Source organism: Nuphar pumila, chromosome 3 (genome assembly GCF_984573655.1).
Source record: "Nuphar pumila chromosome 3, dmNupPumi1.hap1.1, whole genome shotgun sequence".
NCBI classification, from domain to species: domain Eukaryota; kingdom Viridiplantae; phylum Streptophyta; class Magnoliopsida; order Nymphaeales; family Nymphaeaceae; genus Nuphar; species Nuphar pumila.
This window is the reverse complement of record NC_143251.1, coordinates 90,522,803-90,666,981: the sequence shown is the minus strand read 5'-3', so window position 1 is coordinate 90,666,981 and position 144,179 is coordinate 90,522,803. Positions and strand designations below refer to the sequence as shown.

The 144,179-nt window shown below is 37.8% G+C and overlaps 3 protein-coding genes across 4 annotated transcripts; 2 read left to right on the top strand and 1 right to left on the bottom strand.

Annotated features, from left to right (window-relative positions):
- The first annotated feature begins 39,600 nt into the window (after nucleotides 1-39,600).
- Nucleotides 39,601-104,875, top strand: LOC149843124 (gamma-secretase subunit APH1-like). 2 transcript variants are annotated; one of them, XM_090001711.1, is made up of 6 exons: nucleotides 39,601-39,731; nucleotides 77,803-77,955; nucleotides 78,286-78,371; nucleotides 79,403-79,528; nucleotides 95,896-96,023; nucleotides 104,745-104,875. In XM_090001711.1, exons 1-6 carry the CDS (start codon nucleotides 39,619-39,621, stop codon nucleotides 104,751-104,753), a joined length of 615 nt encoding a protein of 204 aa, XP_089857837.1. In that variant the 5' UTR covers nucleotides 39,601-39,618; the 3' UTR covers nucleotides 104,754-104,875. The 2 variants fall into 2 exon arrangements, with proteins under 2 accessions (XP_089857837.1, XP_089857836.1); XM_090001710.1 differs by lacking the exon at nucleotides 104,745-104,875 and adding an exon at nucleotides 96,691-97,040.
- Nucleotides 104,876-111,454: 6,579 nt separating this feature from the next.
- Nucleotides 111,455-139,797, bottom strand: LOC149843122 (uncharacterized). Its single transcript, XM_090001709.1, has 7 exons — nucleotides 139,313-139,797; nucleotides 114,878-114,940; nucleotides 114,637-114,703; nucleotides 114,119-114,219; nucleotides 113,558-113,602; nucleotides 112,339-112,812; nucleotides 111,455-111,879 (listed from the first exon to the last, which is right to left on the bottom strand). Exons 1-7 carry the CDS (start codon nucleotides 139,445-139,447, stop codon nucleotides 111,709-111,711), a joined length of 1,056 nt encoding a protein of 351 aa, XP_089857835.1. The 5' UTR covers nucleotides 139,448-139,797; the 3' UTR covers nucleotides 111,455-111,708.
- Nucleotides 132,977-136,145, top strand: LOC149843123 (uncharacterized). Its single transcript, XM_090001708.1, has 4 exons — nucleotides 132,977-134,888; nucleotides 135,000-135,378; nucleotides 135,481-135,806; nucleotides 135,883-136,145. The coding sequence occupies exons 1-4, from the start codon at nucleotides 133,124-133,126 to the stop codon at nucleotides 135,993-135,995; spliced, it is 2,583 nt and encodes an 860-aa protein (XP_089857834.1). The 5' UTR covers nucleotides 132,977-133,123; the 3' UTR covers nucleotides 135,996-136,145.
- Nucleotides 139,798-144,179: the final 4,382 nt, after the last annotated feature.

The following is a 144,179-nucleotide window of genomic DNA, read 5'->3' as shown; positions in this document are numbered from 1 at the left end:
CTTTCGGATCGAAAATCGGATCTCCCATGAGGGATATCTCGATTTTACAAGTCGGCAAATGATTTTCAAAACGTATCCCGGGTAACAAAACCCGACTTGCCATTTTGAATGTTTACCGCAGTAAACAAATTCAAATGGCTCCGAATTTTTGGCAAAATTTTAGGGACACCTAAGGGCGCATTCCGTGATTTTTTTGGGATTTTTAATAAAAACAAATGCATGAAATGACGTGTGGACTGACTGACAAAAACAGAGACTTACTGAAAATAAGCAGAATTAAAATAAAGGCTAAATTAATCCTAATTAATTCATGAAATATGCTAAATGAATGAAATAAAATGCAAATTAAACCTAGCTAACTATATGAATGTTAAAAATCATCAAGGAAGCATAACAAAACATTTTTATATATGTCGTTTTATGAGAATAGCTCAATCCATCCCTCGGATGAGCTCTTTCTTCAAACGACTCCCGATTCGGATTATAGAATCACATCAAGGGGAAAAGAAGTGCACCTTGCTTCGTTACGCAGCGTAGGAGCTCTTGAAAGGGGCAGCTATCATGAGCTTCCTTCGTCCTTCGCTCCGAGCTTCGGATGGTCCACCAAAATCGAGCTCTGTTGGAATTGGATTGGCCACGGCACGAACTTTACTCCACCTTCTTCAATGCGCCAAAGGGGGCACGATTTCCAAGGTTCAAAATCAGATGTTAGGAAGGCTAGGTCAGATTTTCCAAGTTCACAAGAGCTAAAAAAATGATCTGCTTAGGCTGGGCGTGAACCCTTGTTTTTATAACTTTTCTGAAAAATTTTAAAATTCAAACAGGCTGGATCTGAGCCCTCCATGTGGCGCCATCTCAGGGGGTGTCATCTGAGGGGTTTGAAATTCGAATTTGTCTTTTGCAGGGAACCCTCAGGTGGCGCCACCTCAAAAGGTGTTTTGATTTTGAGAAAAATAAAAAAAAATGGAAATTTTGTGGGTGAGACACCTCAGCAGGGGCAATTTGGAATTTTTCAAAAGTTTGCTTGATTCTCTCTGCAGGGAACTCCCAGAAGGCGCCACCTCAGAGGGTGCTCTCTTGGAGTTTGAATTTCAAATTCACTTTTTGTAGGGAGTCCTCAGGTGGCGCCACCTCATGGTGGGCTACCTTTATTAAAAATAAAATAAAAAAATAAAATGGAGCCAAGTGGAGTCCTGGAATGGCGCCACCTCAAAAGGTGTTTGACACATGTCAGGAGGACAGAGCAGCGGGCTCAGAAGGCGCCACCTCAGAGGAATTTGAATTTTGCTTTTTTTGGTGAAAGGAGATCTGGACATGTGGCAGTCCAGGATGGTTCCAAGTGTCAGCCTGCTGGAATGGTTCTTCAGATGGCGCCACCTCAGAGGAGAATTCGAATTTCAAATGGAGGTTGGCCCTGGAGGAATGGAGGATGGACATGTGGCGCCACCTCAGGGTGGCTCCTACAACGCCATGTGGCAAGAGGGAGGAAAAAGAGGGCAGTGACATGTGTCTCCTACTTTTCTAAAAAAAGTAGGGAGAGGACATGTGTCCTCTACTTTTTCTGAAGGAGTGAGAAGGAGACATGTGTCACCTTCTTTTTCTGAAAGAAGCAGAAGATGACACGTGGCAGAGGGATGAGAAGGAGGGAAGGGACATGTGGCGCTCTTATAGGCCATCTGGGAAATCAGAGCTCCGGATTTTCGCCACCTAGTGCCTTGTTTGAATTTTAAATGGTTTGCTTTTTCTGAAGAAGGCCAGGAGTGACATGTGTCTCCTACTTTTCTGAAAGAGGTAGGGAGAAGACATGTGTCCTCTACTTTTTCTGAAAGAAGCAGAGAATGACACGTGGCAGAGGGGAGAGAAGGTGGGCCAAGCCATGTGGCGCCATCTCAGACAAGATGAAAAAGGTAGAAGTTCAGGATTTTCGCCACCTATGAGGAGTTTTGAACTTTTGAATTCTAGTTTTTCTGAAGAAAGCAGGAAATGACACATGGCACTTGCTTTTTTTGAGGAAATGAGAGCTTGCCATGTGTCCTCTGCAGGAGACACTCCAGATAGCGCCACCTCAGAGGAGACAAGCCTACCTTTTTTGTAGGAATTTAGGAGTGACACATGTCTCCTACTTTTTTGAGAAAAGTAGGGAGAGACATGTGTCAGGCTACTTTTCTAGAAGGAGGGAGAGGTTGACACGTGTCCTCTGCAGGAGACACACTTCAAGTGGCGCCACCTCAGAGGAGACAAGCTCCACTTTTTCTAGACAGGACAACCTATGACACTTGGCATCTCTTGGTAGTCTTGGAATGACACATGGCGCAGGATGGATAGGGTGACACATGACAGATAAAATGGGATGACATGTGGCGGCTTCTTAAGGTAGCCCCGCACTGACACTTGGCATGGAAATGGGAGGAGAGAGAAAGGACAAGTGGCACCAATCCAGTGGACAAGGCTCCTATATTTTTGGGTTTTTTCAAAATTCAAATTTTCAAAAGAAAAGCTTGTGTGACACCACCTTAGTGTGGGTCCCACATTGCTTCTTTATTGAAATAAGGATAAAACCACAACTTCTTTTTGGAATTTTCATAAAATCTGGAATAATTGGTAAAATAAAAAAAAATTTGGAAAGAGTTGGCCCTTGTGGGGCGATTTTGTAAAAATGAGATATTTGAAATTGTTGACAAAATGGCAAAATCTGAGATGAATTGGCTGAAATCCATATTGAAAACTATCCAGATTGTTTTCCTGAGGAAATATTTTGAAATTCAGAGTCCTGGGGGTAAAATGGGAAAATTGATGATTTTAAAGACCCAGGGTTTTGAAATCAATTTTGAAAAGAGTTGAAATTCTAATCTGGATTGAAGATTTTGAAATCGAGAGTTCTGGACCTCGAAATGACATGCTGTGCAGTGCAGTGATTTGAAATGCTCATGCAATGATATGCAATGTCATGTCTTATGAAATGCAATCTTGAATCAAGACTTGGAGATGTCTGTCTCCTGTCAGGAATAAAATCTTGAACATCTGAGTTAAAATTAGAGAAATTTTGAGAGTTGCAGATGAAATTTGGACTTTTGCAAGGTCCAGCTCAAAAAATGACCATTTTGCCCTCCGGCGATTTCATAGGTTGAATGATGATGTTTGGTGGAGATGTAGGGGAGGTGAGTGAAAATTTGGGGTGTTTACAGGGACCCACAGAAATATTTCTCAGAAAAACATTCTAGAATATTCTAGAATGTTACAACATCTTTCAACACCTTCTATGGAAGAAATTTCTGAAAAAGCCAAGGGTAAAAAGGAGATTTTGAAACTTGGGGCCCAAGTTTTAGAATCTATAAATAGAGGAGCCTCCCTCTCTCTAAAAATCGCCAACTCCTCTCTCTCTCCTCCTTTTCCCAAACCTCTCCCACCTAGCCCAGTAGGTCTGAGCCTGCTTGATCTGGTCTTAGCCTGCCTGACCTGGTCCTAACCCACCTGACCTAGGTATGAATCTACCTGACCTAGTTTAAATCCAATTGACTTGACTTTAACCATGTTAGGTTTGAAGTCAAAGTCCAAGTCCTTTTTCATCTGAAGTTCAGATTTGATTCTTTTTTAAGTCGAACCTCTCGGAGGACGGATCGAAGCGTTTGAAGCAACCGGAGTCGTTTCTAACTCAAGTTGAAGTAAGTTCGCTTCATTAATCCATCTCTCTCAAGTATTTGATTGTTTGTATATAGCATATACTTTCTGAAGAAGTATCTTGCTTTAGTTCTTGATTGAGCCCCTTTTGGACACTTCGGTGTTCACCTGCTCGCCTCGTAACTATCATCGGATATATATGTTCAAATACGCAGTATATGCGTTTTTAAAAATGGTATCTCACCTTAGTTCTTGGTTGATCCCTTCAGAACACTTCGGTGTTCACCCGCTCACCTCGTAACTATCGTTGGATGCGAATCTAGGTGTATATCTGTTGATTCTGCCGATGCGTCTTATATCGCATAGGCTATGTAATTTACCCTTGTCGTCGCGTCGTATGATGCCAAGGCTCATGCTTTCTTCAATTTTCGATTATGCATTTACTTATGTCGTCGTGTTAAAAGACACCAAGGCTCCTGCTTTCTGCAAATATATATATGTAGAATATTTCGTTCGGTTAAACACCTCGAACAATAGTATATGCATTTTTTTACGCTGCCGCTGTATAAAGCACAGGCTTCTACTTATACTACATATATGGCACATAAAATGAGCGTTCAAATGGAGATCAACTCCAAATCGCCAATGTGATTCCCTTATCGCTCCTCGTTCAAGATTCTGTTTGACAAATAAAGCCCATATTGGAAAGGCTTCGCTTTTTGGCAAAATGCTTTTTACGTAAAGACTAAGTCAATTACGTATGGCCTGGCTATGGCCCAGGGTTCCTGCAACCTTGATGGATGCAAGGTACGCACAACGGTGCGCATCCATTTCCTGAGTTAAGCGTAGAGATTTCCCGCCAAAGAGGGGAGATGCAACTGAAATGGATAAAAGAAATGCACGCTTTCTCTATTAAAGAGAGGAAGTGTTGCTGAAATTTCTGAAGAAGCTAAGAATAGCTCAGAAAGAACGTAGCAGGATACTCTGTCATGCAGAAGAGTGCTACCCCGTTCATGGAATGCCTTATACAACGTAGAAGGGTTCGTCGCACCGCTACCGATAGAGCAGGGGAGGTGCTGACGAAATGGTTGGTAGAAGAGCTGCCAGAACCAGTTGAATGGCATAATGATGTCTGTTGATGGAACGATGCAAGAACGGATCGTATCATTGTGCCTGCGAGGGTACCTTGCTCATAAGGGCCGCTGAGCCGGAGTAGAGGTTGCGCCTTGACTAGGTTTGGACTCGTTACATAAAAATACGCTGAGTAGTCGATCTATTTAGATCGAGTCATATGCATGCTCATTGAGAATGGTTACGCAACCAGACTCGTAAGGGCCGAAGAGCTAGAGTGTTTTGTTTCCACCCAAAAGAGGTGTGATGCTCGTGGTGGTCGTAGTGCCAAGAGCGGTGTTCTGTATGCATATGAATAAGACTTAAGGTTGCACATACCCCGCGGTTGAAAATCGTGTTAGGGGTACCCCCTCAGTTGATGACTGGGTTGGGGCGGACTGAATGGGGTCGGGTACATACTCTCGTAGTGCTAAGGCACGGGCTGCCTAAATGGCATGCAAATATCTGTCCAAGTAATTATAAGACTGGCAGACCCCTTCAGGAATTATGCTCACTGTGGAATGACAGTGATGGTACAGCCTTGAGTGACACGTATTTTACTTTGGACCTGATAGAGTCCATGATGGCCTCAGTCACTCATGGGTTTTGGGGTCGTGGTTATCCTTAATATCTAAGGATTGAACCAACTACTGCAAGTAGAGGATGCATCCGAATATGGGCCTAGTAGGGTTCTCCCAGTTGAAACACACTGCCCTACTATGGATAGGGTCAACAGGCCTCTGGGGTATCTAAAATACATGGAATAATCAACCCCCAGAACGTCGAGTTGATGCCCGAACAATTACTTCGCCTGCGTACCAAGGGTGGAAGAGGTTAAATATCGAAACAATGCATTAGCTTAGGTTGAGCGATGCTTGAATATATGAGTGGATGGGCGTTGTTGAGTCAATACTGCATAACCTTTGTGAAGGTGTCATGATCGGTATACGACTGGGCAAAGACACATGTTGTATCTGCACGACTAAGAGAAGCTCGAGGAGTTGTCCTTAGATGCGTGGGATACGGATGTGCCAAGTATGAAGACTTGAGCTAGACATCCCTTTGAGACCCGAAAGAGGTCAAGGCTAAGTCGTGGAGACTTGAACATATGTTCAACTCATAGCCCTGAGGAGGCTCTTGCGATATATGCTAAGTCTTGAAGGCTTAAGCGTCGTTATTACGAACTGCAACCCTGAGTGGTCAATGCATTGCTTGAGTTGATCGGACGTATGATTGCTTGCTTACCAGACCATCAGTGGTTTTGACCCCATTTAATGGGGATTTCAGGTGTTGGACCTGCGTGGCGATATGCGGAACAAGACGACATCGAGTTCCAGGGTTTCTCTAGATAGAGTTGTACTGCTTCCTTTTATTGAACCTATACTGTTTTTTCAAGCAGTAGTATTGTAATAAACATGTGGTTTTCGATAAAATGGAACACTTTGGTGGTCAATGAGTTGCTTGACCACATACCTGCAACGTGCTTAGAGTTTTTCTAAAACCGACGACTCATAATCGTCTGATTCCGCTGCTAAAATCTTTTCTAAGTTCCGCTGCAAAGAAAAAAAAAGAAATTCATGAAAATTTTAACTTAGCATTGTTTTGAAAATCTGGGGCGTTACAAAGAGAGAAAAGAAAGAAGAAATTTGCTGGGAAGGAGAGTGTGATTGTTGCTACAGGGCATAGGTATATAAGATTTGACAAAGAAAATATTTGAGTTAATGATCTTAGAAAGAAATTCTAGCAATATACAGGTCATGTATATATATATATATGTACTCTGCTTTGATAAAAAAAAACCAAATGTATCACCATACTACTGCAAAATCCCATCCTTGACCATTTATTCTCAACTTTTATTTTCAACCTACCAACTTTGGTGATCTGCCAAGAACCGCATCCCTTTTTGGAAGGAAAGCAAAAGCAACAAACCATCAAAGCAAGAAGAAAAGAAAAAAAAAAAGAGAAGAAGAAGAAAAAAGAAAAAAGAAAAATAAATAAATAAAACAGAGTGAAACCAATCATGAAGAACTCCTCAGCACCCACTTTACAGATTGGATCAAAGCACTTGGGTGATAGAGAGAGTGATAGGGTGCAAATGGTGTTAATGATGGAATGTATTGCCAGATGAATTTGAGCAAACAGTGAGATGCATGATATGTAAGGGAAAAGAAAAAGTTACTGATAGAATATGCAGGTATATATATATATATATATATATATATATATATATATATATATATATATATATATATATATATATATATATATATATAAAATGGAACAGTGATGTGAAATGTTGTATGAGCATAGTGATTAACGTGTGTGGGTGATGGGTGTAGATGTTATGAAGTGCAGCAAGTGTGTGTGAAAGGTTTACAGAGAAAGTGCACAGGTGATGGGATGTAGATGGCATGCCTAAACTAACCTTGAAATACAGGTAGACGAAATAAACTAATATGATACAATGTACATACAAATAACAGTAAGTGCCAATAAACCAGGTGTGGGATGAGAATGGTATATATGATCAGCAGGATCAAGCTGGTTTTGCGTTGCTCCTGAAGCTCTGAAAATGACTAGAGGCCTTCTTTTTGCTGAAAATAAATGCAATTTAACTACGTCTGATGACGCATGTGCTTAATTCTTTCCAACAGGTACAGATGGAGTATTCTAAAATAAAATATCTCCTAAAGCAAGGATAGATCCATCTATCGCAGCCCAACAAAGAGAGCATATCACTTTCCCCTCTTGATCCTTGATTCTTTTCAACAGTTACAGACTGAGTGTGGTTGTTTGCTGATAAAGAATGTATATGGGAAGAATATGTTGACAAGTGATGTGTAGGAGAGGATGTAGCAAATGGAAGATGAAGCAAAGGAAAAAAAATTGAATGTAGGAGTAAAGTGCAAAACAGAAGATCATGCTCGTCAAACTAGATTACAGGAAATGCTAACATATAACAGGAAATCACAGGAATAAATATAATAAGTGGGGGGTTTGTGGAAAGTGGGGAAATGAGGACCACTTGATGATTTAGAGTTCTATCAGAATTTGTTTAGCAATTCAAATTTTTAACATCTCTAGTGGAAAGGCATTCAGAGGCATGTACGACAACAACAAGCTTGTCTTTATAGCCAGAAGTAGTTATCACTGATCCATCAACACAGAGCACATATTTCTTCAACGATTTGGCCCACATTGACTCTTTTGGCATACTTCTCGGGTGAATGATATTCCATCTGGAGCGTGCCTTTGCCATTGTACATGCTCACAAACGACTTTCTTACCTGAATAGGCAGCATGCAGCAACACACCATTACATCTGGGCAGACTTGAGTAATAATATGATGATTCTATCATTTCCTCTCCCAGATGGGCATTCATGTCAATGGTCCATTAGCAAATTTGATGTTTTATCAAGTCTGCCATGATATACCTATACAAAAAAAAAATTATCGTTCTTGCATCACTTTGCTATGCCATATACCTCCTTCTTCAACTGGTGGTCTCTCTTTCAATGGAGATATAGAGCATATGATGTTTGAAGAAAATGTAGATAGGTTGACGACATGCAACAAAATATGACAGACATCGATGTAAATGCATACAGAGGTACATCCTCGCCATTACCAAACGAGGCTAGAGGATCAGAATCAAAACACCATATTATTGAAAGGGGGGTACCAAATAATGCATATTAGATAGAAGAGAAAATCACAACGCCAAAGACATATATAACAGAAAATAGACAACGATATGAAATGGAATTGATGCATCAAAACAAAGAACAGACCATGTGACACATTGTAGAGATTAGGGGGTATACACAGTAATACAAATAAGCAAAAAACATGTTAATAGATGAACGAGTGAACTAATTAATATACTAAAATGCATGATGCAGGATGTCATATGACGGATCTAATCACGAAATACCATGGGAAGCAACAAATAAAACTAGAGATGCAGATCGAGGAATGTCAAGGTATGAAATCAGGTATTACAAGACAATAAAAAAAAATCGAGCATAACAGATAATCGTAGCCACAAAGGAAAAAAAAAAGAATCGAAAAACATATCAGTCGATTATCAAAAATGGGTCTAGAAACCCGATACCAACTAGAAAATGATAAGAGAAGTCAAAAATAACACCAGCTACAGATTGCCATGGCACACAAGCTTGAAATTATGACGATGTTGCTAATGATGGATGTATCAACTTGGTTTGAACATAAACCAGAAAGACTCAAATACAGCAGAAAGGGAGAAGATGTTGGAGTAACAACTTCGTTGATGTTGCAGCGTGCAGGTTGGTGATGCCATAGGCAGACCAACGCCACCATATATGCGTTAATGGGGGGAAAGCGGAAAATCCAAAGCAAAAATAAAAAAAAAGTAGAAGGGAGAGGGATTCTTACCTGGTTTCTTCGAGGATTTCGGATGATTGAAGTCAATGGAACTGATTGAACTCATGTAGCTCTGCAGATGTTCGGATTACTTTGTGTTGCAGGGGTAGTCGATCGGCTTCCTTCAGTAGATGGAGAGGAGGGCCGGTGAGGCGCGGTCTGCTATAGGGATCTCTTCAGAACCAAAATGAAGAAGAATGCAATGCTGAGATGAAAAACCGATCTTCCACCACTTCCCCTGTGTGCCCCTTTTAAAGAAGAAGAAGCATCCATAAGGGGCTTTCATTGCAGATGAATGGAAGAGAATGGGGCAGGGTAGTTGGCGATCGACGGTTTGGAGAGATGGAAGATGATCGGAAGGATGAGGGTTTGGGCCATTGATCGAAGGGTGGAGGAGGGTCTGGAAGTGGAGGCTTCCAGAGGGAGAGCGGGAACGAGAGAGAGAGAGGGAGAGCCTCTGTCCTGGCCATCCGATCTCTCCAGACGGGTTTTCAAAGAGAAACCCTAAAAAAAATTTTGCAACGGGGTCCTTCTGATGTTTTGCAATTTCAAATCGGGACCCCCTTTTTTTCTAAAAAAAAGAAAAGGGTTTTCACATAAACCTGATTTTTCAAAACGACGCTTTAGAAGACCATTTTTTTGTATTTTCTTCAAAAGGTGATTTCCTTGACGTTTTCTACATTTTTATATTTTTGACATAGAAACTTTAAAACTAGAAAAAAATAAATGATTTAAAACTATTTTTTTTTTAATTTTTGAGAAATATTTTCAAAAGAAGGGTTTTCTCAGAATTCAGGTTTGATTTTTGAAATTTTCTTCAGAAAAATGGGTTTAAATCCAGACTTTGGGAAAATATTTGCATTTTTTAACCTGGAACTGAGAAATACAGATCATCAAATTCAAATGGACACTTGATCGACTGTCTGAGCCTTTCGAAAATTCTTTTTGGTATTTCTGCGAATTTAATTTTGAAAATTAGATAACGAGGCCCAGTTTTGGAATTCTGATATTGGATTCGGACCCGAAATCGAGTCAGATATGGAAAGTTGATTTAATTCTAGTAAATTTAAGAAATAAACTGGAATTTTGAGCGAGAATGACTCTATTTACTCAGAAAATGGGGCCAGGGTCAAAAAGGGAAATATTTACAATATTTTGAAAAAAAAAATGGGGTGTTCACAGGCGCCAACTGTGTGGTCCCCACATCAGGGTTTTGAAAAAGTAGAAATAAAGATTGAAAAGAGTTTTAAAACAGAGTTGATCACCAGATGAGAATCAGAGGTTTTAAAATAGAGTCCTGAGCGAACTGAAACTCTAGACCAGAGTCCTAAACCAACTGAAACTCTAAAATTTAGATTTTTGAAAGCCAAATAAAGAAGTTTTTGAAGAATTTTCTCAAAACTAGTGAAAATAAGTCGGAAAAAACAGTCAGAGTTAGAGTCCTAACTCAACCGAAACTCTGAAATAGAGTCCATAATCAACTGGGACTCTGCAAAATGGACTTATTTTTGAAAAACAAGTGAAGAGAATGAAAATGGAGGTAGAAACAGAAATCAAAATGGAGTCCTAACCGGATTAGGACTCTGAGACAGAGTCCTTATCAAACTGAAACTCTAGATTTTTGGCAATTTTGAAAGATAAATAAAGGAATTTTTAAAAAGGTTTCCTCAGAATTTGATAAAATGAGCTTAAAAACGAAGTTAGGGTCAGGGTCCTAGTTCAACTGAAACTCTTTAAATAGAGTCTTAAGTTGACTAAAACTCTACAAAATTAGATTTTTTTTTAAAAACAGGCGAAAAGGTTTTAAAAACAAGTAAAAATGGGAGTTAAAACAAAAGTCAGAACAGAATCTTGATCCGATCAAGACTCTGAGACAAAGTCCTAATTCGACTGAAACTCTTAAATCTTTTATTTTTCTGAAAATAGACAAGAAAATTTTTTAGAATTTTTTATAAAAATAGGTGAAAACAAGGTGAAAACTAAAATCAGAATCAGAGTCCTCATCTAACTGAGACTCTGGATTAGAGTCTTAATTCGACTAAAACTCTCAGAATTTTGAACAAACAAGGAGGTTTTAGAAGCCTTTTCGTAAAAACAGAGGAAAACTGAAATCAGAATTAGAGTCCTGATCCAACTGGGATTCTGGGACAGAGTTCTAATTCGACTAAAACTCTTAAAATTTAGGGTTTTCTAGAAAACAAATGAGAGGGTTTTAGAAAACAGGTGAAAATAAAATAAAAATTGAAATCAGAATTAGAGTTCTGATCCGACTAGGACTCTGGAGAAGAGTCCTAATTTGACTAGAACTCTAAGAATTTTTGTTTTTTTGAAAGTCAGATAAGAAGGTTTTTTAAAACAAATAAAAAACAAGAGTAAAGGATAAAATCGAGATAGAGTCTTAATCCGACTGAAACTCTGAGGTAGAGTCCTAGTCCAACTGAAACTCTAAAATTTTGGCCAAAATGAAAGATTTTCAAAGTTTTTTCTCGATAAGAGATAAAAATAGAAGTAAAAAGTAGAGTCCTGATCCGACTGAAATTCTGAAAAAGAGTCCTAATCCGATTGAGACTCTGAGATTTTGGCCAAAATGACAGAAGTGGACAAGGGATATGACTACAACTAGTTTAAAATCAAAATGGAGTTTTGAAAAGGTTTAAAAAGATGAAAAGACAGAGTCCTGATCTAACTAGGACTCTGAAATTTTGAGAAATTTGATAAATGAAGGAATCTAGAAGTGACAACACCTAGCTGGATCTCATCTGAGGATCAAAATCAATTAAAAAATGATTTTAAAATAAGTCCAGATTGTTTTCCTAAAGAAAATAAGATCCTGGGGGTTAACAAATGGAAAATATCGATTTAAAACCCATGTTTGTGAAATCGATCTTGAAAAGAAGGTTTTAAAACTCGAATCTGGATTGGAAATTTTGGTAAATTAGAGTGTTGGATCTAAAAAATGACATGCAATGCCATATAATGCAATGAAATGCCATAAAATGATGAGAAATGATAAAAAATAATGAGAAACGACATGCGATGATATGCAAAATGCAAACCCTGAATGAGGGATTTGAAGTCCTGGACCCCTAGGAGAGACAAAGAATTAAGAATTCTCATCTGAAGGCAAAACTTGATGATTGAAATTGAGCCAAAAAGGAGATTGAATCTTGATTGCAAGATGAAATATTGGAATTTATTGTAAAATTTGGGCTATGAACATCCCTGACTCATATATCGACCAGTTGGTTCCCTGAAGGCTATGGAGAGTGGGTCCCAGTGATGAGAGGTAGGTGTTTGTGAATGAGAGTAAAAATTTGGGGTGTTTACAGTAGGTGGGGTTGTTTTTTTAAATATGATCAACATGCAAGAAAATAGAAAGCTCTAATGACCTAAAGAAGTAGAGTTTTGAAAATTATGAGAAGCAAACATTATTTTCAATCAGTTCCTATATTGAGGAGGATTGTATTTGACCTAAGTCTATGTGAACATGAATAATGCATCTTCAATCGGTCCTACCAAACCATGCCTAAGTCTACATGCAATACATGTCAGCTGGGTTTGATTCTAGGCCCCTAAGTTCACATGGAATAAAGTTGACATTGTAGAACACGATTTTGACAAGTTGAACAGAGCAAAGCACTAGATTGATCAGGCGAAGACAGGTCCCATCACGGTTGCCAAACCTGTTATCATTATAAAATTTTACTTTTGCAAGTCAAACTGACCTTTGAACAAGATTTTGAAAATAACTCACCTTCATTTTAAAATGTAGGATAATTCTGAAGAATGGGACTCATCGGTCGGTACAAGGTTCAACCGTTCCTGGCGCCATAACCAGTGGTAATTGAACCAAGGATCAATCGTGTGCGTTGCTTTACTCAACTATCTAAATCGTAAATGCATAAAGAATCAGGTATGTGCTATGACTTAGAAAAAAATGCAAATTGAAAACATGAGGTATGCTTCAAATATTGAAAAATACTTGAAAAAACGAACACTTTGAAAATCGTGAACCATATCTGGGAAGTATTTTGAAGAAAATCGATTTCTGAAAAAATCTTGATGTTTTGAGAAAATCGATTTCTGAAGAAAACTTGGGTAATTTTTTAGAAAATTGATTTTTCTGAAGTGGATTTGTGAAATAACTCAACAGAGATGGGTGTGTGGCCCTATGAAATCCTTTTTATGATGCAATCTAACCTAGATGGTGCATGAATGCAATTTGACAAAATATTTTCTAAAGAATTTTGATAAAAAACATTTGAGAAAGGATTTTTTGCGCCTTATAGAATTTGGATGAAATAAACTCAGCATATATTCCTGACTATGGCCACGAATATGCATTGAATATACCTCATTTAATTCTAAAAGGGAGAAATACTTAGAAAAGTTTTAAAAATATGCAATGATTTCTAAAAATGCCTAAGAGTGTAGGCCATTTATGGCTTAAAAGAAGATAAATCTGGATATTGTTCGTATTCTGACTATGACCATAAATATGAACTCAATCGAGTTTATTAACTCCTTAGAAGCAGGTGCACATGACATTCGTGTAGCCCATGGTGAATTTGAATATGCATAAATCATCATCCATCACACATTGATATCATATTATTAAAAATAAACTATATGCAATGCAACCCTATTCTAAACAGGAAATTAAATTCTTATTCCAATTTTTTTTATAATTTATATCAATAATAAATTGAAATAAAGAAAAGAAAAATAAAGAAAATACAGTCTTGAGTATCCCTGCAAAATTAGAAAACTTGTTAGTGGATAAATGTCAGCTTTTCAGGATTTATCCAACAATATCTAAAATTGAGGGATTTATCTGGATATAAGCCTTTTTCCATGTTTCTCTGAAATAAACAAAATAAAAAATGATGTAGAATTGAAGAAATAATAAAAATAAACAACTTTGAAATTTAAAATTTTGAGAAAAATAGCCAAAATACCCTTGGAAATCGACCTTTATTGCAAAATAGGGTTAAAATTAAGGTTTTCTCAGAAAATATTTTGGTAAAAAGTTTAATTCGGGGATCAAACGAATTCAAAACAATGCAAAATCGGGTGGAGGGCACCCTAATATGATTATAAACATGATCAAACCCTGAAAATATAAATTTGTTTATAAAAAAATCAAAATATTGAAAGAAAATTATTTTTTGCTCGTGTTTTAGTTAAATCAGGACTCGGGTATCCTGCTTTCATGATTTAACCAAATAATGCATAAAATGAATTCTAAAATCTGTAAAAATCAACATGGATACTTCTAATAACCATAAAATTAAAATGACATGAAAAAATATATATTTGGCATTATTTTGACTTGAAAATTGAATAAAAACACAAAAATATACGATTTTGCCCATGGGCATGTACCTATCATAGTGTTAGACCTGAATCAGGTATCAAACAGTAATGAAAAACTGTAAAATTTCACTAGACATCTGAATAAAAATAATCCCTTTTACAAATCAGAAAAATCATCTCTAGTTAGGGAGATATCATTCCGGCAATATATGCTTGATTTCGGTGAACACATAACGGTTCTAGAAAAGGCAGTTCTGATTTCGGCTCAAATAAAAATAGCAATAAGAGTTTAAAAATTATCAAAATCATACTAATAAAACTATACATGATTTTGAATCAGTGGCATCTTACGGATCAAAAAAACGATCTTCAGTTAGGAAGATACGATCCACGTAAGTTGATCCAGGGCTTAAACCATACATAACGATCTCTAATAAATAGATTCTAATTTCTAATAAATTAAAAATAGCATAAGACCATGAAAAAATCTAAAAATTTCACATAATATACTAGACATCCTGACAAACATATTGCTTTTTTACAGATTGTCGATCGGATCTCCGATGAGGGAGATATTGCCTCAACAAACCGTACCTGATTCTATATAACGTTTTCACGGTACACGAACCAGATTTCGGTTTTTAATTTTTTTAGCAGAACTACAAAACTCAAAATAATCTATTTTTTATTGAAGGTCACTGACACACGCATGATTCAACCTTAAAAAAATTAGATTTTATTGACTGAAAAATGCACATGAAATAACATTTTTCCCGTGTGGCCAAAATCAAGGTATGTGCTTTACCGATAAAATGCATGAAATACCCTAATTTAGGCATGAAAAATCATAAAAAATATATAAATAATATAACGAATCATGCTTTGATGCTTGAACAAATAAGATAAACATTAACATGATAAAATAAATAAAAATTATTCAAGGAAACACGGTTAGAATTTGATTTATCTATTAAAAGAGGGATTCAATCCATTGAACGGTCGAATCTCGATCTTTTGTGAGCATTTAATGCAATAAGTGCATTATCAACAATTTCAATGGATCAAAAACATGTAAATAAGCATGGATGATCTGTAGATTGCTTTCTTGAATCATTTTCATGGTTGCTTGAGCAAAAAAAATGAAAAGAGCACATACATATTGGCGGTTATGGTGAAAACACAAAAAAAAAGGTAAAAGGAGAAGGGGAAGGACTCACCTTGGGGCTGCAACAATAGAGGAATGAGGAGCTTGAGGGAGAGGCTGCTGGAGGAGAGAGAGGGAGCAAGAAAAGGACAGAGATTCAATGAGGAGGTCAACCCCCTATGCCCCTTTTTATAGGCATTTATTAGGGTAGAGTTTTGAGAGTTTTGTTTTCTCAAAACTCTTCCTAATTAACTTAATTAAGGGGGACAAGTTTTTCTTGTAGATTTCTATCCTAATCCAACACTAATTAGCTAATTGAGTCCTAGTTAGACCTAAGAACATCCTCAAATGTGGTGCCACCTATGGGGCCCATATTTGGTTTTTAAAACTTTTAATTAAAAGTTAAAAATAAAGTTTTAAAAATACTAAGATAAAGGTAGAGTTCTAACCCTAGATGGACTCTAACTAACTAACCCTAATGGACTCCTAATTAACTTAAAACAATCTCAAATATGGTGTCACATACTGTGGCCCACATTTGCTTTTTTTTAAATTCTAATTACAATATTTAAAAACAATGTTTTTAAATACCAAAACAAAGGTTGAGTTTTAAAATCACCCTTAACTTTTTCAAACTTCTAATTTGACTAAAACACTAACTAAAACACTTTCAAATGTGATGCCACCTAGTGTGGGCCCCATTTGATTTTTCAGAAAATGATTTTAGAAACTTAAAAATAACGGTTTTCAAAAGAAGTTAAAAATAAAAGATGATTTTGAAAATGAAGGTTTCAAATCAACCAGAGTTCTGAATGAGTTGAAATTCTTCCAGATGTGGCGCCAACTATGTGGGCCCCACCTTAGGGTTTTAAAAAAGTTAAAATAGGGACTAAAAAGGGTTTTAAAATGAAGTAAAAATCACCAGATAAAAATCAAAAGTTTTAAAAACAGAGTCCTAAACTAATTGGAATTCTAGACTAGGGTCCTAAACCAACTGAAACTCCTAACTAGAGTCCTAAAATTTTGAAACTCTTAAATTTTGATTTTTGAAAGACAAACGAAGAGGTTTTTGAAAGATCTGTTTCAGAGATTAGTAAAAATAAACAAAAAGATAAAATCAGGGTTACGGTCCTAATCAACTGTGACTCTAAAATAGAGTCCCAAAATTTTGAAACTTTGAGAATTGGATCTGTTTTCGAAAGACAAGTAAGATAAGAGTAAAAAGATAAAATCAGAGTAAAGTTTTGGACCGACTGAAACTCTGGGCCAGAGTCCTAAAATTTTGAAACTCTATAATAAAGTCCTGAAATTTTGAAATTTGATTTTTTAAAGAATAAATGAAGTTTTTTGAAAGACTTTCTCAAAAATGAAGTTAGGGTTAGAGTCCTAATTCAACTGAAACTCTGGAACAGAGTCCGACTGAAACTCTAAGATTTTGGCCAAAATGAAAGAAATGGGCAAGGGGTAAGGCTACCTCTTATTTAAAACCAAAATGATATTTTGAAAAAGGTTTAAAAAGTAAAAAGACAGAGTCCTAAATCAACTAAAACTCTGAAATAACTAAAATTTGAGAAATAAAAAAATGATTCAGAAGCGACACCACCTAGATGGGTCTCCTCTGAGAATTGAAATCAATTAAAATTTGATTTTAAAACGAATCTAGATCGCTTTCTAAGGAAATTGTTTTGAAATAAAAGAATATAAGATCCTGGGAGTTGATAAATGGCAAATGTCGATTTAAAACCTAGGTTTTTGAAATTGATTTTGAAATCAAGGTTTTAAAATCAAATCTGAATTTGAGATTTTGAAAAACAAGAGTGCTGGATCTCTAGAATGATATGCAATGTCATGAAATACAATAAAATGACATGAAATGATATGAGATGACATGAAATGGCATGCAAAATGCAGACTCGGGATGAGGGATTTGAAGTCTGGGGCCCCTGAGAGAAACAAAGAATTTGAATATTTCTGTTCAAAGATGAAGATTGATAACTGAAATTAAGCCAAAATAGAGAGTAAATCTTGATTGTTGGATGAAATATTTGAATTTGAGGCAAAATTCGGGCTCTGAATAGCCCTAACTCAGATGTCGACCAACTGGTTTCCTAAAGGATTTAGAGAGCGGGTCCTAGTGGTAAGAGGAAAGGATTTATGAGCGAAGGTAGAAAATTTAGGGTCATACATGTCATTGTACACGGTAATCGTTATAAATAATAATCGTTGCACACTCTCTATCACAGTAATCGCTATCACAGTAATCACTATATATAATCATACCTATAATATTAAATTGTTCACAGTAATCGCTATACATAGTAATCGCTATACATAATAATACATATCACAGTAAATCGTTCATAGTAATTGATATCACAGTAATCGTTATACATAGTAATCGCTATCACATTAATCGTTATACATAGTAATCACTATCGCAGTAATCGCTATATATAATAATACCTATCATAGTAAATCATGACAGACAAGATCGATTTACGTACCTTGGTCACACTTTTATCCCCTCCCTCCATCCATTGCCTTTCTTCTTCCTTCCTTCACTCATTCGCCTCCCTCCTCAGTTTTTCAATTTCTTTCTTTTTCATTTTCTTCTCTTCCTCCTGCTTTTTTCTTTTCCTTTCCTTCTCTTTCTCCTTCTGCTTCTTCATTTCTCTTTCCTTATCTTTCTCGTCATTATCGTCTTCGTCCTCCTTCTCCTTCCTTTGCCTTTCCTTCTCTTCCTTGTCCTCCTTCTCCTTCTTTTGCCTTTCATTCTCTTTCTCGTCCTCCTTCTCCTTTCTTTGTTTTTTCTTCTCTTCATCGTCCTCCTTCTTCTTCCTTTGTTTTTCCTTCTCTTCCTCATCCTGATGCTTCTTCCTTTGCCTTTTCTTCTCTTTCTCCTTCTTCTTCAATTGCCTTTCCTTCTCTTTTTTCTCCTCTTTATTCTTTTTTACCTTTTCTTCTCCTCCTTCTCCTTCTTCATTTGCCTTTTCTTTCTTTGCTTTTCATTCTCCTCCTCCTTCTTCCTTTGCCTTTTCCTTTTCTCTGCCTTCTTCCTTTGTCATTGGCTTTTCCTCTCCTCCTCCTCCTCCTTCTTCATTTGCCTTTTTTTTCTTTGCTTTTCATTCTTCTCCTCCTTTTTTCTTTGCTTTTTCTTCTCTTCAACATCCTTCTTCTTCATCTTTAGTTCTTCCTCATGCTTCCTTTGCTCTTCAGCCTCAATATTTGATGGATAATGCTCCTCATTATACAATTCCAATGTTGTGTCTGTCTTTATCATTCTCAATCTTCATTATGTTTTGGTACCTTTCATAATGCTCGTATAAATGGGACTGGTGAATAATTTCTCTAATAGTCATCCCATCAAACAACGAGAGATTTCTTGTCTGCTGAGCTTTAGACATTGCTAACCTGCACAACACATAAATTTAATTGTATCATTATATGTTACAACCGCCTCCTTAAGTATATAATAATACAAATTATCTCATTCGTTAAACAATCACCAACATTACAAATCATTGCAATATTTGGCTTCATAAGTAAACATTGTTGTAAGATTTAGCAAACTTAAGTACAAATCGAGGTAACTTCATAAATACACATCGCTACTGCTTTAAATATATAAATCGTTGTTGCTTCAAACTTACAAATCGTTGTAGAAATCACAACCTTCATAAGTACATATCGTTGTAACGTTTGGGCTTTATACGTAAACATTATTGTACGATTTATCAAACTTAAGTACAAATCATGGTAATTTCATTAAATCGTTATTGTTTCAAACATATAAATCGTTATTGCATCGAACATACAAATCGTTATTACATTAAATATATAAATCATTGTTGCATTTCAACATACAAATCATTGTAAAAATTTAGCTTTCGTAAGTACATATCGTTGGAATGTTTGGCCTTCATAAAAATAAATCATGCTAACTATTTTTCGAAGCCCAGAAGGTGGATAGGTACAAATCGATTTGTTTTAGTATGAAAATAGGTGTTATTTAACATGAATAGTACAACCAGTTATAAGATTTAGCATTCAAATTTATAAATTGATTTGTTTGCATAACGAAACCTTACACAAAATTCACCGAAATGATACGAGTTTTGGTAATTCGACAGTGGAGAAGAAACACTCAAAAGGTAGATGCAACTGATGGTGACAACGATGTCGCCACTGCGTAGACGACGGCAAAGGATGCTCTGACGGCAACAGACAATGACAAAGAGTGCTCTGACGGCAGCAGACGATGACAAAGGTTGCTCCAGTAGGAGCAGACGATGGCAAAGGGTGCTCCGACGGTAGCAGACGATGGCAAAAGGTGCTTCGGTGGCAGCAGACGATGGTATAGGGTGCATCGTCAAAGGGAGCTTTTGTTATAGCAGATGGTGCAAACAGAACGTTTGGACTTTGAAGAGTTAACATCATCCTCGACTTTCTTGATAGAGGACATTTTTGTTCTTTTCTCGAACCGTCATTTCTCTTTTTTGGATGAAGGACATTTTTGTCCTTTTCTTGGACCGACGTTTCATGGCGAGAATGGAGGGAAAGGGTACTTAAGTCTTTGCAACTGCATCGGACTTCAATGCTAAGTGATGCACAAGCCCCACATGCTTATATATGTGGCAAACAGTGCATCTTTGGGGGGGGGGGGGGGGCATATAACCTGCTTCGCTGAACCACCCATGTTCTGCAAAGAAGCCCCCATTATCGGGGGTGGTCCAGGCTGACGTGCTCCTCACCACATCAGGTTGACCCCACAACCACGATGAACTGGATGACCCTTCTTATGCAGAGAATGTAGGATCCCCTCTTGCTTCTTCAATGCCAAATCAGCTTTTGCCCTGCATCTCGTAGGGTTTTTGCTTCTCTACTAGGGAGTCTGTTGAGAAAGAAAATGCTCCATCAGACGGTGATGGTGGTTCATCGAAGATGGTGATGGTGGATGCTGGCCGATACCGCCGGAGGTACAAGGCTGAGGCATTTGACCCCTCAAGAATGATGATTCACAAGGCCGGTTTGCATGGTAGGTCAGTCAGGTCCGAACGTCTGCAGCGACGACGAACCTCAACCCAGGCTCGACCTCCTGACTCATCAGAACACCCAGAGGGTAGTCCCAACAGATATGGATCCGAACTAGATTCTTCGTCTATAAATTTTTAATCACGTAATCTTGCTTTCTCTAATTAACAGGTAGGGGTTTGCCCAACCCCAGCCTTCTACGTCGAAAAAAGGAAAGGATTCTACAAGACATCTCATCATGGACTCTTTTCTTTTGTTATCAGCATAAGATCCTTCACGTAAGGTGGACTCTTTCTCCTTTCCAATAGTGACAGAACCTTCTGGATAACGTGAGTTGGATCAGAATCTTTTTTCGTTCTTGACATCTTCACAGGGTTGAACTCTAACAATTTTAACTAGTTTTGACAAAATCTGAAGTCCTTTGACTTTGGATCCATAATCCAATTCTTCTCAATTAAGTGTAGATTTCAATGGAATGTTTCACCAAGATGGGGCCATGTGTTGGCATGACTTTGACATGAGATCTGAATTTCCATGTTTATAGACAGCAAATGGCAACTGACAGCAATGCCTCACATAGGTAACTGAAAATAACAGTTAACCATCATGTGATTGCAAGAGAAGTTCTAAAAACTTGTGAAGTATGACAACCAACACTAATGAATGGATCCAATGATGTGTGATAGATAGTACAACATCAACATAGGAATCTAGCATGGATCCATCAAATTTAATGCCATCCATTTTTAATCAGTAATCAATAACTTTTGATACTATTGAAGTTCCTGCTATACAACATCAACCAGACAATCTGAAGCATCATGTAGAGAAAGCACACATCCATTCATAATAGCAAGCCTGATAACTCAGGAAGCGAGCCTCTTGCCAATCTAGTCCCACTAACCATTATCCATGGATTGCCAACCATTAAATTTGAAACTTTCCAAAACTGTCATGAAGTATGCATAGGAGTGGCCCACAAAGTTTCGGAGGCCCAACCAATCTGACCAGCCATTGAAAGCCCGACACTAGTCATAATTTTTTAATGTTTTTTACAATAACAAGGGCCCAACTTGGCCCAGGACCCGAGTCTGACCCAATAAGATATCGGGTCGGGCTCGGTCTGACTTTTGTCGGGTAGGGTCTTGAAATTGGGGCCCGAGCTCGACCCGAATCAGGCACCCAAAAGCTCGCAGGTTACCCAACTTGGTGTCCACCCTAAGTACACATGTGCATGCGATTAGCAACATATGAAGAGTCAAACCTTAGGAGGAAGATAGCCTTTTTCCAATGGCAATCGTTTGATCTCATTGAATCCACTTGCTCTAAAATATAATAGAGATTGCTTGATATGTTGGTTGCTCTGGCACAATTTTAAACTCTGCTGAAGGTTCAAAACCATAGCAAAGATCAAGATGCATACTGAGTTCAATGAATATTAAAGAGTCGTTTTTTCCCTTGTACAAGCCTTTAAAGTATCTCCGAGGGCTCTCATTTTCAGGATTAGCTTTGATGGCTTTAACTGCATATCTTTCTTCACTCACTCATTGCTTGCAAACCACCCAGTAATGGAGAGCTTGTAATGACAAACTATCTCTGTAGCATGAAGTCATGTTGTTACACTGAGAACATTATGGTCAGCATGCAGTTAGAAAGCATGGAGCCCAAATCTAGTGAAAACAGTCAAGATCAGGCATACATTGGCTACCTATAAGCTAACACAAGAATGGGAAAAATAAACTTAACCATCAAACATAAACGGAGAGGGTTCTATTATCTGAGTCAAGAGTTGGGCCATTGTGTCTGAGTGCAACAACCATTGACTAACATGTAATATTGGGTGTGAACAATGGTGGAATTGTGGGGATTCAATTCCCAACGGTGAGACTGACATGAGGCACATTACATTGATCGCTTTCTTTAAGGTAGTTTCCATCCCCCATAATGATGCAAGGAGTTCAGATGCCTACCTTAGGGATAAGAGTCAGTCACCATCGTTGCATTTCTATTCAACTTGCACAACCTTTCAAAACTTAAATGAGTACGCCAAGTAAGTGCTTAATGAGCCTTAAATTTGACAAAAAATTAGGATGCAAAAACACTATCTGGCTACTACCGATAAGAGACAATGTTCTCAACAACCCAATCCAAAAAGCATAATTGAAAAATGTTAAGAAATAAAAGAGTTAGAGAGAACAAAAAAGTGAGGGAATTCTAGTGTTTTGTCTATTCTATTGTCTATTAATAGACAAGCATGGGTAGAAATGTCAAAAAGTGTCTCATATGAGACATACCTTTGCATTTTATGAATGGGTATTGACACTCATGTCAAAGTCCATAGTCATAAGACTTGGACAACTATGACCCTTAATGATCATATTCTTCAAATGGACAAAATACAAGAGATTTTTCAATTATTCTTTAAAAATTACATATAACCTCAAATCAACATTAAAAAAAATAACTCGTAAACAATTTTATAAATTATTTTGAAACTAAATTTTACAACTTTTCCTATAGTTTCAATATAATTGAAATATGAAATTCAAAGCTCATCAAGAAATAATATGCATAATTGAAGATGCCTTGTGGAGTTTGAACCTTCATTTAGTGTAAATACATCAAAGTTCATCAATAAACTAGAGTGAAATTAGATCTTAAACTCAGAACCTTTAATTGATGAACTAAATATATCACATACATACTATTTTAAATGCTCATGTAGGCATTTGTTAAACTCAGCATATTACGACCTTGTGTTTATCCCCATGTAGTAGATGGTCTAGGAATTGCCTAAGTCTCCAAGGAAACAGCCCTACTACCATATCCGTGTAGGTAAGTGCATCAAAGGAACCTTGTAACTAAAGTTCTTCAACCTTATAGACCTATAAACTTATTAAGAGATTAAATCTCATTCTGCTAATCGTTACAATTACAAGTAACACTTACTTCCACATATGTGACTAGGAATTTACAATAATTTTCTAAGAAATTCTCTTTAATTTTCTTATATTAAGTGCTATTATTTTTCAGTCACCCAATAACTTGTTTGTTATTTTGAACGTAGGATTTGAGATCTCCAAAAACTCTAGATAGGATTTTCATATAATTTACGACATTATAAGCTTTAGCCCTATCCCTCTAGAAGTTTGATATATTATATTTCTTGTAAGGCCTTTTGTAGATATTCACTCAAGTGAATTTTATAATCTAGTATTGCATTTAGATATTTAAGAATTCCAGATATTGCATTTCAATACACATTTCTTAGATTATCAGTAAATCTACATAACTTACACACAATATATGTAGCACCTACAAATTTTGTTTATTTTAACTTTTAAATTTGAGCAAAATTTAAGTTAAATTCAGGCAAAATTCAAGAGTTTAAGTTGAATTATGACTCTAGCTAGGTCTGTTATGAGCCATAAATCTAGTAGAAGATCAGATTTGGTGATTTCAGTTATGAGTTGGTTCAAAAAAATATAATTTTTAAAATTGACCAGCCTCCATTTTTGGTTTTACAACTTTGATCATATCTAGAATTTGATTTTTCAAAATTGATCGGGCTATCTTTTGGACTCAACCCAGGTTCTTTATAAGACCCAGAGGGTCACACCCAGCCCAATGGAGTGTCATGTGTCAACGTGGTGGCCCATAGGGGTTTAAAAGGTGGCCAAGGGTTTTTAAGGATCTGAGATGGGTCATATTCAGATCCAAACCTTAGTATTTGGATCCAATTCAAATTTGGATTAAATATAGATTTTAACCTTAAATTTAGGTAGTAGATTTAACTAATGATATTTGGATCAAACCAAATTAGGTTGGATATAATTAGGGATGTATTGGGTTGGATATAACTCAGGATATTTGGATCTAATCTGATTCGATTGGACGTATAAGGTGAGACACTCCAAACAATATCATTATTGTTTTGACAAAAAAATTGTCTAATCAGTGGCTCACCTATTAAATCAGAGTCAACCTTAGCGTGCCTCATTTTAAAAGCATCAAAATTGACTATCTACACACCCAAATTGGTGTTGATTTGAGCATTTTATCATCGATCGAAGTTCATGCCTAATTGTATGTCAAAAATCAATATTTTTTTGGTATCAACTAAATTTTCTTGTCGATCCATGTGTATAATAAAATCTAAGACCACCATGACAATTTATGTCTTAAGGGCAATAAAATCAACTATTTAAACATAGAATTCTGATGAGTCTTTGAGTATTTAGGTCTCTTGGAAGGTTACCATGTCACTGGAGCTCAAGCCAGGATAAGAAGTCCCTACCTTTCTTTTCTAGCTTAATTAATTTCAAAATCTAATGAGGTAGAATGCATCATTTATTTTTTTATTTTATTAATAAAAGATATTAATAGATATTAACCTCTTATATTAGAAATGAGACTCTTGCTTAAGCCCATCTATAAATAAAGGTCCTTATGAGGAGGATTAACCAGGTTAGTTCTCTCTCCCTCTCCCTCTCCCTCTCCCTATTGAAGTGCATATCTTTCTTATTCTTTCTCACATCTTCTTCTTCCTCCTAACCTTTGAGGTGATCCAGACCTATAACCACCTTGGAGAAGACCAAAATCAATTCAGAAGGAGGTACATGTGGTAGAAAAAGTGATGATTTTGTTGGCGAAAAAGCATTTTTGGTATGAAATTTCTACTTACATGGTATTCAATTTCTGGATGCATTAGCATATCCTCTTTTTTTATCCAGAGCTTGGATCTACATGTGATCTATGCCTAAAACGTTTATGGCTATTGAATATACATGAAAAAGATTTTTGAAAAACACAAAATGGTGTTTTGGTGAATCAGTTTTGAGAAAAACATTTTTAAAGAGAACTAGTTTCAAAATGATAAAATCGATTTTTGTATAATGGTTTTTTTGTTTGATTTAGATTGTTATGAGTATGTTAATGGATTATATCATGTTAGAAAACATAATATTGATGTTATGATGTCTACAATAATATGGAATATCATGATTTAGTTTATTTATTATGTGATTGATGCTAAATATGAGTTAAAAATTAGATTCGTATTGGTTTATGTTTTACTATTGAGATTTATGAATTTTAATGGTGGGTCAGCATGAAAAAGGGCTAAATATTACTATGTATTTATTGTATTCATATTAACATCATCTATGGCAGTGAATCATGTTTCAATGCTATGATTAGCCTATGATTTATACTTTCATCAAGAGTTATGATAACCCTGGACTGTTGTTTTTGCTTGTGACCCAACCAATTTTCAAAATAATTTTGTTTCTTATAGAATACTGATCAAAAAAAATAAAAATAAAAATATCATGATGTTCTACACATCTGGGGTTTCATTCTAGTATATTATTTTGTTTGATTTGGATCTATTTTGAGGGAGAAATGTCTGTTGTAATATAACACAATTTTCTGGCTCTAGTTATAGGACTGTTTTGACCAGTTATTTTGAAAGTCCTGAAAACTTAATCAAAATAGATTAAATAAAATCATAAAAAATATGTGAATCTAAGAAAATCCCCAAGTCATGATTTTTTTTGCAGATTGGAGAAACTGGTCTATCATTTTTTCAGAATAGTATGCAATTACAAAATTTTTATACTTTGTGTATAACTGATTTTTAAAATCTGTTTCTTGGGTTATTTTTTCAATATATTAAGGCATACTAAAAAAAAGATGAAGGTCGAATATCTTTTCTATGATTTCTGGTTGATTTTACAAAAATAGGCAAACATAGGACCGAATTTATCTCACTTGTTTATTTATATGCGTAAGACTTTTTCAGTTGACAATTCATGTTAAGCAATACATGAAGCATAAATCTTGATGTTTGATGCAGGTAAACTGATTATACAGTAAGCCTAATGAGGCATGAATTTGCCAATATCTGAATGTACTTGTGTCACGTGTAATTGGATAAAAATTTGCAATTGATATACCTGTGATTGAATGTATGCACGAATTAATACATGATATGCTTGTATGATAGCACGGTCTGAAAATGCATAAGTGCATACATAAAGTGATTTGTGAATACTTGACATGTTGAATTGTGCATGCATAAATATGAATGATTAGTCTACCTTGATTGTGTAAATGCATAGCGATTGCATTTCTTATAAAATTTTATGATAGAGACTAATCAAAAGCATGCATAGAGTATCATGAATATTGTTGCATATGAACCCAAAATGTAGTTGCATGTTTGCATGGACACGTTTGACAAGAGAATTAATTAAGAAGTCAAAGTGAAATTAATTCTCTTGTAGCTTATTGAGAGAGTAAGCATGGTACTTAGTGGCTCTGTGGAGACATTGTTTAGCATGAAATGTTGCTTTAACACTCTATACATAGAGTCGACGACTGGGAGAACTACCATGACTTGCCTATGGTGTGGTAGGTAAGACTCATAAAGAAAAACTGACATATCAAGTTGCAGGACGTTGGAAACTCTCTCTAAAATTATATTTTTTTCTTCAAAGATAGTCATAGTTGGGGCGTCATGCAGGTTAATAAGATACAATTACTTGAGTATATAAACCTAGGTCGTACCCCCAGACTAGGAGAGTCTGTGTTGTACCCAAAGACATGTAATATTAGCAAGTGAAACAAGAATATGAATTGCATGTAGATAGAATATTGCATGCATCATATAAGCAAGAAAATGATAATTAAAGGTAAGAACTTACTCATGCATGAAGGACTCACATCATTAAAATTGTAAGTTCATGCATATTGTATATGTTCATGCATTTCTGTAAATATTTATGCATGCACATAATTTGTTGCATTATTACAAATCTTAGCATGAATGAATGTACACTAAGCTGACTTGCTATTTTGTTATTCAACATGATTTCATGTTTATTGCCTGCTAAGATATGTGTTGTATGATTAATGTGTGAGGTTGTGTTTGAATGTATTATGATATTATGCATTTATTGCAAGTATGTTATTTTCTACCAGACTTTCGCAAGTCTAACCTATTTTATGAGGTTTCAGGTAAATTATGACGTGCAACTATGGAGCAGACACAGAGTGCTTGGGTGACATCGAGAGTCGGTCTTTTCTTTTCTCAGAAATAGTTTTGAAAAAGTAATTATTGTTATTAAAATACTCTGATATGTATTTTAAAATTATTGGGACTGAATTAAATCATAATGTTATTCATATTTTAATTCAGTTATAATGATTGATTGTATTGTAACCTACCTAAAATGTTTAACCCAAAGAAAAAGGTCGTTTCTGTTGTTTTAAAAAGAAAAAAAAATCTCTCAAATTTTATGGTTGAAATTTTGGGGTGTTACAATATATATAGTGTCAATTCTAGTATAATTCATAAATTACATTAACTTACCAATAATGCTAGTATATTCCAATTGATAAACACATCTACCTTTATTAGGCTCTAGTTTGATACGATCTGAATTCTGAAAGACCCTACTAGAGATCCATTGCTCCAATCAATGAAAGTGGATCCGAGTATGAAAGAACTTGGCCCATATCTATTGGCCCAAATAGATCTAAGTATGACATTACCAAGGAAATTAGATGGATCCAACTAATTCTACATATCTGAATCTTAAAGACCTTGTTATGAAGGAACCAAATCCAAGTTCAGTTGTCCAAGCACTTGATAAGGATCCAGTTGTGGGACCCTTTATCAGGATACCACATCATCTTTGGCACCAAGTTGGACTAGTGGGACCCGCTCTAAGGCCGCCACCTCGTTGCATCATTGAAAGAATAAATCTAGACTCAAATCCATTGATGTAGACCAATCCTAACCTTGATTCAATAGGGCAGGCAAATTTGAATACGGACCTGGATCCACCCCATAGATTGGCTGGCCCTTGTGAGCACACCTTGGGAGGTTGATCTGCTCTATTCAAGATACATGGATGGACATGAAAGCTCCTTGGGTTAATCCAAGAGGTGTTACAAAATTTTGGATTAAGTCAAGGTTTACTTAAAACATTTGAGGTGTTATATAAATTCTAGTTTAGGTTTATTTATTTTTAGTTTAATGTCTTGTAAAGGGTGAAGGTTGTTAATACCTTCCCATTGGCCTATATATAGACTCAACTTATTGTAATGAAAGAAGATATGAAAATGAAATTGAAGTTGAAGCTCTCTAAAAAATGCCTCTCTCTCTAAGGGACGTCTCTCTTTCTCTCACATATTCCATGAACTGTAGGCCTTCCTCATTGGCCTCTAGGCCCTCTCTCTTCTCTCACTATAGAACCAGACCTTCCTTAGGTCATGGTACTCAAAGGACTAGACTACAACCTAGTCCAAGCTCCAACCTGTGGGTGAAATCAAGTATTAAGTGGCTAAGCCCTATCAAGCTCAACCAGGTGAACCCGATGTGCTGCAGACCTCCAACTCATGCCCAAGCCTTGTTCTGACCCATACTTAGTCAAGTAAGTCAGCCTAATACCCCCTTATAAGCCTAGACCTCCCCTTGACCTCTTCCTAGATCTTGAACCTAGATGCTTGTTGTAAACTACAAAATTTGACCTGACTTCTCTTAGTCATATCTCTCCAACCCTACCTGATCTAAGTCTGAGATTTTAATCATAGGTGATCCCATGTGTCTTCAAATTACCAGTAAAAAATCAATATTTTATCGCAACCCAGTAGAGAGATCTTATTTTTCTATTGTACCCTATCAGACCCACAACATAATCCAGACCTAGTTTGAACCTAGTTCCCTGCAACCCCATCTTGAGCTAATAAAATTCGAATCTAGTATATTTTTTGGCCATGATATTTTAATAGGACCTACTTCCACATGTCAACCTCTCCCTAAATTTGCAGAATTTTATCTGCTGTAATTTGGTCGTACTGATTTTTTTCTAAAACCTATCAGAACTAATACAAAATCTAACTCTGTTTCTAACCAAGCCAACCTACCTAAACCTAGGATTGAACCCAAACCTACCCAATGGACACAAGAATGTAACAAATTGATATCAGAGTGAATGATCTTGGTTTCTTTATTTTTTTCTAAAATGAATTTTGCATCCATCAAATCTGCCAAGAACCGGAGCAATGCCAATCTTGTTCAAGCGAGAAAATGAATGACCAAAGTCGTGGCTACCCCCAACCAATGTTGGACTTGCTGCAGAAAATCTAGGAGGAGGTTCGGGCCACAAAACAACAACTATGATCTAAACTCATAGGTAGAGAAGTTCTTAATAAAATATGGTTCACGATCTTTGAACCAAATTCACCTCAAAATAAGAATGAAAAGAAGAAGTGGACATGGTTTTTTTTCCTATAAAAATGTTCCTTAATAGAGGCAGATGTGTGGGCTGACCTTTTTTAATAACAGATTCTTTTATAATTTACAATATCACCCTCAACATTAATCTCTAATGTATTACAAATAAAGGGGCAAAAAAGTAACACAGAAAGTTTATAACATAAAGGTCTCTCTATGATCTTAATGACGTGAAATAAATCTAGACTCTTTAACCAGATCCAGATCTGACGTGAAATGGATTTGGATCTTTAGGTTCACGTCTCAATAGCCTCCCTCAAGTCGTGCATGGTATTCACCATGGACAACTTGTTCTTCAATAACCAAAATCTCTAAACTGTCAGACCCTTTATAAAAATATCTATAATCCATAATCTGATATTCTATAAAACCTATAATTGTTTGATATTTTATGAGAAATTATGGTGAATTTAAAGCTGAAAGATTATTTGAAATTAAGATGAAAATTAAATTATAATTCAAGCATTAATCAGGATTCAAAATAAATTTCAAGTTGAGAATTTATTCTGAATTGAGGTTTTGCTTTTAATCAGATTTAACCTAGATTTAAGCTAAACTTAAAACGGAATTTAATTTGAGTTTTAATAATTGTTAGAGATCGAATTAAGTGTGCATTTTAATTTGAAGTCTTATTGAATTTCTATTTCAATTTCTGAAGTTTTATCAATTTTGATTTCAATTTGGGAATTTGCATTCAGATCAGATTTAATAAATATGTCTCGAATATTACAATTAGATTTGAGTTTAATTCGAATCTAAATTAAGACTTAATTGAATGTTAATTTGAGTTGTAATATACAATAATTTAAATTTTTGTTAAAATTGAATTTGGAACTTTCGATTGAATCTAAAAATAATACTTGTAAAATTTTCAGTGTATTTTTAAGAAATAAAATAATAATAATGATAAATTTTAGGAGAAAGAAGTGTAAAAATGTAAATTAGCCTAAAATGAATTATAAGAAACATCCCATGAAAAATTAAATTTGATTCAAGTTTATTTAAGTGAAATTTGCATTTAGAATCAAATTTTGAAAAATAGAATTTAATAAAATCACTGGTAAATTTTATCGAAATAAAGTCGAATAGGATTTCAGACGAATCTAAGCTAAATTGATATATGTATGTAATGTGAATTCAATAAATTTGAATTTAGTTTCATGAGTTTGAAATCTAATTTACAAAAAAATAAAATAAAACACTCAAATTGACACTGGGTTTTGTTGACCTTGGTAGACATCACTTTCGAAGTTCATTTCTAAGGAAACAACATTTCTAGAAAAAATAGATTAAACAGTCTAGATAAATTGATAATGAAAATATGAACTAAGTGTTATACTATATGTTATGTGGAAGTTAGAAAAAATGTTCTAAGTGTAAGAAACACCCCTACACGTCCAAGGGTCTCATCGATCCTATTGAATCTCATTTCTTCAAAAATTATTTCTGAAGAATATGAATTAACCTTAGAAAGAATATACGAAATAAATAATTTAAATACATAAAAATTCAAATTTTAATAAATGAATTTCATTTACATTTAAGCCTAATTCAAATTTCATTTAGAGTCATTTCATTAATTCCATATTTTGATTAAATTTGATATTAAGGTGAATTAATTTAGAATTTATTTAATGGAATAAAATTTGTAAATAAATTAAATTTTATAAACTTGTAGGAGTACATAGGTGGGCCATCCCATCCTATGTGGCACTCAATTTTACTTTTAAAAAAATATAAAATAAAAATCAGACTTTAAAAACCAAGTTTTATTGAAACTTACTAAAAAACTAAAACATGAAAATAAGTCAAGAGTTTTCTTTTCTCACAATTAGAGGCCTCCCAATAGGGGACGTCCATTTCAAATTGGAGATGGCTGAACCAAAAAGAAGATATTAGAAACATGATGGAAAAAATAAAGAAAGAAATCCCTACCCTAAGCTAGCTAAAATCAAATACAAAGAAAGAAAAAGAAATACAAAAACAAGAGAAAGGAAACAAGAAAAAAAATAGGGAATAGAAGAATGAAAACCAACTCATGATTTAGATCAAGGGCTGGGTTTTATTCCAACCCTTGACCTTAACCCTAATGCTATAAAGCCATGGAGGGGCTCACTCCCCCCCCCCTATTTGCCTCTTTTGGTTTTAGCCTCTCTTTTCCCCCTTCTCTCTCCCTTATTCCCTTCTCCTCTCTCTCCCTTTTCTACGAAAATCCTTGGTGAATCCTCCCTTGACTCACCAAGGAGTACTTCTACGTATGTGTGAGGAGCGAAAGGAGGTTGTTGGGTGGTCGTTGCACGCGTTGGATGGCTAGTTTGTGATAGAAATCTGATTTCGCGCGCGTATGAACTAATTTTGCCAAAAAGGTAGGGAGTTATATGCTTTACACGTAGATTGAAATTTGTAGGAACGAGTTCCTCCAGATTTTTGTATGGACAGACCCTAAACTATGCCTCCCACACGTGGGTTTGGCTTAGGGTTGTTGAAATATGAAATAGAAAGGGGTTTTCGAAAGAAAACTCCTCTAAAAATTAATTTTTCTCAAAATCAGGTATGAGGACTTTAATTGAATTTTTTATAAAAAGAATAAAAATAAAGTTATGATAAAAAGTCATATTGGATTTAAAGATAAGGGGTTGATTTTGATTTTTCCTAGAAGAAATCGATTCCACCCCAAAGTTAGCCAAATTTTGAATTAAAAATAAAAAGAAAGGATATAGGCATGCTCTAAGTTTTGTCAGAAATAGAATTCATAAAGTTTGTAAAAAACATGTACTACTTAGTTATTTTTCTGCAAATTCTGGTTAGAAATAGTAGACCATGTTCATATGAATGTACTATAAAAATTAAAATATTTTTTGCATTTTTTGTCATAGAAAATTATGTGTTTTATGTTATTAGTTTTCTTAGAAAAAATCTAGTAATTTTAGCAAAAACCATGATATATCTAATTGTTTTCATGCAATATTTAATTAGAGATTGTAGTGTATGTGCATGTGAATACTCTAGAATCATAGCATGATTTTATAATTTTATTTCATAGAATAATTATGTGTTTTACGTGCTTAATTATAAAATTTATCAAATATATTTCTAAGGAAATAGGCTTCGGGGAGATAGGTCTATTTTTTGGCCTAACAACTGCGAAAACATGACTTGTCCATGGTGGAGTAGTTTGAATTAATGTTGATGTTATTTTTATGAATGTTTGAGATGTATTAGTGTGAAAAAAAATTCAGAAGTATGAATTTGAGTGGCCTATTTTGACCCACCTGAATGCATATTTCTCGGAATCACGTATTTATGGCCTAACACCTGACCGGTAAATCACTCGTATCTCTCCCATCTAGAAGACTTTTTATGAGCAGTTTGTTGAGTTGGAAAGTTAACAAAATTTCACAACTACTATGCAATTTTGAGCTCTATTTATGGATTGAGTATTGTTCTGTGACAGTCGAAACAGAAAAGTGTAGGTCTACACTAAAATATTCGTAACTCTCTCACACATATGAACTTTTATGAACGATTTGCCGCATCGAAAAGCTAACGAAATTTTCTATAAACTATAAAAAAATCAACTATAATGATCAATTGATTTTTTTTTGTAGCTTCTGTAACAGTCAGATAGAGTTGGGTTTTTGCAAGTTTGAAATCGGTTTAAGAACCCACCCCCAAATTCTTGCATAAATTACGTGTTGATATGCATGCTTTTACGAATGGATGTCAGCCTGTATATGCACTGTCAAAAGTTAATTTTCTGTAGGGAATTATATGCTCATACTTGGGGCATGAAATGAATGCTACGTGAATGAATGTGCTCACATATATGGCTTTTCGCTACTTAAGGGACCAAGGTGTATGTATTGTGAATTAATAGCATTTATGAATGGACTGTTTATGTTGCATTCTCCCTTATGTGATTGCCATGATGATCATGTTGATAATGATGATGATGTGAATGTAATGGATGCATGCAATAATTAAGAATTCTATCATTTTGTTTATACATATGCGTATATGATTGACAAGAATAAAGCATGGGCATGAATTCGAATGTAATATTTTAAATATGCATCCATTGGCCCTGCAGTGGCCGAATCCCTTTGTATGGATTCATATACAATGTTGCATGTAAATGACTTAATTTAAGAAGTAAAACATATAATACTAAATCAAGAGCTTGCAAAGAGAGGGCAAGCAGTACTTATAGTTTTATGGGAATAAGTTTTGAGCACAGAAGGTTGCTCCTCTCCAATTACGAAGATAGGAGAAACCCACTGCAATAGACTACAGCGTAAAGAAAAGAAACTCATGAGTGAAAGTCTGATGCATCGAGATCGTAGTGTTGGGAGCTTCACTCTCTCTTGTCGTCCCTCACTCGGTACTGGAGAAAGGTGTCTGGCCAAGCCAAAGTCACAAATGTTTGAAATTACTGCATGTGCCATGGCCCTAATCCTAATATAAGCCTGCGTTCGTACCTACAGAGCTAAGAAGTGAAACCTAAATGAATGTGCATTAGATAGACATGACATGCATCATCTAAGAAAGAAAAGTTAATTAAAGATAAGAATTGACTCATGCATATGATTGACTTCTGCAATAGTAAGTGCATGCATTTTTAACTATTTATGCCTTTTTAATTATGTTCATACAATTTTAATTATTTATGTTCATACAATTTTAATTATTTATGCTTGAATGAATGATATATTAAGATTAGTTTCACAAATATATGCTTGTATGAAATATTAGAAATGCATGCTTAAATTCGTTGTATTTACTTTTGTTAAGTGCATGAAAGTTTGAAGTAATTCCTGCTTATTCTAATTTACATGTTTTTTACTGTTCTTCCTACTGAGACAAGTTTTGTCTGACCCTATGAATTTTAATGTTTTCAGGAAATGAATGAGCACATATGCGATGGCGGGAGGTTGCGATGGGGATCGAGTCATGCCTTTCCTAATCTTCAAACATTTTAGATTGAGAGCAATTTTAGTTAATCAAAGGCTCTGATAATTTAATTTAATTTGTTAAATAGACATTTATATTTAATTTGGATATGTATGAACTTTTATTTAATTTTTAAATGTTCAACATCTAAATTTAAGTGTGTGTATGGTTTGAATGTAAACGAGAATGTAATGTGCCGAGTTTTTGTTTCATTTAATTTTTTCGTTGTAATTTTATAAAAGAATTCAAAAGTATTTAAAAAAATATCACGATTTTTGGGGTTTAAAAATTTGGGGCATTACATCTTCAGTTCCAATGAACTTAGTCTCCAACTCCTTTTCTTTAATCTTTTGTCTAATAAAATGCTGATCAATCTCATTATGTTGGTTGTGCTATGTTGGAAACCTGATCCATGTCAACTATGAAGTGACAACAACTATAGCTCTGTAATCAACTTCTGTGCTTGAACTGACAATTGCTCTTTCTTTTCGACTACTATATGATATCACATTGCTGCCAATAAACACACAATAACTATATGTGAATCTTTTTTCATTTGGATCTCCAACCTAATCGCAAATGCTAATAATGACAACATATTTTATCCTTGGAACCTTCTTTTATACACCAAGCCATCTCCTATTGTAACTTTGAAATGCCTTAATATGCATTTGATGTAAAAGTTATACATAATCATTTTACAAGAAAACAAATATTAAATTTTATCAAAACAATTATTAAATAAATTCTTTTGAACAATTTTAATTTTATCTTTTATAAATAAATAAAGTACCTAAATAATAAGAAAAATAATAATAGCTAAAAATAATTGTATTACAAAAATTATGAAATAAAACAAAGAAGAAAAAACTATTTATTTTGAATTGAAAATGTGCATAATAAGTAAGAAGAAATAACTTGTCATACTTTTGTATTATATACTGATTACATAGAAAAATATATAAAAAATTTACTAAAAAAATTAGATTTGTCATGGTCATCCTCATAATTCTTATTAAATATAAAATGATGATTTTGTTTACTATTATGATATAATTCAGTTTTTAATTCTAGCCCCAAGGGGGGTTGGCCCAGTGGGGTGGGACCTTGGCCACTAGATGGGTGGTCAAGGGTCCATTCCCATAAAAAAAGCCCCAAGCAGGGTTGGCGTAGTGGGGTGGGGCCTTGGCTGCTAGACGGGCAGTCAAGGTTCGATTCTCATGGGCGTCTCCCCTCTACGCAAGCCAATGCATAACATAGGCCCCAAGGGCAAGGGTCTTAACCTCAATGTTTTACGCTGCCAAAACAACTACCGTAGGTAAGGTAGGCTGAGCTAGAGCGACCAGGTCTTCGTGCTGGGTGTGGTTTCTTTGGGATATAAATAAAAAATATATATAATATATAAATATATATTATTATTAAATATAATAAAACTGTATTAAAAATTATTAAACAATCTTTTCTTTCAACTTTATCTATTATTCAATTAATTTACTAGTATTATAAATACATTTTTTAATAACATTTATTTTTAATCAAACATGATAAGATTTATAATGAAAAGATGATATCATATCAAAATTTATTATAATTATTAGCATGCCATTTTTACATTTTAATAAAGATATCATATGGTACTACTAAGTTTTTGTGTCCTAGATTTTAATTGTTAAGAGAAATGACTTAATAAAAAATAAAAATGATTTTTGACATTATTTTTGTTATGCATAAGTAATTGTTTGATGCATTTTTTTTAAATGCCACATATAGACTTTTAAAATGTTAAATTTTTTATCATCAATAGATAAATAATTATAGCTTAAGCACTATTAAAAATATTATATTTAATGTTTTTAACAAATTTGAATATATAAATGTGTTTATCACAACTCTTTGTTTTTATATTAAATTTATTTTAAAATATTTGACACTTTTATCATTAATTGTTGAATAGTTGTATTTCAATGATTTTGGAATCAATAGTTTCTTTGGTTAGAAAGGAAATACTTAGGTTTCTTCATGACTTCCATGGCATGACAAATGATCATGGTTGTCGCAGAAACTTTGAGTTTCTTGTGCCCAACCCTAGTGACTAACTTTACCTAAACAAATCAAATAAACAAATAAATTAGAAGGAGAAGCAAGTACCATCTCTAGATGGATTTGCTCCTGGTGTTTGTGCACGTCTCTTTCAATGGTCAAATTCATCTGGTAGTTTCTTAAGGAGCCGAACCATATAAAACCTAAACTTAGAACCCTTTAACCCTGCCTTATTCAAATATACCTAGCGCCAGTAAAAGATATTTGACAAAATTGAAAGATCACTGGCGCAGTACTGTGCCATTATTAACTGTTTGCTGGCACAAATTTACGCCAGCAAAAATTGATTTTTCCTGGCGGCATAAAATTGCTGAGATGGACTTACTCTTGCCCCTGCCCCGCACCACCCTGTCCTCAATCTTGGTTAAGAAAATTACTATTACATATTATATATTCTTAACCTTAACCTAAAACCCTTTCTTGAATCTCTCCTCTCTTCTTCCTCTAACGAGCCACACGAGATACCATTTTCCTTCTTTCCTTCCTCTAATGGCAGAAGGCATCAGCGGCGGAAGAATCGAAGAAATGGGACCCGTCTTGCCCTGTTTGGACCCGAGATGAAGAACATGAAATGGGGAATGAACCAAGGATGGAGGTAAAAATCAAAACCCGTGTGGGGATGCAGGAGAGATGAAGGGCAAAATTTTGAGACGAGGCAGGAGTGGAGACCTTGTCCCCCACCCCAGTCCACCGCCATCCCTAGTCTAAATGTGTGAATTTAGAGCTATACAGGAGGTATCTTCTGATGATTGACTGAAATTCTAGTGTCGTTCTATAATTGGATGCTTCAAGTAAAGTATTTCTGAAAATGATTTAAGAGTTTTGAGGTTATTGAAGGTGTTTTTGCATGATCTAATGGTTTTAGAAGTTTATTAAGATAATATTCTCCTTTCAAAATTTCAAATAAGATAAGGTCAGATTATATCAATGACAACCTAAGATGTTGTTGATGACAAGCTAGAGCACTTCGGAGAAGTAAGCTAGTCAAAAGATACCTGATGACAAGTTGTTGACACAAAAGGGCCGGCGAAAACTTGGATTGTTGCTGCGGTGACTTATGTTAGCAACCTGAATTGGATTATTTTGACAAGAAATTTTTTATCATAGTATGAAGTTGAAATCATTTTTTCTTGCACCAAAGAGCCACTTTAAGTTTAATTTTCCTTTCAGTTGCAAGTCATGAAACCATCGTTTTGAGGGGGTCCAAAATGCTTCAAAAGTAAGATTTACCTTATTTTGGACTTGAAGCACCATGTTTTGGAGAAAATCCAAATATCTAATTTGAAAACTCTTCTATAACAAAATTGGGGGTGTCTACATGGTGTCATCCAAAGATTTGCCTTAGGTTTTTTTTGCAGAAAAGAAATTTAAAAATGCTGAAAGTCGATATCATTTAAATGCCACATCCTCGGAGTTGAAACTAAATCCTAGTAGTTAAATGGTGGTGGACGTGGGTTGAATGGCATAGTTGGGTAGGTTGCACTATCATAGTTGAGGGGTTTCCGGTTTCAATCCTACGAGGGACTATCCGCTAGTTTGCCATAAAAAAATTCAAAAGATAAAAAAACACAAACTTTTAAGTGGATAATAAAATACAAATCTAAGTTTTTAATATTAAGTTGCTATTGAATGTGTGAAATAATTTCTAAACTTGATGTATTTTTTATTATCACCAAAACTTTAGGTGTCTTTGATTTTTTTTTTTGAAATAAAAGTTACTGTTTTGAGGGTAAATTAGCTAGTCAGATGTACTCCAGTTGGATCTAGGCATTACCAAGTCCAACCTAATCAGTTGACTTAACCAGGTTCGGATTCAAATTTGGAGTTGGATATACGAAATCCAGATCCAACTAGCTTAAAACCCGATATCTACACTTAATCAGGTTCGGGTTTTAATCGGATTCGGGTTTGAGTTTGAATGCAAAACACAATACCAAACCTGAATCTGATTATTAATTGGATCTGAATTTGGCTACTGGGATTTTAATCAGACTAATCGGATTTGGATTTGGGACAGATGTCTGACCCATTGATATCCCTAAACACAATAGGCAAGGGCCCAACTTGTCTTACTAACAACATGGCCCAACCATTATTAGGTCCGGTCGTGTTTGGGTCTTATCAGGTTCAGGTCAGATTGGGCATATTGAACCTCAGCCAAAGCCGGGTCGATTCTCATTCCAAAATTTTCTCACACAAACCCAAGCCCAGTCCGTTTTATTGTTGGGGACTGGTCAGGTAGAAGCATTATCAGGCACTTGATCCAATCTTCAGTTAAAAACCCATTGAAGAATGCTGGGGTCAAGAGATTTTGGCGATATATTGGAAATCTTACACCAAATAATATATATTTTTTATCAAATATTAATGCAACATGTATTTTTTGTAAGTTTTAAAATTTTTATATACGTCGAGCTTTTTTCCAGGTTATTTTAAAAACAAATATTTTAATTTATCGTGATATTTCTTTGAGATTTTAGAAAGAGCGAGGTTTGTTACATCGTCTGCTCTCTAATACATTATTTAATTTTTCTCCGGATGAAAAAATAATAACGTTAAGACGGATCTTAACGTTATCATTTCTACGTTATATTTTGCTGGAGTTCTGCCTCTGAGAGCGAGAGAGAGAGAGAGAGATGACGGTCGCAGCGGGAGTTGGGTACGCGTTGATCGCTTTGGGACCATCCCTCTCCCTCTTCATCAGTGTCATTTCTTCCAAACCCTTGCTAGTTCTCACCGTTCTCTCGAGGTAAACGCTTCATTGTCTCTCTCTCTCTCTCATTCTTCTATCTGACGAATTACACTGAAAATATCAAATTTATATATTTTGTGAAATATGGTATTCTGTGCCAAGAGTAAATATTTGTGGAAATAAGAAGAAATTCAACGGCATTGGAATTTTTTTGGGTTTATTCTCTTTCAAAATGTTGGGATCGTTTCCATCAAACCCAAACGCCTTCGAATTCGATGTGGGCATTCTGAAATTTTTGATACTGGTGAGAATTTTAGAAGTTATGTTATCTAAACCAAGAGAAAAGTGAGGATTTGATCGATTTTCTTTCGAGATGCAGAATCATTAATTTAAGGTTGTGACACAATTTAATTTGGTTATGAATATTCTGAAATTGATGGATTGGGGTTGTTTGAGCAATTGGGTAGCTGTTTGTTGGGTTCGAGGCAATGGGGCATCTTTGTCAAAGAAGAGGTTGAACAAGGCAAGGTGTCTAGTCAAGAAAGTCGACCAGCTCAGAGTCTTAATCCTAACCTGGGTAGGACTTCCAAGGAAGGAGAGTTTGCTCAAGTTGGAACGTGCCTAAGAGATTGAGTCCTAATATTGCTAATTTTCCTAAAGTGGCTGGCCTTTATTATGCTAACTAGAGAGATGACTCTTCCTCTCCAAGTTATGTACATTCATAACATTATAAATATTATCTCTCTCTCTGAAGAACGTTGAGAGAGATTTCCCGTCGACATAGATCCTAACGGACCGAACCAGGTAACTCGTGTGTGCCGTGTGCTTTGCTTCCGTGGTTTGCCTACTAGATTCTACCGTGATACCTTCACATGGTATCAGAGCCAACATCATCACCATCCTTCGTGCTATAGGTTTTCTGGTTTCGGTCTCCCATAGCATCCAATGAAGACAAGAACGGATCCTCTGAGATAAGTGCTCTTTCTAAGTCTCTCCTTGCAGCTTTGCCAGCTCCAAACAACTTCCAATATTTCCTTGGAACTAAATTAACTGCTGAGAACTATGCTTTGTGGGCCTCTCAATTGAGATCCTTGTTAATTTCATATGATTTAGATGGTTACATAGATGGCTCTAAGACAAGACCGAATGAGGTGATAGAGAAAGATGGAAAAACGGTTCCCAATCCTGATTATATCATGTGGAGAAGGCATGATCAACTTCTTCTAAGTTGGATCATCTCCTCATTATCCAAATCTATCCACACATAGGTCGTTGGTGCTGAGACTTCTTATGAAGTATGGAAAACTCTCAAAGACTCTATGTGTTGAGTAATGAGGGTAACAAAAATTCGTGCGGAAGCAATATAGGATTTAACAAAGGTACAATCAAATCACAACACAAGGGTTTATGTGGTTCGGTCTAGAGTTACCCGTCGAGGAAGCGGGAGCGGGAAGCAAGGCACTTTCAAAAATTTAGGAAGCGGGGAAGCGTGGGACCACTTAGAAGAAAATTCCGAACCGTCTCGAAAGCGACCTAGGAAGCGAACCGGAAGCGGCTTAGGAAGCGAACCGGAAGCGAGCAGGAAGCGAAAAAATGGAAAAATGGGCAAGCATGGGAGAAGCGTACTTTCCCATAAATGGGAAGCGCGTTTCCCATAAAAGGGAAACACGCTTCCAATAAAAGGAGGATGCTTTCCCTCACGCTTCGGAAGCACGACGTTTCACGTTTCCGAAGCGCGCTTCTCTTTTTACCTAGGCGCTTTCGGTAACTCTGGTTCGGTCAACACGACCTACATCCACGGGGCACGAAGAGAATAATCCACTATAATAAGAGTAGAGAGTATAACATCCAATAGCTTGCTCAAAGCTAAAGAGAATAACAACAAATGAATCACAGGAAGAGAGTGATACAAAATTACCTCTCGGGTGCACAACCCGAGTCAAAACCCACACCACAACCAACACCTCTCTCTGAGGATCAATGCGTGGTGACGAACCTTCTTTCTTGCTCTTCTTCTCTTCACTCTCTCTCTCTTATGTCTTCTCTCTCTGCATGTTGCACACAGCCACTCTGCTCACAACACTCCGCTCTTCTCCTACCAGCACATAGTCTTTGCACCCCTATTTATAGATGGCATAGAGTCTTCTAGACTCATTCCAGAAACCGAAGGGGTTTTGACCCTTCAACTTCCTGCATTAATGAAAACTGGGTGGCTATTCCACTTCCCCATATCATTAATGGAGAGATAGGGCTAGCCCTTCAATTTCTCTTGCATTAATGGGAAGTAGTGGGTGGCTATTCCACTTCCCCACACCATTAATGAGGGATAGGGCTGGACCCAACAATCTCCCCCTCTAGCTCAAGGGGATAATCCAATTCAACTAATCAACTGGCTATGTCACAGGGATTCGGCTAGCAGGGTGCCACACCCGCGTCGACGCGACTCGACGCGGGTGCGGGTGCGGCACCGGGTGCGGTCAACCCGATCCTGAGTGCGTTGACCGCACCCAGGATCATTTAGGTCCATTTTATTTTTTGGATTTTTTTTAAAAAAAAATATGCTGACAGCTGCAGCAACTGGTGTCAGCTGCAGTAGCTGCTGTCAGCAGCTGTTCTGTCAGCAGCTGACAGCTGTGAAATTTGAAAAAACTCGCCGACCCCCTTTATATATATATATATATATATATATATATATATATATATATATATATATATATATATATATATATATATATATATATTTTATATTTTTGCCCCTGCCGCACCCCCGCACTCGGGTTTTTTGGAAGTGCCGAATCCCCGCACCCACACCCGCGCCCGCACCGGCACCCGCACCCGCACCCATGTGACGTAGTCAACTGGAGTCCATGTCGACCAGCTGCCGACATGTATTTTGTTTCTCTATCTATAAGACCTTTGTCAGTATATCTGTACCATTATCATTTGTGGAGATCTTTGCAAGATGAAGTAAATTTTTCTCAAACACATCTCAAATCCAATGATACCTGATATCTATATGCTTTGACTTTGAGTGAAAACTTGGATTCTTGGCGAGATGAATGACATTCTGACTGTCGCAGTACACCAAGTACTTGTCTTGCTCTAAACCCAATTCCTTCAAGAATCTTTTCATCCATAACATCTCTTGGCAAGCTTCTGTAAGAGCAATATACTCTGCCTCAGTAGTAGACAAAGCGATACACCTTTGCAATTTTGACTGCCATGATACAGCTCTCCCTGCAAAAGTGAGTATAAAACCTGATGTGGACTTCCTTATATCAATATCTCCAGCCATATTTGCATCTGTATAACCTGTCAAGACAGGTGGTCCACCCCCAAAGCTTAAACAAACTTTGAAGCTCGCTCTGAGATATCTAAAGATCCACTTTACTGCTGCCCAATGCTCTTTTCCTGGATTTGCAAGAAATCTGCTAGCAACACCTACTACATATGCGATGTCTTGTTTCATACGTACCATTGCGTACATCAAGCTCTGCTGAAGCATAAGGAACTTTCTTCATTTTCTCATTCTTCTCGTCACTTGATGGACTCTGCTCTGAGTTCAGCTTAAAGTGACCTGCAAAAGGAGAACCAACTGGCTTTGCATTGTTCATACTGAATCTGTCCAACACCTTCTCAATGTACTTCTCCTGTGATAACCATATCTTCTTGGTTTTTCTATCACGAGAGATCTGAATACCCAATATTTCCTTTGCTGGCCCCATATCCTTCATTGCAAAGGTCTTACTCAGTTCCTTCTTGAGCCTATCAATTATAGACATATCTTTTCTAAGGATAAGCATATCATCAACATATAACAAAATTCTCACCGAACCATTTTATGTAGACACAATGATCTGAAGCCAATCTATTATATTTATTTTCAGCCATAAATGAATCAAATTTTTTGTACCACTGTCTTGGAGCTTGCTTCAGCCCATACAAGCTCTTTTTCAACCTGTAGACAAGATTTTCTTTACCTTTGACTTTGAAGCTTTCTGGTTGCTGCATGTATATCTCCTCCGCCAAATCACCATGGAGGAAGGCAGTCTTCACATCTAGCTGCTCAATCTACAAGTCCAGGCTAGCAGCAATACCTAGAGCAACATGAATAGAAGACATTTTAACAACATGAGAGAAAATCTCTTTAAAGTCAATACCTTGTTTTTGACCAAAGCCTTTCACAACTAATCTGGCTTTGTACTTTGGTTGAGAACTTTGTTCTTGAGTCTTCAACCTGAAAACCCACTTGTTCTTCAAAGCCTTTTTGCCTTCTGGTAGTTCCACCAAGTCATAAGTGGTTCTTCTGCAATGCATTCATCTCATCATGCATAACTATTAGCCACTGCTCTTTCTGCTTACACTCTTGTGCTTCTTGGTAACTCTCTGGTTCACCTGTACCAGTAAGCATCACATACTCGTGTGGAGAATATCTTCTGGAAGGTTGTGACTCTTTAGAAGATCTTCTCAACTGGGGTTCTGGAGGAGGTTGTTCTCCAACTTCTTCCTGCTCAACATGGCCTGCAGGTAAATCAACGTCAGCCTCTGCATCATCTTCCTGCACTGCTCTTCCTTCAACTTGTGCCACTGGAGGAGTAACTAGATCCAAGTGGATAGATCCACCTGCAGAAGTCTGAATTGGCACCTCTTTATTGATATCTTCAAGTGTCTGGTTTTTAAAGAATACCACGTTTTTGGATCTGAATACCTTCTGCTTCTCTAGATCTCATAGCCTGTAGCCGAATTCAACATCACCATATCCCAGAAAAATACATTGCCTCGTCTTATCATCAAGCTTGGACCTGTCCTCCTTGGGGATATGTGCAAATGCTCTAAATCCAAATACCCTCAGGTGCTTGTAGGACACATCCTTTCCTGACCATACCCTATTTGTAACATTATTTGCTAAGGCATAAGCAGGAGACAAGTTGATCACATCAACTGTCGTCCTTAAAGCCTCGTCCATAATTTATTTGGTAGCTTGGACTGCGCAAGCATACACCTGATTCTTTCTGCAATTGTATGGGTCATCCTTTCTGCAACTGCATTGTGTTGAGGGGTACCTGAAACTGTCAACTCATGGCGAATTTCATGAATTTTACAATATTCATGGAATGGACCTGTGTACTCGCCACCATTATCTGACCTGATGCATTTCAGTTGTTTTCCTGTTTCTCTCTCAACCATAGCATGAAATTGCTTGAATATATCAAGAACCTGTTCTTTGTTTTTTTAGAGGATATGCCTAAACTTTCCTGGAAAGTCATCTATAAAAATAACAAAATAAAGTGCACCACTTAAAGTTTACACATCAGTAAAACCATTAACAATTTTTGTTCTCAGAGGACCACAAACATCAATATAAACTCGCTCCAAAATGTGAGATTTTTTATGAAAGGCATTTCTAACAAAAGATACTCTATGTTGCTTACCAACTAAGCAATAAACACACGGGTTTAGATGTGTACCTTTTAACTCTGGAAGTTGCTCCTCTTTAGCAAGAATCTGCAAGCCCTTCTCACTCATGTGGCCTAATCGACTGTGCCACAAATCAATAGAAGAGTCCTCAACTGTATTCAACCGTCCCTTGTATACCTTGCCTTGCATCTTATAAAGAGTACAACACCTCTTTTCTCTGGCCTAAACCAATGACCCGCTGCTGAGTTTCTACTGTCCTTTACTGAAAACACTGCTTCTGCTCTCTTCATTAAACTTTCCTACTGAAAGCAAATTCAACCTTAAGTCTGGAACATGTCTGACATCCTTGAGCACCAACATGTACCCAAGACTGGTCTGGAGATGAATATCTCTAATCCCTACAATTTATGATGTTCCTGTGTTTTCCATTCGGACAACACCAAAATTACTGGTTCTGTATATACTGAAATACTCTCTGCATGGTGTGGCATGGTACGAGGCTCTTGTGTCTATTACCCAATCTGTATCTTGGCACACACAAATACATGGATCATTAGTAGTAGACAAAATCACAAGCTCACCTTCTATTGTGGTTGCGGTATCTTCTTTGGTTTTTGATGATTCTGTCTCTTTCCCTTTTTTCTGATTTTTCTTTGGCTCTTTGCACTGATTCTGGAAGTGTCATTTCTTTTCACAATTGTAGCAAGTGATGTCCTTCCTTGACCTGAACTTGCTCCTATATCTGTGGTCATTTTTCCTGTCTTTTGACCGACCCCTACCTTTGGATGAACTCACCATCAATCCTTCACTAGACCTTATTTGGTGATGGTTTTCTCCTAATTTCATTTGAAATGAGCGTACCTGTGACCTCTTCCATATCTAATGTTTATTTTTCATAAATTATGGTTGTCACAAGATGCTCATAAGACGGGGACAATGAGGTTAGTAACAACAAAGCTTTATCCTCATCTTTTGTAACGCCCCAAAATTTCAAACTTGCGAACCTTTCAGAAAACAGGCGAGAGACTAGGAAAAATCTATTTCCTTCAGAGTTTGTTTATGAAATCAGTAGAAGACTATTCTTTTGTTAATACACAAGGCAAGCTGACAACTTTGGGCACGTTAGCTAAAAGAACCAAAACTCACAAATTCGGATACCCCAAGAAAAATCCGTTACAAACCCAAAACGTCCAAGACGCGAGCTAAGAGCAGAAGGAAGAAGTCTTGAAGCCATCTTGCGATCGCGCCATCGACCGTAGTGTACTTAATCATCACCTGTACCCATAAAATATGTTAGTTTTGCGAAAAACTAGTAGGTGCATAAGAGAGACTACAGGAAACTGAATTAAGTACATTTAATTCAGCAGGTTATGCAGTTAAAAGCAAATATGCAACACAAACAGGTAAGTAGAGTAAGCGAGTAAGCAGTGCAAACGGGTAAGTAAAGCAAGCGCGTAAGTAGTGAAAACGGGTAAGTAGAGCAAGCGAGTAAGCAAGCAATGCAAATGATAAAGCGTAGCAACACGATTCATTTGATCGTAAGCTATGAACTACCACACAACAAGCTTGTTCTCGTTCCTAGAACAAGGTTTCTGCATCTAATCATTATCAAGTCATCGTTTGTCGCCCTCACTACTTCTAACAAACGCTTGTCCTAAACCACCTTAAACTATTCTCATCTCTCGAGGCCTTACGCGGCCAACTGTCATCGGTTATGACTCACTAAGGCGTCATACTTTCGCAGAAAAGCCCACCCTTCCGTAGAAGGTCCAAAATACGATCACTATCTAAAATCTCTAGCGATCTGATTCTCACATCTGAGTCCTACATGTAATCATGCTAAAACAGAAAGCCAAACTATAGATTTATAATTGGCTATCTTAAACAATCTCAGAAGATCATCAGAGCTCACCATAACTTTTTATAGTAAGCAAAAACACAAGATCCACGTCGGATCGCTCGGTCCGGGAGATATACGACCTGACAGGGAATTACCGCCCTAGAGGGTATACCTGGTCTTGGACCATACACTTCCTCATAGGAGTTCACCGTCTTTGCGGCTACCCGTTCGTGGACAGTGTACATCCTCACAGAGATTCTACCGCTCTAGCCGAATTACTCGATCTGGGAAATGTACAACCTCACAAGGAATTACCGCTCTAGATGGTATACCTGGTATTGGACCATACACTTCCTCACAGGAGTTCACCGTCTTTGCGGCTACCCGTTCGTGGACAGTGTACATCCTCATAAGGAATCTACCACTCTAGTCGGTTACCTGGTCTTGATCATACACGCCCTCGCAGATAATCCTTTGGAGATCAGGTCCTCAACACATACCATATTCAGTGATACATGCATCTATACAATCGACTGCTCCGAACAATTGAGTGTTGCTGGGGTCAGTAGCCACAATATGGGCACAAGCACGTATATCAACAATATGCATCGTATCACTTCACATAGTAAAACACAATACGCGAGAACATGCAAATATGGCAATCCAGTTGATTCTATAGGCGAAGAGTAACTAACTCTATTCGACAGCCAAATAAAACAACTGAATAAGACAAGCACTCATAACAATGCTCGTCATATATACAATCACCATCAAATGGCTCAGTCCATCTGCAAGTAATTAAATTAATCGTAAGGCATAAACCATTGCATCACAAGCCATTCATAAGCAATCATACGACAACCGTTATATCACAATATGTAAGCAGCTTGTAAGACAAGTGGCCATATCAATCCTAGTTGCCACTAGTTCGTAGATTACGAGTTGTATGCAATCACATTAATCATAAGAGATACAAGCCAACAAGTGTTACGTTACAACAAGCACCAAGTAGTTCGACCAAGGGGTAAAGCAAGTCACATGCTAATATGTAGCAACTGGCATAATGTTATTATTATAAGCACTTAACTAGTATGAGGAGCTAGTTATTACTCAGCAAAGAACTGCATAAGCAGTTTAACTAAATAGAATAACGCCTTGACATGCGTGTATAGCTCAACGAGTAGCATACTGAACTATCGAGCAAGCGAGCAATCAACCAGTGTGAACAGACTTTATGTTTCGATATTACTGGCCTGCGGGTACACGCATGCAAAACGTAGAAACAACTGAGACTAGTTCGGGCGTCTGTTATTCTATGTATTTTCAATAACCCGAATAGCTAGTTGAGTCCGCTCCAAAAGGGACGGCTTTAGCCGGAAGATGATTCCTCAGAGGCTGATAAGCAGTGCCACGGATGCATCCAACTTCTGCAGAAGTGTTGAGTTAACTATTGTAGCCCCTTTCCCCTTAACTCCAATGACTGGGGAGGCCGGATCATTGTCCGTGGGGTGGTTGTTAGCAACCTGTCCATTGGAGTTTTGTACCGCTCTGTCCTCTCCCTTGACAGAACAACCAAAAGTGAATGGGTGCGTTAGGAGTTGCTTAACTAACGACCCATCCTATGCTGTGCTCTTTAAACCACTCGAGCATCTTGCCTGTGAAGGCGAATGTGAGGCCATTTATGTGATTACAGCATTGTGCATTTAGCACTGTTCGAGGTCGCACGACCGTCTCATCCGATCATCGCAGTACTAGACGTGTCGTGCACGACTACAAGTACTCTAGGATGAAGGGGGTATAGCTCCTCAATAGAAGCCTCAAAAGGAGTGTTTCACAAAGATGTAATGTTTATCAACTATACTTTGATATTCTTTATCTTTTGAAACAACAGTACCTTGTACCAATATTATGCATGCGATTTTCTAGAATCTCATCCGCCATCGGGGTATCTACATGCCTCACATGACTCGATACCGGCCTCGATAGACGGGATACAGGTTTCTCAACAGAACCCCTGCTAAGTAGTTCGCTCGAACCTCAGCTCGTCTGCAGGATTGCATACTCGAAGAGTCAGGATCCTTGCAAGGTATCCCTCTCCTTAGACGAGGATGTATCGCTCGCTTCCGACTGAACTCTTGTCGCAAGCGAGAAAGTGGTAGATGTCTCTTGCATCCTCCACGAGGATGCCTCAAACGCGTATGCAATGAGCGAAAACCTGAGCGTCATCTGCAATAACAAGTCAGTAACAACACATATGTAAAAGCAAGAGCCTGGGCGCAAAGCACGACGACAAAGTAAAGACTGTAAGCAGGAGTGCAACGTAGAACCTTTGCGGGAAGCGCGACGGCAAAGTAAAGGACTGTAAGCAGGAGTGCAACATAAAACCTTTGCGCGATGCGCGACAACAAAGTAAAGGTTGTAAGCAAGAGTGTAACGCAAAACCTTTGCGCGATGCACGACGACAAAGTAAATGACTGTAAGCAGGAGTGCAACGCAAAACCTTTACGCGACGACAAAGTAAAGGCTGTAAGCAGGAGTGCAACGCAGAACCTTTGCGCGATGCGCGACAGCAAAGTAAAGGACTGTAAGCAGGAGTGCAACACAAAACCTTTGCGCGATGCGCGACGACAAAGTAAAGGACAAGGATCGCGGAACCGCGTCCTTGAGTTAAATGCGTACTCGTATAAATATATATTTCTATATATATATATATATATATATATATATTTATTTAATGGTCCCTTTTTAGTTAATTGAACTTAATTCAATTGTCCAAGTCTTCCCTGCAATCTTCCCCAACCTTTGGGAGTTGCGGTCCTCGTATGCCAGCGGCGTAGGTAAGCACGAGCTCAAGCCACGAAGGGCGAGCAAGATCCATCGTTCAACCAGTGATGCTAAAAAGGTTAACATGCCAAAATACAAATGAGAAGTGGGTCCGGTAAGACCTGCAGCAGTACCAGACCCCGATACGAGGGTAGGCAGGGAGCTCAACTCCCTGCAGGAAGCAAAAGAGCAACAGAGGCCGCAAGGCTTCCCGCAGGTTGCAGTGCCAGAGGCAGGGGCCTCAGCCCTTGTAATAACCAGAAAAAAAATTTAATCATCCCGGACCCGGGTCGGATCCAGATTTGACTCAGATCTGAGCCCCGTAAGAGGACGGCTATCGGTAGGCCGTAAGGGCCTATCGAGAGGCGCCCACTCCCTCTTTTTTTTCTGCTTATAAATGAAGCAGGCGGGAGGGGGGGGGGGGGGGGGGAGCATCAAATGCTTTCCCCTCCCCGTCGCCTCTCCTCTCCCCGACGCCCCTTTCCCCCCTCTCGGCTCCCCCGTTTTCCCTCTTCCTTTGTCTCCCCCTCCTTCTCGTCGTCGCTGCCACCCGCCGTCGCCGACACCCGCTACCCACCTCTGTCCCGCATCGTCTGCCTCCGCCGGCGACCTCCAGGTGAGTCCCCCTCTCCCTCGTCTTCCTGTTTCCCGCATGAGAGGGGGGGGAGCGAACCCCTCCGCCTGCGGCCTCGGTAGGAGGGGGTGGTGGCTTCCGGCAGGGGGGGATTCGCACCCCCCCCCTACCTTGCGATTTCCGACAGGGGGCGAGCCCCCTGTCTTTTGGTGTCTTTCGGCAGGGGGTTTCGCCCCCTGCCTTGAGATTTCCGGCAGGGGGCGAGCCCCCTCTGCCTTGTGCTTTCCGGCAGGGGGCGAGCCCCCTGCCTTGTGGTTTTTGGCAGGGGTTTCCCCCCCCCCCTGCCTTGTGCTTTCCGGCAGGGGGGCGAGCTTCCCTGCCTTGTGTTTTTGGCAGGGGGTTTCGCCCCCCCTGCTTTGTGCTTTCCGGCAGGGGGCGAGCCCCCTGCCTTGTGTTTTCCGGCAGGGGGCAAGCCCCCTGCCCTCTTGTGTTTTCCGGCAAGGGGCGAGCCCCCTACCTTCTTGGGTTTTCTGGCAGGGTTTTTTACCCCCTGCCTTGTGTCTTCTGGCAGGGGTTTTTACCCCCTGCCTTATGTTTTCAGGCAGGGGGCGAGCCCCTGCCTATGTGTTGCGGCAGGGGGTTTCGCCCCCCTGCCTTGCGTTTTCTGGCAAGGGGGCGAGGCCCCTGCTTTATTGTGCTCCTCGGTAGGGGGCTTTGCCCCCCTGCCTTGTGCTTTCCAGCAGGGGGCGAAGCTCCCCCTGCTCTCCTTTTTGCTTCCCGCCAGGAGGGGGTTCTGCCCCCTGCCCTATTTCCTTTTGAGGTGGTTTTGCCAGGGAGCCTCTACTCCCTCCCCTGCCTTGTTGCCTCTGTCCTTCTTGTGCAGGGAGTTGAGCTCCCTGCCTCCCCTAGTTTTTGGGGTCCGGTACCACTGCAGGTCTTACCGGACCCGTTCCTCGCAGTATTATGGCATATTGACCCTTTTGACTTTGCAGGTTGCACCACGGAGCCTTCTTGTGATACGCGGCTCGAGACAGTGATCACTTACGCTCGCAAGCGTATAGACCCTCACACCCCTTCTAGGTAGGGGTTTGCGTAAAAAGGAATAGGAACAATGAACTGCTAAAAACAAAAGACTTAACCAATAAATTAAAACATTTACATATAGTATATATGTACGTCCTTTCCTGCATTTTACTTTTCCTGCACTTTACTTATCGTTGCCGTCGCGCTATATGTGCCAAGGCTTTCCTTTTTGTGTACCTTTCTTTATTGTCTTTTACTTCCAGGACGCGGTTTCGCGATCCTGGTCTCTGTTGATTTCATTTGTTGTTGCTTCTGCTATTTCATACATACATATGTCACTCTTCTTTTTATTGTCGTAGTCTCAACCCTGCCGTGGATTTGTAGGGTTCAACAACAGAGCTTAGCCTTGCGTAAGAGCGCAAGTATCAACGTTCGAACAGTGCAGTGAGTTACGAAATGAGATACTGGTTTTCTTAACTCGAGACAAGATCCTCGTTGCACGAAGGGCTGTTGTTTCTTGAGTTTGGGCAAACGTTTGGTTTTTGGGTACTATTGCAACACTAATATAGTTGGCACGATGCAATGAGTACTACGAGTCAGATTAGGTCTCGATCATGCAATGATACTGATTTATAATACACCAAAAAGGTCTCAGGGGCCTTCACAGGCAAGATGCTCGTTTGGGTCTAATGGACCCGGGCATGAAGAATGAGGCGGCGGTTAAGAAACCCCCCTCGCGCTCAATTCGACTCAGTTTCGCCAAGAGAGAGGACGAAGGGTACCAACTCCGATGGATATGCCATTAATGACTATTTACGGGCAAAAGACTCAACTTCCCCTGTCATCGGAGGTTAGGGGAAAGAGGTTGCACTAGATAACCTAACACTTCTGCAAAAGTTGGATGCATCCCTACTGGGCCTTTGGGGGCTTGCTCTCTCGACCACCGGTCGTCCCCTTAGGATAGGATTCAGTCAGTCAACCGAGGTATCTTAAGATACATGGCATAATAAACCCTCATATTGGTCTCGATTGTTTCAGCCCGTGTGCCATGTACGTACCCACATGGCCGGTTAACAAGTGATAACTAAATTAAGCATGCTCACCCTTCAGCTGTTGTTTTTGCATACTTATGGTATTACGTGTTAGCATACTGGTGAGTTTCCTGTGCAGTATATCTTTTCTCATTGTTGCTGTTGTGGTATGCTTAACTGCTTTACTTGCTAGTTGTTCTTGTTCTTTTTGCACTCCTACTAGTTTTTCGCGAGATTGACCCATTTTATAGGCAGGTGATGAGTAGCGGCGACAGGCAATCAACGATGCATGCGACGTGACTCGAGGCTATACTTTTCCTTCCAGACTTTTGGCTGTCGTTGCAGGGTTTTGAGTTTTGGGTTTTTGTTTTAATCTAGGGGCTGAGCCTCCTGTTGATTTTCCTTGTACAATGACTTTTTATTAAGAATTTAGTACTCTTTTCAGTTGTTTGCTATTTATCGTCGTGGTCATGTTTGGATTGTCGAGCCAACGTGCCTGGGATTTGCAAAACTTGATTTTCAAAATAGAAAGATACCTTTTGAAGGGTTTTCAGAACAACAGAGTTCAAACTTTCAGGGATTTTCCTCAGAAAACTTTAATTGTCAAGTTAAGAAATTTCGGGGCGTTACAGCCCTGCTTGGCCAAAAGCAACAGAGGCAGGGAGCAGGTGTAATAAACGAGAAAAAAAAATTAGTTTGGATTCGGGTCGGATCCGGACCCGGACTCGACCCGGACCCGAATGGAGGCACCGCCTCCTGTGTTTTTAACACAGGGAGGCAGGGGTTTCAAAGATACCCCCCCCCCTTCTTCCTCTCTCGCTGTCTCTCTCCTTCACTGCCTCTCGGTCTCTCTCTCGCTCCTCTGCGTTGCCGACCCGCCGCCACCTGCGACAGCCTCCGATGCCGACGCTGCCGCTGTCGGCGACCACCAGGTACGCCCTCTTTTCCTCGCAGTCTCTTCTCTCTCTCCCTCACCTCTCTCTGTGGCCACGAGAGGGGTCAAATCCCCTCCCTGTGCCCCCTTTTTAGCAGGGGAGGGGCACGACACCCCTCCCTGCTCTCCGTTACGACAAAGGAGGGGTTCAGCCCCCTCCTCTCTGCTGCTCTCCGTTACGGCAGAGGAGGGGTTCGGCCCCCTCTCTGCTGCTCTCCGTTACGGCAGAGGAGGGGTTCGACCCCCTCCTCTCTGCTGCTCTCCGTTACGGCAGGGGAGGGGCCGAGCCCCTCCTCCCTGCCTCCTGTCACGACAGAGGAGGGGCTCGGCCCCCTCTTCTCTGTGCCCTCTGTCAAGGCAGGGGAGGGGCCGAGCCCTTCCTCCCTGCCTTCTGTTACGACAGAGGAGGGGCTCGGCCCCCTCCTCTCTGTGCCCTCTGTCAAGGCAGGGGAGGGGCCGAGCCCTTCCTCCCTGCCTCCTGTTACGGCAGAGGAGGGGCTCGGCCCCCTCCTCTCTGTCCCCTCTGTCACGGCAGGGGAGGGGCCGAGCCCCTCCTCTCTGCTCCCTTTTAGGCAGGGGAGGGGCTGAGCCCCCTCCCTGCCCTTTCGTTCGGCAGGGGAGGGGCTGAGCCCTCTCCTTGCTCTCTGTTATGGCAGGGGAGGGGCTGAGCCCCCTCCCTGCCCTTTCGTTCGGCAAGGGAGAGGCTGAGCCCCCTCCCTGCTCTTTGTTTTGACGGGGGAGGGGGTTGAGCCCCTCCCTGCTCTTTGTTATGGCAAGGGAGGGGCCCGAGCCCTCCCTGTGCCTCTTTTCTCGTTAGGCAGGGGCATCGCCCCTGCCTTCGCTATTTTTCGGCAGGCCGGGGCAAGCCCCCTCGCCTCGCTTTTCATTGGCATCGGGCGGGCCTCCGTTTGTTGTTGAAAGGCAAGGTGTGTCCTCCTGCTTCCCCCTTAGTGGCTTGCAGGGAAGGGCCTCGATTCCTTGCTCTCTTGGGTGGCAGGGCGAAGCCTCCCTCGTTGTCTTCTTCGGGCAAGGGTGTGACCCCTTGCCTCCCCGTTGGTTGCTGACAACATGTCAGCAGGGGCTCATGGCCCTGCCCCTGCTTCTTGCGCTTATAGCAGGTGCGCATTTTCACGATGCCCTGCCTCTGTTTCCTTTACGTCAGGACGGCGATTGTGCCCCTGACTTTCTATTTTAGTATTAGCTTGCTAAGATCGTTACTTTAGCAGCTCGTACGACGGATGCTGCTCGCGCTCCGCGACCCGAGCCGCCAATCGCGTACATCCGCGGACGACAGCAAGCTTGCAACTCCCAAAGGTAGGGGAAGATTGCACAGAAGACTTGGACAATTGAATTGAGTTCAATTAACTAAAAAGGACAATTAAATAAATATATATGCATATATATATATATATCATATATATTTATATGAGTACGCATTTAACTTAAGGACGCAGTTTCGCGATCCTTGTCCTTTACTTTGTCGTCGTGCATCACGCAAAGGTTTGCGTTGCACTCCTGCTTACGGTCTTTACTTTGCCGTTGCGCGTTGTGCCGGGGGTTTGCGTTGCGCTTCTGCTTACCGCCTTTACTTTGCCGTCGCGCTTTGCGCCTAGGCTCTTGCCTTTGCATATGTGTTGGTATTGCCTTGCTATTGCAGATGACGTGCAGCTTCTTGATCTTGGCGTATGCCTTAAAGGCATCCTCGTGGAGGATGCAAGGGGCATTTACCCCTCTCCCTCTTGCGACAAGAGTTCAGTCGGGAGCGAGCGACACATCCTCGTCTAAGGAGAGGGATACCTCGCAAGGATCCTGGCTCTTCGTGTGTGCAGTCCTGCAGAGTCGACTTGAGATTTCAGGGAGCTGCGCAAAAGCATCAAAGACTGCTCCAAATCGAAGCATTTGGAAGGATGTGACTGAGTGGTTCTGCTCGCCTTTTGGCTTATCTTGGGTGATCCCGAATTGGGGGTTCGAGCGAACTTCTTAGCGGGTGTTCTGTTGAGAAACCTGTATCCCGTCTATCGAGGCCGGTATCGAGTCATGCGAAACATGTAGATACCCCGATAGCGGATGCGATTCGAGATAATCACATGCATAATGTTGGCACAAGGTACTGTTGTTTCAAAAGATAAAGTAAAGTTGATAAACTTTACATCTTTGTGAAACACTCCTGTTGAGGCTTCTATTGAGGAACTATACCCCTCTTTATCCTAGAGTACTTGTAGTCGTGCACGACACGTCTAGTACTGCGATGATCGGATGAGACGGTAGTGCGACCTCGAACAACGCTAAATGCAAAATGTTGTAATCACATAAATGGCCTCACATTCGCCTTCACAGGCAAGATGCTTGAGTGGTTTAAATACCACAACATAGAATGGGTTGTTAGTTAAGCAACCCCTAACGTACCTATTCGCTTCTTTGTGTCTGTCAAGGGAGAGGACAGAGCGGTACAAACTCCAATGGACAGGTTGTTAACAACCACCCTACGGGCAACGATCCGGCCTCCCCAGTCATTGGAGTTAGGGGAAAGGGGCTACATTTGTTAGCTCAACACTTCTGCAGAAGTTGGATGCGTCCGTGGCACAACCTCCTTTGGGGAATCCTCTCTCGGCTAAAGCCGTCCCTTTGGAGCGAACTCAACTAGCTATTCGGGTTATTGAAAATACATAGAATAACAGACATCCGAACTAGTCTCAATTAGTTCTACGTTTTGCTTGCGCGTACCCGCAGGTTCGTAATTATCGAAACATAAGGTCTGTTCACACTGGTCGTTGAGTCATGAGATTCGCTTGCACTATTGCCTTGCTTTCACTACTGATTCGCTTGCACTACGGAATCACTTGCACTACTGCTTCGCTTGCACTACGGAATCGCTTGCACTACTAATTTGCTTGCTTGCTCGATAGTTCAGTATGTTACTCGTTGAGTTGTGCACGCCTGTCAAGGCGTTACTCTAGTTGGTTAAACTGCTTACGCAGTTCTTTGCGGAGTAATAAGGAGCTTCTCATATTAGTTAAATGCTTATAATAATAGCATTATGCCAGTTGCTACATATTAGCATGTGACTTGCTTTATCCCTTGGTCGAACTGTTTGGTGCTTATTGTAGCGTAACACTTGTTGGCTTGCATCTCTTATGATTGATGTGATTGCATACAACTCGTAATCTACGAACTGGTGGCAACTAAGATTGATGTGTCCGCTTGTCTTATAAGCTGCTTACATATTGCGATATAACTGCTGCCGTATGATTGCTTATGAATGGCTTGTGATGCAATGGTTTATGCCTTACGATTAATTTAATTACTTGTTGATGGACTGAGCCATTTTATGGTAATTATGTGTTTTACGAGCATTGTTATGAGTGCTTGTCTTATTTAGTTGTTTTGTTTGGCTGACGGGTAGAGTTAGTTACTCTTCGCCCATAGAATCAACTGGATTGCCATATCTGCGCGTTCTCATGTGTCGTTTACACATGTTTTGAGGGCCTATTTGAGGATTGCAATATTCCTTGTGGCAATCATATGATACGTAGGATTATATGCTTCTGCGCGGAGTGATACAATGCATATTGCTGATATACATGCTTGTGCCCATATTGTGGCTACTGACATCGAGAGCAGTCAACTGTTCGGAGCAGTCGATTGTATATATGCGTGTATCACCGAGTAGGGTGTTTGTCGAGCACCTGATCTCCAAAGGATTATCTGCGAGGGCGTGTATGATCAAGATCAGGTACCCGGCTAGAGTGGTAGATTCTCTGTGAGGATGTACGCTGTCCACGAACGGGTAGCCGCAAAGACGGTGAACTCCTGTGAGGAAGTGTATGGTCCAAGACCAGGTATACCATCTAGGGCGAAATTCCTTGTGAGGTTATACATTTCCCAGACCAGGTGATCAGGGCGTTGATCTTGTTGGTTGTATTAGTGGCTATCGACCCTGAGAGCGGTCATTTGTGTGGATGTGTGTATCGCAATGATTTTCATTGGATATGGCATTTGTTAGGGACTGATCTCCTAAAGGTTTCGCTGTGAGGTTATACTTTTCCCAGATCAGGTGACCCAGCTAGAGTGGGAGATCTCTGTGAGGATGTACACTGTCCACGAACGGGTAGCCGCAAAGACGGTGAACTCCTACGAGGAAGTGTAGGGTCCAAGATCAGGTATGCCCTCTAGGGCGGTAATTCCTTGTCCGATCGTATATCTCTCGGACCAAATGATCCGACGTGGATCTTGTGTTTTTGCTTACCATAAAAAGTTATGGTGAGCTGTGACGACCTTCTGAGATTGTTTGTAATAGCCAACCATGAATTCATAGTTTCGGCTTTCTGTTTAAGCATGATTACATGTTTGACTCAGGTGTGAGAATCAGATCGTTAGCGATTTGAGTTAGCGATCATGTTTTGGACCTTCTACGGAAGGGTGAGCTTTTCTTAGAAGGTATGACGCCTTAGTGTGTCATAACCGGTGACGGTTAGCCGCGTAAGACTTTGAGAGATGAGAATAGGTTAAGGTTGTTCAGGACAACGCGTTTGTTAGAAGTAGTGAGCAACAAACGATGTACTGATGGTGATTAGATGTGACCTCGTTCTAGGAACCAAAACAAGCTAGTTGCGTGGTGGTTCACAGCCTACGATCAATTGAATCGTATGCTGCGTTTGTCAGTTGTACTGCTTACTTGCTTTGAACTGCTTATTGTTTGCACTACTTACGCGTTTGCACTATTCACCTGCTTGCATTGCTTACCTGTTTAACTGCATATCTGCTTTAAACTGCGTAGCCTACTGAATTAAAAATACTTAATTCAGTTTCTTGTTAGTCTCTCTTGTGCACCTACTAGTTTTTCGCGAAACTAACCCATTCTATGGGTACAAGTGATGATTAGGTACACTACGGGCGATGGTGAGATTGCAAGATGACTTCAAGACTTCTTCTTCCTGCTCTTAGCTCGCGTCCTGGACGCTTGGGTTTGTATCGGATTTTCCCTTAGGATATCCGAATCTTGTCAGTTTTGGTTCTTTTAGCTAACGTGCCCAAAGTTGTCAGCTTGCCTTATGATTTATCAAAGAAAAATCTTCCGCTGATTTCATAAACAAACTCTGAAGGAAAGAGATATTTCTAGTCTCTTGCCTGTTTTTCTGAAAAGGTTCGCAAGTTTGAAATTTGGGGCATTACAGCAGGGGCTCCCTGCCTGCCAGAACAGAGAAAGGCAGGGGAGGGAGCAGAGGCTCCCTACCACACCTGCCATAACAAGACAGGGGGGAACCTGTCGGAGCACGAATCAAGACAGGGGGTGCAACCCCCCTGCGGGAAACGAGACAGGCAGTGGCTCTGCCCCTGCCGACAGCAAGAACAAGGCAGTGGGCAAAGCCCATTGCCAGAGAACAAACGAGGTGCAGGGGGCCTTGCCCCCTGCTCGTAAACAGGAAAGCAGGGGGGCTTCGCCCCCTGCTGGGAAACCAAAGGAGGCAGGGGGGCCTCGCCCCCTGCCGGTAAAGCGCAGGAGAGCAGGGGGAGATTCGCCCCCTGCTGAGAAACACAAAAGCAGGAGGAGCCTCGCCCCCTGCCAGAAAACACAAAAGGGACAAGGGGAGAGGAACCCCCTGTCGACAAGACAAATGGCAGGGGGACGGAGCCCCCTACCGACAAAGCGAATGGCAAGGGGGCGGAGCCCCCTGCCGACACAACAAGAAGGGCAGGGGGAAGCGAAGCCCCCTGTCGGCACAACAAGAAGGGCAGGGGGAAGCGGAGCCCTCCTGCTGACCACGCAAGAACAAGGGGAACGAAACCCCCTGCCGACAAGAGGCGACGACAGGGGGCTCAGCCCCCCTGTCGATCAACCCCTCGCAAGGAGAAAAAGAAGGGAGAAGGGGTTTACCTCAGAAGACGGCATCAAAGTGAGAGGGTGACGGGGTCACACACCGACAGAGGGTGCCGAGGCAGGGAGGAGAACAACAGCGATGCTATCGCCGACGTCTGTTGTCGTCAGGCGGTCGTCGGAGGTCACCGCTCACAGCAAAAAGAGGGAGAAGAAGGTGGCCGATGGTGGGTCGCCGACGCCAGCTCGGAGGGAGAGATGGCCGACGACGGGAGGCAAAGCAGAGGTCGCTGACAGGAGGTCACCGACGATCGATGGCCGCTGGTGTCAGGCGATCGTCGACACAATCGTCGGTGGTTGCAGAGAAAGGGGAGGAAGCAGTGGGGGTTGTCGGAGCTCGAAGGTCACCGACGACCCCGATCGTCGATGGCGACAAGGGAGAGACGAAAGGGCGAAAGAGAAACGATGTGATCGGGAACTCCAACGTCGGGAACAGGGGTTGTCGAGGTTGCTGAAACTCTGAGGCCGTCCACGGCGGCAAGAGAAGGGGGAGAAGGTGGTGGCGACGGTCGAAGGTCGTTGACGGCTACGATCGTCGACGTTTGCAGCACCCGGGGCAAAGGCGGTGGTCGGCGGTTGCGAGTGTTGGCGACGGGAAGGTCGTCGAGGGGTATGCCTGACTCAGAGAGGAGGTGGCCGGACGGAGTTGGTCGTTAGCGTCTCCAATTTCCGACGGCAACGCGAGAGAGAGACGGAGCAGAGGAGAGAGAAGGGGCGAGGGTTTTCACCCCTCGCCCGAGGCGCCTGCGTCTTTTAAAAGACGCAGGTTCTCAAGGCTTCGAGAACCCGGGTCCGGGTTAGGCTCGGGTCCGGTTCAGACCCAGATCCGGGCCTGACACAATGGACCAAACCCCGACACGTGTCCGACATGTGCAGGGCACGTGTCTGACACGTGTAGGACACGATTTTTTTTTCGGGTTATTACATCTTCAAGTTTAACATCCAAACTAAACAAACCAGCAATAATCTTATTAAATACACTGAGATGGTCAAGAACGGGAGTACCTTCCTTCATACGAAGACTATAAAGTTGTTTCTTGAGGTGTAACTTGTTGGACAAGTTCCTGGTTATATTGAGGCTCTCTAGCCGCAACCACAATCTCGCTGATGTCCTCTTTTCCATCACGTTACACATGATTCATCTGATAGACACAACTCAATCACACCAGCGACCCTCAAGTCAAGATCATCACATTCATCATCGGTCATGGTCTCTGGCTTATTTGCCTTCCTGACAAGGACCTTGTGCAACCCTTGCTGTGCAAGTAAAGTCTTCACTCTTCTTTGCCATAAGAAGAAGTTTCCTTTGTCATCAAACCTCTCCACCTCAAACTTGAAGCTAACTGACTTAGATGACATGATTTTCCACGAACTTGGCTCTGATACCACTTGTAGAGAAATGAGAGTAACAAAAATTCGCGCAGAAGCAATATAGGATTTAACAAATGCACAATCAAATCACAACACAAGGGTTTACGTGGTTCGGTCAACACGACCTACATCCACGGGGCACAGAGAGAATAATCTACTATAATAAGAGTAGAAAGTACAACATCCAATAACTTGCCAAAAGTTAAAGAGAATAACAACAAAGGAATCACAGGAAGAAAGGGATACAAAATTACCTTTCGGGTGCACAACCCAAGTCAAAACCCACACCACAACCAACACCTCTCTGAGGATTAATGCATGGTGACGAACCTTCTTCCTTCTTCTTCTCTTCACTCTCTCTCTCTCTTACTTCTTCTCTCTCTGCATGCTGCAGACAACACTCTGCTCTTCTCCCACCAGCACACAGTCTCTGCACCCTTATTTATAGATGGCATAGAGTCTTCTAGACTCATTACAGAAACCGAAGGTGTTTTGACCCTTCAACTTTTTGCATTACTGGAAAGTGGGTGGCTATTCCACTTCTCCACGTCATTAATGGAGGGATATGGCTGACCCTTCAACTTCTCCTGCATTAATGGGAAGTAGTGGGTGACTATTCCACTTCCCCACACCATTAATGAGGGATAGGGCTGGACCCAACAATATGCTGCCCAATTGATAGCCAGGGGAACAAATCCAGTGCATTAAGAAAGCTAGAAAAAACATAGATGATTATGTTAGAAAAGCCAAGTTAATTTCCCACCAACTTGGTATGGCCGGTAAACCCCTACCAAAGGATGATATGGTTTTATATGTTCTGAGAGGGCTGCCCCAAGAATATGACTCTCTCACTCTATCTACTAGGGATCGCCCCATCACCATGATCGAGCTTCACAGTTTGCTTCTTGCCCATGAAGCACACCTTGCTGATAATGAATCTGATGTGACCCATGAAGCTAATGTTTCATAGCGTAACAACCAGAGTTTAGAGGAGGTCGAGGCTATCAACAGGGTTGGTTCAAAGGTCGTGGCCAGTACAATGATCAACCTCCCTATTTCAATCAGTCAGGTCGATCATGTAACTCCAACCAGCCATCCAGTTCAAGTCAGCTGGTCACTTGCCAGTTTTGTGACAAAGTTGGCCATACCGCTATGACTTGCAGGGCCATCCTTGGAGACAGCCAGGATTCAATGCCACCTCACGCCAGTTGTCACAGGAGAGGACACCTGATATCCTGATTCAGGAGCGTCCCACCATATTTCTCCAGATTTAAACTCTCAGTTACTTCATTCGGAATATCAAGGGAATGACTCCGTCCGTGTTGGAAACAAAACAAGTTTAAAATTTTTTCATATTGGTAATTTTGTTCTTGATTTTGGAAAGTCTTGTCTTTTGATGAAAGATATATTGCATGTGCCTAATATGACTACAAAGCTTCTTTCTGTGAAAAGATTCTCCAAAGACAATGAAGTAGTGTTTGAATTCTGACTCGAAGATTGCAGGATCAAGGAAGTGAAGTCCGGGAAAAAGATGGTTCGTGGACATGCTAAGGATGGTCTTTACTTTATTGACTCTTTGGGTAGTTAAGAATAAGTCTGCTCGTGTTAGTGAAAAAGTTGATATTTGAAAGGTGGCATAATAGATTTGGCCATGCAAATTTGAAAATTGTTTTACTATTATTGATCGTTTTGGGTTACCTAATGATGTTAATAAATTGTTGAACGTTTGTTTTGCTTGTCAAGTGGGAAAACAACACAAACAACCATTCTCAAGAGTGTCTTACAGCAAGCTCGACCCTCTTGAGATTGTGTTCAGTGATGTGTGGGGGTCGGCCCCTATTATTGGTTGTGATGGGTCTAGATATCATGTTATTTTTTGTTGATGCACGTACAAGATATACTTGGTTTTATCTTTTGGAAAATAAATCAGAGGTGTTAAGTGTTTTTCAAAGGTTCAAGGCTCTTGTTGAAAACGTTATTGATAAGAAAATCAAGTTCTTGCACACAAATAGTGGTGGAAAGTTCAAGGCTCTTGATCATTTCTTGAGGCGTTGTGGGATAGGACATTGTGTTTCTGGTCCTTATACTCAAGAACAAAACAACATCTCTGAACGGAAGCACATGAGTGTTGTTGATACATGGCTCATCCTTATGGCACAAGCGGGGATTCCCCAAAGGCTTTGGACCTATGCCTTTTCCACTGTCGTGTTTCTTATTAACCGACTACTGTCGTCCAGTCTAAACCATAAGAGTCCTCTAGAAGTCTTGTTTAAGAAGAAACCAAATTATGCTTTTCTTAAATCGTTCGGATGTGCATGCTATCCCAATCTAAGACCATATAGATCTCATAAATTGGACTTTCGCTCTGAGCTTCATGTTTTTATTGAATATAGTAACTCTTACCGTGGTTATTTGTGTCTTGACCCGTAACTGGCAAAATTGTTGTTTCCATGGATGTTACTTTTGGTGAACAACACTTTCCTCTTATTAATAAAGAGACAAATGTTGCAAAAAGGCCTATGGATAGTGGTTCCCTTGTTGCCTTACCTATTCCTTCAGTATCTCCACCCTCAGGTCTCAAAACCAATCATCGTATCTCTAATCCTAGCCCAAGTTAACCTAACTCATCTCAGTCGAGTACCTCACCTGGTCACGAGTCACCTCACCTAGTCATGAGTCGGTCCAGTCACTTCAGTTTGAGTCATTTGGGATAAACCTCGTAGTTGACATGGGTCAAATCGCTCACCAGTCACCTGTTCCTAGTCCTAGTCTTGATCCTCCTGCTGCTCAAAAAACACATCATATGATTACCGGGGCCAAGGTTGTAAGTATTGTATCGTTACTCGTATCGGTCGGACCCAAAATAAGATATGCATCATATCATAAAAAATCTTAATTTTTTAATAATTTTTTTTCAAAAATTCTAAAAAAATCATGAAAAATCAGAAAAATAGCAAAAAATCTAAAAATTAATAACACATGAAACAATGATGAATTGCACAAAATACAACCATAAAATTACATATGAAACATTTATGTTTCTATAAGTTGCATAAGACATCATCAAACATCAACTATCTCACAAGAACAATGTAAAATATTAAATATCTTGCAATTAAGAACATGCCACAAGACTCATACTTTCAATTGGTTCTCGCTCATTACTTGAGTGCCTCATTGCCATGCCAGATAATTTGATGTCATCTTTGTTAGAGTGTGGAACATGATTTCTACCTTGATATAAATATCTAATTTTTGCAGATTGGTGGGGGGTTGCAGGGGGCAGTGTCCCTCCGAGGCAAAAAAAATTTGGAGGGTGGTTTTGTAATTTTGCTCATAATAAATTTTTTTTGCCTTAATCCACTTCTTTAAGTGTGAAAGTTATGAAAATGCACTCTTATTAAAGCAAACCGCAAAATCCCTCCCCCTTGTGCACAGATCGACCCCCAAATTGCTTTCATGACTCCTAGGGTGCGTGGATACCCCTCTTATGAGCTTTATACAAATGGGGGAGTCAATCCTCAAGTGGTCTTTGAAACTAAGAAAAAATGATCCAGCCTATGTCACACGGACTAGGCTAGGGAGGCGCCGCACCCGAGTCGACATGCCCCGACATGGGTGCAGACATGGGTGCGGCTTCAGACACGGCCCAGACTCGGTCAACGTCGAGTCAGACTCGGTCAACAAGTCGATGCCGAGTTTTTCCTTGTTTTGGACTCGGTCAACGTTAACTGAGTCCAAAAATATCCATTTTTAGGGCAAAAAACAAAAAAAATTATTATTTTTATATATATATTTTAAAATATATATATAACCAGATTGTGCAATGCAGTTGTCTGCACAGTCACTGCATTGCACAGTCACAGACTGCATTGCACAGTCTGTGTAACTGTTAACGTATACAACAAGATATTTGGTACTCACTTGGAATGTTATCAACATCAAGATGCATGATCTTAGCCGTGTCCCCTAATGGGCTATAGCCGACTTATTATTGTTATATATATATATATATATATATATATATATATATATATATATATATATATATATATATATATATAGCCGAGTCCCCGTGTCCAAAATTTTTGAAATTGTGCCGCACCCATGTCGCACCCGCACCCACACCCATGTAACATAGGATCCAACCCTTTTTAAAGTGTGCTAAAGGTGTATTATGCGATACACCCTATATCGTACGATACAATGTTGTATCGTATGACATACAATACAGATACGATACACACTCGTATCACGATACAAGTGTGTATCATATCATTATTTTCCATAGTAACGATATGTATCGTACCGTATCATACGATACAGTATGATACTTACAACATTAACCAAGGCACATGACAAAACCTTAAAGCTTAGAGTGTTCAATTTTTTAAAGTATTCCTTTCCCTTGGCCTACATAGCTGAACTTGCTCAAGACCAAGAACCTACCACCTTTAACCAAGCGTTTGGGGACCCTAGATGGAAACATGCTATTATGAAGAATATGTTGCTTTGATGAGAAACCATACTTGGCGCCTTGTTCCTAGCGAACCTAGTCAAAATGTTGTGGGATGCAAATGGGTGTACAAAATTAAGAGAAAATTTGATGGATCTCTTGAGCGCTACAAGGCTCGATTGATTGCTAAAGGGTTTCATCAGGAAGGAGTGGATTTTTTTGAAACCTTTAGTCCAATACTGTGTTATCTGTTGCTTTGAGTGAGGGTGGGCCTATCAGGCAACTTAATGTTAATAATGCCTTTCTTAATGGTACATTGGAAGAAAGTGTTTAATGGTACAACCACCAGGTTTTGAAGATCCTCGATTTTCAAGCTATGTTTGTAAACTCCACAAGGCTTTATATGGCTTGAAACCGGCTCCTCGAGCCTGGTACTAGGAACTGAGCAAAGTTCTTATTAAACATGGCTTTGAGAGCTATAAAATTGACCCATCATTGTTTGTTTTCTGCAAAACTGGTTTGCAAGTTTATATTCTTGTTTATGTTCATGATATTCTGATTACTGGAAACTCAAATTCTTTTGTTCAAGCTCTTATTAAATCCATTGGAAAGCAATTTGCTTTAAAGGATCTGTGTATGCTGCACTATTTCTTGGGAATAGAAGCTATGGGTACGTCTCATGGCCTGTTTTTGTCTCAGAGGAAGTACATCATGGATATGCTCATAAGTTCCAATGTGGTTGATATAAAGCCCATATCGACTCCTATGGATTAAATTGTCAGCTTTAGGTGGTGCAAATTTTGAAAATCGAAGTCTTTACAAAAGTATAGTTGGTGCATTGCAGTATATAACTATGGCTCGTCTGGATTTGGCTTAGAGTGTAAATAAGGTCTGGCAATATATGCAATAACCCACTGTCTCTTATTGGGAAACTGTTAAAAGAATCTTGTGTTATTTGAAGTTTTCAATTCAATTTGGCCTTCTAGTAAGACCATAAAAGTCCAAGAATATATCAATGTATTCAGATGTTGACCGGACTGGATGCCCAGATGATAGAAAATCTACTTCGAGGTATGCAGTATATCTTGGAGTTCAAAGAAGCAATATGTTGTATCCTGATGCAGTAGAGAAGCTGAGTACAGGGCTGCTGCCAATGTTGTTGCTGAAGAAACCTGGTTGCAATATTTCTTGAAGGAGTTAGGAGTTGATGTGTGTTAAAATGTAAAACTGTACATATATATATATATATAATAATAATAATATTATTATATTATTATATATACATATAAATATATTTTTCATTTCTTTCTTTTCTGTAATTTTTTTTCTTTTATTTTTATTTTGTCTTTATGTCATCTAGTTCAGTTTGAACTAGAATGACAGTTGCTAGTCAAGTCCTGTCCAGACTTGACTAGCAATAGAGTTGTTGGACACAGTCCAACGACTCTATTTAGAGCCATTGGACTGTGTCCAACAGCTCTATTGAGTCCTCCTCTTTCAGCTGTGTATATAAAGGGGTGTAGCCCCTCTTGTATTGTATTCCAATGCTTCTTAAGCAATTGGTTTTTCATATCGAATACCTTTTTATTTTTTTTATTTGTTTCCGGTTATACTCTTTTTAAGGGTTATGCTTTAGTGTCATTCTTGACACTTTCCCTTTGTGAATCTAAGCTCGTGTTTCGAAGATCCCTATTTCATTTCATGGTATCAGAGCCGCAGAAGTACTAGATCTTGAGAAAAATCTGCCTCGATTTCCGTGCTCGTTTACAAAAGTGTTCGCCACTTGAAGAGAAGTGTTTTATCACTTCATTGAAGAAGATTTCACATCTTGTTGTATTGTATTTTCTTCTTTCTTTTTCATTTCTCTTCTTGTTTCTCTTTTATCCCTATTCCTTCTCTCCTTGTAATCAATGGATGACAATGATAAAGTCACCATCATGCCTATGAAACTAAGCGATACGAACTATGTAACATGAGCTTCAATCATGAAGCACCATATATGAGGAAAAGGCCTATGGGGGATTGTGGATGGTTCCGATTCGAAACCTAAGCTATCTCTTACAAAAAATGAGGGAGATAAAGAGGTCCCTCTATCGGAAGAAGAGAAAATCAAGGTTCTTGCCTCATACGAGAAGAAATGGAAATAATGGAGAATATCTCATGCGAAGATAATGTCATGGCTTATCAATAGCGTTGACATTAAAAATGCTCAAGTCTTGCCAAATTTGATCATGCCGATAAGGCATGAGAATACCTTAAGAATATGTATTCCCTCAAAGATATTGCAAACGTGTGCAACCTCCAAGAAAAAGTTCGAATGATGACACAAGGAGACAAAACTATTCGTGAATATTACAATGGGTTGTCCGAACTTTGGGAAGAACTTTTCCTTTTAGAACCAAAGTGGCATTGTGTCGAAGACTTCGAGTTTCGTCAGAAACAACTCGATGCTGAACATTTTTACTAGTTTATCAATAGATTAAGGCCGAAATTTGAAACCACTAAATCGGCCCTCCTTCACCGGAAAAAAATTCCTTCTATTGTTGAAACTATTGAAGAGTTAACAATGAAAGAAAATCGTCTCTGGAAAGGTTCTTCAAAAATTGAAGATGATTTCGTTTTAGCCGTGTCTAGACCAGGGAATCATGTTTGATCATATAGGCCTCCTCACTTTAATCAACAAAATGGTGACTATGATAAGAAGAAAGTTGTCGTCACTGTCATAAACCGGGACACTACTGGCCATAATGTCCCAAACTTAAGGCATTGAGAGAAAAAAAGAGCTGCAATTGCTGGATCAGAGCCTAAAGATTAGGATGCACCAGTTTCCCTGGCCCAACTAATGGAGATTCTTCAGCCTCTCATCAAAGGTGCCTCTTTCTCATCTGAAGCTTCAACCGGCCCAACAACCTCATCTTTTTATGATCCAGGTAAAATTTCTTGGCTCCTTGACTTTGGTGCATCTTTTCATATGACCTCAAATAATCAAAGTCTATCCAAATGTGTTAAAAATAAAACAAGTGTGTCAAAGGTCTTTACTGCTGATGGGACTTCTCTTGAAATAGAAGGAATAGGAAATTTTGAAAAAATTTATAAAACAAAGAAATTTTCTATTTCAGAAATTAGACATGTTCTCAAATTAAATTTAAATATTTTATCTGTATCTCGAATTTCTGATTATGGGTGTAATATTTTCTTTTCTTCTCATGGTTGTTGGGTATAGGATCGCTAGTCAGGCAAGCTGACTGGAGAAGGCCATAGAGAAGGAAAACTCTATTACATGGATTTTTTGGAAATGCCGAAGAAAGCTTTTTGTTATAATATTCAGAAAATAGAGTTGGAACTGTGGCATAAGAGACTTGGTCATCCACATATAGCCAAAATTCAACATTTTCCAAATCTAGCAAAATTTTGTAACTCTGAATCATTGATTGTAAAGATTGTATTCTCGGCAAAATGAAAAGATTACTATTTCAGAACAAAACCTTTTTTTCTTCAAGACCACTTGAAATAATACACTCGGATGTTTGGGGTCCTGCACCAGTAATTTCTAAAGGAGGATTTGTTTACTATGTTATTTTTGTCGATGATTTCTCCCGACATACGTGGATTTACTTTTTCAAACATAAGTCTGAAGTATTTTCATACTTTCAAACTTTTCATAATATGGTTAAAAACAAGTTTCAAAATAATATTGCTATTTTTCACACAGATTCAGGGGGAGAGTTTTTATACATAGATCTTCAAAATTATCTTAAATTGCATGGCATCACACATCAAAGATCTTGTCCTTATACACCTCAACAAATCGGACTGATGGAACGAAAACATCGCCATATTATAGAAACCACTAGGACTTTATTAATAGCAAATCAAGTCCCGAAAGACTTTTGGGCAGAAGCTGCATTAACTGCCACCTATCTCATTAATAAGATGCTATCTTCTTTCTTACAAAATATCACTCACATTGAAAAACTTATGAACATTTCTCCAGACTACTCTAGACTAAGAATATTTGGGTGCAAATGTTTCATATTTACTGACAAAAATGATAAACTTTCCCTTCGTGCGATTCCTTGTGGCTTTTTAGGATATGCTAAAAATCAGAAAGGTTATAGATATTTTGACTTAAAAAATAATAGACTATATGTGTCTAGAAATGTTTTCTTTCTTGAAAAGGAGAGCTTCTTTGATTTTAGAAAATTAAAAGACGTAACTGAGTACTCTTTTTTGCTAGATCTAACATCAACATCTGATGAATATGACCTTGACTGTAACTGTGATGATGATCAAAGAATTATTGATCTTAATCATAATGTTGAAAATGAAGAAGTTCATAGGGATACTAGTATTCAATATTCCAGGTGACAAGAGTCTAATCCTCCATGTGCACTTGAAAAATATTCTAACATTCCAACTAGACAATCATCGAGAGTCTTTAGGCCTCCAGGAAAGTTTGTATCATACGAGTCCTTCTCACCCATATATAGGGCAGTTATTGCATTAATTCACTCATGAAAAACCATCCACATATTTTCAAGCAAAAAATGATATCAAATGGATAGAAGCCATGAAAGCTGAATTAGATGCACTTGAAAAGGCTTCTACATGGACTATTCAAGATCTTCCTCCAGGGAAGAAAACTATAGGATGTCGATGGGTTTATAAAATTAAAACCGAGAGTGATGGTACTCTTGAAAGATATAAAGCCTGATTATTAGCCAAAGGTTATGCCCAAGAATATGAGATTGATTATGAAGAAGCCTTTGCTCCGGTGGCTCGTATGACAACTGTCTGAACCTTAATTGCCTTAGCTTCTATAAAAAAATGGTCTATTTTAAATGGAAAGCTAGTTGAAGAAGTATACATGGAATCCCCTCCTAGTCTAAGTATTCCTAAGGGTAAAGTCCTTCGCTTAGAAAAAGCTCTTTATGGACTTAAACAAGCACCGAAAGCTTGGTATGATAGGTTTAGTCATGTTATGATTGATATTGTTTTTCAATTATGTTTAACTGACACTGCTTTGTTTATTAAGAATTCTGATGCAGGGATCATTGTACTTTTTCTCTATGTGGATGATATGATCATCCCCGGAAGCGATAAACAGAGAGTTGAAACGATCAAATTACTTCTTAAATCTCATTTTGAAATGACTGATTTAGGCTTGTTGAGATATTTTTTAGGCATTGAAGTTGCTTATTCTCCTAGAGGATATTTATTATCTCAGACTAAATTTGCTTTTGATATTGTTTCCAGGTCTGGTATTACTGATGATAAGAAAATCGACACTCTAGAAGTTGTTAATGTTAAAATGAAGATTGATGATGGAGAATTTCTGCAGACCCTACTTCTTACAGACAGCTTGTCGGGGCACTTTCCTATCTATCCATTACCAGACCAGATATAGCATTTGTTCACACAACAAGTCAATTTCAACATGCTCCTACTTCTGTTCATATGGAAGCAGTCATGCGTATTATCAGATACATCCAGTCCTCTCTTTCACGAGGACTTTTCTTATCTTCCTCCTCTTCTCTTGATTCAATTGCATATACTGATGTTGATTGGGGAGGTGATCCCAATAACAGACACTCAACCACTGGTTTTTATGTTTTTTTAGGGGAATCATTGATCTCGTGGAGGTGTAAATGTTAAATTATGTATCGATATTTGTAATCTTATATATATATACATATATACTATGTATATATGTATATATATCTATATATATATATATAAATATATTACATATATATATATATTTTTTTATTCACCCAAAAGGGCATTTCTGTAAATTCCTGTTTTACGCATATTCCATTTTGGAATATGCTTGTAACTTTGCTTTTTCCTTTTCTCTTTTTGCTTTTTCTTTTTTACTTTTTCTTTTTTGTTTTTTTTGTCTTTTTGTGCCACATAGGGAGGCTCCCCAAAGTCGTTGGGGAGCCTCCAACGGTCACATATGTGACCGTTGGGGGCTCCCAACGACTCTCTTGGGAGCCCCCTATGTTGCTCCTTTTCTTCCTTATAAATAGGGGCTTCCCCTCTTGTATTTCTTATGGCTTTGAGTCAAAGCCCAAGTGCTCAATAAAGTGATTCCAATATTTTTTATGCCTTTGTGCATTTATGAGTTGTGCTTTTATGCACAAGTGTTCTAAAGTGTTCTTATTGTGCATGTGAGCCAGGTTTATTATCAAGAATATTAAGGTCTTGATCTTAGTATCTTGTTTGGAGATACTTTTACATGGTATCAGAGCCTCGTTGAAGAAGGAGGATCGTGCATTTTTTCATTTTTGAAGTGCCTCGAAAAATGTGCCTTCAAGTTATTGAAGTTTTGAAGTGGATCATCTCTTTCGGGCAATATTTTAGAAGCATCTTTTGTCAAGAAAGATTTGAAAATCATTTAAGGTACACGTTATTTTCTATCTTCTTCCCTCTCTAATGGGTGAAAAAGACTCCCACTTCTCCCTTGGTTTTAAACTTAGTGGTTCGAACTATCATGTTTGGGCCGGCAATATGGAAGTTCATATCAAAGGGAAAGGTTTTTGGGGTTACGTTCAAGGTTCAATATCGGAACCCGAACCCAAACTTACAATCATCGAAAAAGGGGATATTAAGATTCTTGAAGGTGAAGATAGACAAAAAGCCCTAGAAGATTATTCCAAAAGGCATGATGAGTGGGAGATGAAGAACTTCAAAATCTTGTCTTGGATTTTTTCATCCGTAGAAACTAAGATCAACGCCAACATTATTAAGTTTAAAAAGGCCTCTGAAGCGTGGTTGTACCTTGAAAAAATGTATACTTCAAGGGACTTATCTCACAAATATTACCTTCAAAAGAAGGCCTTGACCCTTCAATGAAACGATTTGTCTATTCGGGAATATTTTGCCGAACTATCATCTATTTGGGACGAGTTTGCTATGCTCGAACCAAAATAGAGCGGAGAAGCAATCGAGTTAAGACACAAACAACTAGAGGAAGATCGATTCTTCAATTTTCTAAATGGTCTTAGACCCGAATTTGAGCAAATTCGGTCCTCTCTTCTATCTGCCTTCACATCTCTCTCTATTGAAGATGTTATCACTAAGCTAAGTGGTGAGGAAACCCGTATGGGGATTAGTAAAAATAATCCTAGCATCCTTGCTGCACCTTCTCAAAATGATTATGAAGCGGTTAATGCTGTGTCAAAACCCGGGAATAATATGAAGGCCTACAAACCTCCTCATTTCAAAAATCAAGGACAACGAGGAAATGATCGATATGGCAAAAGAGACTATAGCAAATTAACTTGCCATTTTTGTAAAGAACTCGGGCATATCAAACCCATTTGCCTCAAATGGAAGAAAATTCTTGCCGCGGCTATGGCATCCCAACCAGAGGAGCGACCTTCTTTATCAAATGAGCCTTTTTCCCTTCAACAAATTATGGATGCTCTTCAACCTCTTCTCAAAGGAGGCATTTCCAGAGCCGCTATGTCATCCTCTTCTTCTCTCGGTAAGACATCTTGGCTCCTAGATTCCGGTGCATCATTTCACATGACTCCAAGTTCTTGTTTTCTTTCTGATTTTTCTAAAAATTCTCTTCCATCGTTTGTCTCAACGACGGATGGAACACCTCTTGAAATTAAAGGAATGGGCAGTTTTGAAAAGCAAGACTTCTTTATTCCAAAAATTTGTCTTATACCAAAACTAAACTTAAATTTACTCCCGGTTTCTCAACTCTCGGACTATGGTTGCGATATAAAATTCTCTTCTGATAAATGTTGGATACAGGATCGCCAGTCCGGGAAGTTGATTGGGGAAGGCTCTAGGAGAGGAGACCTCTACTATGTTGATTTTCTCAAAATTCCCAAGAACCAATTTTGTAATGTTGCTCAAAACAAAGATATTCATGTATGGCATAACAGATTGGGTCATCCCAACATTGTTAAAATCTCTTATTTGCCTTTTATTAAGCATCTTTGTAATGAAAATTTTGTATGTAATGAATGTATTCTTGGGAAAATGAAAAGTTTTCATTTTTCTCAAAGATCCATGTTTACAACAAAATCTTTTGAAATTATTCACTCCGATGTATGGGGTCTGGCTCCGGTGATATCTAAAGGAGGTTTTTCATACTATGTTATCTTTGTGGACGATTACACTAGATTTAGTTGGATATATTTTCTTAAACATAAACATGAAGTTTTCTCGATTTTTAAAACATTTCATATGACGATTTTAAATCAATTCAATGGAAGTTTAAAAATTCTTAGAACTGATTCGGGTGGCGAATATCTTTCCAATGAATTCAAAAGTTATCTTGAAAATCATGGTATTCTCCATAAAAATCTTGTCCTAAAACTCCACAACAAAATGGGTTGGCTGAATGAAAACATAGGCATATTATTGAAACAACACGAACTTTGCTCATTTCACAAAATATTCTGAAAAGTCTTTGGGCTGAGGCAGCCCTTACATCAGTCTATCTCATAAATAGACTCTCATCAAAAAACTTGAACAAGGTTTCCCCATTTGAAAAACTATACGAAAAAGAACCTGATTATAGCAGGTTAAGGGTTTTTGGATGTAGATGTTGTGTCCTTACTGATAAAAATGACAAACTCTCCCCCAAGGCCATTCCTTGTGCCTTTCTTGGTTATTCCGAAACTCAAAAAGGTTTTCGTTGTTATGATATTAAAAATGATAAACTATATGTTTCCAGAAATGTAAGCTTTTTGGAAAATATTAGTGGTTTCGAAAAATTTGAATCTAATGACGAGAATATAGACTAGTCTTTTCTGTTTGATCTGTTGACTGAAGATGATGATACTAGTGATGATGAGTCGAATCAAAATGACTCAAGTAATAATGAAACCAATTTTATGCCCCCAACATTTCATCAACATGTCAATGAGGAACCACATAGAGATCCCATAACCTACACTCATAGAGATATGAATACTTTCAGAAGTGCCCTCGAAAGATATGATGATAGTGGGACTACTCCTCAAAGTGAGGAAAACCTTCGTAGGACCGAAAGACAGAGAAAACCCCCTTCTAGGTTCATCTCATATGATGAGTCTTTTTCACATAAATATAGAGCCTGTCTAAGCGCCATTCACTCTTTCATAGAATATAGAAACTTCGAGGAAGCACGAAAATGTCCGGAACATATAGTCGCTATGGATAATGAACTTGAAGCTCTAAGGAGAGCAAAGACATGGGAATTTCAAGACCTTCCTAAAGATAAGAAAGTAATAGGATATAGATGGGTGTTTAAGGTTAAGACTAAGAGTGATGGGTCCCTCGAGAGATACAAAGCCCATTTAGTTGCAAAAGGATATAGTCAAGAATATGGGATTGATTATGAAGAGACCTTTGCCCAGGTAGCTCGAATGGTCACCGTTCGATGTCTCATAACTGTTGCCTTAACCAACAAGTGGAACATCTATCAAATGGATGTTAAGAATGCTTTTTTAAACGGAGATCTAAACGAAGAAGTGTATATGGATGCTCCTCCGGGAATGGAGTCTCCTAAAGGAAAAGTGTTTCGCCTTCGAAAAACACTTTATGGTTTGAAACAAGCCCCCAAGGCTTGATATGATAGGTTTAACTCCGTAATGTTAGAAAATGGTTTTTCATCCTGTTTTACTGATACTGTTTTGTTTGTTAGAAAATCTAATGCAGGGATTGTTATTTTACTTCTATATGTGGATGACATGCTTACAACCGGAAGCGATTCTAAAGGGATTAAAAGCATAAAATCGATCTTAAAGGATAAGTTTGAAATGTCTGACTTGGGTTTCTTAACTTATTTTTTGGATATTGAGGTAGCATATTCTCATAGAGGGTATTTTTTGTCTCAAACTAAGCTTGCATCTGAGATTATTGACATGTCAGGTATTACAGATGATAAAGTTTGTGAAACTCCTATTATAGTAGGAGCTAAAATAAAGATTGATGATGGTGTTCTTTTCTCTGATCCTACTCCCTACAGACAACTTATAGAATCGTTGATGTACCTGAGTATTACCAAACCAGATATCTCACATGCAGCGCATACGGCAAGTCAGTTTCAGCATGCACCAACTTCTATTCATATGAGTGTCGTCTTACGTGTCGCAAGATACCTAAAACGTACTCTTAATAAGGAAGTTTTTTTGTTATCCTCTTCTGAGTTAAAATTAATTGATTACACTAACTCTGATTGGGGAGATGACCCAAATAACTGTCACTCCACCACTGGTTTTTGTGTATTCTTAGGTGATTCTTTGATTTCATGGAGATGTAAGAAGCAACAAAAAGTTTCTCTATCTTCGACTGAAGCTGAATATCATGCCATGGCAACTATTGTATGGATTCATCAGCTGCTTGAAGACATGGGAATGTGTTGTGACAACAAAAGTGTGATCTATATTGCCAGTAACAGAACATTCCACGAACACACCAAATACATCAAAATGGATTGTCACTACGTCAGAGAAGAATATCTACACGGGATAATTGATCTGCCATATGTCACTTTAGAATATTAGTTAGCAGACTTCTTTACAAAGCCTCTTGCTGCTCCCCGATTTCACTTTCTCTTAGACAAACTTTCGCTCATTGAACTGTAAGTTTGAGGGGGAGTGTTAAAATGTAAAACTGTACATATATATAATAATATTATTATATATATAAATATATTTTTCATTTCTTTCTTTTCTGTAACTTTTTTTCCTTTATTTTTATTTTTTGTCTTTATGTCATCTAGTTCAATTTGAACTAGAATGACAGTTGCTAGTCAAGTCCTGTCCAGAGTTGACTAGCAATAGAGTTGTGTATATAAAGGGGTGCAGCCCCTCTTGTATTGTATTCCAATGCTTCTTAAGCAATTGGTTTTTCATATCAATAAAAAATACCTTTTCATTTTTATTTTGTTTTCAGTTATACCCTTTTTAAGGGTTATGCTTTAGTGTCATTCTTGACACTTTCCCTTGTGAATCTAAGCTCGTGTTTCGAAGATCCCTATTTCATTTAAATGTGTTGCAACCTTCTATAATATGGTGTGATAATGTTAGTGTGATCTATCGTGTATCTCATCCAACATATTTCATAACAGAAGCAAGCACATCGAGATTGATGTGCACTTTGTTCGGGAAAAAGTGGCCAATAGAAATCTCATGGTTCAAAAAAATCTCAGCCTGAAATCAAATTGCAGATATTCTTACTAAGGCATTACCTCTTGCTCAGTTCAACATGTTCAGATCCAATCTCAAAGTCACATACCCAACGATTCACTTGCGGGAGGCTGTTAAAGAAGAGGTTGAACAAGGCAAAGAGTCTAGTCAGGAAAGTCGACAAGCTCAGAGTCCTAATCTCAACCTGGGTAGGTCTTCCGAGGAAGGAGAGTTTGCTCAAGTTGGGAACATGTCTAAGAGATTGAGTCCTAATATTGCTAATTTTTCTAAAGTGACTGGCCTTTGTTTATGTTAACTAGAGAGAGGACTCTTCTTCTCCAAGTTATGCACATTCATAACATTATAAATATGATCTCTCTTTCTGAAGAACGTTGAGGGAGAGAGATTTCCCGTGGACGTAGATCCTAATGGATCAAACCACATAACTCGTGTGTGCCATGTAATTTGCTTGTGTGGTTTACCTACTCGATTGTAACGTCATACCTTCACAATCTTTAGGGTAATCACTGAAATTAGTCTGAGTTCCCATTTGAGAAAATTTGGCACTATTAGATCTCAAGAAAGGGAAGAGAGGGCTTTTTTATATGGATGTTTGTTTAATTTTGCACTTCGCGGAATGCCTATACTTATGCATGGAGATATAATATATTGTCTCTGAGAATGTGAAAGAACCTATGTCACACGGACTCGGCTAGGGGGTCGACGCACCCGCGTTGACACGCCCCGACAAGGGTGCGGTTTCGGACATAGGGCAGACTCGGTCAACAAGTGTCGGATTCGGTCAATGCACCTGAGCCGAGTCCGTCCACTTTATAGACTCGGTCAACTTTGACCGAGTCTATATTCATCCATTTTTTAGGGCAAAAAACTAAAAAGAAAAACAAATTTTTATATTTTTTTAAAATATATATATAGCCAGACTGTGTGCACAGTCACATGGCCAGTGCTATCTTATTACTTTGATTGTTCCCAGTGCTATCTTATTAATTTATTGTTATATATATAATTATATATATTTAAAAAAAATTATATATATAGCCGAGTCCCCGTGTCCAAAATTTTTGAAATTGCGCCGCACCCGTGTCGCACCCGCACCCGCACCCGCACCCATGTGACATAGGAAAGAACACAATTCAAAATTTCAGTAAATTTAGTGCTCTCTCACTCTCATGTAAACACACAAATATGTGATTGGTGGTTTCATACACAGCATGGAACACATACATACAAAGTAGGCGTAGTAGTAGATGCTACCAGTGGGTTGTGAATAAGTGGTTCCCGCTGTATCATTTTACCCTTGCGTTTGTTTCTCAATTTTGTTAGGAAGCCTAGCATGACTTTTATGTAATTGCGTCGGGTATTGAAATCCTGTGACAAGTTGGAAGTTTTAATAGCACAGGCTACTGCTACAAAATCTCAACTTGTCGAAAGAAACACTTTATTGCTGCTGGCATTGGAGTATGTCAATTAGCTTTTGAGGAAGTTGTCGGTGTTCATATTACTTCTTAACTCTGGTTCACTGCATTTTGCAAACTTTATTCTATGATTTTACCTGAGGCACATATATCTGTTTTTCCTCTGATTGATTATTTCATTTTTAATTTATTGGCATTGATGGTTGCAGTGCACTTTTATGGCTTGTAAGCCTGATCATACTATCTGCAGTGTGGAGAGGTTTTCTTCCTCTGCAATCTTCAGTGTGGCTATATGGGACTCTCCTTATTACGTCAGTTGGCCTTCAGGAAGGACTCAGGATCTTTTTCTGGAAGATCTACAAGTATGTTAGGTTTTATCACTGCTTCTATTGAACATCTGTTGCAGCATATTCTTATAAATTTCATCTTTGATTTTTTCCTAGTTTTTTTTTATTGCTTTTCCTGCTGTATACAGCTGAGGCATTTTATATGTTACTTTGCATGAAAGTTAGAACTTTCTTATATTAGTATTAATTTCAGTTTGTAGAGTCTATGTACTATTTAAAAAGAAAAAATGTATGCTGGTTCATTTTACAGAAAAAGTTTTCTCTTATCCTAACCTTCTTCCATGCATTTTAGGAATAATTCATATTTTCATTCTCTGCTTAGTGATCTTCTCTAGTATACTGCAGAAAGCTTGAAGATATCTTGGATGCTTTTGCTGATAGAGTATCAAAACCTCGCCTTTTCTTAAGTGATAAAATGCAAATTGCGCTTGGTAAGTTTAAGTGTTTAACTATTTGTTCTTGCTCTTTTGGTAGTAAAATAATTAAATTTTTCCCTAGATAACAAATTGGACTCGCATATTTTCTATTCAATCCCCCATTTTTTTTTTACACATGGTCTCACAAAAAAAAAGTGATAAGTATCTAAACTAACTTCCATAAAATGTTAGAGAAACATGAGGGAAAAAGGATCAAGATCCTTGTAAACGGATATGCATGTGACCATATACAAAGCTCCAAGATCTGCTTTCACAAATTTAGACTTCAAGAAAGCTTTACAGGTTTGTCCTATTAAGGATAGATTCAAGTTCTACTCACCATGTGGGTGTTGTCATTGGGGGACATGGTAGAAGAGCATTGCCTAAGAATGGCTATACTATAGCTGCTCATTACTTCTTTTGTTACTAACTATGTAACACGGACTCTTCTAACAGGGCACTGCACCCGCGTCACACCCGCACACACTTGGACACGGCTTCCTTTGTGTTAGGTGAAGTCAACCACACTGAGGTCCATTTCTGTCCAAAAATAGTTTCAGTTAACCCTAAATCTACAAGTCCAGTGTGAAGTTTTATCAAATCCAGTTTTATCTATATTATATATAAATACATAAATCCACACACACACACACACACACACACACACACACACACACACACACACACACGTAGTGTTAACTTAAAACTGTTAGAATTTATATATATACAGTTCCGTCACCCCCGCAACCCCGCACTCAAGTTTTTTTAAAATGCCGCATCGCTGCATCCGCACCCGTATCCGCACCCGCACCTATGTGACATAGGTTACTAAGCAGGATAAAACTGTGATTCACATGTTACAACAAAATTAATAGCGGGAGTTGCTTGTAGTTCTGAAAATGAAATGATTGATTGAAAAACAAGAATCACCTTCATATTGCATAAGTGCATGTTTCTATTTCTTCTGAAGTTTTTCTAAAGGTAATGTTTTTGTATAATTTTCTTAATGACCTTGACTGTGCGCTTTGCTGTATTCTGTGATGCAGCTGGTGGTTTAGGTCATGGAGTGGCTCATGCTGTCTTTTTCTGTCTGAGCCTTTTGACACCTTCTTTTGGTCCTGCAACGTTTTATGTTCATAGTTGTCCTCAGATGCCATTTTTTCTTGTTTCTGGTAAGATATTATTGTGCCTTATTCCACATTTACTTGCTTATTATTTTTATTTACTTATGATAGTCCTCTAAATAATCTTGTTATTTGATTCAATTACGAATACAAATTAATGTTTTTTTCCTTGATAAGGAATTCTCAGATTTCTGTTTATGCTAGTCTTTTACTGATTATAATTAGCTGTCAGTAATCTTTGCTTCTATCCTGTTCCTGTATGATTTTTCTTTTCTGCTATCAATGTGCATTGGATATTGCATCGATTGGCACATTTACTCTTCATGAGTAAGTTGACTTTAGATGATCAAATTGAAGCAACCCCACATAGTAGGAGTGAGACTATTGTAGTATGGGTATGTTTTAGAATTTAGATACATCACAAGTTTGAAAATATTAACCTTGGTCTGCTGAAATGTGCATGTTCACGGTGCCTTTTTACAAATTTATTATGAGAACATTGAAATATTTGAAGTTGATGGAGGTGTCCCAAAATCCCTTGGGCACATTCAGAGGCAACTTTTTTATTTGTTGTTCCAGTTTAGGTTCAAGTTCCCTGACTCCAACGACCATTTGAGATAGTATTAATCTGAACATTAAAAAAGAAAAGATCTGATTGAGTCCTGTTGTTCATTTTGAAGTCGAGGCTGTTTGCTCTGTTGTAACAGAGTCTCTTCTCAGTTAGGAGCTGGAGTTTCTTCTAGTTGACTGGTTTATTAGTTGGGTTTCCAAGTTTTGAAACATTATAATTTCAAACCATGAGATCATTCTTCACTGAATTTACATGAACTAGTGCTTGGTGATAACTTGTATTTTTACACCCACAGCCATCTGAGCTAGCTCTAAGTAGAGGATTGAAAAATAAACTTCTTGTTTTTTCTGTTGGTTTTTGTAATTGAGCCTGTTTTCTTTGTCATAAAGAGTCTCTTCTCAATTAGGAGCTGGAGTTTCTTCTAGGTTGACTGATTTATTAATTACGGTTGCAAGTATTAGGGAAGTATGATTTCAAACCATGAGAGCATTTCTTGGCTGAACTTGCATGAAACAATATTTGTTGGTGACTGTATTTTTACTAGAGTTGCCAGTCGAGGAAGCGGGAGCGGGAAGCGATACGGGAAGCGGAAGCGGGAAGCGAGGCACTTCTAAAATTTTAGGAAGCGGGAAGCGCGGGACGACTTAGGAGTGAACCGGGAAGCGTCTCGGAAGCAACCTAGAAAGCGTCTCAGAAGCGTCTCGAAAGCGACCTAGGGAGCGAACCAGAAGCGACCTAAGAAGCGAAGAAGGAAGCGACATAGGATTCGAGTGAGAAGCGAAAGGGAAGCGAATAAGAATCGAAAGGAAAGCGAAAATGTAATTATATATTTTTATTTTATCAAAAAATAAGATTTATGTCATCATTGACAAAATAAAACATGTATATAGACAATAAATAATATAAGTTGTAATTATCTAACAAATGCATCATATTGCAACTGTCAAGCATTTAAAAAATCATACATCAAGAGAAGATCATAATTCACATTTTTGTTGCAACCATTTAATAAATGCATGCAGGCACTAAATAATGCATTAAAAAAATAAATAAATTTGATTAAAAAGCGTACCTTTTTTAACGAAAGAATCAAATGACTTATTATTTGATGTTGTGATTGTTGTAAATCTTGTCATCTCTGCAACATAGAAAATGAGAAATCAATAAACTCAAAGATTACGTAGAGATATGGTTAAATTTTTAAGCTATAAATTTCTAAATTGTAAATTATAAGCTACAAATTTCTAAACTCTAAACTTAAAATTAACATAATCCACTACTGCACTTCATCACGCAAGATTCAAAATAAAAGTATACAAAAAAATATTACAAGACCATGACAAAAAAGTAACATAAAAGTTTTTAAGTTAGACTATTCAAACTACATCATCAAAAAAATAATTAATAATTCAAGAGTTCATTAATCTGTCATTTTTCTCTTCCCCTTCAAGTCAGCAATAGATCGCGAATTTTTTGCATCTTCACGTGGTTCTTGTCTTCCACGACCATGTCTTCTGCTCATTCCTTTATTTCCTATAATGAATACGTTAAAAAATTAAAATGTTCAAAAACCATAATTTAAAATATAATAAACACAATATCAACATACCTTGCCTAGGTCTCCTGCTAAAGAAACGATCAATCCGACCTTGAGGAATCTGCAATTCTACTAGCTCTGTTGGATTGATTTGTATTCTCTTCAACTTTATTTGTACGTATGATTATTGGAGGTAATTGAGCTCTTGGTTGTGCATCTTTATGTTTGGATTTAGAAATACTACTTGATTGTTGTGCACTATTATCCAAATCTCTCCAACGCATGTCCTCTAATCTCAATGTATTTTCTTCTACAATAGGAAGTTCTGGATTGATATCCCATTTTCGACTAGGTCCTTTGTAGCGATTGTTGCACCTTTTTATAACAAAAATATAAAATATGAATGGTAATAAATAATCAATTATAGAAAAGATAAAAAAAATACCAAAACAAAAGGACAACATGATTTAATCATACATGTCAATCAATCGAAGATTGGAATGAATATACACCAAGGTATCAACACGATCTTCATTGAGCATATTTCTTTTAACATTGTGAATGTAACTATAGGTGCTCCACACTCTTTCTGCAGAAGATGTGCTAATAGGTTGAGATAAAACCTTAATGGCTAATGCTCTCAACTCAGGTGCATCACTACCATAAAAATGCCACCAATTAATCTCCGACATTGTAGGATTCAATGTATCTATTCTTGCTGCATTTCGGCTAAATCTTTCACTTCTTGATGCAAAAGCCACAAGTTGTGACCTATAAAGTGTAGAGAGCTTTTCATTACCAGCAGATATCACTTCAAGCGCGAGCATTGCACCATCTAAGACATCATTATCCTTTTCTGCAAAAAAAAAATGTTTAGTAACTATAACAAGAAAATGCAAATGAAATAAAAAATAATTAAATATTTAAACTTTAAACTTTATTAAATATATAGAATAAAATGTTTACCAGGAGAAACTCGTTTGACTCCTGCTGCTGGGATCTTGAGATACTCTAACTCATACTATTTTGGAGTAAGCATGTGGGCTAGACTGTGGAGAGGCACATTCATTCTATCCCATCTATTTGAGACAATCTTATGAATCTTTTCATACAAATCTGGTTGTCCTTTTAGATTGTCTTTTATTTCCCCCAACATGTTGTCCATGCCTTCATACACTTCACCAATTATGGGGCCTTTAATCATCTTATAGATGGGTTTTGTAATCAATAATGCTAAACGAACAAAATCCCAATATTCTTCATCAAGAGCAGTTGCTTCTGTTGTAACAACCTTTTTTTTCAGAGTTTCATCCGTGCATGATTACTTTCATTCACTCCATCTATCTAAAATTACTGTGAGCCTCAAGCTCTCCCTCACATCAAGCAAGCGCTTCAAAGTTGTATAACGTGAAACAAACCTTGTTTTTGCAATCTTTATTAACTCTAATTTTTCATTGCTTCTAAAGATTGCTAGTGCTTTTGAATGGTTTGTAATATACTTCATAATTTCTTACTTGCAAATATGTTTCTCCTAACCAATGAAACTCATGTGCCAAATCCTTGAAGATCAAATTAAGTATATGGACAACACAGGGTGACCAAAAAATATACTTATACGTTTGTTTTAATTCTTCACCTGCTAACTTGCAATTTGCTGCATTGTCTGTAATCACTTGCACTACATTAGAAGGCCCCACAAGTTTAAATCTCGTGTTAAAAAACTCAACAATGTTTGTAGCTGACTGTTGCACATTAGAAAAATCGTTTGCATATAAGAACATCGAGCCAAAACTGTTTGAGGCAAGTATATTTATTTAGTGTTTGTTCTTGATATTTGTCCAACCGTTTGAGACAACGAAAACTCCAAACTCCTTAAACTTTTCTCGAAATTCATTTAACTCTATGTGAACACACTCTTTCTCACTGTCAAGCAAGGTTGTTCGCGCTTTTTCATATAATGGGGGTTTATATCCAGACACTTTTTTAACTGCATATATCATTTCTTCTTAATATGGTGATCAAAACACATTGAAATGTATGCCATTTGCACACAAAAATCTAATAATTTTGTGATCTACATCATCTCTTTCTACCTTTTTAAATGTATCACGAATATCAACTGTTTTTCGGCTTCCACTAGATGATGTAGTCATACTAATAGACTTCTTCGGATTATCAATTCTTGATCTCCTCAACTCAAATGCATTTGATGAAACCTACACTCGGTGAACTTGCCTCTTAATTTTTTTTGCCAATTCTGCAATTTTTGCAACTATAGGACAAAAGGTAATCCCAATACTTTGTCCCTTTGGAGATCCCATGAGATGTGCAAAAACTAGAGTATATGACCTATGATAAATATTTTTGCAGTGCCTGCACATAAAAACTTGGGTTCTACCTTGCTTTCCTTACCCACTCTTCTTTTGTTTCAATATATGGCGCGATAGCAATGTTGTTTTATGCATGCTAGGTGGTTCATCATTTTGGTCATCTTCAGAATAGTAGTCATCCAAGTCATATTCTTCTTCATCTTCCTCATCAAAAGAATTTTCGTTTTTGTCATCAAACTGATATGGACAAGCAGAAGTCCTCTTGCCCTTCCCAACACCACTAGATGATTCATGCTCCAAATTGTACAAAGAATCATCATCGTCATCATAATTATCGTGATCATAGCTTGGGATGGTCATTAATGAAGCAAAGAACATGCAAATATACCCACATCATAAAAGCATAAGAATCAGCCTAAAACACTTTAAAAAAGCTATTATTAATAGCAAAGGATGGAGAGTGAAGAACACAAATCATTACTCATAATTTACCAAATTACTAAAACAAATAAATAAACATCATTTAAGGAGGTGAAAGATCTATGATTCTATAATATACTATGATAAAGCAGACAACAACAACAAACAACAAACAACAACAACAACTACGCCTTCATCCCAAAACAATTGGGGTCGGCGATATGAACCAAAAAAGAAAATCATTCTGGGTCTTCCACATGAATCCTTCTCCTCCAATCATTTCTATCCAATGTCATGTCCTCGGTGAGGTTCAAAACATTCATATCCTTTCCTATCATCTCCATCAAAGTCTTCCTAGGCCTACTCCGACCTTTTTTAACTAATATATTTTCCCATTTCTCCATCCTTCTAACTGGAGCATCATTAGGCCTTCGCCGAATATGTCTAAACCACCGTAAACAATTCTCTCTCATCTTATTTTCAATGGGTGCAACGCCTACCTTTTTACGTATCTCCTCGTTCTGAATCTTATCTTTTATTATATTTCCACACATCCATCTAAGCATACGCATCTCAGCTACACTCATTTTTTGAATATGATGTCTCTTGGCAGCCCAACATTCTGTACCATATAGTAAAGCGGGCCTAATAGTCGTCCTATAAAACTTTCCCTTCAACCGCAATGGCATTCTACGATCGCACAACACTCTAGTTGCACTTTTCCATTTCATCCACCCAACCTTTATCCTATGATTTACATCTCCATCAATTTCTCCATACTTTTGAATGATATATCCCAAATATTTCAAACAATCATCCCATCGGTATTTCTTGCTCACCAAGCTTCACTACACTCCCATCACTACTTCGTTGCTTACTAAACCGACATTCCATATATTTTGTCTTACTCTTACTCAACTTAAAACCTCTTGCTTTTAATGTCTGTCTCCATAATTTTAACTTAGCATTAACCCCAGCTCTAGACTCATCAATCAAAACAATATCAAGCAGACAAAATTTAAAAAAAAAAAGTTCTTTTAAATGTTTGCATTTATGAAAAAAATGTTAAAGAAAGATAACATAACAACGAAGAAAAACAAAATTCATATTGGCCGATTGTTTCTAGCAATAGTGATATTTATTTAAAATTTTAAACAACTAGCTGCAGCATACTAGTTGCCCCACTCTTCTGATAGAGTAAATGAGCCGAGCCTGGGCGTGCCCACGCTCGGTATATCAAAGAATTCATACTTAATAGGGATGATAAGCTCAATCATGCTTGGTATACATTTTGTATAATATGTTTTTATATTATAACTTATATATTTTTATAATATGAATTCAAGAATTTTCCTATAATATATTTTTTATATATTAATTTATACTTATAAGTATCTCTTTTGTTTCTTTTATCATGCTTGGTACACTTGATCAACATGTAAGTTCAGAATTCACATAAAGCAAAGTCACTTCAAGAGATCAAGGAGAGAATGAAAGTCTGCGAGATCAAACACCATAATGAAACCATAAGACAACTTGTGGAGGCAGAACATGTTTTTCATTGACTTTGAAATTGAAAACAATAAATCAATAATCCATATATATCCAACAGTAAAAGAATAATAAAAGTGATCCAATCAATCTCACCAGGATTCAAGCACTCGTCAAAATGACTTAAAACCTACAAGAATGATAAAAAAATATTGCATTAACCCTTATTCCTAATACATAATTACACCAATACTCTACATGAATATGTCAATTTAAGGAAAATTAAGAAGCAAAAGGTTGATTAAAGATGGCTATTCCACATATGACATGAAATATGCAAATCCTGACTCAAGATATTACCATGAACAAACTTTACCATGCTAACACCATGTAATTTAGCCATACTATTCATTTACCGATGCATAGCTTTTCACTCTTCAAGAATTAATACAAACAATTTCAATGTGCTTGTTCTTTCCATGCTATATTAGAATGATGGAGATGTAACATAGCACGATTTTCATAATACAACAAAAACTCATGTGCTGATGGCGTGATACCCATCTGCCGTACCTGCTGCTACAACATGTCACAGGGATACTCCAACTTAATCCCATATCATGTGCCCTTGTAATAGAAAATTTCATAAAAATGGTACCCTGGCAGCATAAAAACTCTAAGGGCTTACCACCGAGGTGGTATCCCATGTGGTAAACGGGTCTTGTGCCAAGCTGAAAGCTGGAATCTCTATGCCTCACGGGGCTTAAGAGATAGTTAGGGTCTGCGACTCTGCCTAACCCCAACTTGCCTTAAAAAAAACAAAAGAAAAAAAACTCTGAAGAGTCTGAACGAGAGTCGCCATGCTTGGCTTGTGAAGGGGTTGCAGTCGTGCGATGAGCGTGAGAGAAGAGATGGGGAGAGTGAGAGGAGAGCGTACCTGAACATAAGGGGGGAGGGGGAAAAATTCAGAGTCGTGGGAGATGGAGAGAAGATATGAGAGAAGAGATGGTGGGAAAATGGATACGCGTACCTGAATATCCCCATTGTTCGTCGGTGGAGATCGCCGGACGTCGGAAAAGGTCGCCGGAAGTTCTGAAGGTCGCTGGTCGGTGGCCAAAATCCTGAGAGAGAGAGACTCGGAAGAGGCGTGAAAAAAAACCCTAAAGCCTCTTTTATGTTTTTTTCGCAAGTTTTTTAAAATTTCTATTTTGCCCTTAATAAAAAAACTCTTTCTTTTAAAAAAAAAAGGCAAAATAGTAATAAAGGTCACTTGTACCCCTTTAAAGGGATTCGCGTACCCCTTTAAAGGGATACATGTACCCCTTTAAAGGGGTACACGCTTCCTAATACTTAAGTGCGCTTCCCCGTGCATTTCGGAAGCGTCGCGCTTCCGAAGCGCGTATCGGGGAAGTGCGCTTCCTCTCAAGCATAGGCGCTTCCGGTAACTCTGATTTTTACACCATAATTTCAAGTTTTATGCATTTGTCTTATAATTTGTTTAGCTCAACATAATCAATGTAGCTTGGGCAAGAAGCCCATGGACTATTTACCTGGACTATCGTGGTTGAGATTTATTTGAGATATAAATTTGCATATGGTTTTCATAGATTTAGAGAAAGCTTATGACAGAGTCCTGATAAAAAGTGTACACATAAATGTAATTATATATAATATAATATTTTAATATATAATATTTTATATTTATTTATTTATTCCTTTTTCTTTTTCATCTTTTTTGTATTTTTATTTTTGTCTAGTTCAATTTGAACTAGACTCAAAACTAATCAAGATCCAACTAGTTCTTGACTAGTTTTGATAGCCATTGGAGCTAGTCCAATGACTACAATTAGAGTCGTTGTTGTAGCCGTTGGACTAGCTCCAACGACTCTCTACGAGCTCTCTAAAGCTCCTCTCTCTCCCTCTCTCATTGTGTATAAATAGGGGTGACTCCCCTCTCCTTTGTAATATGCTTTTTAAGCATTTCATGTGAATGAAATAAAGTTTATTATTTTCTCTTTTGAGTTATCTCATTTATGCCCTTTTGTGGGTTATGATTGAAGTGTCTTTAATAGACACCTATTACAAGCATTTGTGCTTTTGTGAAAGATCCTCATTTCCTTACATGGTATCAGAGTTTGGAAGCTTCTAGATCTTGGAGAGTTGCCACCTCATTTTCGGTGCCTCTTTAGCAAAAGTTGATTTATCTCCTTATTCGTGAGTGTTTTTTGTGTCATCATAGTTGAAGAAAGAAGACATTTGGAGGATCGTAGACTACACAAAGATCGTGAATGTGCTCTTGTTCTCTCTTCTTTTCTTTTTCTCTCTCATCATCTCTCTTTCTTCTTCACCCTTGTAAGAATTTGGTGACACTATTGAAGAATTAACTATGGAGGAAACTAGGCTAAAAAAAAATTCTCCAAAGAATGAAGAAGATTGCGTTCTAGCCTATCAAGACCGGAAAATTCTATGCGTACTTAGAGGCTGTCTCATTTTGGTAGACAAGGTAATGATTATGACAAAAGGAAAGTCATGTCACCATTGTCATGAACCGGGGCATTGTAGGTTTCAATGTCCTAAATAGAAGAGAAGAAAAGAAAAGAAAGTTGCATCCGTTGGTCCATCACAATAATCAAAAGATCAAGCCAATCAAGATTCCCTCGTGTCTATGGCACAATTAATGAAAATCCTTCAACCTCTTTTCAAAGGCGTATCTTCCTCAACTGAAGCCTCGATCGGAGCAGCTCTCTCATCTTTCTCAGATCCTGGTAACTTTTCTTGACTCTTTGACTCTGGTGCTTCCTTTCGTATGACCCCAAATATCAATAGTTTGTCCGAATGTCTTAACAATAACTCAAGTGTGTCAAATGTTTTCACAACTGATGGTACATCTCTTGAAATAAAATGAATAGAAAATTTTGAAAATCTTCAAAAAAAATTTTTCCAAAAGTTAGATATATTCCCAAATTAAATTTAAACCTTTTATCTGTCTCTCAAATATCTGATTATGGGTGTAACATCTCATTCTCTTCTTATGGTTGTTGGGTACAGGATCGCCAGTCAGGGAAGCTGAATCGGGAAGACCATAAAGAAGGATTCTACTATATGAATTTTTTGGAATTACCCAAGAATGTCTTTTGTTATAATGTTCACAAATTGGATTTTGATCTATGACACAAAAGACTTGGCCATCCTCGTATATCCAAAATCCAAGACTTTCCTAGATTAGGAAAATTTTGTAATTCTGAAAATTTTGCTTGTAAAGATTATATTTTTGGTAAAATGAAGAGATTACCATTTCATGATAGAACTTTTGTTTCATCTAGACCACTTGAGTTAATACATTCAGACGTTTGGGGTCTCGCACCGGTCATATCAAAAGGCAGATACACATATTATATAATTTTTGTTGATAATTATTAAAATATATGTAATCATATATACATATATATGTATTTTTCTCATCATACCCGATAAAGGGTATTTTTGTAATTCTGCCAATTAGGAGCATTTTAGTCTTTTTATATCTTTTTACATGTATTTTATTTTACATTTTCTTTTTCCTTTTTATTTTTCATTTATTGTAAAATGCATTTAATGCATTGCATTGGGGGTCCCAACCAAAGGAGTCGTTGGACCCCCAACGATCACAAATGTGACCGTTGGGTGCCCAACGAGTCCCCTTTTGGGCCTCCCAATGTTCTCTCTCTCTCTCTCACTCTTTCTCTCACTCCTTTGTGTATAAATAGAGGGGTATTCCCCCATGTAAGGTATGGCCTTTTAAGCCCTCATTCAATAAAGCATATGTAACTTATGCCTCTTCGTAGGCTTATTGTGGTGTCCCTTAGTGGACCATTTTGTTATTCCCCGTTGTGGGGTTGTGTTTGTCCAATGTTGGACCTTATGAATGCATTATGCATTCTTGCAATTCATTTTCGCATACTTTCTAACAATAACTTCTCTAGGCATACTTGAATCTACTTCCTTAAGCATAAATCAGAGGTCTTTTTGCATTTTCAAACATTTCACAAAATGACTAAAAATAAATTTCAAAATGATATTTCCATTTTTTGCACTGATTCATGGGGGCAAATTTTTGTCAAAAGAATTTAAAGATTATCTCAATTTACATAGCATCACACATCAAAGATCTTGTATACACACCACAATAAAATGGTTTGGCCGAACGAAAATACTGACACATTATGAAAACCACTAGGACTTTATTGATAGCAAACCAAATTCCAAAAGAGTTTTGGTCTGAAGCAGCCTTAACTGCTACCTATCTCATTAAATGAATGCCATCTTCTTCTTTGAAAAATATAACTCCAATTAAAAAACTTGTCAAATTATCTCCTGATTACTCTAGATTGAGAGTTTTTGGATGTAAATGTTTTGTCTTCACCAACAAAAATGATAAACTCTCCCCCGGTGTCATTCCTTGTGCCTTCTTAGGTTATGCAGATAATAAAAAAGGTTATAGGTGTTTTGATTTTATAAGTGAAAAATTATATATATTAAGAACCTTGCTGTGTATAAATAAGGGGCATGACCCCATGTATTTTTTAAGCTTCTTATGAAACATTTTATGAGTGAAATATATTTTTTTACTTCTTTGTGTGTTTGACCACTTTTTGTGGTTTATTTTGCCCATTTGTGGCCTCTTGTGTATGTGCGTGCTTCCGTGCTTTCTCTTGGAGATTTCATCTCTCTCATTTGGCACTTCATTACAGTTATTTGGGGTAATTCCACTATTGGTTTGATGTTGTTTTGTTTCTTATATTATTGTTTTTTGGGACTTGGATTTGATGGTTGTTGCAATTTGAAAGAGATATATAGATGTGGAAAAGAGCAATATGCGTAAAAATCCGATATAATTCATGTCTCACTAAAAGAACATAGACCAGTAACCTGCTTCCATTACATCACAAGACATATTGCATTGTCTGTAACTCAGTGAGGAAGATTTCAGCTGCATGCATGATGAATGATATTATGACAATGTTAACTGTTAAATGTTAAACTGTTAAAACTTCAAAATTATATATATATATATATATATATTTACATTTTTGCCCCTGCCGCACCCCCGCACCCAGGTTTTTTGGAAGTGCCGCATCCCTGCACCCGCACCCATGTGACATAGGTGACTGTTGAGAGTCAGCCCAAGAGCTAGTTGGGCTGCTCCCTTCTCCCTTTCTCTTGTTATAAATAGGGGTTCTCCCCTTGTATCTCATCTATGCTTTCTCAAGCATTTGTAATACAAAGAGCATTTATTTTCTCCTCTCTTGACCCTTGTGTGGGTGATGTGTACTGACTCATTAGTGGTTCATTGTGGTGTGATTGTGTTCTTGTAAGCTCATAAGAGGCACTCGGTTCCTCTTTTTCTTGTTTCATTACATGTAAATGTATGTATGTATGTATATAAAAGGTAATGTATTATTACAAATGTTTGTAGGTACAAATGCCTCTAGATCTCCATGGCGCAGGTCATTTTGATCCAATTGGACCTCATAGATGGATTCAACATGTCTAAAATAGTGGCCATTGAATTTTGAATCGTGTTTTTTCAACAAAAAAAATGATTTTATGGCCCGGGGAAGTATCACACATTGTAGGCCATTGATTTTTGCAGCCTTATAAAAATTTATCTATGTGTCGTAATAGAATGATCTAAGAGCTGATTCCCACTAAGAAAAGACATGTAGATCACATTTGTAAAGTTGGTTTCATGAAAAAAAAACTAAAAAAATGAACAAAAGAGGCATTTGTACCTACAAAATAAATAAATAAATGAACAAATATATATAGATATTGCACCAGGTGCTAAAGCATTAGTGTTTTGCATTAATGGTTTGTATCCATGGAGAAAAGATATATTGTAATTGTATAGAGTATCTGAAAACAACTCTTTGGGATGCCCTAAAGTGTTCATGGTATCACTACGAATATACAAGCCAGAACTGTGAAAGAGTAGAAAAGACATGCTCATTAAGATGTGATATGATTGCATCTTGATGCCTAAGGACAAAATCTAATTGATCGCTGTATCGAGTAGTTCCATCCTAGTCTCTTACCACAGCATCACCAACTGAGAAATCCAAAGATTTGTGCTTCATTTAACTAATGGTTATGTGAGTATACTGGGAACTGGTAACTTATGTCATTATGATTGTTATTTAAATCATCCAAGATTTCTAACTGGATACCTTATGCAAAATACGGATCAACATATATGCTGATGATATAAGTTAGATTTAGGTAATTCAATTTTTAGATTTATTTATTCTGTCTGACCCTTTTTGTGTTGTAGTGTGGTATATCTGGAAAGCTGTTTATATCATCATCATCAAGCTTTATCCCAAGAATATGGGGTTGACCTTTATAGTTTCTTTTTCTCCATGTCTTAGAGCTACAGTTTCAGCCACCATATAATCTTTCATGTTTAGCCTTCAATAGTCTTCCTTTTTACCTAATTCCTTCTACTTAAGCATCATGTCCAACTTTTCTTATTGGTGCTGTGACAGGCCTTCATGCAACATGTTCAAATTGTTTCAAATGGAGTTCTTTAATTTTTTTTCATTTTACTAATAGTACTCTTGAATTTCTTTTAGTAAATTCATTTTATTTTTTCTTTGCTACTCCATACATCTCTATTAACATCCACTTTTTTGCAACATGTATTCTCTTTATTATAGTTTTTTAGTTGCCCAACACTGGTCACGGTAAAATAATCTTGGGCTTATACTAGTTTCTATAAAGTCTTTTAATTGTAGAGGTATTTGTTTGTGACATAACATTCCACTAGTTTGTCACTGTCTCACTGCTTTATCCAGCTAACACAATCCTTCTTTCCTTCTTGTTCTTTAAACCATCATACCGTTGTATCATGGATCACAAGTTTAAATTTTGGCATTGTTGGGTTTATACTCATAGGTCTTGTATCTTGATTACGACTTTTTTCTTGATAGTATTCTCACTAAATATACATTTCATATGGATTTTCTTTTCATAGATGATTTCAGTGTAAATCTTATTTAGATATACAATACATTTATAGCTAGAGCCTAGTCTAATGTAGATTGGGTTGGTGATACAAAAGCAAGAAGATTTGTGATTAGTTGATGTACTTACCTAAATTCTCATTTGGTTTCTTATAGCAACTACATCACAAGGACACAGACACAAGGACTTGAGAGATGCCATTTGTGTGTATTTTTCCATTAAAACAGTATACAAGTGGGCATGACACGGGAATAAGGAGTACCCATGTGACATAATGTAGCACTAGAAGGCAAAGACAGAAGTAAAATCCAATCTAGAGGTTGAGTATCGAAACATCAGATCGGTTATAGCAGAAATTACTTGGATTTGGCTTATGTCATCACTTCTAAAAAAATTCAAAGTCCTTGTTATTTTTTGACAACGTCAATACTATTTCTATTTCTCTAAAGCCTGTGCAGCATTACAAATGAAGCATATTTAGATTGGCAAGAGCTTTGACTGTGAAAAGGTATAAGATTAGGAGATGGAACCATGTTTTATTAGCATTTAATTCCAAGTAGGTGATGCTATGACAAATGTCTTAAAGTGAATGAAAATGCTTGATGGTCCAGACCATGCTCGGTCTCACAATGGGGTGTGACAGATAGGAGTAAAAGGGATGTGTAATTGGATTTATTCAAATTACATGAATTTCATGTTTTTTTTTTCTGTCCCTTGTCTATGTAATACATTATTGTAATCTATTATTTCTATTAGTTGCAGAACAGTTGGGAACTCCTTAAATCATGCATCTGCTTCTTGTATAATCCAGTGGGATGTCCCCGATTAGTGAGATGGGGACTCCTTCCAACCACGTGGTTTACTTCCTCCTCTCTCTTTGTTCTACTACAGGTCATCCAAAACCCTTACAATGGAAGTACAATCTCTGACAGTCATTTTGCTACAAATGGACCTGGCCCCAACCTTTTAAATCATTAAATCAATCAATCAGTGTAGGTTAATTTTCTGTTAATGGCACTAATGAGTTATCACCCTGCTGGAGAATCCTAGATTTTAAATTCAGCTGTTGGTGATGCACAGATGATTTGCAGAATTCAGGCATCCTTCTTGGGTACATTCTGCCAGCGATGCAGCATAGCATCCGAATTTCAGTCATGATTCTTGAGTATTCCAGGCCTCCTTGTTGTGAAGCACAGGAAGATGGTTTTCCAAACATGTTTTGGTTAAATGAAGGACTTTTAGGTTAAGTGAAGGACCTGGTTTTGTTCTTCTTCTGGTTTAATGAAAGACCCGGTATTGGTCTTGAAAAAATGTCATTTCTAGCATCTCTAGCTTTCCTAATTTACTTGCTGTTGGAAACTGGGACTGAACTTGGGTTTAATAGTTTTTTATGGAAGCATCGATACAACAGGGGAAGCACACTTCCATGGGACACACTTCAAATGTGTAAAATAAAGTGCTGAAATGCATGGGGAAGCACACTTTTTATTTGAGAAATGCACTTCCCTGAAAGGGAAACAAACTTCCCATTTAAATGGGAACACATCTCTCTGTTCAGGGAAAAACATTTCTCTTATCATGAGAATTGCTTCCCCTAACAAGGGAATTTTGAATTCCAGTCTTGGGAACTGATATTCCCTTCTGGATCTGGGATTTTCCCATTTTGACCCTGTTATGTTATGTTTTGACAAAAAAAAGGATTAACACTTTTTGAGGGCAAAAAATCTTTTGATGAAAAATCATATAGAACCCTTTGGGCGTGGGCAAAAGATTCTTTTGATGAAATGAAAGTCTTAATAAATCTATTTGTAATCATAGTTTATAATTTTATACTTTTATAACCGCTAATGAGATGATGTTTTTATTATTTGATGTTATTAGAATTAGTAATTCTTATTTTTTTTTTATTTCATGTACTATGGAGTGTGATTTTTTGTATCAAGTGGGAACACATCTCTCTGTTCAGGGAAAAACATTTCTCTTATCATGAGAATTGCTTCCTCTAACAAGGGAATCTTGATTTCCAGTCTTGGGAACTGATATTCCTTTATGGGTCTGGGATTTTCCCATTTTGACCCTGTTATGTTATGTTTTGACAAAAAAAGGATTAACACTTTTAAGGGAAAAAAATCTTTTGATGAAAAATCATATAGAACCCTTTGGGCATGGGCAAAAGATTCTTTTGATGAAATGAAAGTCTTAATAAATCTATTTGTAATCATAGTTTATAACTTTATACTTTTATAACCGCTAATGAAATGATGTTTTTATTATTTTATGTTATTAGAATTAGTAATTCTTATTTTTTTTATTTCATGTACTATGGAGTGTGAGCTTTTGTATTAAGTTGGCCATTACATGAAAATTTGATGTATGTTATTAGTTGATGTATTAAATGCTTGATATAAGATGCATCTTGTTAAGTGGTTGCGTATGTGATTTAGTATTAAGATTATAATGTTTCCTATTTTTCATGCTTTAAATTCTCAATGATGACATGAATTATGTAATTTGTTTAAGAAAAATTTGATTACATATTCGCCTCTTGTTTCATTCCATCTTGCTTTCCATTCACTTCCTGTTTGAATCTTACTCTGTTTTCCCTTTGAATTCCTTTTCACTTCCAATTTGATTCCCAGTCCGGCTTCCATTTTGATTCCCATGCTGCTTCCAATACAATTCCGGTGTTCTCTTCCCTCTTCCTAAAATTTAAAGTGTCTCACTTCCTGCCTCCTCTTCCGGTATCTTTTCTCACTTCCACTTCTTAAATTGGCAACCATGGTTTTTTCTCAAACTGCTAGATGCTAGTTGTCCTGAGTTGCTGAAGTTCATCTCGAGTTTCTTGATCCTAGATTTCACTTGAATCAAAACTAAGATGAGTTGCTTCTGGCCAAATTCAGGTTATTGGCCTTTCAAAGACTGTTTGGAGCTTAAATATGAGTTTAAATTTGAGCCACTTAGCGAGAAAGAAAAATGAAAACTAATATGATCTGTACAAATTCTGTTTATTAGCATCTTTTCTTCATGATGCTTTCCTTTTAGCTAATGATAACTTTCTTTGCAGCAACTTTGACTCTTGGATTTGTGACGATTCACACCTTCTCAATGGTAATTGCTTTCAATGCATATGTGGAAGGGAAGAGGGTAGATCAGATATTTGTTCCCATCATTCATCTTGTTGCGTCATTGCTGGTTAGTACTGATCTACTAATTTCATCTTTGACTAAATTTCTTCTTGGGAATATTGCACATTTGTTCTTGGTTCTCAGTACCCTGGTACCTTTCTTTTTCGAAAGTACCGTGGGATAATTTTTCATGGTCAACGGAACATGGTTTCTCAACTTCTATCTATCTCTCTTTATGTTTTAATTCACTTAAGCATTTGTAACTTCCCTCTGCTGGTAAACTTTTTACTAGTGAAATTGAAACTTGATAATGAGCAAATACAGCACCTTTCTCTAGGACTTCGAACAATCTCGTCTTTTTCCCCCAATTAAGTGGAGTTTCCTCTCCCCCCCCCACGCCCCTTCTCTTATCTCTCCCCCCCACCACCAACCCCATGTCTTCAAAATGATGGTGGAAAGGTAAAGTGCTGAAAAGGGACAACCCCCATCCAGAAGGGTTGGCTTCAGGATGGTTATGCCAATGGGCTTTGGTAGCTGTCCATGAATGGGCCAGTCATGGGCCCTCGTTCCATGATTTGTTTTAAGGCACATTAATACAACCATCACCGATGCTCTTAAAAACGCTTTCAAGTAGTTAAGAGAAAAAATAAGCACAATTTCGTGTGTAAAATAACAATAGTATTTTGCTGATTGTATTTGTTACCTTATTTGATATGGCCTACATCCTGTTGCAGACTCTTGTGAACCTCATACCGGGTGGTTGCTTGGCGGGAATTCCACTTGTTTACTTCGTTGCTTGTTTGACTTTGCTGCACTGTGGAAAAATGGTGTGGAGAAGATTCCATGAGGACTACAGCAGGATAGAGGCCACTTGATGATCAACGTCCAATTTGGCTAGCATTTTGTACTATAAAATACTGTCTGGTTGGTTTTGCTAATTTGCTGATGGCTTTTAAGAGCTTATGTAGCAACTACTAGCTAGGCAGAGTGAAAAAATCTGCACCATTGTGTTTCATGAGGAGTTTTTGAGCTTTGATAATATATATATATATATATATATATATAGCCAACTATTTTTATCTTCGGAAAATGACCATACTGTATGGAAAAAATGACATCTTTCTCAAAATTTTTGTTATTCTTCTCATGTCCAAAATCGCAAATACCTAACTTTGTTAGGACCTTTTTACCCTTCACATGTGTGAAAAGACTGAGTTTTGCGATATATCGTTCCGCTTGTCGGCTAGTGCAAACTCTCACTTAAAATGTACAATCGCACGTTTTCTATGTGAACCTCACGAAGCTCGCATAAATTTATTTACGAACATCCAGTTAGATTGAAACCTTGAACATTGTAAATATCCTACTTAAGTCACATATAAAATACGAACATCATATAAATTTTCTTACGCACATTTGGTTAGACTAAATGCTCTAACATCACAAATATCCTATTAATCTCCAATACTTCAAGAATTCACATAAACATGTGTGAATCTTCACCAACATCGCAAATATCTTAATTGGCATATACTTCACGAATTCACATAAAAATGTGTGACCCTCCACTTAAACTTAAGGTCACAACATCACAAATACTTGCTAAATATTTGCGAATTTATGACATAGATGTAGTCATCTCTCTCTCTCTCTCTCTCTCTCTCTCTCTCTCTCTCTCTCTCTCTCTCTCTCTATATATATATATATATATATATATATATATATATATATATATATATATATATATATATATATATATATATATACGGATTTTTTGACAAACATGCAATTTTTTTTAATACATCACATATGTTTATGATGAATACTATGCGAGTTTCTTTATCTTTTACGGAGTTCTCGAATCATATATAAACTCGTTTTTGTTCATTTGTTTTTTTTTTTCGTTTGTGTTTGGAAAGAACTTTCCTCTTGAACCTTTTGCATTGTTCTTCTCTCCTTGCGGTGATTCCCAGTAGAAACCTTTGCATTCCTTGTCACCGACTTTCGCATTTACTGGTTCGAAAGGTGAGTTCCATACAAACAATATATATATATATATATATATATATATATATATATATATATATATATATATATATATATATATATATATATATATTGTTTTTTTCACTCTAATTTTTTTTTAAGATATGATCATTTAATAGCCCCATTCTATGGATGTTTTTTGTATGTTTTTTTGTGTTTTATTTAATATTTGCTATGGGATTTATCGTTTAAGGTTTACTATGCTAGTTTTTTAAGATCTATAGTGGTTGTTGTAGGCCGTTAATGATGGCATCTGAAAGGACTAAAGTACACTACCATAGGTCTGATTACTCTAATAAGAGATCTATAGTGGTCTTCAAAAATAGTAGCTTTAAGAAATTTATGACTTTAATATCGGATATGCGAAAGACATAATTATTGAGCTTTCAGCATAGCTATTCTCTAAACATAGATAACCAACAAATATAGATATATGTTTGGGACAATGATGATATAGAATTGATATTATTTAGTGGTGATGTTATCCACATTAATCATGGAGCAGTTAAACAAAAAGCAGTTGGAAGTGATGTTCAAGAAACAGTTGATAAATGAAATGATGTGAATCCTGTGAAGAATGTGCATTTATCTCAGGCACCATCTATCGAGCCTAGTTATTTGGTGATCATCTAATTGTCTCAAACAATGAATGTTATTGATGTTGTACATGATCAAAGGATAATTTCAGAGGATATGGAACAATGTAGACAAATCGGTGTTAGTGATCTTCATCGCAGTAATTTGAATGACATCCAGCCTTCCCACGCAGATGACAAAACTAGGTATAAGTTGTTGGAAGTTATAATTTATGCCTTAGATATAGGTGCAATGATGGATATGAACTTTTTATGGTCAATCTTGAATGTTGGAAATGCAAAAATGTTGAATATATGAAAGCAAAAGAAAATATAAATACAATGAATTTTGATTTAGTTTGTGCAATTGAACAATCAATTAGTGGTAACAACGATCACATTGACAGTGGAGAATCAGATGATATCGATGATGCTAACTATACAATGTCGATGGGAGAAAACGAAAACAACACTGATGTGAGACAAATAATGACGGGTGAAAGTGATGCACGAATGACATTTAAGAAGTCGAACCCTTGGTATGTTGCATAAGCTATATGAACATTTGTTGGGTAATATAATTGTTTTATATTTTTACACTAATGAAGAAAATCGTTGAATATATTCTCATTCAATGGATTCTCATACAATCAATAGCAAGCAAAAATCATTTAAGCAGCAACATCTCATTTATATGACAAATTGTGTAACGAACAATTTAATGATTATAAACAATTGTAGTGGCTAACAACATGCTCAAACGATCGAGAAATTGCTTTCGGCAAAAGATTTAATGATCTCTAACATTGTCTTGAGTTTTTGAAAGATCATGTGATCATGAACTATAAAATAAAATTCTTAAAGAGTTGCAGAGTCACTATCGTATGCACGAGGAAGAACATGCAAACTACAGTTGATTGTCCCCAGAAGATTCATTGCACAAAAGTGCGTGAAGTAGGGTTCTTTCAAGTGAAAAAGTATCAAAGCGAACATACATTTGGTAGATCACTGGACAACCTTGTAGTAAAAAAATATCTTTAAAGTAGATTTTAGGTGTTATTAAAAAACGCATGCATGATAACTTGAAAATAACTTCAAGAAAAATCATGAATGACATCAGCCGCGAGGAAGGTGTGGAGGTTACTTACAAACAAACATGACGTGGATGTGAACAGACTAAGGAGACACTATATGGTTCATTCGAAGAGCCCTTCAGGATGCTTTTTGCCTATTTGGATCATCTGATAAAGGCTAACTGAGGATCACTAGGGTACATTTAAACTAATCGAAAAGATCAATTTCAGTACATATTATTATCCTTCTCTCCAAGCATCATTGGGTTTTTGAAAGGATGCCTCCAGTTCTTATAGTAGATGACACTTTCTTAAAAGAAAGATACACCAGTATATTGTTGTCGGCCTATGGTATTAATCCTTGTGGTGAGATGTTTTCAGTAGCATTTGTAGTTATTGATAAAGAGTTGAAGAATTCATGAGTAGTTTTTGAAGCATCTAAAGAAAGAACTCATACGCTTCGATGAGTTTAGAGAGAGAGGTGTATTGATAGTCATCTTAGATAGGCATGAAGGTATAAAGTATATTGCCCCCCATACATGACTTACATGTCATGTTGGATATTTGAAGCATTTGATGAAGAACTTTTCAAAAAAAATTGGTTAACTACTCAGTGCACTGGACTGCAACTCGAGCATCTACAAGAGAACAATGCACTTATTGTCTTCAAAAAAATTAAGAACAAAATGAAGCTGCATACAATTATGTTGTCACTGACGTGCAACCAAAACATTAGGCTAACAATCACTTTTCAGTGAAAAGATATAGGTTTTTAACGTCTAATATAACAGAGAACTTCAATTTGTAGATTTTCACCATACGTGACAAGCACCTAATTCTTCTTATTAAAAAGCTTTATCTTATGTTGATAAAACTTTTTAAAAAAAGAAAAAATATCGAGCAACATATGACAGACATTGTGTTGCTGAAGGTGAAAGAAAAGCTAGATGAACTGAAGAAAAAGGCACAACAAATATATGTGCAAGTAGTGCATTGCCCCCGACATCGATACGAAGCCCGCGATCGATCTCATGGTTATAATGTTGATCTTCAGAAGTACTTGTGATCTTGTGAAGAGTGGCAGGTTAGCGAGTTTTCTTACAAACATGTGATCACATATATTTTATATGAGGGCAACTTACCAAAGGATTATTGCGACGAGTTCTTTATAGTTGAATAATATCGAGATGCATATAATAAATATTCATTCTTTCAATGGCGGATAATGTCCCATATATCACTCTATCTATAAAGCAAGACAACCTAAGGTGAACATATAGAGAATAAAACACAAAGATGTGCCATACAAGTGCAGTGTTTATGGTGAGGTTGGCCACAACAGGTAGAAGCATGAATAACAGTATGTTAGAGTACGTATGCTTTGCAAAATGTAGGATTTGTTAAGAATTATTTAATAAAAATTTTTGTGTATATCTGATATTTTTTTAATGAATTGTTCTAGTGTCTTATGTCTTGTATGTATATCTTAGGTAGTTCGCAATGTATAAAGGTAAAGAAAAACATAAAGAAAAACATGGCAAAAAGGAAACCAAACTACTAGAAATTCCCCAATCATCATGGTGCATGAGGTATAATCGATATCCCAAGTCATGTGTGTATGTTTGTCCTACTGTACATGTATGTGTTTATATACAATTTTAATTGGTGATAAGACCATGTCAATGAGGAAGAAAAAATTGTGCAACAAAATACAGAAGAACTGAAAGAGTATGAATTTGATAAAAAATACTCTGTTGGCAAATGACGTAAGTATTATGTTTGTACTTTTTTTTATGTTTGCATATAGATTCATTTAAATCTAACATGAATGCACTACATATTTTGACTATGTAGCATCTAGCAAGGTTCATAGATAAACTCCTAGTATACCTTTTGGAAGTGTATTTTTAAAGGTTGTTTTTATGAAAAAGAGTTTATGAAAGTTGGTTACCAAATTTAAAATTCCAACTCTCACAAGTAGTGAGAATCGAGTCGAACACAAGGAACGGGTTGAAATAAATTTCGTATTCCACCAAATGTGAATTGTTTATTACCTTAAAAGGAAAAATTAAACTGCTTAAGAGTGCTTACAAACTAAATATTAAAGAGTTATTACAAACCCAAACAATGCTGAATTTGAAATTAATTACAAGGTTTGAATGTGGCAAAAAAGGCCCTAATTAACTAGAAATTGAAAATGCTAAAAAAACAAAAAATACTTCTTCGCCTTTGCTTCTTCGATTTAACTTTGAATATACTTCATTTAAATCATCTAGAATGAGCAAATGGCTCCACTTCTTGCAAAAACAAGAACAAAAACACACGAAATGCAAAATCCACTATAATTTGAACTTTTACTTGAAATTACAATTTTGCCACTAGCTATTGCAGAAATTTCTGTCAGAACAAGTTTTTGTAATTCGGTAGAATCAGATAGCAACTGGATTCTAATCGTCCTCAAAAATTTTAGATATATTCTCAAAAAATTAATGAAGAGAATCCAATTTATAGAATTGAAAAATTCAAAGTAGAACTTGATTTATTAACGAATGAACAACAATTTGAAAACTGAAAATTACTGTTAAAACTTCTAACAGCTTTTATAATTTAACGAATTTAGTCTAGCAAACTAGATTGAAAATGAATGAAAATTTTACAATAGAAATTAGATTAATTCATGAATCCAATCCATTTTACGGAATTGGATTTGGATTCCGTAAGCTCCAGATAATCTAAAAACAAAAACTAGAAAAAATGCAGGAAATAAAAGTTGCAGAAAACAGAGATGCCAGAATATGTGGTCGGAAAAAACTCAGAACAACCCATCAATTGGACTTTAATCGTGCTGAATTTTTTCAAAGAGCAACTAGATTCAAGCACAAATCAGATTCAATTTACGGGTCATGATTTGGATTCCGAAATCTCCAGATAACCTTAAAACAAAGTCTAACACAAATTGAAATTAAAACAGAAACTAAGAATTATGGATTTGTCCTCTTTGATTCATTAGATTGAATCAAAGCATGAATTCATCCAAACTCTAACAACTAATCTAATAACTAACTAATCTAATTGCGTAATTGAATCAAAGAAATAACAACTAACTTGCTGGAATTTAAATCTATACTATGAGAATGATTGTTTTAAAGCTATAATTGAACGGAAGTCAATCAATCATAGATCACTTCTTTTTTTATGTTTTTCACAAGAACAAAAAGAAAACTTAGATTAGATTTAGATCCATTGCTTGGATCTAATCTAATCTAATCTAATTGCAATTAAGAAATAGAAATAGAATCGAAATTCAAAAGAACTACTAAGTTATTTCAATGAAGCCAACTGACCTCTTGAATTACGCAAGAGGCTATTCAAGGAGATCGGTTGGTCTTCTTTGAATGAAAAATGCTCTAAATGAAAATTTACAACAGACAAAGGAATTTCAGAAATAGAAAAATTGCAGGATGATCAATTGAGACAAAGAAAGCAAATAACAACTAAAGATGCAATACTTCACAAAGAAATAAGGTAAGGAAAACTCACTAGATTGTTACCTCCAATGAGTTCGAGGAATGGGGATGAAGAATAATGGCCTTCAACGATTTTGATGTGTCCAACACTTTTCCGAATTGACTCTCAAAGAGATCTTCATTGTTGGAATAGAAATAAGAAAAGAAGAAGAAGAAGAAGAAGGAAGGAGAGAGAAAGAAGAAGAGGAAAAGAGGAGGCAATGAAAAATTTCTTTGGAATGAAAAGAGGAGAAGAAGAAGAGGAGAAGAGGCTGACGTGAAATGGGCTGAAGACCATTTTACGCCAGCCCTAATGTGGATATTTATAGTGGTTTTGACAAAAATTACAATTAAGCCCTAATTTTTATAAAATTCTAAAACAAGGCTTAAAATGAAAATAATTTCTATGCAGCATTTTCAAAACGAGTTTTGCTAAAACTTTAAAATGGATTTGGTTTAACATGTTTGTTGAACACTTTAGACTTGGATCCAAGATCCAATAAAGGTGTTTTGGATTGGATCATAGTCCGAATAGCCTTGGTATTCAATCTAGAACCGTAAAACGATCGTAACTTCCTTGTTTTAACTCTAAATTTCATAAGATTTGAACTGCGACTTCTCTAATTCTGAAATATCATAAGCATAAAATATAAACTAATAAAGTACACTTAAATGCATGATTTATGTAATAAAATGAATGCATATTCATGCATTATCAACTCCAAGCCATACACAACGACAACGATAGAGACTACTTGCCGAAAACCCTTTACCTTACCCTGTATTTTTCTATTAGTTTGAAAACCGATGTTTTTATTATTTTTCAACTGACTAACTGATAAACCTTGTATGTTCAAAGCAAATGGTCACAACTAAAGGGTAGCAAAGTGAGACAACTGACTGCTTAGCGAGGACTTGGCGTATCATTTCATTGAAGCTGACAAAGTAGCACTTACACAACTTTGCATACTTACAAAACTTAAATTTTATGTACACTAGGTTCCTTGCAACTATTAAATTTCCATGTGCACTTACACCTTAAACTCGGTTTATGTTACAACTCTTAATTCCTTTCAACTGAGGCAATGAAACACTAGGTTCTTTGAGAAGTGGATATGAAGGACTTCAGGTTGTATAATTCCACAAGTTTCACATATTATTCAAATAAGATCATCAAATAAATAGTATGATAAGATAACTTATTCAATAATGTACTCGCTTTGTTGCATATGTTTGTTATCTTGTTTTCTTACATATGTGTTGCAGGTTTATTTTTTTATAGCGCAGTTTGGGTATGACTATTACAACGATTAGACAACTCAGATTATATATGGTATTCTTCAACAAGAGAATGGGTAATTATTTTGCATATATTTGTTAACTAAATTCATACATATATGTGTTCTTGACTTAGTATATGGTTGTTACAAATATGATTGTGGTATATTTGTCCTAGTGTATATGCAATACTTGAGCAAAAACTGGTAATTGAGCTTTACGAGGTATGTGCTTATATGTCATGTTTTGTTTCGTTCTTTGGGATGTTTGCTATAGTTAGTTATTTACTAATAACCCTTTTTTCATAAAGATGTCATAGATATAAAGAATCGTATGATTAACTTCTATAAACACATGAAGAAGATGGCTTCAGAGGGTACTAAGGCCAATAAAAAGGAGGAAGTTGGTGATGTCCTGATAGCTGAGCTATGAACACACATGGGTTCAATTTAAAATTGTATTATAAATGTAAAACATGAAGGATGTAAATTTTTTAATGAATATATATATATACATTTATGAGCATGTGTGAATGAATGAATGAAATAATATATGAGCAAGTTCATTTTGAATGAATGAATGTATGAGCATGTATGAAGGAATGAATATATGAGCATGTTCAATTTGAATAAATGAATGAATGAATATATGAGTAGGTTAACATGTATGAACAGGTTCATTTTGAATAAATAATGTTGCTTTGGAATGAATGCTTGTACATATGAGCAGGTTTTTATTGGAATGAGGAAGTTCGTATAAAATAACTGCAAAAAATGATAAATATTTATTAGAATGAGGAAGTCCGCATAAAATTACTGCAAAAAATAACATTTATTGGAATGAAGAAGTCTGCATAAAATAACTGCAAAAATAGACAAATATTTGCAATAATGAGACATTCTAATTATGAAAATCGACAAATATTTGCGATGATGAGACATTTTGCATCCATATTTGGGAAAATTGATAAATATTTGTCAATTTTTGCAATTGTTTTATGCGGACTTCTTTATCCTCATAAATATTTATCAATTTTCACAGTTATTTTATGTGAACTTTTTTATTCAATAAATATTTATCAATTTTTGTAATTATTTTATGCAAACTTTCTTATTCTAATAAAAATATGCTCATACATACATTCATTTACCATTGGATCACCCTCCCCTCCTTAGATGCTTTTGAGATGGGAGACAAGAATGTATCCACAAACTTATCAACATTTTCTACACATGCTACCTTAGATATGAAACACTTTGAAATTTGTAGTTGTTTAACCAACATTGAAGGTTTTTGTTGCTTGTTGTTTGAGCGCAACTTTTTGTTTTTATCGATGGTGCATTTTTTATGGAAAATGTCAGACACCCAAATTTTTGACTTTGGATGTGGCTCCCTATCTATCCACTTGTGAACACTAATCCATGCTTGCAAATAATCAGGATGACCCAATACGTAATTCTTTGTTGGATATTGCTATTATGCTCAAACACTAGAAGATGATGTGGGTGTGGACCCCTTCGACACAGTCTTATCAGTGGCCATATTCTATAATAACAAGACAGTAAATATTGAAAAACACATTGCAAAAAATAAACAAACTATTTGCGAGGATGAATGAATCTCATAATCAAACAATGTTCCCTAATCATGCTTATAATACGAGTTATACAACGTATAAACAAACAAACTGGATTTATGAGGCATACAAAGAAATAGAATAGGCTATTGAACATGTAAAGATAACTTGTTGGGGACCACCAAAAATAAGATGTGTTTACTAAAAAAAACATCGTCGATGGTTCAACCGTGATGAAGTATCTGCCTATGAATCATCAAAAATAGTTGCCAAAAAAATTCACCGGAAAGTGACTGAAGGGAAGCAAGTTGGGGTAAAAAAAAACCCTAATTTATGCAAAAATAGCCCTGGTGGTGCAAAAAATCAATTATTATAGTATCGAAGAGCCGTATTTATTACACAAACTCCACAACAAATAATGAATTTCACATAATATTCATCCCAAACATAAGTGATATTTTAATATATTTGTCAGAAAATCCACATATATGTAGAGAGAAACACATTTATGCCATCATTTCATAAATATTTAAGTAGGATATTTGCAAGGTTGCGACTTTCTATTTAACTGGAGGTTCACACATATTTTTATGCAAACTTTGTGAGATATATGCATACTGAGTACGATATTTGCGATGTTAGAGGTTTCAGTCTTATCGCAAATAAATTTATGCAATGTTCATATTATATATGCGACTTAGGTAAGATATTTGTGATGTTCGCAATCTAATCGGATGTTCGTAAATAAATTTATGCGAGTTTCATGAGGTTTGCATAAGAAAATGTGCAATTATACATTTAAGTGAGAGTCTGCACTAGCCGATGAGCAGAGCGATATATTGCAAAACTCCATATTTTTGCACATGTGAAAGGTAAAAAGGTTTTAATGAAGTTTGGGTATTTGCGATTTTGAACATGGGGAGAATAGCAAAAAAAATGTGGTATTTCAAGAAACGTGTCATTTTGTCAGTACAATACGATCATTTTTTTTTTTATCTTCCCCTGATAAAAACATACACAACAAACATGCATGTTTACATATTCATACACTTGCAACACTGGATTCATATAACATTTATGACTACTTGATTACTTGTGGATGAAAGAACATCAATGATGGCAGGTGAAATCCCTCAAGAGTTTCTTAATATTGCCAATGCTCCATCTATATAAGGCATGAACAATAGAACTATGTATTTTGTTCTTCCACAAAGACAACAAGATCATGACCTTGTAGTTCTATCGTTCACAAGGAGAATGAGTTGATAACCAAGAAATTCTTAGATTGTACCATGCTTCACTTAATTCTACAATTCTTGTAAGGTTTTGTGATGTCTCATAATTTGTTTAAAATAACATGTCACTCTTGAGACTGCAATTGAGTCAAAATGATAGGGTAATGGATGAAAACCATTGTCGATGAATTGTAAGAAGATTACAAAAAAAAAAGATGATTGATGGCGAGAGGGTGATGCATGAATGGACATATTTCAAACAAAAATTGATCATACTATACGACAAATATGACGTGTTTTTCCAATTTTTCTAAAAATTTTGAAATCCGCCTACTGCCCAAAGTTGCAAAGCGAAAACTTTTTAAAACCTTTTTACCTTTTGCATAAGCGAACCTCACGAAGTTCGCACGATAAATCATTTTGCCCATCTACTATGGAAAAACCTTACTTAAATTTCATATTCACATTTTTTGTGAATTTCAAGAAGCACACAAAAAATTGGTATTTATGCAATCTTCTTTGTTAATCATAAAATCACAAATATCTTTGCAAAATTACATATTTTATACCAAAGTCGGGGGAAACCATGCGAACCTCTCTTCTCATTTCTTTAACTGTCACTTAAATGTATGTTTGCACCTTTTTTTGGGTCTTTATGAAGCGTGCACAAATAAGTTTTGTTAACATCTTTACGATCGTAACTTCACAAATACCTTAGTAAAGTCGTATATTTTATACCAAAGCCGTCTGAGATCGTGTTAACCTCTTTTCTTCTTTCTACGGTGCTCATTAAGTACGCAAATATAACTTGTGTGAACCTCTTTTAATCGTAACTTTGCAAATAACTGAGTAAAATCACATATTTTATAAGATCACAAATAACAAAAATATGCAAATATGTTACTATAAAAATGTCTGGTAGTTATAGAATGTGATGTTCTTTCATGTTTACAATTTTTCATGGTATAATATCATTTTTACAACATCATCATCAAAAATATTTACCCACATCTGTTCATCACTTGTCTTTGGAGAATAAGTATATTGGAGGTTGACCAACTCTTCACTATATCCGGTTTTACGAGACATAGCCACAAATTTTTTAAAGTTAATGTTTTGGGGGACCACTAACATGCAGGCGCAGTGATGGGAGGTGAGCAATGGAGTGAGAGGAGGGTGCGGCGATGGGATTGGATCCACTTGGATCCGACCTCATTTGTTTGGGGTTATAGGTCTTGGTTTTGGATTTGGTGAGACCCATTTGGGTCTCATCAAACCTACTTCAATATATATATATATATATATATATATTATTTGGGTCCTGAGTAGACCTAAATTATCTTATCAAGATCGATTTGGGTTTCGAATGTATCCCTACCATTTTTACTTTGATAGAATCCATTTGGGTCTTAGGTGAATCCAAACAAATTTATTTTACTGTAATGGGATCCATTTGGGTCTTAAATGGATAAAAAAACTTTATTCATTTAGCAGAATCCAATTGGGTCTTCAAGTGGATCTAATATTTTATTTTCTTAGTGGGTCCTATTTGAGTTTTCTAAATGGATCTAAAAACCCAATTTTACTTAGTGGGATCCATTTGGATTTCTAAATAGATATAAAATATTTTCTACATTAGAGGAGGAATCCATTTAGATCTCAAATAGATTCAAATCTTATTTTCTTTAGTGAGATCTATTTGGGTCTTTAAATGGATTCAAAATTCATTCTACTTAGTGAGATCTATTTGGGTTTTAAATGAATCCAAATCCCTTCATGTCTAGTTTAAACTCCATTATGGGTCTAAACCCTACCCAGATTCTTTAGGGTTGACCCAAATTATTCGTAGATCCAAATAGAGCGGATCCAAAGTCTCAATACACATAATGGATTTGTTTGAGTTCGGATCCTCTCTAAGGTCCAAACCCAACAATCCAACTTCGGGCGAGTACATTCCCTCAACGTGTACAACATTACTATCATTCATTGTTTGAGACAATTGCATGTTTGGAACATCAACATCGTTCACTGTGAAAGACATTCCAAGCATTTTTTGTCGTATTATATGAACCACTACGTAAACATCGCCATTGAATAATATTGTTTTTATATCATCATCGTCAAAAATATTTACCCGCATTTGTTCATCACTTGTCTTTGGAGAATAAGTATACTGGAGGCTGACTAACTCTTCACAATATCTGATTTTATGAGACAACATAGCTACAATTTTTTTAAAATTAATATTTTTTTGGGACCACTAAAGATCTTCAATTACGACCATCAACGAGACGGTATTATAGTTTAACAAAGACTGAGGCCATCATTAACTACCTATGAAGAAAACAAATATGCATTACACCAACATAGTTAACCATAACGTCATTACACCAACACAGAAATACCAAAAATTAAATAAAGAACAAGCAAACATACATAAATCATTTACAATATGATAAACCCTAAACATAATAAACCTTAAATGATAAATCACGTGAAAATATTAAATAAAACACATGACAAGCAAACAAGCACACACAAATACGCATGGGCTTAGATGATGCTTATTTCTTAAAAAAGAAAGTTCAGAATGAAAATAAATATATATATATATATATTATTTGTATAAAACTCAAAGTTTGACTTAACCGAGGAAGACAATGCAAAGGATGTCGTAACCTTGTCAGAATGCAACAATGAAGTATCGTTGATGAATCTAAAAAAATAGTTGCTGAAAAAGTTGTCAGATTTTTGCAGAAGATCAAAAGCAAGTTGAGGACCACAAAGAAACCTTAGAAAATGCGATAATAGCTCTGTGGTGTGGACAATCAATTTTTATACTATAAAAAATTGCAAACATGAAAGAACATCACATTCTATAGGTACCGAATATTTGTGTAGTTAGTAACATGTTTGCTTCTCTCTGTTATTTGCAATCTTCTTATAAAATATGTGATTTTACCTAATTATTTGCAAAGGTATGATTAAAGGAGGTTCACATAAGTTATATTTGTGTGTTTCCTGAAGACTACATAAAGGAAAAAGAAGGTTCACATAGTCTCTAATGACTTTGTATATAATATGTGATTTTACTAAGGTATTTGTAAAGTTACGATCATAAGAAGGTTCGCAAAACTTATTTTTGCATGCTTCATAAAGACTGCAAAAAAGTAAGTGCAAACATACATTTAAATGATTGTTAAAAAATTAAAAGTGGTTCGCACAATTTTCTATGATTTTGGTATAAAATATATGATTTTGCGATTTTACGATTAACAGAGAAGACCGCATAAATAACATAATATTTTTTGCACTTCTTGAAATCTGCCAAAAAATATATACGAATATGAAATTTAAATTTAAGTGAGGTTTTGCCTTAGTGGACTGGCAAAACGATGTATCTCATAAACTTCGTGAGGTTTGCTTGTGCGAAGGGTGAAAAGGTCCTAAAAAGTTCTCTTTGTGGTTTTGTGCAATGGGCAGATTTCGTAAATTTTAGGGCATTTGAGAAAACACATCATATTTTTCGTCCAGTACAATCATTTTTCATATTTCAAAACACCTTCTTTGGATGATTGGAGAGGCCCAAAGCTTGGAATTGGTTGGTGAGAACATCTGCTGTAGTACATAATGGAATTGCAGAACTCATCATGTTCATATTCGCCCACTCATGGTGGTGCTTAAGACAACCTAAATGGATTTGACAAATCGTAGAATCTCATACTAGTCTGAGATGAGGATTACAATCAACTCATTAATATTCAAGAGCTCGGTTACAGTTATTTGGTGTCTGAAACACTAAAAGTTCATGAAATTTGGGTCATGTTTCTACCAGCAGCAATAGAAACTAAGGACATGCTGATGTTTCTCTTTGCAGTTTGGAGCATTTGAGTTAATGAACTTGATCGGCTGAAAATGTGAACCAGAAATACTTTAATTGGTAGCAACTGTTGGATTTCCTGTATTCATGTTTCAATGATAGCATTGTAGGCATTCCATATGCAATGTAATCATGAGCCAACCTCTTTACAGAATCTCGAGAATCAATGCATGTGGGTTATTGATGGCTTGGCTATAAGATGTAGCATTGTTATACTGATCACAATTCTTTACAGTGATAAACCCTGGTGAAAAAACATAATGAAAGCTAGGGTGCTTCTTTGACCCACCTTTTGTGTTCCGTGGAGAGAGAGAGAGAGAGAGAGAGCAGATCAATCAATATCGAGTACACGCTATGTTAAGCAAAGAAACAAATCCATACAAAAGCTTAAATTTACAAGAAAAAATTTTGTAGGAAAATTTACAATTGGTAGCTTGGCAACATCGTAGCAAGCTCACCTATGGATACTATTTTACCTTATTCTATAACACATTGGAACGAAATTCTGGTATGCATATATAAAATCCTTTTTTTCAGATAGGCAATTGCGGAACATGCTTCATTCGGTCTTCCTGTCTCCTCTTCACTTGAAAAAGAACTTCCAAAACTCTCTATCAGCCGACTCTGTAAGCAAGTGAGCTCCAAACGTCCCTTCCTCATCCACCATTGCCCTCATCTGCTTAGCACCACCATGGAAACCAACGTAGCTTTTCTTTGCAGCTATGAACATCACCCCATATGGTGGCCGTACACACTGTTGATCAAGGGAAAAACAAGGGAAACAAAAATATAAAAATAAGACTTCACATAATAGCCGCATGGTGGGCATGCAGCAACGACAGCCACCCCATCTTGGCATTTCTCAAGATGGGTGTGGTGCCCATCCCGAGAAATGTTGAGATGGATGGTCATCAGCAGCGGAGCTGCATGCTCAGACCATCGTTTGAGGGAGGCACTCACTAAGACCTTGTACTATTTCACAGGACTTCTATAAGATAAACCACCAAAGATGGATATCCCATGGCACAAAGTCCATAACCTCGCTCAATAAATGATACCCAACCACATACAGCAATTCTTAAGCAACTCCACCTAATAGGTATCATCCTATCTTAAGAGGTAGGTCAGAGTGACATTTCAATGTTAATTGTACAAAGAAGTGCTGAACAAGACCATATTTCTTACTTTTAATATTAGAAAACTAGCAACCAACCTTTTTTATGAGAGCATGGAGTTTTCTTAAGGATGTCATCGAGTATGGAATGTCCTTCATCAGAATTATATCATATCCTCCCTCAGATGGATCTGTGTCACTGGCACGCTCCCACGCACGACTTCCTGAGAGCTTCCGAGATCTCCTGGCTGAGGAAGAGTCTGGAACAAGGGCACTGCCATCCTGACTACTACAGCCATCAAGAAAATCCTCCTCTGAAAAGCTGAGATTCATATTTGGTGGAATATCATAACCATCTTTCTTTAAAACTGATAAGACAGTGGGAAGCTCATCCCAGTCACCTGCATAGAAATGCACATCTGGGGTCAAGGAGAGCCGCGTTGGAGTCACCGAGCCCTCAGGTTGGCGGCTTTGCCGATCACGTGCTTGCTCAAGGTTGGCAAGGGCATTGGGTATAGTGACACAGCGTATGGTCTCAGCATTTAGGTCCTGGAAATGTACTGTAGAAGCACCCTGTTCACATGGTTGTGTAAGCGCATGAGAGAGAGAGAGAGAGCACGTTATCAGTATCTAAAATATCATTGATTCTGGGAAGAGGATGAGAAGCCTACAAGCCTGGTTGAGAACATCCTCAATAGCCGAACCAATGCAGTGATAAAATTTGAGAAAAAAAATTAAATAACCAAACTTCCCTCACCACTTTACAATTACTTGGAATATAAAAAAAGTCTTACAGGAACCCAAGAAACTAATTTATCCAAAAAGAAGGAAAAAAACTACTATGACATACAGTTTTTGTTGGCTTGTCAAGCCAATGGTTCGCAAACTTAATAAGGACTGTTGGTAACTTCTTAATAATCCCCAAACCAAAACCGAAAAGAATAAGAACCCAAAAATCCTATGGGCAGATAATTCAACAAGAGTTTTGCATTTAATTTTCTAGGCAAAAAATGAGGTGTTTCTCTAAGCAAGTGAAAATTGGCAGATATAAAGACCATAACAATGAGAATTTGGCAATAGCTAAAAAATATGGTTAGCATTCATGCTCAATTTCAAGGATCAGATTCATCAGTGGAACACAAAGGCGCACAAGGATGCAAATTTCCATATGATCCATGAACAGGTCACCAAAAAAAACCATATAAAAGTTTGATGGGATTTTGTGGTTGCTAGGCTGCAAAGTTTCAGCTGTCATAGAAAAGTAACATGCACAAAAGTAGTAATAAATTTTTAGATGGTTTGCTTCCATCTAACGTACCTTAAGGCAAGCGAAAATCCCAGGCAACCCATGGCCACAACCAAGCTGCAACCAATGGCAAAGAAGCCTTAGGCATTTTATCAAATCACACAACAGAACTAATGACTAGGAAATTGAAGAATAATTCGTGGAAAATTATTTACTATTCACAAAGGTCCCTTGAATGTGAATTTACAGTGATAGAATAACAAGCTCAAATATTTAAGTAAAAGAAAAACAAACAAGATTTTGCAATTGATGGACAAATAAGAGTTTTGCTAGGAGGGAAACATGCTATAAGAAAACAGGCAGGTTCAGGCAGACCAGGGAAAACCATGCGCACATCATTGAGGCTGTAAGTGTTTTTCAGTGATCAAAATTTTGAATCGAGCATGCATACAGAAACAACAAGTGCAGTGGCATGCATGGCTCAGAATTGAGCATAAGAGACAGAAAAAAATTTAATAAGATGAAGATTTTGAATTAATTTATAGATAATAACAAGGATAAACATCCACTGAACCCTAAGAAACAGCACATCAGCAATGCTATCTTTCAAAACTCTTAATATAGAAAAATTACCTCCAAAACATGCTTGCCCCTAAAGCTCAACTGTCCATCACGAATTTCATGTTTGAGGACATTGACAAGATCAACAGAACACTCCCAAGATTTAAGGGATCCTGAAAAAACAGGAGAAATCGTGATCATCATGGAGGCCAACTAAACAAGAATAACCAGATGACCTAGAGTTTATTACCGACTTGAGTCACTGTAATACAAGCACATGGAAGTCACAGGTTACTTAACTAGATTAGTGAGCAAACGAATAGGGAGCGCATGGACCTGAATGGTTCAGGCTATTATTTCTCATATGGCCTCCAAGTCACTTGAGTCAAATGTATGTTTCTCCAAGTGACAGGATCCATTTTTTCTGGTGCCCACACAAGTCCCATGCCATATAAGATTGCAAAGTTAATTAAGCTTTTTGTTCCCATCTTCTTTACCCAAATTTCAAACAGAATACTCAAGAGTCACTCAAAGGTAACTTCCATGACTAAATGGATTTCCCATCATATCTTAGCAAAGTTTGTGCTCACCCTCAGTTTTTGAATGAAAAGATTCAGAACTAGTGAACCCAATTATATCAGCAACACTAATCCTTCCCTGCAATAAAACAATAACAAGTTATCATACTTTGACTAAAAAGGAAAGCTCAAAATAGATCTCTGAAAGAAATTCAAGAGCACATGAAGACTATCATTTTCATATTTAGAAAACCCCAAATGCCAGCTAATGTCATCGATGGGCAATTTGATTCACATTCAATTCTGTGATTACCTTGAAGAGGTTCAGACCCTGTAAATCAACATTTTCTCCAGCATATTTGTAAGGGTGAGCAGTCTGCATAGAAAAAAATATAAAACCCACTTCAGGTTAAATGATATTGAAAGTTGTTAGTGCACTCTAATATAACATATCATTTCTTGACCATAGTAGTGTTCCTTGTCATCAGCAATCAAGGAGGAGCAATCCTTGGCAAATCATGATTAATCAGAACGAAAATCAGTCAACATCAGTAGGGAACCTCCTTGGCTAATAATGATTAATTTGCAATTCAACAAATGATGATTAATTGATCAAATTAATAATAGTCTTCATGTCAAAATTACTGTAAAGCTAATATTAAAATACAACCACCGAGGTGGTATCCCATGTGGTAAGCGGGGTCCTGTGCCAAGCTGAAGGCCCAGGTTCAAATCCCTCTGCCACATGGGGCTTAAGAGATATCTGGTAGATAGGGGTGGCAATTTCTGACACGACCCGCCAACCCGCCTCTTAGGCGGGTTCGGGTTTGGCTTAAACGGGTTCGTGTCGTAAATGGGTCGACCTGCCTAACCCATTTATTAAACGGGTCGGGTTCGTGTTAGGGGTATGCCAACCCGCCAACCCGGCTGACCCGTTTAATAAACAGGTTAGGAGGGTGGGTCAACCCGTTTACCCAAACCCGACCCGCCAACCCGTTTACCCGACCCCGACCCGCCCGCCAACCCGCCCGCTAACACGAACCTGACCCGCCAACCCGCCCACTAACTCGTTTACCCGACCCGTTTATTAAAGGGGTTAACCATATCGTGTTGGGTTACCCGTTTAATAAATGGGTCGGGTTAGTGTTTGCCACAACCGACCCGTTTAATAAATGGGTCGGGTTCGTGTTGAGGTATGCTGACCCGACCCGATTGCCACCCCTACTGGTAGGGGTCTGCCTAACCCCAGCTTGCCTTTACAAACAAAAAAAAATATTAAAATACATAAAGCATTATTCAAATCAAAACATAAGAATGAAAAATATGGAACTCAAAACTTATGATATGCACTACTTAATCTTAAATGAAATACGAAGAGATTTTCATTATATTAGTAAATGTTTATTTATCATCACCTTATAAAAGGTAAGACAAACAAGGAAAATTTTTGACACAAAATTTTATTTGATATTTATCTTTATATTTTCCATCGTTATATTCATACTCATCTCTCCTCGCAGTTTACTCAATAAGCCTTTTTAACCCCCACCCACCCCCCTCCCCTCTCTGCCAATAAAGTCACCCTTAGCAATTTGGAGACCCAACAATTTTCAGGAAATTTGTGGCCGTCTCATCACCTTGGGTGAAGCAGATTGTGATTCATCAAAGATTTGGATGATGAACCCACTATGTCACAGGGATTTGGCTAGTCGGGTGCCGCACCCACGGCGATGCGACGTGACGCAGGTGCAGGTGCGGCACCCGTTGCAATCAAACTGACCCTGGGTTCGGTCAACGCACCAAGGGTCATAAGTGTCCAATTTTTGGACTTAAAAAAAAATTGCCCCATGAAATGGGCTAGGAGGGGGATTAGGGCAAAAACATTTTTCCCCTCCTCCCGACGCCTCCTCTTCTCCGTCTCCAACCCAGCAGCGGCAAGGCGACCGGTCTAGCACGATGATTCCGACATGACAATTGATCATGCATATTTTATTTATATTTTTATGCATGATCTTATGCATATTCAAGGTTTAAAAACTCGTGTTTAGTTGATTTTGATGAGTTGTACATGAGAGCTTTGTGTTGAATTCCATCGAATTTGGAGTGAAATGAGCAAATTAGAGCAAATAAAAGACTTTTGGATCTAGCCCGATAAACAGATCCGGTAAAATTTTAAAACTCCATATTTGACCCACTTGTGTTTTAGAAATATCTTGGTTTTTAACATGTTTTTAGAAATAATATTTTTAAATTGAGGCCGTTTGAAAATCATTGAGATTAGGAGCTTTTTTTAGAAAAAAACTAAAATCCCCTTCTAACCCTAGGCCCTTAATATAAAAAGGGATTTTAGAAGAGAGGGGGTGTCTTTCTCTCCTTGGAATTCACGGCTCCCTCCCTTTCTCTCTCTTGCCTCTCTCTCTCCTCTTTCTTCTTCCTTTTTTCTTCTTCCTTTTTTCTTCTTTCTCCTCTCTTGGATTGAAGCTTATCTCCATAGGTGCGTGACACGTTTTAGAGAAGAGGGAAGGTCGCTCTTTCTCTCCCCAGTCCGTTGAAGGCAAACCTAAGGTGAGCCTCTTCTCTTCCTTTTCTTTATATTTTTATTTATTGTAATTTGCTGCATATAGATTAGTTTTCTTTAATTTCTGCACGCATTAGTTTGTCTTTCTATATCAGATCTGACGACCAGATCTGCTGATCAGAACAGTCGACCACACAGATCTGATGACCAAATCTGTTACACATATCTGCCGACCAGATCAGGCCAGCAGGTTTGCCATCGATCAGCAGAACCAATCTGCCAGCCCAGATCTGCTTACACAGATCTGCCGACCAGATCTGTCAGCAGACCAGGTCAGCCGACGTCCAGCGTGATCAGGCTGCCAATCTGCCAACCTGATTGCCAGCACATCTGCCAGCCCGATCGCCCATTCTGAGTTGCCGACGGATCTGCAGATCATCCTTTAGCAGGGCAACGGCTGAACCTGATTTGTATGCTTCAAAATATTTTTTTTGTTAGTTAGTGATAGATTAGTAGTTTATTACTTTTCCGGTATTAGATTAGCATAGTAGATCATGGTTTTGCTGCATATTGAGTTACAAATAAAAAAAACTGGTTTTTGAAATCGCGATTTGGCAAACTGTGTGTTAAATAAATTATTTTTTTAGCTTAGACTTTTTCTTTCCTTAGATTTAGATACATATAGATTTTTGTTTTTATATTCAATTCAATTATTAGTTTATTGCAACTAACCATGACTAGAATAGGTAGTCTAGTTGCTTTTGTTCTTGTGTGGTTTTTGAGTTTTGTAGGTGGGTGTGAGCTTCTTGATTTCTATTGGAATGCGACAACAATAAACATACTAGGGTCGTACACGCACAGATAACATGAGCTACATTGTGAGCAAACGAGGACCTGCGATTTTTATTTTCTTATTTTTTTTGGGCATTAGGCCATTTAATGAGTCTGGGTTGTAATAATTTTATTTTTGCTCGAACACTTGTAATAGGTTTAATTGCGCTTTGTTTACTTTTAAGGCAATAAAGATTGTTTTGTTTGGAGTATGAGGCTTTAACCCGTTCCCTCAGTTCGACCAGAACTTCACCACTAGTGTGAACCGGTTATTTATAATTTGATGCACGGTTTACACTGACCATTTTTATTGAAAATGACTTTTGAAAATTACCAGAATGATTTTCTTTGTTGGTTCATATCGCCGACCCCAATTGTTTTGGGATGAAGGCGTAGTTGTTGTTGTTGTTGTTGTTTGTTGTTTGCCTTTTGAAAAATACTTTTAAGAAAAAGTTAGCATCAAATTTTTTGCACCATTGTCGGGAAACGGCGATTTAAAACTAAGTACTCACTTTATTGCATTTATTTCACGTATATTTAGGATTGCTAGTTCGCTTTTGCATTTTTTTTTATGATTGCCAAGTTTATTTTTTGTTGATATCTAGGATTGCTTAGTTTGCTTTGGTTTATTAATTAGGATTGTTAAAACCACGTTGAGTGCAAACCATATAACCAGCTTAATTTTTCTGCCTGGTCTACCTACAAGGGTACCATTTTATGTGATTGAGGATGTAGTTTGCTTTCAAGCTCTATACTTGCACTTGGGTGGTGGTTGTTTATTTCAGTATTTTCCTGCTTGCTTCGTAGTGTGGCTTGACTGCGATTGCACGCTAGTTTAAGTAAAAAGCCCTCTAGGACGAGTAGTGCATCGGATCTCAACCCAACGGTGTATGCAAAGGCCGAACTTGTAGATCCTGTCGATAACCATGAATTAATCCTCAAGAGATCTTGTACAGTCGTACCCATGGCGGAAGATCCTCTTCAAGTCCGTCCTTTGAAGGAGTACTTCATTCCTACCGAGTAGGATCTCATTTTCTGCATAATGAGACCAAATGTAGGAGCCCCACAATATGAAATTAAGGTCAGTGTCATCCAAATGTTACCATCCTTCTATGGCCTTAGTAATGAGGATCTTTACCGCCATCTCAATGAGTTTCTAGAAATTTGTGCTACTGTTAAGATCAACAATTTTGGAGATGACGCACTTAGGTTAACCTTGTTCCCGTTCTCCCTCAAAGATAAATCCAAACATTGGATGAAGTCTTTGGATACAATTCAAATTACTACTTGGGATCGAATGCAAAAGAATTTTTTAAAAAAATTATTTTTCAATTGGTAAGACGAACCAATTCCGCAAGGTTATCACCAGTTTCACTCAAATAGAGGGAGAACAGTTCCATGAGACATGAGAGAGGATGAAAGATCTTCTCTGAAAGTGCCTCCACCACCAGGTGCCGAAATGGCAATTGATACAATACTTTTAAGATGGGCTAACTGAGAAAAATAAGCAAATGGTTGATGCAACCTGTGGGGACATATTTATGCTCAAAAGTGAGGACGAAGCATGAGCCTTATTCAAGACTCTGAGTGAGAATTCTATGATCATACTTCGACCTCAAGAGTAGAAAAGGCAACACCTACCGTTGAGAAAGTTAAGAAAATTGGTATGTACAAAGTGGGGACAAACCTTGAGTTGCAAAACAAGGTTGACCTTCTGACCCAAAAATTTGATCAGTTGTTGTCAAATCCCACCCTAGCTATGCAGGAGTGCGCACTGTGTGCTAGCCCAGCACACCATGTTATAGATTGTCCTGCTGCATCACAGTACCCTGAATTTGTGTAAGAACAAGTTCAGGTGGCACAAGGTTTGAACAAGCCCGCGAATAACCTGTTTTCCAACACTTGTAACACTGGCTGGCGAAACCACCCCAACTTATCGTGGAGAAATCCACAACAACAACAACCCTGCTCTTTCCCAGACCCAGGTTAGGTCAGGTAGCTATCAATCAAGCTATCGAGACCCAATTTTCCTCAAGCTCAGCCTATATTTAGCCAGCCTCCTTCTCAAGAGCTTACATCAAGTCAAACCTTTGAACAAAAAATGTTTTAGGCCTTCGCAAACATAAAGGCAAACCTGAACTCCCACATACACTCAATAGCAAAACTAGAGACTCAAGCCAGCTGAGGCGTTAAGCAGGCGTAGCGAGGAGACGCTACCTGGTCAACCTATGGTCAATGTCAATCCCAGTGAAAAAGAACCAATCCATGGCCTGCATATGACTTACTCACACCAAGAGCATGCTAAGTCTATCATTACCCTTAGGAATGGGAAAGAATTTCATGGTACCAAGGAGACAACTGAACTGTTTCAAGAACAAAAGAGTGATCAGTCGGTCTCCTTAGATTCACCCCAGGAAAGAGGGAGGGCTTCACAACCTGAGCCTTCCCGATCGTACGTACCCAAAGCCCCCCTTCCCGAAGCACTAGAGAAGCCAAAGTCTTTTGGCAAGCAAGGGGTGAAAATGCAAGAGATGCTTGAGATATTCAAGCACGTACAAATAAACCTCCCTTGTTAGATGTCATTCAGCAAGTCCCTGCATATGCGAAGTTCTTGAAAGAATTTTTTACACAGAAGAAGAAGTCGAGGTCCAATATACCCAAAAAGGTATACTTGACTGAGCAAGTAAGTGTGGTGTTCAACACCAAACTCCACCCAAGCTCAAGAACCAAGGGACTCCTATTATCTCATGCGTCATAGGAAACATTCTTGTTGAGGGCGCCTTGCTCGACCTTGGGGCAAATGTAAACATCTTACTGGGTTTATTTTATGATGCATTTGAGTTAAAAGATATGAAACCCACACCTATGACCCTACAGTTAGCATATAGATCAATCAAAGTCCTCCGAGGGATTCTTGAAGATGTGTTAGTCAAAGTGAAAGATTTCTATTTCTCTGTCGACTTCATTATTCTGGACATGGAGAGAGTTGACTACATCAAGCAGACGCCCATCATCTTGTGACGGGCCTTCTTGGCTACAGCCAATGCGTGCATCAATTGCCGCACGAGAGCCACGGACGTGTCCCTTAGCAACAAGAAGATGATGTTGAACATTTTTAATGCTATCATGGGCCCTGATGGCGAGGATGCTTGCTTCCAGGTCGATTTGGTTCAGGACCTGACAGAAGCAGAGCCTCTTTGGACGTTGAGTGATCCATCTCAGGATGAAGAAGTTGAATCATGAGGATAGCTTGGGATTAATAGATAGACTTTCAAATGAGTTGAATTGGACCTGAAACTCCGAGCCTCTCCCGGATCTGGCAGAGCGACCTGCCATACCCTTAATTGAGAATCCGCCTGAGCTTGAGTTGAAGCCTTTACCAGCTTCTTTCAAGTATGCTTTTTTAGGAAAATAACAAACCTTGCATGTTATTATTGCAGCAGACCTGACAAGCATTCAAGAGTGTCAACTTCTGTAGGTCTTTTAAGAGCACAAAGAGGCAATAGGATGGTATGTGGCAGACCCTAAGGGGATAGATCCCTCCTTTTGCATGCATTGGATCATCATGGAAGAGGGTGTTAAACCTTCCAGGGAGTTGCAAAGGAGGTCAAACCTCCACATGAAGGAGGTAGTGAAGAAGGAAGTGGTCAAGTGGTTAGACATTGGGATCATGTATCTTATCTCCGACAGTCAGTGGGTGAGTCCAACTCAGGTTGTTCCTAAGAAATCTGGGCTCACTGTGTCCATTAATGACAAAGGAGAAAGTGTCCCCATGAGGACTACCACAGGGTGGCGAGTGTGCATTGATTACAGGAAGTTGAACAATACAACACGAAAAGACCATTTCTGGTTGTCGTTCATCGATCAGATTTTAAAACGCCTCGCAGGTCAAAGATATTTTTTTTCCTGGATGGATATTCAGGATACAATCAAGTGGTCGTTCACCTGACCATATGGCACCTTCGCTTTCAGGCGTATGCCATTCGGGCTCTATAATGCCTGACAACTTTTCAGAGGTGCATGATGGTTATCTTTACAGAGACGGTGGACGACATCCTAGAGATTTTTATGGACGACTTCTCGGTGTATGACTCATCTTTTGATAATTGTCTCCAAAAGCTATCTAGAGTGTTCAAACGATGCATGGAGACTAATCTTGTGCTCAGTTGGGAAAAGAGTCATTTCATGATTAAGCAAGGGATTGCTTTGGGACATATTGTGTCCGAGAAAGGGATTGAGGTCGACAAAGCGAAAGTGGAGACCATTGCCAAACTTACACTGCCGACCTCAATGTGATAGGTTAGATCGTTTCTTGGGCATGTGGGCTTTTACAAGCAGTTTATAAAGGATTTTAGCAAGATTTCAAGACCGCATTGTAACTTGCTAGCGAAGGATCAACCTGTCAAATTCGATGATGCCCGTATGAAGGCATTTCTTACTCTCAAGGAAGCCCTGACTACAACACCAATTTTGAGATCTCCTGAGTGGTCATTACCATTCGAGATCATGTCTGACGCTTCAGACTACCCGGTAGGAACCATTTTAGGATAAAAAATTGATCGAAAGTCATACGTTATTTACTATGTCAGTAGAACCCTCTCTGATGCTCAGATGAAAGAGAAGGAACCGTTGGTTGTGGTGTTTGCATTGGAGAAGTTTCGATCTTATTTATTGGGCTTTAAGGTCGTTGTTTACTCAAATCATGCCGCCCTGCAATACCTGATGAGTAAAAAGGACATGAAATCGCGGCTCATCCGATATTCTGCTATTGCAAGAATTTGATCTCAAGATTCGAGATAAGAGTGGATGCGAGAATCGGGTTGCAGATCATTTGTCAAGACTGATAGTGGAGTCATCCACTTAACAGGGACAAATAGATGACTCGTTCTCGGATGAGCAGATCTTGCACATTAAGTGTCTTCCCTGGTTTGCTGACATTATTAACTATTTGGTGATCAAAAAGTTCCCTGCCCAGTGGAGTAAAAATGAGAATGATCGATTTTTAGAGCAGGTGAAGCATTATTTTTGAGAGGACCCAGAGTTGTTTAAGTTATGCGCTGACCAGATGATTCGTAGATGTGTCCCAGAAGAGGAGAACGAGTTAGTCTTGGTCTTTGGTCATTCCCTAGCCTGTGGAGGACATTCTTTCAGTCGGAAGACCGCAGCCAAGGTCCTCCAATTTGGATTTTGGTGGCCTACACTGCATAGAGACTTGCATGAGTTTTGCAAGCGATGCTTGCGGTGCCAGTAGACCAAGAACATCTCCAAGAGAAACACGATGCCCCTGCTCCCTATCTTGATTGTTGAGATTTTTTATGTTTGGGGAATTGATTTTATGGGTCCCTTCCCACCATCATTTGAAAATGTTTACATTTTGGTAGCAATTGACTATGTATCCAAATGGATCGAGGTCGTAGCCACCTGGACCAACAATCATAAAGAGGTGCTTAAATTCATTAAGCACAATATCTTTAGCAGGTTCGGAGTTCCGAGAGCAGTAATTAGTGATGGGGTAAGCATTTTAAGAATATACAAGTAGCTTCTATACTTAGGAAGTACTCAGTGCAGCATCGAATTGCTACACCTTACCATCCGCAAACCAGTGGCTAGGTCGAGGTCTCTAACAGGGAGATCAAGCGAATTTTGGAAAACACAGTCAGACCAAACCACAAGGATTGATCTCAACGCTTAGATGACGCGTTATGGGTGTACAGGACTGCATTCAAGACCCCAATTGGCATGTCCCCCTACTGATTGGTATTCGGGAAGCCATGCCAACTTCTGATTGAGTTAGAATAGAGGGCCTATTGGGCTATAAAGAAATTCAATTTCGACATGGCCCAAGTAAGCAAATAACGCAATCTTCAATTGAGCAAGCTCAAGGAGTTGCGTAATGATGCGTACGAGAGTGCCAAAATTTATAAAGCTCGAACCAAGAACTTTCATGACAATTATATCTTGAGGAAGCAGTTCGAGCCTGGAAAGAAAGTTAGGCTATTTAATTCGTGACTCCAACTTTTCTCAGGGAAGCTTAAGTCAAGATGGGATGGCTCGTTTGTAGTTCAGGAGGTATTTTTGCACGACGCAGTCGATGTCCTGGACCCTAGAACGGGCAAGAGATTCAAGGTCAATGGGCAGAGGCTGAAGCTCTATATTTCAGATGTCACAGTGAACCAGGAAATCGAGGTTATTGACCTCGTTGACATATAGAGTAACGTGCATTTGTATATTATGTTAGGATTAGGGTGCATATTTGGTAGCCAAGTAGTTCTTGCTGCATATTTCTTTTTTTTTGTTCTATGAGCATGAATGACAGATCATGTATATATTTCACTTCCTGGTTAGTATTTATGAGTACAGGTGACAGGACAACTTAGAGCCTCTCGAGAAGCAACTACATAGTCAGCTCGACAGGAAATCATGCATCTGTGTGTGTGGTGTGTTGTGTGGTGTGTACGGATGAGGCATAAATTAGCGCATGTGGGGTTTCATCGTATACATCAGGTGGTACCTATCCTTTCTCTCGTGTTTATTTTATTTCCTTAGTGTGCATTCATTCAGTTTGCATATAAGCATGGGGGAGTGACACTGAGGACAGTGTCATTCAAGCATGAGGGAGGGCATAGCGTGCATACCCAAAAAAAATTTGGTCCATGTATTTGTTTTTGATAAAAACTCATAAAATTAAGCTTTTGAGAAACAAATTTAGCATATATAAATGTTTTTACATAATTTAACATTTTAGATACTTTTAAGCTCCATGTAAAAAATTTTTGATGAAACTAATCTAGAAAGAGTAATTATTTATGGGGATTTCAAAGAAAAGATTGTATATGAATGTTAGAGTCTATTTTGAATCACAAGTATGAATATGCACAGTCTTGCTTTTTTTATTGAAAAACTAAGCAAATAAAAAATATAAAAAAATAAGAGCTTAAAAGAAAAAGAGCATATGTTTAATTTGTTTGATGTCTTGGTTGTTCCCCAGCAACTGAGTTGAAACACGAGCTGAAGTGCTTCCCGTGTTGAAAAGGACAACTAAGGATATCACTTCCTTATATAGTTGACATTTGTGGCCTATTTGGTTCGAGTAAGTAGAGCCTGAGGGGTGTTCTACACTTTGTGCCCTAAAGCCATCTAGTTTGAGAGCCACCGGCCTGAAAGCCTGTTACATGGACTTAGTACAGAGCCTAAGAGATGTAGACATTGCACATGACAGGATAACTATAAAAAGTCTAAGGTCCAATGACTCGAGCAATTAAGTCTGAGGGATACTCTTTATCTGGTGCCTTAAGGTCGTCTGGCCTGGAGTCACCGGCTCAAGGCTCGCTACATGGGTCACGAAAACCTAAACATTGAAATAGTGCTCAATTGAAAAAACAAAAGGAAAAGTGTAAAAATTTGAAAAAAAGAAAAGAAAAATAACAAGAGTTTAATGAAAATTTTATTGATTACAAATAATTGAGAAAAAATTGTGCAAAAACATACAAGTGATGATAAATGGACAATAGCATGATCATACATGATTTTCTGAGAAAAAAACATAGATAATTACAAATTTTAGAAAGTCAAAGAAAAAGTTTTCTACCGTGGAGGCATGTTAAGCTCTAAATATGTTATGAGAATGTAATTGCATGAAATATTTGTTTAAATTAATTTTTTAATTGCCTAATGCCTTTTGAAGAATTCTTACATATGCATAATAGAGATGTTTGTGAGTAGCATCCCTGCAAACCCTCATGAGACCTCACTCGTCCACTGTGGTAATCCATGAGTTTAAAAGACTTGTTGCATATGCTAAATGCAATCGTGATTCCTACGAAAGTGAGTTAGGCTATTAATTTGCATGCTTTGTTCTGCTTTCGCTTAGTTTAGGAATAAAGTTTGCTCGAGGACTAGCAAACGATAAGCATAGGAGAATTTAATCATGCATATTTTATTCATATTTTTATGCATGATCTTGCGCATATTCAAGGTTTAAAAGCCCGTGTTTAGTCGATTTTGATGTGTTGTCGTGCAAGAGAGCTTTGTGTTGAATTCCATCGAATTTGGGGTGAAAATGAACAAATGGAAGACTTTTGGATCAAGCCCAATAAACAAAACAGATCGGGTAAAATTTTAAAACTCCAAATTTGATACACTTGTGTTTTAGAAATATCTTATCTTTTAACATGTTTTTATAAATAATATTTTTAAATTGAGGCATTTTGAAAATCATTGAGATTAGGAGCTTTTTTTAGAAATTTTCTTAAAACCCCTTCTAACCCTAAGCCCTTAATATAAAAAGGGATTTTAAAAGAGAGGGGGTGTCTTTCCCTCCTTGGAATTCTCTCTCTCTCTCTCTCTCTCTCTCTCTCTCTCTCTCTCTCTCTCTCTCTATATATATATATATATATATATATATATATATATATATATATATATCGTGTTGTCCTCTTTCTTCTTCATCTTCCTTCTCCTCTCTTGGATTGAAGCTCATCTCCGGAGGTACGTGACACATTTTAGAGAAGAGGGAAGGCCAGTCTTTCTCTTTCCAGCCCGTCGGAGGCGAACCCAAGGTGAGTCGCTTCTCCCCCTTTTCTTTATATTTTTATTTGTTGTAATTTGCTGCATATAGATTAGTTTTCTTTAATTTATGCACGCATTTGTTTGTCTTTTTTTTTTTGTTAGTTTGCTGCATAGGTTAGTTTTTCTGATTAGATTATTTCCATATTATAGTTTAGTTTTTTTTACTTGTTTAAACAGAAAATAACAAAAAAAGGGTTGTTCTTTTTATATCAGATCTGACGACTAAATCAGATCAGATCGATCGACCAGATCTGTGACACAGATCTGCCAACCAGATCAGGCCAGCAGGTTTGCCATCGATCAGCAAAACCAATCTGCCAGCCCAGATCTTCTACACAGATCTGCCGACCAGATCTGTCAGCAGACCAGGCCAGCCGACGTCCAGCCTAATCAGGCTGCCGATCTGCAGCTTGATCAGTTGACTGATCTGCCGGCCTGATGGACAACAGATTTGTCAGCCCGATCGCCCATTCTGAGTTGCCGACTGATCTGCAGATCATCCTTTCGCAGGGCAACGGTTGAACCTGATTTGTGTGCTTACAATTTTTTTTTTGTTAGTTAATGATAGATTAGTAATTTATTACTTTTTCGGTATTAGATTAGCATAATAGCTCACGGTTTTAATGCATATTGAGTTACAAATAAAAAAAATCTGGTTTTGAAAATCGCGATTTGGCAAACCGTGCAAAATAATTTCTTTTTTAGTTTAGACCTTTTCTTTCCTTAGATTTAAATACATATAGATTTTTGTTTTTAGATTCAATTCAATTATTAGTTTATTGCAACTAACAGTACCTATAATAAGTAGTCTAGTTGCTTTTGTTCTTGTGTGGCTTTGAGTTTTGCATGTGGGCGTGAGCTTCTTGATTTCTATTGAAACGCAGCAGTGATAAGCATACCAGGGTCGTACACGCACGGATAACAGGAGCTAGATTGCAAGCAAACGAGGACATGCGATTTTCATTTTCTTATTTTTTATTTTTTTTAGCGCATTAGACCATTTAATTAATCTGGGTTGTAATAATTTTATTTTTGCTCTGACACTTGTAATAGGTTTAATTGCGCTTTGTTTACTTTTAAAGCAATAAAGATTGTTTTGTTTGGGAGGTTTTAACTCATTCCCTGAGTTCGACCCGGACTTCACCACTAGTGTGAACCGGTTATTTATAATTTGATGCACGGTTTAACTATTTTTATTGAAAATACTTTTAAAAAAAAGTTACATCAACCCGGGTACGTCTCCCTTCTCTCTCTCTCAATCTCTCTCCCCTCGTCTAAGTCACACGGACTCGACTAAAAGGTCGACGTACCCATGTCGACATGCCCCGACACTGGTGCGGCTTCGAACACGTGGCGGACACGGTCAACTAAGTGTCGAACTCGGTCAACGCACAAGGGCCGAGTCTGCCCAAATTTTTGACTCGGTCAACTTTGACCGAGTCTATTTTTGTCCATTTCTGAAAATTAATTTGGACTCGGGTCAGGTTCGGATCCGAACCCGACCCAAATCCAAGATAGTATCGAGGTCCGCTCTCGAATTCTTTTTAAAGAAGTGATGGTTAGGGTCCTCTCCCATCCAAGGCAGGCCACCGCAGTCGGCGACCCTCTGCCACCGCCCCTCGACCCTCCCTTTTCTCTCCTGTTTCCTTGCGCCAGCAACCCCGACGCTCCTTTCTCCCACCCGCTCGTCGTATTTCGACAGCCGACGCCAACACCCCCCGTGCGCCATCTCCCAACGTCGACGACATCCCTTTTTCTAGCCACCTCTAAGGTAATATCTCTCTCCCTCTCGTTGTCATCTTCTTCTTCTTGTTTGCGCAGAGGAGGGGTCGAGCCCCTCCCTGCCATCCCGTTTTTGTAGGGGAGGGGCCGAGCCCCTCCCCGGTGCCCCATTTTCGCAGGGAAGGGGTTGAGCCCCTCTCTGCTGCCCTGTTTCCATAGGGGAGGGGCCGAGCCCTTTCCAGCTTCCCTGTTCCTTCTGTACAGGGGAGGGGCCCTCCCCCCTCGGCGGCTCTTCCCCTCCCCTCTTCGTCCTCTCCTTCATTGCCGGCAGGCAGGGCCTATCGACCCTCCTTATTGTAGGACAAGCAGGGGCTCGATCCCCCCCCCTCCCCGGTGCCCCATTTTCGCAGGGAAGGGGCTGAGCCCCTCTCTGCTGCCCTGTTTCCATAGGGGAGGGGCCGATCCCTTTCCAGCTTCCCTGTTCCTTCTGTACAGGGGAGGGGCCCTCCCCCCTCTGCGGCTCTTCCCCTCCCCTCTTCGTCCTCTCCTTCATTGCCGGCAGGCAGGGCCTGTCGACCCTCCTTATTGTAGGACAAGCAGGGGCTCGACCCCCCCTTTCCTACACCCTTTGCTCGCAGGAAGGGCTTGGCCCATCCCTGCGCCTCTTATTCCGCAGAGGAGGGGCTCGACCCCCCTCGTGTTAGTTTGCTCCGACAGGCGAGGCGGGCCCGGCCTGTCAGCCGAGCCCCTCTTTCCCCCGCCTTCTTCTGTGTCGGAAGGCAGGGCCTGTCGGTCCTCCCGTTCGGGCTGGCAGGGGCGAAGCCCCTGCCCCCTTGAACCTATTCGACAAGGGGCTCCACCTCCCTTTGTTGATCGTTTGCCCAGCATGGCAGGGGTGATACCCTTGCCACACGTGGGTCTTCGGTAGGGGTGATGAACAAGAAGAGCTTTTGAAGAAAAGAAAGATGGAAGGCAATAACACAATACAAGGGTCATTCAAAAACATAGCAAAAGCAGAAATTGATAAAAAGATTGGTCGATTTTTTTACGCAAGTTCAATTCCTTTTAATGTAGCTAGAAGTCCATACTGGAAAGATATGATTACATCTTTGGCTAATTGTAATTTGAGTAGTTATGTGCCTCGTAGTTCAGAAAAAACTAAGAAGAGTCATTCTTGCAGAAGAAAAAAATAGAATTGAAGACTTGTTAGAGACCAAAAAATTTGCATGGAAACGACATGAAGTGTCTATTGTTTTTTATGGGTGGACTGATATACAAAGGCGATCACTGATAAAATTCATTGCTTACTCACTTAATGGGTCAATCTTTTTGAAGACTATTGATGCATCTGGGGAGTATAAAGATGTTGAATATTTATAGAGATTATCTGTCGAAATGATAAAAAAAGTGGGTGAAGAAAGTGTTGTGCAAATCATTACTGACAACGCTCCAGTTTGCAGTCATGCAAGAATGAATTTGGCAAGTGAAGATACATATTCACATATTTTTTAGACTCCTTGTGCAGCACACAGTTTAAATTTGGCACTTAAGAGTATATGCAATCCATCAAAAAATGATGCACATGCACGTGAAATGTGTTTATGGATTGAAAAAATAAAGCATGATGTTCGAAATATTAGAAATTTTATTGTAAACCATCATGCCCTTTCTATATTTAATAGGCATTTTGATCTCAAGTTACTGAAAGTTGTTGAAACTCGTTTTGCTTCTCTCATTATTATGACGAAAAGAATTAAGCAACTCAAGAATGCATTGATGATGATGGTGGTTGATCAAGAATGAGATTTTTATCATAATGAAGATGAAGTTAAGGCGCACACTATCAAAAAATGCATCTGTGATGATTTTTGGTGGGATAAAATTACATATTTTGTTGAATTTACAGAGCCTATTTAGGAAATGTTGACAGAGATGTACCCATGATTCATAGAATTTATGAAATGTGGGACAATATGATTGAAAAAGTTCAAAGTATCATTTTCAAACATGAGAAGAAAAATTTTGCACTTGATGATTCAGAATTTTACAATCATGTACATTCAGCTTTAGTGAGAAGATGGGATAAAAGCAATACACCTTTGCATTAAATGGCACACTCTCTCAATCCAAAATATTATGCAAAAAAACGGTTGACAGGTCTTGGTTGTGTTTCTCTAAATGAAGATCCTGAGATATCAAGTAATAAAATGATATATTTGAGAAGACTTTTTAATGAACATCACATGTTTAAGGTTGTAAATAGTGAGTTTGGAAAGTTCTCTATCGGGAGATTTGATTCTTTAGCAGCACTTATGGCAAAGGACGAGGAAGATCACCTTAATTAGTGGGCAACATATGGATCAGAGACACCAAATCTGCAACGTATTGCAATGAAGTTGTTATCCCAACCTACTACATCATCGTGTTGTGAAAGAAATTGGAGTACATATGCTCAAATTCACAACATTAAAAGAAATAAACTCACTAGTAAAAGAGCAGAGGATTTGGTTTATGTTCACTCTAATCTACGATTAATTTATCGTCGCACCAAAGATGAGTAATAGGTACTTTTTTTCTTTTGTATTCAAAGTTCATATTTAAATATTTGTATTCAAAGTTTGAAGTTAGATACTAAGTCATATTTTGATGCAATTGTGGACCATCCAAGTATTGGAATGTAAATCCAAAAGATTTTGACTTGGAGGAAGAACATGATTTGCATACTCTCAACATGGACTACCTCGATTCTGTTCTTCCCTCTAATTCAGACGATGAGGCTGATTTATGATAAGTTTTGTTGTTATCACACTCACAAGCTTCTTTATGTATTATATTTTGGTAAGTTTGTGTTGTTACTTCAATAGAATTAATTTTTTATTTTTGCTTTAAAATTTATAATCTTATTATTGTTATGTATATATATCAGAGTTACCGGAAACGCCTATAGAATAGGGGAAGCGCGCTTCCCCGGGACGCGTTTCGGAAGCGCGAAACGCAGCGCTTCCGAAACGCGAGGGGAAGCGCAGGTTCAATTGAGGAAGCGCGTCCCCCTTTAAAGGGGTACGCGTACCCCTTTAAAGAGGTACGCGTACCCCTTTAAAGGGGGACGCTATTATGGAAAGGTCGAGTTTGCCCTTAATTTTTTTTTTTTACACATGAATTTATATTTTTTACCAAGGTTAAAATGGGTATTTTATAAAACCCGTGAAAAAATAAAATCAAAAGGGGCTTAGGGTTTTGTTTTTTCACGCGTTTCGACTCCTCTCTCTCTCTCTCTCTCTCTCTCTCTCTCTCTCTCTCTCTCTCTCTCGAGTTTTCGGCGAGCTCCGAGTTCCGGCGACCTCAAAAAATTCTGGTGGCCTCCACCGACTTCCGAAGATGAAGATGTTCACCTTCAGGTACGCTATCCCCCTCTCTCACGCTCTGTCACTCTCTCTATCTCTCTGTCGTGCGAGCTCCCCTCCACCAGTGGGATCCAATAGGGTAGTTTTGGGGAAAGTGATCAAATTCAAGGGTTTCTTTTTTCTTTCTCGGTGTAGATCTATCGCAGGGTTTTTTTTTTCGGGGTGTATATCTGTCCGTGACTCTCTCATGGCTGCTGGTGGCTGAGGCAAGGGCACCCCCCATGTCTCGCACTTCTTCTTCATGGTGCTGGTGCTGGTGCTGGTGCCGGGTGGAGACAGAGGAACACCCTCTATCTTCCGCCCCCTCTTTTCCTCACAGTGGGCGATAGGGACAGAGGGTGGCCCTATGTCCTCTCCCCTTTCTCCCTTTTTTCAGACGATGTTGACAACCACTGTGGTTTTTGACTCGTCTATTTCTCATAACTATCAAGGGTTTTTTTGTTATTGTAGATCAAGGGTTTGTTTGTAGTTTTTTTAGTTTCTGATTCATTATCGCAGCCGTTTTTTTTATTCATTCTGCATGAAGCAGTGGGTTGTTTTTTATTGTCTCCATGATACTAGTCTATTGATAGCGTAAGCAATGTAATATTAACTTCTTATCTAAACAGATGGTATGCATTCGTCACAAAACTTTTCTGATATAGCTGGATTGTTAATTTGCATTGGCCATTATGTGTTGTAGCTTCTTATTTAACTCTTCAGTTGTTTATGATATGATGGTGATAATGTATGTGGAAGTTCATTTTATACTTCATCAGTTGGCAAAGAAAATCAGTGCACCGGATGGGGTGGAAGTATCATTAGAGATAACATGATATTGTTGATGGTTTTAATGATCTTAACTATTCTACACTGATGAATAATTTTTTTACTAATTGGTGTATAACGGGTATAATATGCAATATTATTGTTTTATTGGAGAGCATTTGAGTGTGTTGTTCCCACATTTTAAAAGTTATTTCTTCAGTCTGATGTACAGTGAGAGGCTGAGAGCTGCTGGAGGATGTGAGCTGGTGCCTGGTACAAATAGTAAATGAACATTATCATGAAGAAGATAACTGTAATGATTTAGAACCTCAGTTCTAAGTCTATTGTCTCAGAGATCAATGTTTGCCAAGGCTGGTAGCACTTTAATGTTCTCCATTTGTGCAAAATTAAGTTGATGGGTACTTGGAGAATTTCCCAATGAGTCGGGTATTGAACTTTAGTGGAGTCCTGAAAGAAAACTGGATTTATATGTTCTTGATCTGATTTAGCAGTTCAATCAAACTATTCTCGCTCTCTATATTCTCAGTTATTTATGTTGCTTGTTTCTTATTAGAACTTGAAGTGCCTGTTTGAGTATTTAGTTTAGTGATAGTCAGATTGCACGTAATTTCCCCCCCTTTTTTAGCTTAGTCTTTTGTTTACATCCCCATGCTTTGTGTTCTTCACTCTCCATTATTTACTGTTAATAATAGCTTTTTTTAAGTGTTTTAGGTTGATTCTGATACTTTTATGATGCAGATATATTTGCATGTTCTTTGCTTCATTAATGACCATCTCAAGCTATGATCACGATAATTCTGATGACGATGACGATTCTTTGTACAATTTGGAGCATGAATCATCTAGTGGTGTTGGGAAGGGCAAGAAGAGGTCTTCTGCTTGTCCATATCAGTTTGAGGACCGAAACGAAAATTGTTTTGATGAGGAAGATGAAGAAGAATATGACTTGGATGACTACTATTCTGAAGATGACCAAGATGATGAACCACCTAGCATGCATAAAACAACAGTGTTATGGAGCCATGTATTGAAACAAAAGAAGAGTGGGCAAGGAAAGCAAGGTGGAACCCAAGTTTTTATGTGCAGGCACTGCAAAAATATTTATCATGGGTCATATACTCGAGTTTTTGCACATCTCATGGGATCTCCAAAGGGACAAAGTGTTGGGATTGCCTTTTGCCCTGAAGTTGCAAAAAATGCAGAATTGGCAAAAAAAATTAAGAGGCAAGTTCGTCGAGTGGAGGTTTCATCAAGTGCATTTGAGTTGAGGAGATCAAGAATTGATACTCCAAAGAAGCCTATTAGTATTACTACATCATCTAGTGGAAGCCGAAAAACAGTTGATATTCGTGATACCTTTAAAAAGGTAGAAAGAGATGATGTAGATCACAAAATTATCAGATTTTTGTGTGCAAATGGCATACCTTTCAATGTGCTTCGATCACCATATTGGGAAGAGATGATATCTGCAGTTAGTAAAGTGCCCGGATATAAACCCCCATCATATGAAAAAGCGCGAACAACGTTGCTTGACAGTGAGAAAGAGTGTGTTCACAGGGAGTTAAATGAATTTCGAGAAAAGTTTGAGGAGTTTGGAGTTTCCATTGTCTCAGACGGTTGGACAAATATCAAGAACAAACACTTGATAAATATACTTGCCTCAAACTGTTTTGGCTCGATGTTCTTATATGCAAGCGATTTTTCTAATGTGCAACAGTCAGCTGCAAACATTGCCGAGTTTTTGAAAACGGGATTTAAACTTGTGGGGCCTTCTAATGTAGTGCAAGTGATTACAGACAATGCAGCAAATTGCAAGTTAGCAGGTGAAGAATTAAAACAAACGTACAAGTATATTTTTTGGTCACCTTGTGTTGTGCACACACTTAATTTGATCTTCAAGGATTTGGCACATGAGTTTCATTGGTTGGAAGAAACATATTTGCAGAGTAAAGAAATTGTGAAGTATATCACAAATCATTCAAAAGCACTAGCAATCTTTAGAAGCAATGAAAAATTAGAATTAATAAAGATTGCAAAAACAAGGTTTGCTTCACATTATACTACTTTGAAACGCTTGCTTGATGTGAGGGAGAGCTTAAGGCTCACAGTAATTTCAGATAGATGGAGTGATTGGAAGCAATCATGCACGGATGAAATTATGAAAAAAAGGGCTGTTACAACAGAAACAACTGTTCTTGATGAAGAATTTTGGGATTCTGTACGTTTAGCATTATTGATTACAAAACCCATCTATAAGATGATTAAATTTTGTGATCAGGAAGGCCCTATAATTGGTGAAGTGTATGAAGGCATGGACAACATGTTGGGGGAAATCAAAGACAATCTAAAAGGACAACCAGATTTATATGAAAAGATTCATAAGATTGTCTCAAATAGATGGGACAGAATGAATGTGCCTCTCCATAGTCTAGCCCACATGCTTACTCCAAAATATTACGAGTCGGAGTATCTCAAAATCCCAGCAGCAGGAGGGGTCAAACGAGTTTCTCCTGGTAAAAAATTAATTCTATCTATTTAATAAAGTTTAAAGTTAAATGATTTAATTATTTTATTATTTCATTTGCATTTCTCTTGTTATAGTTACTAAACATTTTTTTTTGCAGAAAAGGATAATGATATCTTAGACGGTGCAATGCTTGCGCTTGAAGTCATATCTTCTGGAAATGAAGAGTTATCTACACTTTATAGGTCACAACTTGTGGCTTTTGCATCAAGAAGTGGAAGATTTAGCCGAAATGCAGCACGAATAGATGCACTGAATCCTACAATGTCAGTGCTTAATTGGTGGCGTTTTTATGGTGGTGATACACCGGAGTTGAGAGCATTAGCCATTAAGGTTTTATCTCAACCTATTAGCACATCTTCTGCAAAAAGAGTGTGGAGCACCTATAGTTACATTCACAATGTTAAAAGAAATAGGCTCAATGAAGATCGTGCTGATACCTTAGTGTATATTCATTCCAATCTTCGATTGATTGACAGGTATAATTAAACTGTGTTGTACTTTTGTTTTGGTATTTTTTTTCTATTTTTTTATCATTGATTGTTTATTAACATTCATATTTTATATTCTTGTTATAAAAGGTGCAACAATCGCTATAAAGAAGGGCCTAGTCGAAAATGGGATATCAATCCAGAACTTCCTATTGTAGAAGAAAATACGTTGAGATTAGAGGATATGCGATGGAGAGATTTGGATGATAGTGCACAACAATCAAGCACTATTTCCAAATCCAAACATAAAGATGCACAACCAAGAGCTCCATTACCTCCAATAATTATACGTACAAATGAAGTTCAAGAGGATACAAATCAATCCATCAGAGCTAGTAGAACTGCAGATATACAAGAGCGACCATCAGTTCCTCATGGTCGGATTGATCGTTTCTTTAGCCGGAGACCTAGGCAAGGTATGTTGATATTGTGTTTTTTATATTTTAAATTATGGTTTTTGAACATTTTAACTTTTTAACGTATTCATTATAGGAAATGAAGGAAGGAGCAGAAGACATGGTCGTGGAGGACAAGATGCACGTGATGATGCAGAAAGTTCGCGATCTATTGCTGACTTGAAGGGGAAGAGAAAGATGACAGATTAATGAACTCTTGAATTATTATTTTTTTTTTATGATGTAGTTGGAGTTGTCCAACTTAAAAACTTTTATGTTACTTTTTTGTCATGGTCTTATAATATTTTTTTGGTATACTTTTATTTTGAATCTTGCATGATGAAGTGAAGTAGTGGATTATGTTAATTTTAAGGTTAGACTTAGAGTTTAGAACATTGTAGCTTATAATTTACAATTTAGAAATTTATAGCTTCCTATGTCGCTTCCGATTCGCTTCCTATGTCACTTCCGGTTCGCATCCTATGTCGCTTCCGAGACGCTTCCTATGTCGCTTCCGAGACGCTTCCCGGTTCGCTCCTAAGTGGTCCCCCGCTTCCCGCTTCCTAAATTTTTGAAAGTGCCTCGCTTCCCGCTTCCGCTTCCCGTATCGCTTCCCGCTCCCGCTTCCTCGACTGGCAACTCTGATATATATATATATATATATATATATATATATATATATATATATATATATATATATATATATATATATATATATATATATATATATATATATATTTTAAATATATATACATAGTTGTGTCCCCATGTCCAAAATTTTTGAAATTGCTCCACACCCGTGTCGCACCCGTACCCATGTGACATAGCCCCTCGTCTATCTCGCTCTTCTTGGCTAACCCCCGCCCACCTCTCTCTGTGTACCTCTCTCTTTCTCTCAATCTCTTTCCCCTCGTCTCTCTCACTCTTCTCGGCTAAATCCCTGGCCCCCTCTGTCTGCGTACCTCTATCTCTCTCAATCTCTCTCCCCTCACCAATGGTAAATGAGCTGAACGAACCGAACAGGGGTTGTTCGGGCTCAACTCATTAAATAATTTTAATAGCTCGAACTCGGTTCGTATTTGTCACGAGCTTGGCTCGGCTCAGATCAATCACGAACAACCAATGTTTGTGCTCGTCTCATGAGCAGTTTGAATAGCAAAACAAGTCAAGCTTTTGTGCGGCTCGAGCTCGAACTCACATGATCATGAGCGATGATCAGCTCCTAAGATAATACGAGTTTGAGGTGAAATCACAAGTAACTTTCAGTTCGTAGGAGTGCATGAGCTTATCCTAGCAAGTAAGATCATGAATCACGAGTCCTGTGATGGTGAAGAAACAATTTTGTAAGACCCAAACTCTCAAAACCATTTTGTTTGTTTGTTATTAAATAAATTATTAAGTTTTTTAAATCAAAACAATTTCTTTTCAAATATTCATAATGATATTTAGTTTTTTGCTCATCATAGAGTTTTTGACTGAAAAGGAAGAAATATAAAAAAAAAAGTAATTGAAGTTACAAATTTTCTTATAAAATGTGTGATGCAATATATGAAAAAAATCATAATAAAATATTGACCATTAATTGATGAAAATTATGTAAACTTTCTTCTTCTTTGTTATGCGATTTTTTTGGTTCATCTATATTTGACAATTACATGATTTTGTTAATTGTAGATTGTTAATTTGATTTATTGCATGCATGATGATGAATTGATTTGATGATATTATGATAATTATTTTTTTATTTCATTAGTGTTAAAAATTATATATATACCCTCCTGCACCCCCGCACCCAAGTTTTTTTAAAGTGTCGCATTGCCGCACCCGCACCTATGTGACATAGTGAACCAATGATTGTGGCTACGCTGTTGTTGACTTGATACCATATATGATTCATCTACCAATCATAAAGGATAGTCTGAAATAATTATGACATCAATATAATCACCATTACAGCAATTCGGAAAATCATGGTTCCCACATCACATGTGGTGAAGCAGATCATGGTTCATTGGCATTTGTCGGATGAATCAACAATTGTGGCCTTAGTGTGTTGTTAACTTGATATCATGTATAATTTGTGTATTCATTATCAAGGGTTATAAAAAATCATTATGATAAGATCAATATAATTTTAAATGAGAGAAAATGAATAACCTAGTATTGGCATCTACAATTACAAAAATGATGTTGATGTCATCTTCAGTTTGTAACATAGTATGATTGGTAAATATTTATGCATAGGGAATGGGGAAGCGCGCTTCCCCGAAGCGTGAAACATCGCGCTTTTGAAATGTGTTGGGAAGCACAAAAAAAATTGAGAAGCTCGCTTCCCCCTTTTTTCATTTTTTTTGTATTTTTATTTTTATTTTTCTCTTTCTCTTTTTTTGCTTCCCCCTTGCTTCATAGGTCACTTCCGGTTCGCTTCCTAGGTCGCTTCCGGTTCGATTCCTAGTTCAATTCTAAGTTGTCCAGCGCTTCCTGCTTCCTAAAATTTTGAAAGTGCCTCGCTTTCCACTTCCACTTCCACTTCCGCTTCCCGCTCCCGCATCCTCGACTGGCAACTTTGATACAAAGTCTCTCGAGTTTGATATTTATGACATATTCATGTATTCCAGTTGAGTTTTCAGACACAATGATGAATATTTTGTCTTACATATTCATGTAGAGGATCAAAATGTAACTAGAATGAATATTTTGTTCTCTCTTATACACACACATAGCAGACCAAGATGTGAAACTAGTGCAATCAATTGATGCTGATAAAACGAATAAACATATCAATACATCATAAGCAGTGTACTAGAGTATACACAATTATATTATGCATCCTAGTGAAATTATACCTAAGTACACCTTCCTCAGAGGCACTAATGACCTTGTCAATGTTTTGTATTCAGCAGGCCATCCCTAGAGCATGTCTAGAAGCATACATGAAATGTCAAACATGAAAAAATTAAAAAGGAAAGAAACAAAAATAAAAAGGGCATAAAATTGTACCAGAAAATAAGAAAAAGTCCCCAACTATAAGAGACTCATCGACTAGAGATAACAACAATATGGTGTCGAAGCATTTCAGTTATAATCTAGGAGTCAAAGAGGTAGGTAACCTTGCAAACAAACAAACAAACAAACTACATTCCCATTATTCTTCCTTCAAAGTTAGGTAACTAAGATAATAATTATTTGAGTCTATTGATATCCAGTTTTTTGCCAAGCAAAATTGTGTCTTAAAATCAGCATGTAGGCAGTGTGAATTAGCATTAATTACTAAAAAAAGCAACACGGTAAAAAATTGCAAATACTGATCTATGAAAGAACACATATAAAAACCAAAAATAGAGCTTGAACCGTAACAAAAATACACTCTAATTGAAAGACACAACTGGGAAAAAAGAAAACTCAAACACTGAACATAAAGAAATCCAAAAAAATCAGTCAGTCAAGCAAACAACTTCACGCCCCAACTCAGAATTAGATAAACACTAGAAAAAATTGTGAGCTAGGCATGGAAGAAAATTATGCACCTTTGAGGGGAGAACCTCGACAGCGGGCGAAGGAACCGGAAGATCTCTCTCCGAAACCTCCGAAATGGTTTGACTACCTCGGTCGTTCGGGATCAAACCGGGCAAGCATTGAGCGAGAATCGACGGTGCGCGCATTTGTTACCGATCAGGAGACCGCGAAATTCTCCCCAAAATAACAAACAATTCCCAAATCCTCTAAATTCTCAGGTCAAACGGAACCGAAGAAACCCTAATTCCCACCAGAAATCCCAAAGCCCTAATTTTTCCACCATAAACCCCTAGATTTCAGAACCTAAATTCCAGAGGTTCAAAGGTAAAAATACATCGATCTCCGATAAACACAAAGGCATAAACGGAAAACCCTAGATTTCAGAACCTAAATTCCAGAGTGAAACCCTAGATTTCCGGAAGACTGTTTCGCGAATGTAGAGAAAACCAACACCCGAAAATCGGGGGGAATTTGTGACAGAATTAGGGAAAGAGACAAGGACGGAGGAGAGAGAGAGAGAGTGCAGTATAAAAAGAAACCCTAACCCTCTACTTTGGAAGTTTCGAAGAAGCGATTCCATGAGAGAGAGAGAGAGACTGTATTTACTGGATTCGGACACGGATCCGTTTTCTCATAAAGGGACCCGTCCAACTGTTTGGATAACATCTTACCGGATATTGGTCTAAACCCGATTTAGTTGTTGGGTTTTGGTGAGCCCCTCTAGATCCGATCAGACACATGGTCAAGTTCGGTATCCGTTTCTCGATACCCTACAAAATAAGATTATCTACATTCAATGCTAAGTTAGAATTATGGAAAGAGACATTGGAAGCAAGAAGTTTTAAGTTGAGTAAGAGTAAGACAGAATACATGGAATGTTGATTTAGTAAGCAACGAAGTAGTGATGGAAGTGTAGTGAAGCTTGGTGAGCAAGAAATACCGGTGGATGATTCTTTCAAATATTTGGGATCTATCATTGGAGAAATTGATGGAAATGTAAATTATAAGATAAAGGTTGGGTGGATGAAATGGAAGAGTGCAACTGGAGTGTTGTGCGATCGTAGAATGTCATTGCGGTTGAAGGGAAAGTTTTATAGGACAATTATTAGGCCAACTTTACTATATAGTACTGAATGTTGGGCTGCCAAGAGACATTATATTCAAAAAATGAGTGTAGCTGAGATGCGTATGCTGAGATGGATGTGTGAAAATACAATAAAAGATAAGATTCAAAACAAGGAGATATGTAAGAAGGTAGGCATTGCACCCATTGAAAATAAGATGAGAGAGAATTGTTTACGGTGGTTTGGACATATTCGACGAAGGCCTAATGATGCTCCAGTTAGAAGGATGGAGAAATGGAAAAATATATTAGTTAAAAGTGGTCGAGGTAGGCCTAGGAAGACATGGATGGAGGTGATAGGAAAGGATATGAATGCTTTGAACCTCACCGAGGACATGGCATTGTATAGAAATGAATGGAGGAGAAGGATTCATGTGGAAGACCCAAAATGATTTTCTTTGTTGGTTCATATCGCCGACCCCAATTGTTTTGGGATGAAGGCGTAGTAGTTGTTGTATCTGATAAAGGTCCAATGAAGGTATTAAGCTAATCTGGTTTCAAGTAGCGGTGAAAACAGGTTGTTTCTGACCGGATCCTGACAAATCAGAATCCAAATCTGAAATCCAAACAATAGATCCGAATTCAGCTCCATATCTGAATAAGATCCGATGAGGATGGTTGAATCCATATTCGAAAATGCAAGTGATTCTACTGGATCCCAGGAAAATAGAAGAAAACAAAGCCGTTTATATGCAAAAATCGCAACCAGGTGGGATTTTGATTAAGATCAATTTTAGATCCGACATAAAATACTTTAGATCCGACATAAAATACTGCTCTGAATCCAACCCCAACGTGAAAGGAGTCGGATTGAACAGATCCAAATCCGATCAGAATGGAGATTTGGGTTTTACTTAAAGGATTCAAATCGGAATGTAATACGTTTGAACTCAGATCGGATATCTGATCATATCCGATCCATTTTCAGCCCTAGTTTCAGGTAAAGGTCACTTCACCTGAGTTCCAAGTCCAAACCCAAATTCACTTATGCTATGTCTCATTAGATCAGATAAGATTATGCGCATATACAAACGGAATGAGACCCTTATATCCCCACTATCTGAACTGGACTGCTCGATCTTAATTAAAATCCAAAATGGTGTTCTTGTTGGATTGAGATTTGGAGACCTCTTAACTGGAGCAAATCATTTACCTATCCGGATCCAAAACGGGCAGAGTAAGCGGATCCAGGTCAGTTGGAAGTTGAAACCTGTCCAAAGGAGAAGGTGGTCAAAAAGGGAATCTGGAGACTTCGGCGTTTCTACCGAAGGACATTATCGATTTATTCGGGTGAAGCCGCTGGACTTAGGAGAATCACCTTTTCCTACTGTTAATATTACGTTGATGCCACTGGACCTACTAAGAAGGCCTCACCTTCCACCGAATCAGTGTGTTGACCAGATTCCTCTGAAATTTGGACCCGGCGGTCCGAATATTATTTGCTCAGGAACCCGTTCACCAAAAAAGGTTAATGAATGAAAAACATGGACCGTTCTGTTCGTGGATGAGTCTAGGATTCAAAAGGATCCATCAAGCAGGATCTGGTCCGGGTCAGGATTCAGGATCAAGTCCACGTTTCCGTCTAAAATACGTATGTAAATGCTGTGCTTGATGGACCTATTTAATCTCAATATCAATCAGATCAGATGTAGGCTTGAAAATGGGCTGGATCAAGTAAAGATTTAGGTGTGCTTAGTCCCGTACGCAGATCTCAATGGAGTCAATTCCGGGTCCAAATGATACGGCACCTGATCCATTACTTTTCAATGCATATTATAGACTCCGGCTAAGTTGCAAAAAGATCAGGTGCAATATGATCGTGTGCATTGAGCACTTGGGGCCCAAGACCTGATGGATGGCGATCGGGTGCTTAATGCACAATTTTTGTGCAATCATATTGCACCCGATCCTCTCTCGGCTAAGTTGAGAAGGCGACTCATTTTTATAGGTCAAAGTCAGCCCCAGTGTCAGAGCCCAAACCTCTGACCGAACCCCATCTTTCTTTGACCAAATTGGACTCAATGGCTCGGGTTTTGTATCTTGATTGTTTGGTCAATGATTCGCCACAAAAAATGTGGACTCATGCTGAGCTTGACTTTGGCAAGATCTTATCTAGAGTGAACCATAGTGACTTAAAGTTTAAAAATGGGAAAATAACGCTGACGTTTTTCTCGTGAGAAATTCATTGTTTATATTTTTCTTGTGTTTTTTATACATAACACCAACAAGATTAACTAATAAATATATATATATATATATATTAATTAATCAAAAAAAATAAATCTGAGATCAACAACAGCTCGGGACCACTAGGGGCATTTTTTCCCGAAGGAAGGGCCCACTAGGGACATTGTAACGCCCTGTGAAAAATTAGAATTTCTTAAAATGCAAATCAAAATGACAACATTTCATGTTTTAAGGACATGAGAAAATAAAAATGCAAGTTACGATTGTGATTCTCAGTTGGGAATGCTTCTCATGCTTTTTACAAACATGAAAAAATGCAAGGTATATTTATTATCGTCACTTGAGGATGCTCCAACATTGAAATTTAAGGAAGTCGGTCACAAGACTGTGACATCAAGCTTGAACTTTCTCAAACGTGATGACTCATCCCTTATGTACGTGACCAAAGCAAACGTGCACGGCAAGTCATCAGTTTGAAAACAAGGCCAAGGGGCAACTTTGATAACTTACAGGCTCCCAGCTGTTTCATTCTCCCAAACTTGTTAGGCTTCATGAGTCTTGACCAAACTTTTGTCAAATAAATTATGTCTTTGAAAAAGGGTTTGCCAACTAATTCAAGGATAATTGTTGTTTAATTTAAGAAATTGAACTCTCCTTCTAGAATCAAACATTGACCCATATTTCTTAGTCAAAGAGGAAATGAACACCAAATTGCTTGAAAAGACAAATATGGGGTCATGACTTCTTGGCCAAAAAGGAAAAGAGAAAATTGAAATCTTGCATCATCAACTAAGCGTGGGAAAATGGCTTCCTACTTTACCACAACCCTCTCTCATCTTACGTATTCCAATGTAGGATATCACATAATTTACAACAAGTGGCCCTCTTTTATTCCCTGGTAAGCAAAATAAATTGATTTTATGAGGCAATATTGGGACAGTAGATCCGGTCGTAGGCCCGTGGTGCTCGGCTCAATGACTAGATGCTTGGGATCTATTGATTGGATGAACCACCTTGCAAGGTACTATGCTAAAGTAAAATAAACAATTCACTCAAGTACAAAGACACCAGATTTAAGATGGTTCTCTTTATATTCTCCCTTCTGGATTATTCAAAACACAATTCATAAATGTCTAAGACTCTACATTTATCTTGATAATGTAGAGTTTCATCTAGAACAGTTTCTTGATCTACATCAGATGGATGGCCATGGAGTGTTCTAATTGAACCGAGATTTTCTGAAGAATTCTAACTTAACTCCTTGATTAATTAAGGCATCTTTATTAGAGTCCATTTGATTTGGATTATGATTCTTTTGAGCTGGTCGATCCCTATGGTTAGAGTCTTTCTTGATTTCCTTCTCTTGATCAATCTTCTGTTTATCTGCTTTAATTAGGCTTCCATAATCTTGGATAAGATCTGAATCTGGTGGATCTGACGGAGTTTCACTAATATACTCAATCGGATCACTGGAATCTCATTTTCAATTCCAATGCTAGTACCAAGTCATTTTTGTGTGTGGTTCTATCAATATAAAGAAAGTAAAAAAGGTGCAAATATCCACTGAT

Coding starts and splice junctions, on each gene's coding strand:
- LOC149843124 (XM_090001710.1), top strand. CDS start 39,619: ATGACGGTCGCAGCGGGAGTTGGGTACGCGTTGATCGCTTTGGGACCA. Junction 79,529..95,895: donor GCCATTTTTTCTTGTTTCTG/GTAAGATATTAT, acceptor CTTTCTTTGCAG/CAACTTTGACTCTTGGATTT. Junction 96,024..96,690: donor ATCTTGTTGCGTCATTGCTG/GTTAGTACTGAT, acceptor ATCCTGTTGCAG/ACTCTTGTGAACCTCATACC.
- LOC149843123 (XM_090001708.1), top strand. CDS start 133,124: ATGTTCTTTGCTTCATTAATGACCATCTCAAGCTATGATCACGATAAT. Junction 134,889..134,999: donor GGTCAAACGAGTTTCTCCTG/GTAAAAAATTAA, acceptor TTTTTTTTGCAG/AAAAGGATAATGATATCTTA. Junction 135,379..135,480: donor AATCTTCGATTGATTGACAG/GTATAATTAAAC, acceptor TTGTTATAAAAG/GTGCAACAATCGCTATAAAG.
- LOC149843122 (XM_090001709.1), bottom strand. CDS start 139,447: ATGCGCGCACCGTCGATTCTCGCTCAATGCTTGCCCGGTTTGATCCCG. Junction 114,704..114,877: donor AGGGTCTGAACCTCTTCAAG/GTAATCACAGAA, acceptor GTTTTATTGCAG/GGAAGGATTAGTGTTGCTGA. Junction 112,813..113,557: donor GGATTTTCGCTTGCCTTAAG/GTACGTTAGATG, acceptor CCATGTGAACAG/GGTGCTTCTACAGTACATTT.